The sequence below is a fragment of the Myodes glareolus genome, chromosome 18 (assembly GCF_982192425.1).
Source record: "Myodes glareolus chromosome 18, mMyoGla1.1, whole genome shotgun sequence".
Lineage (NCBI taxonomy): Eukaryota > Metazoa > Chordata > Mammalia > Rodentia > Cricetidae > Myodes > Myodes glareolus.
This window is the reverse complement of record NC_142043.1, coordinates 53,938,308-54,082,486: the sequence shown is the minus strand read 5'-3', so window position 1 is coordinate 54,082,486 and position 144,179 is coordinate 53,938,308. Positions and strand designations below refer to the sequence as shown.

Here is a 144,179-nt window from a genome sequence, read left to right as displayed (position 1 = left end):
AAAATTAAAGTGGTAGAACCCACACAAGAAGAGTAATTATTGTAAGAAAATGTATGATAGGTCGTATCTGTTGGTTTTGATTATTCCAACGTTCTCTCCTTTTTACCTTTAGCTACCATTGTTTATGCAAGTCTTTAGGGAGCAATCATGGTAAGATCTAATGTTCTTTAACTGAGACGTCAGCTGATTATAATATATAGACAGCTTTGGGAAGTTTAAACACTAATCACTAAAAGATTGGAAATAATATTTTAGTACCGTTTAGTATAAAAGGACTGTCGTGATGGAGGCAGAATCCTAAGAACTACTTAGCTTTGACCTTCTAGCAAATTAAAGCTAAAACAAAAGACAAAAAGTGTGTGTGTGTGTGTGTGTTTGTGTGTGTGTGTGTGTGTGTGCTATGTGTCAGTGTGAGCATGCATGTGGAGGTAAGAGGACAGCAACATGAAGGAGTTAGCTCTCTTTTCATCACACAGGTCCTGGGGATCAAATTCACATTGTCTGTTGTGGCAGTGAGTGCCTCTTCCTGTTTAGCATCTCTCTAGCCCTAAATCTATTTCTTGTGAAGTCTAAAAGCAGAAGATAGTCCTGCACAGAGAAGTTACACCAGAAAAACACCATATTCAGCTTGGAGTACTGGTATAGGAAGTCCTTCTGTATATGTGTTGCTTTTATTGGTTAGTGAATAAAGCTGCTTTGACCTACAGAAGGGCAGAATGGAGCAAGGTGGAAATTCCAAGCAGAGATAGAGGAGAAAATAAGGTGAAATCAGAGAGATGCCTTGTAGCTGCTGAGGAGACAGAGGCCCTGGAAACTTACTGGTAAGGCATGAGCCTCATGGTAAAATATAAAATATGCAAATGGGTTAATTTAAGATATAAGAGCTAGGTAGCAATGCACCTAAGTGATTGGCCAAGCAGTGTTGTAATTAATATAATTTCTGTGTGATTATTTCAGGTCTGGGCAGCCAGGAACGAATAAGCAGCCTCCAACTATAAATTGGCACCACAATGTGGTCAATTACATCCATGTAAAACCTGAGAGAGTTTGGAAAGGAATTCTTTCAGAAGGGCTCTGTTTGCTGGCAGCTAGCAGGAGTGCTGTGGTTCCTTTAAGAGAGGTCTTTCTTACACACCACTGACACCTAAGGCTGTGTGACTTCTTTAGGGAAGAGGTTTCTGGTTCAAGCTAGTTGCATGAACAGTTCTGGCTCTTTCAGGAGGCCAAGTGATACAGAAGTCTTGTTTGCCAATTATCTTTAAGAGGTGGGTCCAAGTTAAGATGTGGCTTTCTGGGGCCCAGAGAAAATGGATGCATGGCCCAGGTACACTCTCTCTCTCTCTCTCTCTCTCTCTCTCTCTCTCTCTCTCTCTCCCTGTGATTTTTGCAGGGCACAGCTGAGGTTGGACTTCTCATTCCTGTTTTGTGAGTTTTCCCCTTATACTAAATTGCTTTATCCTTTAGCTGGCCTGGTTATTTACCGAATGGAGCCAATTTCTACAGCCAAACACTTAAATGGGGTCTGTGAGCAGCATGTTACAAATTGCTTAATGGTGACACAGACCGGCTGTGACCCTGGAGCTGGGGCAATGTGCATGGCTCTCAGAGGCAGTTAACGTGCCTCTGCCATGTTGGACTGGGTGGAGCAAGCAGGCAAGGCCATGTATTTAGTCCTAGCCATGCTCACTTAAAAACATTCCTGGTCAAAAAATAATTATAGATACACACGCAATAAAGACAGATTTAGATGAAAAAGACCTCTCAATGGGTCACAGTGTTGGATAAATGTTCATAGGCTTAAGAGAGAAGAAAAAGAATATATAGATAGTCATAAAATGAAGTAAAAAAAAGTCTTCAAAGAGACAGAGCATAGAAGACATAGATTAAAGGAGAAAAATAATAATAATAATAAGCCACATAAAGATGGAATATACAGAGTCTGGATTATGTATATTATTGTGTTTTCTTTGAATTTTTTACTTTGAATGAGTTAAATACAGAGAGACATTTCATTGTACAGGCTGCTAAGCTAAACCAACATACATATTTTAAAGTTATCTTGACCACGAAATTTGGGTCTAAGAATATGTTGCTTTGGAAAGAGGTTCTGCCTTTGTTTCCACAGAAGATGAGAATCTGTGAATTCCTCATCAACTAATATGGTTTGATCAAACAAGACCCCCTTAAGCAATGGCCCAGGTTGTCCAACATCCATGATAGCTTCGAGACTGCTGGCTGAGATGGGCTGGCCACACAGGATACCACATGAAATACCTGATTAAGAGTACCCCCCAATCAGCAGGAAGTAGTCTAGAAAACAATACCCAAATTCCCAAATACTGTTTTTTAGTATTTGTTTACATTTAAAGGGGATATGATATAGAAATGAATACATTGCATTGGCATGAATCTTGGTTTATTGATACAGATTTAAGGCCAATTTTGTTATATGTATATTTCTGCTCTTGATTAAGGTATTCTGCTTGTGCAGTTCATTTTAAAATGCAATGCATAGTTAAGAAATACAGATTAATAGTCATTTACAATAATTAAACTTAAATATGCTAGTTAAGTTTCCTAGATATACAAAGATATATGCAGATATATTTTAGTTAGATAGGCATTCTTTAAACCATTCAAAGACTAACAAAATAGAGCATTTAAATAGAAATTAGGACTTTTATTGACAATGTGATACATCTGCTCCTGGCAGCACCAATCCACTTCAAGAGGATGATGGACATCAAAGAGGTTCCCTATAGAGTTGTTCAGTCATTTGAGCAGGAGGCGGCTCTTGCCTGGACTGCTTGATGGTATACTGTGTGAACTGGACATGCAGGACCCACAGAGAAATGACTGCTGAACTTGCCTAAAGGTGAGATAGTCCTTCAGGGTTCCTGCTTCATGAAAGAGTCTGCCAGACATTCTGCAAGACACAGAAGAAATTGACTGACAAACTGCCTTTGAAATTTCCTGCTCCATAGAAAAGTCTGCCAAATATTATAGGCCTGTAGGCTGAAGATAGATGCCTCAGCACTACAGAAGAACTTTAGGTGACTGTCCAGGCAGTGAAATGTCTCTGTCGATTCTATAGTTTTGGAAATTGGTTACAATGAAAATCCTGTTTACTTATAATACTGGAGTCTTTGATGGAGTTAAAGAAAGATAGTTACAATTACAAAAGATAGATTATATATAAAACTTTAGACTCACAAAGATAGGATAAGTGATAGAGTATTTTCCTTAATTTGCCAAATGTAGATAGAATAATTATTGTAACTAATTCTTGCTTGATACCCGTTTTGTTATTTGTAATTTTACTCTGTTAAAGTTAAAACCTTTCTTTTTATTTAGATAGAAAAGGGGGGATGGTGTGGGAGGTCTTTATGTATATGTGCTGCTTTTATTGGTTAGTGAATAAACCTGTTTTGGCCTACAGAAGGGCAGAATAGAGCAAGGTGGGAATTCCAAGCAGAGACAGATGAGAAAAGAAGGCAGAGTCAGAGAGACACCATGTAGCTGCTGTAGGAAACAGAGGCCCTGTAACCTTACTGGTAAAGCTTGAGCCTCATGGTAAAATATAAAATAATGCAACTGGGTTAATTTAAGATATAAGAGCTAGTTAGCAATGCACCTAAGTGATTGGCTAATCAATGTTGTAATTAATATATTTCTGTGTGATTATTCCAGGTCTGGGTAGCCGGGAACAAACAAGCAGCCTCTGACTATAGAGTATTTGTAAGCATCCTTGGGTTCAATTGCCCAACATAGCTGCCTGCATTGAGACATGGGGAATTGTGGCACTGTGGGCTAACCTAGGCTAACTTGTTGTGAAGCTGACAATGTGCTATTCACTTTCTTCAGTACCTTTTCACAGATGACTATGACTATTCTATTTAAAAACCAAATTTCTAGCACCTTGGAATCTGAGAAAAAAAAGAAATGCATCAAGTATATAACTTACTTGAGGGAAAAGTTGCCTGTGGTCACCAAACCAAATTAGAATCTCAGCATCAAGGCAGAGTCCTGTAGGGTCATCCTTTATGCACTTGTGTGTGAATTTGATATCTGATTATGCAAACTAGCCACATTATTCAGCAATAGCTGCCTGCATATCAGGAGCGTCTACAAACATTGATTCTTCACAGTTAACTTGCTAATGTCCCCAGACGATCCATACTCTCTCACAGTTTATCTCTTCACCCAGCAGCAGACAGGTGAGTTAATATCCAGTGTGTGTGTCCATATCTGCTGACACAATGCACAGACTATCAGCAGAGAGATAGGGCAGAGCACAGGGCAGGCAGAATGCAATGGCAGGGAAACAGTGGAAAGGATGCAATGATTGGAGAATCCTTTTCTGCAACAGTTGGGTGTGCTCACGTGCCTTCAATTACCTGCTGAAAGCAGCCTTGCCGATTCATATGTGTCACCGTTTGTGCAGCAGGGAAACATGAATTAAACCTGTCATTCTTTTGATCTGTGTGCCAAATCATCAGTGTAAAGCGCTTATCAGAGGAGGAGAAGAAATTCTGTGTTCCAGCCTGAAGAAGAGAGGGAGGGTACAGTATGTGCCCAATCTCTAGTCAATTTATTTTACCATCCTTTCAGAATATTTTTCTTTGAAGTGACATTCATTTGTCAACAGAAACAAAAATCTTGTTAGATGCCATTCTTAATTATGGATGTTTGAGACCTATGCTATCTCTTTCTGTTAGAGAAGGAGAGGAGACAGAGAGAGGAAACACACAAAAATTCTACCTTGTACAGAACCTGATCCCGTGTGAAACTCCTTGGGCAACGTGCACATGTATGTATGCTACATCTGTGCATGTGTGCACATGCATGTGCCATATCTGTTCATTGTACAGATATGTGTATGTTGCATCTGTGCACATGTGCACATGTGTGTGTGTCACATCTGTGCGTGTGTGCAGATGTGTTATTCTGCATCTGTGTACATGTGCACATGTGTGTATGTCGCATCTGTGCATATAAAGATCAGAGACTGATGCCAGTAATTATCCTTGGTAGCTCTTATACCTTCTTTCCTGAAGTGGGGTCTCTCAGTAAAGGCCAGATTTACCCAGTATTGCTTGCTGCCATAGCCAGTTTGCTCTGGGTAGCTGCTGTTTCTGTCTTTCTTCAGAGATGGAGCATGCCCACCAGGCCTCAGAAACAAAAAAAAAAGCTTTATTATGTGAAATGTTGCAAAAAGAGGAAACGGTTTTTAATTTGTATCTCGAAAATAGGTCTTTCTCCCTGACTTTTTATGTAGCTCATGGCTAATATAGGAAAAAAAGAAACTGCTCAGAAATGTTCATCATTCTGGATACAGACAATCAGCAGGCAGTGGGCTGCACTGCTCTTTAGAAACCCCAAGCTTCAGTTTATTAACTGGCCCTTGGGTGCCTAGTAAAGAGAGGAGTGATCTGATCCAGCCATTTGATATAAGGAAGGATGAGGAAAGATCAGAAATAATAACAATATAAAATAAAGGGATGAAAAAAATTAACTTATGTCGTTCAGACTCTGAATAACAGAGGTAGCCTTTTAATATTAAAAATATTACTGAGGGTCAGACAAGTGGCTCAGTGGATGAAGGCTCTTGCAGTCACCCCGGGCTCATGCTAGAAGGAGAGCACCAACTCCCGCGAGTTGTCCTCTGACTTCTACTCTCACCATGGCACACACATGGCCACATGGGCCCACACACAAAATAAATAAAAATGCAAGAAAAATATTTTTAGAATCATGTTGAAAATGATAAGTAATCCTTTCCTTAATGCCCACAGAACAAATTAAAGATGACTAATCAGACTCTAGACCAGGGAGTTGAGTAATTTACTTGTGGAGATCTGGGACTAAAATTTTTAATAAATGCTACATTTATTTTCTGTTGGGAGCATGAATGAACTCCCAATATGAGCAGCAATTAATATAACCTAGTATTACACTAAAAAAAATCACCATAAGCTTTACTGAATGTTCCTACCAGAAATTGCCTCTTTTAGACAGAGATGAGAACAAAGATGTGACTGAATGTGTTGTCTTGGGTCTTTTTGCTTCCCTGGCCTTACTAGAGAAGAGAAAGCAATGACAGGTGTATCTACAAACAGAAAAGAGATTGCAAGAGATTGCTCCCAGTACTGTGTGTCTGGCACACACACCCCAGTCACAACACATTGTTTCCAGGGGCGTTTTACTCACCAGTTTCAAAGCTGAGTGGCAAGAAGTGACAACTGGAGGTTAAAGAAAATGAAAGAAAGGAAAGGAAAGGAAAGGAAAGGAAAGGAAAGGAAAGGAAAGGAAAGGAAAGGAAAGGAAAGGAAAGGAAAGGAAAGGAAAGGATAGGAGAAAGAAATAAGGCATGTTCCGGTTGTCTACGGGCTTTTAGTTGTGATCTGTGAATCAGGCTTTTTCTCCTCAGTCAAGTGAAGCATACCTGAGCCACAGGGAGTGAATTGTCTTCAGGCAAATGGGTTTTGGTTCCCAGTTCTAACAAATACAGTCTGCAAAAGCAAGTCATGACTTCCAGATTTTAAGAATGGAGCTGGTGTCCATTGATGGAGTTATGTAATGTAAACTGGCCAAACAGTTCCTGCTTCCACAGTGTGGTAGCGATCCCAAGAAAACATCCTTTTAAACATATTTTCAGATGTTGTGCTTTCAAGCTGGCTAGAAACACCACTGGCTTGAATTCAAGTCTCTTCTCGTTGCCTCTCCTCTACCCTCCCCTCTTCTCCTCTCCTCTCTTCTACTATCCTCTCCTCTCTCCTCCTCTCCATCTATTCTCTCCACTTCTCTCCCCTGCCCTCTCCTCCCTTCTTTTTCCTCCTCTCCCCTCCTCTCCTCTCCTCTCCTCTTCTCTTCTCTCCTTTCCTCTCCTCTCCTCTCCTCTCCTCTCCATATCTTCTCTCTCTGTCTTTTCCCTCACCCCCTTTCCTTTGCCCTCCCTCTAATTATTTACCTTCCCAAATTCTTTCCAGAACATAAAGTAACATGAGCTCAAAACTGAGCTTTTGTTTCTCTTTGTCATCAACACCTCCCTTCGAACTTCCTTGCTGAGCATCCCATGTCCAAACTGCCTCATGTAGAGAGTATTTACAATAGTCATTCTAAGTAACATTTGGAGCATATAAAAATTTTATGGTTAGATGTCGTAGAGCTTAGTCAGCAATTAAGAGGATTGTGAAGGACCCGGGTTCAGTTCTCAGCACCCACATACTAGTTCACAACCATCTGGAACTACAGTTGGAGTTGCTATGGCACCCTCTTGTGATGTCCTCAGGTACTGCAACAGTGCACTATAATTTGTATACATGCACACAAAACACTCACACACATAAAGTAATTTTTTAAAATAAATCTTTAAAAAAATGTATGTTCAATAATGTATTGTGGCAATTATGTTGTGACAATACACAGGTTTTTAACTAAGAGTTTGAAGGTACATTTTTTTTCAAATATAAGAAGGCTGGTGCCATTTTCCTGGCCTAGATAAAAGCCAAAATGCAAATCATCTACCCAGGGCCCATGTCACCTGGGCTGTAGGTGATTGTGGTCCTCATTGCTATATGTTCTTGAAGCTCCAAGGTGGTCAGATAGCAGTAGTTGATACAGCAGCTGATCAAGATCCTGGGGACTCTCCTCACTCATAGTCTAGATGGCCAATCACTGCTCTCGAAGCCTGGGCATCCCCCCACTAAAAGGAGAAAAATAGACAAGCTTTGTCCTTTCATCCACGAGAGCATCTGTGAGGGCCAGAAGGATTAATAGAGCATATCTGCAAAGCACTGCCAGGTTGTGTGGGATCCATTGAGGGCTGGGACTGTTTATCTCATTATTATTGAATTCCAAGTTCTGCCAACTAGAAGTAATCCCCTGGGGAATTTGGCCCACTGATTTATCCCCAAACCATTACTCTTTCCCAGTATGGGAAGTTTCCAGATGTGTCTACAGAGTGTGTAAGCACAGAAGCAAGAAGAAGAGCCAGTGAGGAGGCAAAGCCATAGTAATCAGCTATGCTCCTGTCTAACCTCCCCACCAAAGGGGAAAATGAAGCTTCTGCCACTGGGGTCTCAGCTGAGAAGAATGATAACAGTGTTCTAGAAATTTCCCTCTGGTCACTCTAGAGACTGAGGTGAGCACTTGGCATTATTGCAACTTCTAGAACAGAGGATAGAAATACAGGAAACTATTCATGTCTTAGCCTCATAAACATCACACTTAATGTAGGACCACACAGGTGGGTAAGGGAGTGGGTAAATTCTAGGACCATGGTGGCTAGAAACACCAGACATGATATCTGGTGGTTTATTTATTGTCAAGCCTGGAAGTAACAATAATAATAGACCTAGTCATTTGAGGGGGAAAGAATGATAAACAGGTTTCAGCAGCTCTTGTGTACCCAAACCATTCTAAATTCTTCCTTTTCTGCTTCAGAACAGACCCCAAGTCAGGCATCCCTTCACCTCAGTCCAAGACTCACTGTTTTGCCTCTGATCTCTTTGATGCTTCTCTTCTGCCCTTTGAATCCCTGCTCTACACTGTAGTAAAAGAGCTACTTTAGTAAAATCCCACACTCCCCATTTAGTTTCCTCCATCTTCCCATACATTGCATAGGTGAGCTACTGAGGATCCCTCTTGGGGCCTTCATTCTCTTGCACAGAGTCTTATTCCTCATTAGCATACCTGTCCTCTCTCCCAAAGTGCTTGCTGCAGGCTTTCTTTGGTCTTTTGGCATTACCGGAGTCACAGACAAGAGTGACACCTTCCTCCAGAGTCCATTGATGATTCTCTGAGTCCTTATAGGTCATCATGAGAGTGGTGATCACCCTGATGAAGCATTTCTTTTTCTACCTACTAACTCTCTGTCCCCGCCATCTAGAAGCAAATGTTTAAAGAAAGAGTTTTCTAATTCATGGCAACAAGCTAAGGAGATTATAAAGAGATGTCCTACTTGGTCTTTCTATAACCAAACACAACTACCTGCAGGGAGTAACCCAATGAGTCTGAGTTGGTTACTCAGGAATACTGAGGAATAAAATCTGGCAGATGGATGTGTTCCACTTTGTAGATTTTGGAAAATTAAAATATGTACATCACACCTCTGATACTTTCAATGGTTTTCAATGGGCAACTGCTTTCATCTCAAAAAGGGCTGATTCAGTAATTACACATTTATTAGAAGTTATAGTCATCATGAGTATACCTTCACAAATAAAGACAGATAATCATCCAGCATATGTCTCTAAGAAAATGAAACAGGCTTTTTTATTATAATATAAAGCATATTACAAGTATATCAAACAATCCTACAGGTCAGGCAATTACAGAAAGATCAAATTAAACTATAAAGGATATGTTAAACAAATAGAAAGGCATGGAAAATACCCCTAGAAATAGATTATATAATGTTTTATCAACCTTGAATTTTCTTAACGCTAATGAGAAAGAAACAATGGCAGCAGAGAGACATTGCATAATAGAAAAGACTTCTGAATTAAATCAGTCAGTATATTTCAAGCATCTTTTGATCTCTCAATGGAAACCGGGGATGTGTGTGTTGGGGAAAAGTTTTCACTCTTGTTTCCACAGAAGAAAAAAGCTATAGATACCACCAAAATTAATAAAGATTCAGTTTGAAAGAGAGAAACCTCTTGAGAAAGAGAAATGACAGCTTATCCACAGAGGTGACAACTATACAGATGGTAAGGAAACCTCATAAGGGTTAGGGTAGTGTTTTGTTCTTGTCTTTGTTTTGAAGATGAAGAAAATACTCATCTTCAAAAAGTTGAGAGGCCTTGGACATCTAGATGCCTAAAGAAGTAAAGATAGCTATCCAGAATCACCAAGCAAAGAGAAATCTGATTTATGAGGCTATATCATCTGCATGGTAAAATTTCATTACCTGAACATGTATATATATTTACTTAAAAATCAAAGCTGGCTTTGGAGTTTGACAGTGACTATTCTTCTCTCAATCCAAGCATGTTGATAAAAGAAAAAATCAGAGTTTCTGCCTCATATCAGGAGCTATCTGCTATGGGACAGAAAAAAAGAAAGAATTTAGGAAAAATTTTACTTTTCTTCATACTTATTTTTGTCTCTCTCATACCTATCATTGAATAAATATCTATATAATTAATGTTTATGTTTTCCACAATGAACAATAAATTTTCCTGCAGTAATCTTTGAAGTTTCCAGGAAGCAAATGAGGCCCCACAACAATGATTACAGCTGGTTGATATGATGTCATGATGTTTATAGTGCTACTTTAAGACCAGCTTTGCATACCAGCTTCTCAAGATGATTCCAACTTGGTTAGCTGAAATTGTGCAGCTTATTACAACATTCTGGCCAGAACTTCAAATAGGAACCTCAGAAAAATCCGATTGACTACTCACAGACTATTTGCAATTATACCAGCCAGTAATCTTGGAAATTAACCATCATTTTACTTTTATGGAATCCCATAGAAAGAACATTGCGTCCATACAACTGGAAGTAATTCTAGAAGACAACGTCCTCTCTCCCAACGAAGTTTGTCCTCAGGGTTAGCGACATCAATTAGGGGTTGATTGTAACTTGTATAGGGCTGAGGGTTGGAGTGGGAATTATATAGGCTCAGGGACCTCTTTAGGAAAAAAAGGGAAAATTGGATGGGATACTAGGTAGATTAGTATGAACTTACTCACACTAATAATAATAGTGAGTAATAAACTACAGTGAAACCCTGTCTCGAAAAATAAAAAAAAAATAATAGTGAGTAATATAGTGAATACTTGTGAGCTATTATTTATAGGCAATTATACTGGTAAAGATTCTTGTATATTGATACAAATTCAAATTATATTGAATATGCTCCTATTTCAGTTTACAATATTTGTACACCTAGGCAAAATTATTTTGTTATATTATATGAATGCATGCTTCTACTTCTGCTTAAGACTTTTTGTATATCGATAGAATTTTAGGATATATTTATCATATTACACTATACTTTTCTGCCTCTAATCAAGATATTTATACATTGTTTACATTTTGAAATCATTGTCCTCATTTGTTGCACAGTTATTTTAAGATTGTTTAATATTCTAATAAGAAATCTTAGTCTTTAAGTTATATAGGTATTAAGAATTACAGGTCAATAGTCATCCATGTTTGTCATACTTATAGTTAAACTGAACAGGTTCTTTAGATACACGGAGATTGTATTCCACATAGATAGCCAATCTTCAACCACTTCAAAGAACTGTAGAGTATGGCATTTAAATAAAATATAGTTCTGTTGACATGAGACACAATTGGACCCGGCAACACCAATCTATTCCTGAGAGAATGTTGAACACAAAAGACAGTCCACTTGGAGCTTGTTTTCTTCTTGGGAAAACTGGCCTTTGAGCAAGGAATTGCTAATGCCTCAATCACTGACAAGATGCATGGTGTCTGGACAGGACAAGTAGAATATAAGAAAAAAAGACTGTCAAACCTTGCCAAGACAGGATAAGACAGTTTTGAAAATTTTCTTGCCTCTGAAAATGGTCTGTCAGTTACTCTAGGTCTTAGCCAAAGTTGGTTGCTCCAACGTTACAAATGAGATTTTGGATGATTGCCCACATAGGCAGTTATCTCTGTCATTTATTGTACATTTTGGAAGTTGCTTGATTGTACTTCCTGCTTACTCAAGCAATATTATTTCCTTTCTCAGCTCTTCAGTGGAGTTGAAAACTAGATAGCCATAGTTACTTTCCTCCCATGACCTGACAAATCTATTTCTAATACAAGACTTAGACTCCTTAGGACAGAATAATTACTGGAACATTTAGCTTATGTTTCTTGCTTGATATTGACTATGCTGGTTGTAATTCTAATTTTTATACTTGATATTTGTCCTTATTGTATATAGTTTTGTATTAGGCTTAGAACTTTCTTATTTAGATGAAGTGGGGAGGGGCTGTGGGAACTCCTTCAGCCAATAGCCTATATGATACCAGCCTACTTGGGCATGGTCTCTTATACTGCTAATGCAGTCATAAAGCTTGTGCTTGCTCTTTCTCTCTCCTGGATGCTGGATTCAGTTTCTGTTCCCCATTCATGCAGAGGACTGTGATCTGTGAGTCTGCCCCTAAACAAATAACCCTTTATTATACTCAGTTCTGAGCTAGTGTGGGATTACTATTTAGCGTCCATCTTCACTCCTCGATTTTCCAGTTTTGCTGAAACACGAGATTCATAAGTGGAGAACAAAATGCTATATATTCTAAAATATTCATAATAAAGGTCAGTTTGGAATATAAATGTACAAAACATCATTTAGTTTAAAAATATCCAGCAATTAGACAAACTAGTTTCAAATTCTTGCTCTCTGCCTCAGTTTTGTGACCTTGGGCTAATTTTTCACATGTCAAGAGGCCAAAAGGAAGAGAAGTAGCTATAAACATTTGCAAGAGGGAATGAGTCTTTTCAAAAGTTAGATTTGCCTATGGGCACTCTGGTATATCATGTTTCATATTGCACACGTGGAGAAAACAAAACCCGTAAATCAACTTGGCCCAGGATGTAAGATGAGCTGTTCATGGAGGGAGAGTCAGAACCCAAGATTTAAAAACAAAAAACAAAAAAACTTGAAGTGGTTCTTGTTTGTTTTTCAAGCTGGTATCAATAGAAATAGCCACAGCTGTGTTGGGAAGTGGGGTGTCTGAGACATGGATGTGTTAAATGGTCTACCAGAATCACTAATGTTGAATAATCACAGAACTAATATCGTAGCTTCTAGTTCGATAGTTTGATCCGGTTTTTACCACAGTGTCTGCCCATCTCACAAGTTTCAAAACTGAAGCTTGCTAAACATGAACTGCCAAAGACAAGAAAGAGAAGAACAAGACAGGAATTGGAAAGAACTCTCCAGAGATCTGATGGGGCAAAGATAAACCCCAAAAGTGATGGAAGTTCCAAATCCTGCCCAAATGCTCTGCTGGAGTCAGAATTACCCAGATAATAGGTAAGACTCTGCTGCTGAGAAGCAACACAACATTCCAGAACATCCGTGATGGAATCTAGTAACCAAAGTGTTATCAAGAAATGTGTCTTGGGGATTGTGGGAAATGTGCTATTTCCACCATGACCCAATGATTTCAAAAGTCTTCCTTTGAAGCTACATACAGAGTTAGCAGCTTACTGATGAGCAGAGAATATAGACTCACAATGTGGAGGACACCTTTATGTCTTGTAAGCTAGCACATTGCTTGCAAAAGAGTGTTACAGCCGTTGGTGAAGAAGCTGATTCTAAAACAGGAATATCTACTTGGGGTACAGAACAACTTACAGTATTCTCATGTCTAAAATGCAGCATCATCCAGCACTGTTGAAACATCAGTGGTGTAATATGTTATAGAATCCTGAGCTCTGAAGACAGAGTGGAGAGGTGAGAAGAGGTGGTGTCATCCTGTGGTGTGTGGGGAGCACCACTTGAACAAGTGTTGGGGCTCAATTCATTCCTCACTAACCTACTTCCTTGGTTCATTGAAAGACACTAGGATAAAGACTTTGTCCTCCTTATGGAGATAAAGAACTCCATTTTCAGAGAAGGGTGCTGGGAGGTTCTGAAGAGGCTAAGTGTCTTCCCAGAAGGGTTAATGAACTCCACAGGTACATCCATGTCCAGGGCAATTGAAGAACAGTCCTGCCTAGAGGCAGAATGAGACATCATCCTGGGAAGGGTGTGAATTAGGTGGGGATTCAGAACAGCCAATGGTACCCCAGAGCACCTGACTTCAGTTCCCTCTCATGCCTACCTCTTTAAGAAGTTAAAGGGGCCAGAGGGTCTCCATGTTTGTACATGCACAGTGAGAATGCATGAACCTGTATCTGCCTTCGGGCATGAATAAGATGTCCACTTATCATTGAAGTGACACTCTCAATATTAAGACGCTCAAGTTCAAATTTAACAAATGATTTTATAATGGAACCTAAGCCTTCAGCTAAAACTGAAGTCAGTGCTTTCAGGGAACCACAGCTCCCCTCCTTTCTTAATGTGTGGCTATAATGTCTTTCCCAAGTGCTTAAATTTCCCCATTCTGATGAGGATTCCTGCCCTGTTCACTTTACCAATATAATATGCCCAACCACTCAAGAGCCACATGCCACAGCTTTCCCGAGTTTTTAATCAAAGCATTGCCTGAGCCCTTTCCCCTTCAAGGCGAAGTCACAAGGTGGCACGAGACAGATGAGAGAGATTTATACCATCACTTGAAAACAAAACACTTGACAAAGTTTCACAAGAACTGAAGCTTTTTGTCCCTTTATTGGTGTTTAGTTTCCTCCTCTCCTCCTGATCCTGGATAACACTCAGGACTTGGACTCATTGTCTCAGTGGGAAAACCATGTTACTTAAAATCTGTGTTTGGGACTTTAGCTAGGCTCAAGTTTGTGTCCTTCTTGGCTACTAGTTGGCCTTGTCACCTTTGGGGATGGTGTCACTTAATCCAATAAGCCAATCAAGAACACATAATAGGGGCCGGAGAAATGGCTCAGCAGGTAAGAGCACCTGCTGCTCTTCTGGAATGCAACCAAAGTTCAATTCACAGCACCTGCGTGGTAGCTTACAACCATCTGTAACTCCAGTTCCAGGATACCTGACCCCCTCTCCTGGCCTTTCCAAGCTCCAGGAGTACACACATGACGAGCACAGACACATGTGCAGACAAACACACACAAAGTAACATACTTCATTTAAAATGAATAAATAAATATGAAGGGCACAGAGTGAAGTGTCCTGAGGAGCAAGTCTGCACAGATGTCTACAGGCCCACTTTCAATAAACTGACTGCAGAGGCAGCCCCAAGAAGTTTGGCAAGCAAGCTAATGTTTTAATTCTAGCAAACGTATGAATTCAGTATGTTATCTCTTTTTACTTTGAATAACATATGGGGGAGGTTCTGGCTTGACTATGTTCATAAGTTTGAACAATTGGTCCCGAGCTGGTGGCACTGTTCTGGAAGGTTGGGAAATCTTTAGGAGGTGAAGCCTCACTAGAGGAAGTGAGTCACTGGAGAAGATGTTGGCTGTTATAGCCAGGGGCCACTTCCTTTCTTCTCTTGGCTTCTTGACTGTAGGTGCAATGCCATCATTACCATGATAGACAGTATCCCTTCAGTAGCATGCGACAAAGTAAACACTTCCTCCCTTGGGTTGCGTCTTGTCATGGGTGTGATCGCAGCAGCAAGAAAAAGAACTAATTCAGAAGGTATCCCTTAGCTACTTTGAGGGTGGTCTTAATTGTGTCCTGTGTGTATTATCTCTCCAGTTCAGGACTTCTTGCTTAGGGAATGGTGCCTCCCACCATGGCTGGGCCTTCTCACATCAATTAATTTAATTAAGACAATCCCATCACAGATATTCTCTTCTCAGAAGACTGTAAAGTGCATCAAGATGACAATGATAACTATCCATCACTGGGCATTACCTTACTTAACAGTAGTACAACCTGGCTTCTCCCTCTCCCATATTTCTCAAGAAAGCCAAAACAAATTATTTATGTATTACTTAAAGTAATATGCAGCTTCAAACACTCCATCAGGTGGCTTTTAAACATCCAAACTGTTCCATATGAAATTAGGTAGATACGCAAAGATAAAAGAGATCTTAGGGGGAAAGTTCATTGATGCAATTTGTCTCTTAAATAATAACAGCAGGGCTAGCTCGTCTTTTATCTGAAATTTGGCTGTCTTCATTTTCTCCACGACACAGGGCCCAAGACCCACATTATTGCATTATGTTTTTGCAAAGCTATCGAGGGGCCCTTGAGTGAGATTCATCATCTTGTCCTCAGTTCTCTGCACACTCCACTCAAAGCCTAGTGGCAGGCAGAAAGGATTGCCAGAAAACGTAAAAGATGAAATAAAAATTGTATGCTCTTTCAGGCAAGTGAGGATTTGCCCTGTAGCATTTTCTGATATTAGCTCATTAATCCTCATGAGCCATCCAAAGGAGAGATTTAAGGGAAGAGAGCCCTTAGCTTTATAGTCACCACCAAGACTGACACCAGAACATGGCCCCACCCCAGGCATAGACTAAGTTTAAGAGTATTCTCAGAGATCCGGATGGAGCAGGAGAGAGGAATGGATCAGATTCGGAAATATCTCTATAATTCCCTCCACCGTTTAACCGAACAGAAAAACCACAGGGCCCAGCCCTGAGTTCAAAAAGAGGAGGCACTGTTTTGAAATTTCCAGGAGTGGATCAAGCAGTCCTGGATATTCAGTCAGTTTTCCAGTCCCATCTGACATACATCTTAGTGGAACAGACCGTGATGGTATAGTTTTGGGGGCAAGACTTGTCTTTTTAGTCATAAGCTTATGACAATCATACAGTCATGAAAGTCCACATTCTCTCTCTCTCTCTCTCTCTCTCTCTCTCTCTCTCTCTCTCTCTCTCTCTCTCATCATTGTGCAAGATTTCTGTGTATGTATGAAATAAACTGACCGGGTGCTTAGATTTGTGGCTAAAGCACACCACTGTCTATTAACTTCCCTTCTTTGATTTATTTTTTGCCACTCTTAGTTCATGTGTGCTTGGCTTTAGTCCCTGTTTAATTATTTTATATTTAATCAATGCCGTATAACTCCATACCTTCTCTAGAAGAGGCATCTCGGAAATGTGCCATTTCTAATAGTCAGTACAAAATCATAACTTAGGAAAACATTGCTGAGCTAATTAAAAGGGACTATCAAAATAAATCCACATCTTTTCTGGGCCACAATCCATATCCGAATCATAATAACTGCAAAAATGTTTACAAATCCTTACAAATTTTCCACATAGCTTTTGCTGGGCGTTAGGACCAATGGCGTCTTCTTCATCATTGGAGTTGACAGGCTGGATCATCTCCAGTGAGAGCTCCGACTTCAGAAACACTCACTTTATTAGCAACTACGCAAGTCAAAAGACAGAACGAAAATAGGCTTTAAAATGTGGAATATAAGGAGCATGCTTCAGGAAACTATTTGGAGTCTTTCATAAACATAATATGTTATTTATTTTGAGGGAAACATTTCTTGACATTTTAAAGACAAGAAACTGAAGGATCCGCGCCAAGAATTTAAATTGTTTTGCATATTCTAATGGTTTACATATTAAGCAAACTAGGATGTAGCCTAAAAATTATAGCGAAGTAATTTGTTTATGACAAAATAAAGGGGGTGGATTCTACACATTTGCCCGTTCTGCTCTTCTGTTAGCATGGTGCTGATCTCTCTGCATGCAAGGCCCTCTGTGCTGCAATCCACACAGTTTTGGAAGAGCCCGTTAGCTCTGCATGTCTCACCCCTCCAGAAGTTCTGGCTCCTCATCTTGCTGGGAACATATTCTGGGAAACGATGGAGTCAGTTCCTTTAAAGCCCTAAAACTATGCCTGTAGCTAGCCAAATACCCCATTTTAAAATTCAAGGAAGAGGAATTCAGATTTAAATTCCGACAAGAATGATATATACATACTATATGAATGCCTATGTAAGTAAGCTCTTGGAGTTCATGAACCCCAAATCTGGTGAAGGGTCATTGTTCTGTTGTGTAATTTTCTGTCATCTCACTCTCAAAGAATTAGACAGCTGAAGGAGTGTCCCAAGTGCTCCATTTTTCGGGGCTACAAGTCCACATACAGGGGCTTTTTTAAGCTCAGAATCCACAATGTTCCAAACAAGTCAAATATCTTACTCTAAAAGTTCCTTGACTCTGAAGCCACTCAGGTTGCTTTCCTGCACACACTTTGCCTGAGCTGATGTTTGTCCTGTGGCTGAGGTGTACATTTTCCATGGGGATACCAACTACTTTGAAACTGTGATTATTTCCAGCCTGCCACAACTTGGATGCCTTCTGTACCCTCAGACACCCATGGATGACTCACACACAGGAAGAGGGTGTCAAAATAGAGAACACAGCTTCCCTTGATGACAAACAGAAGAATTTCCAATTGGGCTAATATTTTTCTTAAATATATGGGGGATATGTTAATTCTATGATTTGCTAAATATAGGAATGATATTTTTCACCAAAATGATTTCAGCAAATTGCAATCTCATTTCTGCCCTCCTTAATAAGACTTTTTTTCCTAAGGAAAATCTAGTTACATGTTCATATAAAGTGCTGTCAAGAGGTTGTTGTCTTTGGATCTGAGGCTTCAAACACCTCCCTTCAGATTCAGAACCCCAAGGTGTTCCAAAGTGTGTTTAATGTAACTCATCTGGACTGCTTTCCCCAACAGTACTAGAATCTTCCATGATTCACTTCTTTGGAAAGAAATTGAGAAAATATGAGCAAAAATATAAGCAATTCCTTACATGCATCCCAGTGGGTTGGTTATGACCATAATGATGTTTTTTTTTTTAATCTGGGCAAAAGCAGGGTAAATAATGTAATGTTCTATAAAATAATATAGGAGTTATAGTCACAGCTATACCTGATCTCAAGGCTTGGGCACTTTGGAGAGGTGAACGAGGCGTTTTGGTGTATTTGAGTGCGCCAGCCTTCTGGGCATAAGCAGACAGAGTACCTTCTCTTGATAACCCTTTACTTCCCAACCCAGCGCTGTCGGCTCAAGGGAAGCATGATAACCCCATCCAAGCCTAAAGATGGCTCCTGATTGACACATCACCACCTTCTATCTCCCACCGAATGACCAGAGAGAGCCCGGGGAGAGACAAACACAGAAAGACCTCTGCAAGGAGTTGCCAAAGAAGTTAATTTCCATCTTGCTCTCTGATCGCTACAAGGAGAGACTTTTCACTTTCGTTGGATGCTGAGAATTAGGAGCTACTGTCCGGTTTTCCCTCTCCAAGCCTTTATGGCGTGAAGCAAACACAGTAGATGGTAAACAGGACCAGTGAATAAAAACAAAAAAGAAAACCAGGACTTTGAGTGCTATGGTTTGAAGGGCCACTCAGTTAACTCATTTCTTCTGGGTTTCAGGCTTTCTATGCCATTCACATGTGCTGACCACAGGAAGGTCGTGGTCTATAAACCTAGCAGTGTTATCATTAGAAGGTAAGGGGCTGGGTGTAGTAACAATCTGTATCTCTGAATACTATAATTATCACTTTCTTAACAATGTGGAATGGGAAATACTTTTCAAAGTAACAATTGGGTCCTGAGATGTCTTCCCATATTCAACCAACCAACAGAGGTTTATTGAACAATATTAATAATGGCATTGACTGACCCCTCACTTTGCTCATGACAATGAGAAAATGCTACTTTTCTCAATAGGAAACTGTGATAAGTCACTGGTCAAATGTCAATGGACATTTGGCAGAACCAGGGCAACCCATGTCCATCCTGTAGTAAACTTCATGCTCTGAACCCAAATGGTACCCAAACTTCAGTAGATGGTGAATACCTGAACAGTCTTGAAAATTTTGATCTGATGGCTTGAAACATGTGTAAACCACAGAGTGCCTAAGGCAAACCAGCAAACATATTACTTTGCACAGTTATTGATTTGTGGCAAAAATATGAACAAGTAGAAATTGCTACGTATGATGGTCACTGTGTTTAAAAACAGCTCCTAAAGTCCTGCTGGGCCGACAGAAATCATACATCCTTTGGCCACCACCCCGGATCTCTATCCATCATTTTAGTCTACACTTCTGTAAAGTCAGGCTTTTCGACTCCACATATGTGAGATCACGTGTTTGGTTTTCCGCCTACCTTATCTCATTTAACTGAATGCCCTCCTGGTTTATCTATATCGTTGCCATGACACAGTTTCCTTTTATTAATACTGGATAATACTCTATTTTGAACACAATCAGCATTTTTATTTATTCGTGCTGACGGATACTTAAGTAAATTCTAGTGTTGGCTGCAGTAAGGAACACTGAATTAAATATTAGCATATTAATTACTTTTTGCTGTTGCCGTGATAAAATAGCCTTATAAAAAGGAAATCAGGGGAAAAATCTGTCTTGTGGCTGCAGAGAGCTAGAGTCCATAATGAACGAAACAGCGTGGTATGGAGGCAGGAGCAGGAAGATGCTTGATCACCCTTTGTCCACACACGGAAAGGAGAGAGAAGGACCTGGAAACTAGAGGGAGAAGCTACCCATGCTTACAGCTCACCCCAGGTGACACACTTCCTTCACAAAGGCCTTGGTTCCTAAAGCAAATAGCATCACCAACTGGGGGCCAAGTGTTCAAACACATGAGCCTGTGGGGAGCATCTCTCATCCAAACCATTACAGTGAGTAGACCATGTCTCTTCGACAAACTGTTTTGTTTCCTTTAGATCCCCACTAGAGAGAAGAGACCACTTGGCCATATGATGACTCTACTTGTAAGTTTCTGAGGAACCTCCAAGTCATTTTTCCAAATATCTGCTAATAACCTATCTTTAGCAACAGTTTGCAGAGACCCCTGGTCCTCCCATGACTTCACCAGCATACTTTTTTTTTATCTTTCATCTTTTCTATAACAACTATTCAAATCAGGAAGAAATAATATCTATTGTGATTTGATTGAATTCAAACTCTAATCATTAGCAATGGTAAGTATTTGGAACTAGCAGTTTTTCATGCCCCTCCTATTGCTCAGAGTCTGGCAATGTTTACCATTGGGAGTTACATGTTTAGCCTCTAACTACGCAACTGCAGTCATCTACTTTGAACGATAGTTAACTAAATCTTTACTTTATACTTTCACTGTAGAAGATTCTGAACTGTAGTTAGCTCATTTCAATCCCCAAAGAAGTTAGCCTATGAAATCATACAACCAGGAAAAAGTAAATAAAATTCTATTCGAATAAGTATAGCCAATTTGCCTCGTGAATACCCTATTGTTTGGCATAGTTCTGATGTCCTGATCATTTTCCGGCTGACCTTGCTATAGTGCATTATGGAGATCTTTAAAATATGTGTGCTCCTAATCCTGGGCGTTTCCCGTCCATTTCATGGCTTTTGAATTTCCAATAGGAAAATCAGGAACAGGGTGATTAATCATCACCGAACCTTGTTATTGTCGTTTTAATTCCCTGTTATCAAATTGATTCAGCAGTTACAGGTCAAATTCAGATGTTAAAGAGAAACTGCCCCCCCCCATTGATGGCTTTCAAAGGATGAGACTTGAATAGGCACGTCACCGTGTTCCTCCGCAGCTGATTTCCAGTTGAAAAGCTAATTCAAGCTCACCGAATTAAGCCCCAGCCCAGTGTTTGCCACCACAATCATGCTCCATCTTCTTCGGCCGCCTAGTGAATGGGATGAAAATGTAAAAACGCATTGTCCACACCCTCGGCTCCCTAGAACTCCCTCCCCCCCCCAACCTCCGTCACGCTTCTGAAAAATATTAATGGATGTCCATTCTACAAGCACTCTAAAGGGGCATATATCTTCAGAAGGGAAAAGAAATCAGAAATATTTTGCAGCGCTACACAGAATGACACGATTTGACAAATTGACCATGGATATCAATAAAATGTTATCCCAGAGCAGTAAATAAGAACATTAAGTCTGAATGACTGGAAGGCACATGAATAACTTCCGGTCTCTAGAGTCCTTTCTGGGGAGCAGGAAAAGTCCTTCATTAAGTGCAGCTCTGACCATAGAGAACTTGATATGTGACTTCAAGCGGTGAGCTACATACTGAGAAAGGTGAGCTAATTGAGCCCTATTCATATCAATTTAATGAATTTTGTGGAATTTGAAAACGACCAGGGCATATGAGATCTCTAACAATTTATGAGTCGGACAGAATTCCTCCCTAAGTTAGTTTTCCTCAAAAAAGTGCCGTGTAACACAGGGATTTGTTCAGATAATTAGCAGTAAGAAAAGAATGCATCTACAGAAGCAGCATTCAAATAGGTACTGGAGTAACATCCGGAATGGTGGCGACTTCTTGTCTTGCATACATGGTTATGGGTTCATTATCCATGTTCGATGTCAGTTGCTAGATAATTACCTACGCAGAAGATGATTGCTCCCCTCAAGACCCAAGGAAGCAGTCATGCAATTGTCTTATTTATACTAAGGTAAGCTTGGCAACTACTAGAGCCTAGTTACTTGGCATCCATTCTGATGAGAGAGCGAGCTGCCATGTATTTTGGGGAAAGAAAAAAGCTAAATACATGTGTCCTTTCCGGGAAAAACACTTACTGGCTAAAGCACAAACCAGATGGTTTTTCGGTTTCCTTGTACAGCTCTCCCAGAAGAATGGTTTTTCTTGCTCCATTGTTTCTGGCAACCAGATTTTACCTCTGCCCATTGTCGCCCACAACACCCCCATCTCTCACCTGCAGCTGTCGCTCAGCCGCACCATGTTGTCTCTAGCCCTAAACACAGCTCTCAGCTTGCAAGCCAGCCCCCCTTCCAACCACAATGCCTGGCTCTCAGCCTAAGAGTCATCTTCTCTGCGGTCCCAGCCAGCCTGTGCCTTCAGAAAGGTCTCCACATGCACCACGGAGTGGGTTTTCTTTGCCTCCATAACGTGTGTAGCCTCAGCCCCTCATCAGGCCTTCCATTTCCTTCCCAGTTCTCTCTAGACGTGGAGTCTTCTCACCAAGTCATTCATACGTGACTTGGAGATCAAAACCAATATGTATTAGTAACACTTCACCGTATGGAGGATAATTTCTTACAGTCTTGCATCATGATTTGGTACTGGAAGACTTATATAAAGAAGCAGGGTCATCGTCTCTTTTCTGATGGATTCTCAATTCATATGTTGTCTTCCCAAGATCGTATATATCAAAATAATTGTGGTTGCTCTACCATAATATGGTCTTCAAATTACATAGGTGCAGTCAGTTAGACAGTTCTTTATAAAGGCATTTGGCTATGAAAAGAAAACAAGCAGAATCACTTAATGAGTAAGCTAGATCAAGGAAAAGTTTTCCATCTTATGGACAAGGTTTAAAGGAGGCATGAGAAAAGTGGGTAGCAGAGCCAAGAGGGCACAGGATGACCAGGCTCCTTCCTGCTGGGTAGAATCTAAGGAATATCAAAACAGGCTGGGATCAGTTAGAGGAGTTTCGTTACCTTTACAAAAGTTCTCATTTTCTGCTGGATCAAATGGGGATACAATTGACATGTTCATGTAAGACAGTGTTAAGTGAGTGTCCACATGATGAGATACAATGTCCCATACAAAGAGGGTTGACCTCCAATGCACTGGTACATATTTAAGCATGTGTTGAGTGCTCTCAACCTGTCAGACACCACATCAAAGTATTTCTACATGCATGTTGGATGTGGTTGTCAGCCTAGCAAAATTTACTATGCATTTATAACCACGGATGTTATTAAACACAGCACAAGAGAGTCCCCAAAAAACAGCGCTTACCAAAATGGATTGTTTGTGTTGCGGTATGTTTTAGCTTATTCTCAACAAGGCCCCCAGTGTCATTTAGAGCAATTGAAGAGATGTGCTTGCATGGTGACTGCCTCCAGAATTGCTCTCTCCATGGAAGCTCCCACGAGGCATCTACAGTGCTGTTCTGCAGTTGTAATAAAGCAAATGATTCAGTAAGTTCAATCCTTCCATCTTGTGACTAACAAAGATGCAGAGAATTATACAGTGCATCCTACTGCGGCATGCCCAGAAACGGGCACCACAGTCTGCCCCTACCACAACAAACAGGGGTCTGGAGTGTCCTGCTGTTCAGGGGAAGACCAGGCTGGGCAGGGGCAGGTGTGATGAACACAAGTTTATATCTTGATGTGTGAAAAAGCAAAACAAGCCACAAATGCGGGCTCGGAATGAAGTGCCTGAAGCTGCAGGTTAGAACACGGACAATGTTATTTCCAAGGCGTTGCCTTCTTAAAGCATTGATATCTTATCTGGGGTTATACACGTTGACATTCAAAGGGACATTTTAAGAGATGGGTACATTTCTGAGGAGGTTCACTTAAAGGTCAGGGTTCATGCTTAGCCCAAGGTGACAGAGCATGCATTCAAGAAGTTAAAATGGAGGATGGGAACAATATGGCTGACAAGAAGACTTCTGGGCATGCTCAGCTTTCAGTGTACATGTTAGCCAATAAGGAAAGGCCACTTAGAAGGTATGTTAACAGAGGTGTTCGCCTCTAAAGCTGTCTACCCTGCTTAACAGCTACAGGGGGCATCAAGCTGTTCTTTTGCTTCTTCACATAAAATCAAGTTTCATTTAAGTTATATATTAAGTGTTTGTTTCTCGGAAAATCTTTCATGCTTTTTAAGAGTATATTTGAGGGCCTAGAGAGGCAGCTCAGCTGTTAAGAGGTATCACTGCTCTTGCAGAGGACCTGGGTTCGATGAGGTGGCTCCCAACTGCCTGTAACTGCAGTCTCAAGGTTCTTATGTCCTCTTTTGGCCTCCATGTGTATCTGCATGTGCGTGTTACATGTACAGAAAGGCATATATATATATATATATTTTCAAAATAATAATTTATGAAAAGTACATGTGAAAAATACTCTCCCACTCCATGAATGAAGACCTGCTCCCTGAATGGAAACCATGCCTGACACTGCTCAGGTTGCCAAGAATCTGAGATTAGATAAGCAATATACCAAGAAGAAACTGCTTTGTTTTGCTAAAGAAAAATAGCAATAAGGTGACTCCTAATGACTTTCTGCTAAACCCACAGATCAGAACCCATCATCAGAGAAGCTTCCTGCTGCAGGAGATGGGCACAAATACAGAGACCCTCATCTGGACGATGTGCAGAAAGTGAGAGAGCTTGCAAAGACTCAGTCTTGGTATGCCCTCTTACAATCCATTTCCTCAGGGCTCAGGATGGTGTGTGGAAGAGGGAACAGACTGTACAAGCCATAAAGGATGTGTGATACAAGGAAACAGGGTCTTCCAGATACAATAGAATGAATGCACATGTAAGCTCACAGAGAAGGTCGCAGCATGCATAGGGCCTGAACCGGTCCCAACCAGACAGGCTCCCTGGGCTGAGATGGGAAAGTGAACACGTGCTTCCATCCGCAACCAAAAAGCTATCTCCAGTTGATATCCACTCACAAAGCAAAAGTTAGCTTTCTCCAAGGGCGTCTCACTGGGTATACAACCCATGCATAAAGATGGATCTGATGCTCAGTAGTACATGCCAATGCCCAAACAAACTCAGTGGTATTTGGGGAGCTTTTTCTTGTCTCATATTGCTTTGTTTGGACATTTTTTTAACCTTACTGGTCGTTTGTTTGTATATTATAGTTTCCAACTTTGTTTTGGCTTTTTATGGTTGTGTGCATATGTTTGGATACATTTCTTGAGCTCTTTGCTTCTTTTCCTCCCTTTCATTGGTTTGCTTCTTTATTTTAGCCTTATTTGTCCTTTTATTTGTCTGTTTGTTTTCTTGGGAGACAGAAAAACGGTATAGAGTCAGAAGTGTGGGGAGGTGGGGGGATTTGGGCAGGGATGGGGGAGTGGAAACCAAGATCAGAATGTATTGTATGAAAAATACTTTGTTTATAATAAAATACATAAAGTAATTATTATGCTATACTTTCATGCAAAATGCCACCAGTGTCTTTCTAGTTTAATAAGATTATGTATGTTTATAGACATATTGTAAATGTGGGTTTATATATCTACAAATATATATATGCACATATATAAATATATTTGCATACATGTACCTACACACAAATGGTGATGTCCTAATGACATCCCATACAAACTTAGAAGTGCTAATGATCATTAAATTTTCAGGAATTTTGTGAGTCAATGGTTTAAAATTATATAACGTCACAATTAAATTACAGTGAGAAGAAAGGAAACGAATGGCACTCATCACTCCTAATTTTTAAAAAAGTACTCTCCCCCACTATATAGGAATTAACTGTATATCTTATCACACAGTGATCACACATACTTTTACTATAAAACCATAACTCAAAAGTGTTAGTTAATCATAAGCATGAGCTGACATCTGGAAATGCAGCAAAACAGGTGGGCCGGTCTCAGGAAGAAAATCTGTGAAGTATTTCACATAGCACAGAGGGAAGCAGAAGTAAATGAAAACATAAAAGGCAGTTTAAAGTCAAGGAACCATGCCTGAAGTGCAGACTGTCTCATCGAAACTACTCGCCTCTTGGGCATCATTGTCCACAAAATACACCCCACAGTCTCCCTGAGTCGTGACCAGCAAACCCCAAATTCAAAAGAGTGGTCTCACTTGGAGCCCCACACTCCGTTACAGCACTCAGCCCACGGGCGAGAGTCCCTGAGAGAGAATCAAAACATGGGGAAGACGGAACAAGGCAAAAGACAGAAGTCTGCACGTGAATAATTCCTGGAAAGCATTTCAAAATCCAAAAGACAGAAAAAAAAACAGAGAGAAAGAAGAAAGAAAGGAAATTAAGGAAAGAAAGAAAGAAAGAACGAAAGAAAGAAAGAAAGAAAGGGGGAGGGAGGGAGGGAAGAAAGAATGACGGATATAATGAAAATAATGTGTGTGCATGCATTTTGCTTTAACTTGTAGAGAAGAGATTAAATTACAGCCAGATTTTATTATTCTATTCTGCATATACAGATTATTAAGGTACTGAATCTACCTCATGCCCATAAATAACTGTAAATGAAGCAAGACAGATTCATAGCTGACATAAATTCTTTCTGTATTACTGCTTTTCTGGACATGGCGGCTTTACCTTTTGCTCTCTGAAACCAACACACACACACACACACACACACACACACACACAGAGCAATCATAGCCATAAACGGCTACATACTTGCAGTAGATGGATGCTAATTGATAAAGACATCATGCAGCTATGAGCATTGCAATGTTAAGGAGGCTCCTGGCCTCATTTCTGGCTCTTTTATTTAAAGTTTAGTACTTACACTGCTTTTTTTTTCTTTTTTTTTCATGCTCTGGAAGGTTCTTCTTAAGGCTGTTGGATTACTTTTTACTGCTGATTTTACCCCTTGGAATTGGACCAAGAGTACCAATTTTTAACTGTATTTTTAAACACGTGCTCAGCAGCAATGAGGCAGAATGAAAAGGGATAATGGGAACCACATTACCAAAAGAAAACAAGTAGAGAAAACTGATTAACGGATTTATGCAGGCAGCTATTTGGCCTCATTAAAAATTGAGTCATCCTTTGCATCCAAATACAATAATCACCCTTCCCATGCCGGTGTCTGAGTATATGCAGGAAAAGTCTCCAGCGAACACCTTGTATTACTGATGGGTTTTTGAAAGGTAGAGAAACATCCATCCCAAAGACATCTGTAAGCTTAAGCAATTTTTCGGGTCATAGGAAAGACCTAAGAATCCAATGCAGAAACTCTGAACTTCCCCTGCAATGTTTGGAAAACGCAGCCAGAGTTAGCAAAACCTGGAAAGAAAACAGGGCTTGATACTCTGCCCAGCTTTTCTTTGGCTCGCATTTATGATGATTCACAGCGAGACCACATGGTTTCCCTATGTCTCAGCTCCTTCCTTTTCTAAGAACTCATGTTTCTAGAAGCCTCCATCCCTCTCTTGGACACTGGGGAATGCAGAGGAAAAAATAGAAAAATGCAGATTTGGGGTCTTGATGGAAGTGTGGGAAATGTTTCTTTTCATATTTCCTTTTAGAAGTAGAGTTGGAGAAAGCCAATCAATCATATAGTGGAGTGGTGAATTCTTAAGTTCGAGAAGACATATCTTCCCGAGTTTAGCTCACTTGTAGACCATTTTACGCACTGCAGAATTGTGCACGCCGTACATAAACGCGCTAGCATGTAACTGAGTCATTGCTCAGATGCTGGCCGCAGTGAAGGCGGAGGAAACGGCCTTTGTTTGCACTCTCAGAGGGTTAAATGGCTTTTAAAACCAACGACAGCGTCACCGCTAGCAAATAACCTCTAGCAAAGCGAAGGAGCCAATTTCCCAAAGACATGGTGACTGCAACTGAATTGCTCAGATGTTAAATTCCGAGATTACAAATGATGGCAGCCCTAGCGGAAGTCGGTTGCGATGACCTCACCGATTGACGTCACCGTAGCCATTTTTCAGTGCCGAGGTAATTTGGCAGGGGGTGGTCAGCTGACGGCCTCACGTGCTCCTTTCCTGTGAGCTTCCCTTGGAGTACCAGCCATCACAGAATGGGGAGCGCTCTGCTTGGTGTTGCGATCCCGCAGTTCAGCCCAGGTGGGCTGCTCTTACGCGAAAGGACATACAGCTGCTAGTATCGTTGCCTAAACTGGCCTTCCTGTTTAAAATTTACAGGACAATCTCCCCAAGCAATAGCTACTAATGCCCCCAAAATCGCCTCTTATTTACCATTTACTCCCTGGAAGCAGTCAAAAAGGCTAACATCATTTTGAGTGAGGTAACCCAGACCCAGAAATCAACACATGTACTCACTCATAAGTGATTTTTAAACATAAAGCAAAGAAAACCAGCCTACAAATCACAATCCCAGAGAACCTAAACAACAGTGAGGACCCTAAGAGAGACATACATAGATCTAATCTACATAGAAAGTAGAAAAAGACAAGATCTTCTGAGTACATTGGGAGCATGGGGACCTTGGGAGAGGATTGAAGGGGAGGGGAGAGGCAGGGTAGGGGGAGCAGAGAAAAATATAGAGCACAATAAAATTCAATAAAATAAAATTAAAAAGCTGAGACCACTCTCTAAGGGACTCCAAGGATGAGGAAGTAAAATGGCAGCATGAAAGAAAGAAAAAGAAAGAAAGAAAGAAAGAAAGAAAGAAAGAAAGGGGGGGGAGAAAGAAAGAAAGAAATGGGAAGTTTCCATTACAGCTGCTAACAATACACACACATCTAGATTGCTCAGCCTGTAATGCCTGTCTGCAAACCATCTCAGAAAGCTAAACAGAATTTCTGGCCTACCTTCCCACCATTGTCAAGAACCACCATCTATGCCAGCTTGTACTTGGACTGCGTGTGTGTGTGTGTGTGTGTGTGTGTGTGTGTGTGTGTGTGTGTAGCAGGGGGGAGGATCTACAGGTTATTTCAAGCACATAGATATTTGTCAGAGTTAAGGCTCATGAAAAGTAGTCGTCCCTGCTAGAACTTTGCAATCCCGATGACATCATTTATTTCTTTCCCTGACAGTGTTTGTCCTCAGCTGAGAGCTGTGGAGGGCGTTGAAGGAGCTTTGCGCAGCCTGACAAACGCTACATAGGGTGGGTTTGTTTGTTTCTCACAGCTTTGAAAGCATTTACTTTTTTATAATATTGTAAGGCTGTCTGAAGAAAGCAGTACATTAGGAGAATTAGTGGACTGAGAACAGAGAAGATAAAGCCAGACGGGAAGCTGAACATACTGTATTCTGTACGTTTCACAAGAGAGACACTGGCCACGGAATGAAGTCCTTACCCAATACATCCTCGTGTGCGTGCAGTGTGTGTGTGTGCATGTGTGCGTGTGTGCATGTGTGCATGCATACATGTGTGTACCAGATGTCTTTCTCTCTTGCTCTCTTCCGTAGTTATCAATCACGGTCTCTAACTGAATTGGAGCTCATTGATTAAGCCAAGACTAGCTCTCCAGAACCCCGAGGGATCCTCCTGTCTCTATTTCTCCAGACAAGTGATAAATCGGAATGTGCCTCCATTTCCAACTTTTCGTGTTAATACCGGACTCTGAACCCAATTCCTGATGCTTGGGCAGCAAGCGCTTCATCAACCAAGCCATCTCTCCACCCATGGCACTTAATTGGGTTTTTCGTGGGGTAAACAGTTTCTGAATCAAATTTCTGCAATATCATGTTTAAAATACAGTCACAAACAAGTTGCCCCCATTTTTTGCCCCGTAAGCACTTTCCATGATTGCTTGACCTGTCTGCATAGGCTAACATGTATGCCCGTGGCGATGACTGTTCCCTCTGATGTGGGAACGTCTACCAACTGAGACACCTGAGAAGACCCTTGCGTAGCTCATGGCTGTAACCTCTATGAGCAATTCCTTAGTGTGTGTTATTAGAAAGTTTTCTTACCTTAATCCTGTTGTTTTCTGCCCAGACACAACAACTTTTACTCATTAATTATTTGTTTGTTTTATATGAAATGTATTCAGTGGCCAAGCACTTCGGGGCGCTGCGTGAAATTTAAACTAAAACCCAGCAGCTAAAATCCCTCTTAAACTATAATGGAATTACCAAGTTAATGGAGCGGTGTAATCAAGCCAGAAACAATAAATATAATGTAGCCTAAAATATGTCATGAGAAAAAAAATGTCAATCGATATTGACAGTTCTCCACATGAAAGCATGGCATTCATTACATTTATGTTCATGTTGTCACGACTTTATTATTTTTACAGTCCAGTGACAGGGAATGTCTCAGAACCACAGTCTCCAGCCTAATAGAAATAAAAGGTCCAGACAGTGTTCCACCTTCCAAAAGCATGCTATCCCGGGTGTTTAAAAAAAAATAGCACACATTAAAGTTCTCCAGAGGGGTTAGTCCATCAAAGTGCACAGACACCCACTAGCACACAGTGCAAAAAATGGGTCTCTAAAGCCTGGTAGAAAACACAGGCATGCGAAAGGAAGGCTTTAAGTTATAAATATACTACAGGTACATTCGGCATCTCTTCTAGTCTTCAGAGGGAAAATATTTAAACTCATAGAAGTCTGTGTTTTGGATTGGACATAAGCATACAATTCTTCAGAGTGCATGAAGCTTTCAGCTTCTTCTGGAAGCTTCTTATAATATTCATTGCATAAATGAACTGTACGCCAAATTCCAGATTTGAGAATGGAAATACTCCTGGAACAGATGGCAGGATGACCCTTTGCTATCCTGTGCCACACCAGGATCTCCTCTGATCCCAAAACTAGATGAAGAGAGATAGTGGGGACCCCTACACACTGGCCACATCATCTTGTAGAAGCCACCACCTACTGGCTTCTTGCTCATGGATTAAGAGACCTATGAGAAATTTCCATAAAGCAAAGAGAGGAGTTTTGTTATGATGAAAATGTATAAGAAATCATATCATTTAATCTACCTTCCTTAACAATACTAAAAACAACTTTAACTTTCCTCTTCAAACTTTTGGCGATGAGGTCAAAACATTAAAAATACCATTTGGGCTACCAAAAAAAAAAAGGTGGTGTGTTTTTTTTCTCTTTAAGGGAAGATATAAAATATATTATAATGAATCATAAATAATTAGTTGTTTCAGTAGATGTGAACACTATAGTTTCTAGCTAAGTGAGCTCCTTTCAACATTTTCTCCTTAAAAGCTACAGGGGGAATTGTTGACATAGAATGACAGAGACACGGGAGTTCATTGAACTCTTCTCTGTGCTTTTTGCAACTTTGAAAATCTCTACTATGAGTAAAAACTAACACTGCATATTAATCACAGAAAATTTGTGAAGTGCAAAAAGAAAAGAGAAATCATCGAAAGGTAGTATTTTAGGCAGCATCCCTGTCGCTTTGAGGCTATAACACACACACACACACACACACACTACCACTCCACAGATAGACACAGATACATACGTGCCTTATACCACACTGCTCTCTCTCATTTTATGATAAATGATTTCTCGTGGCTGTAAATGATTTATCCACTTATTATAAATGATTTCTCAGGCACCTTTCTTTGCAACCACCTAAAATCTCATTTTATGAATTCAAGTTGATTTTTCTACATCATGCCCTGATTACTGGACATTAATTGTCCCTTTCTCCCACAATAATTAGGAATTTTACACTAAAACTTATAGGTGATATTTAAGATAACACAGCTAGGCCTTTGGGACACAGGGGAGGAAATATAATTCCCAGGTCAAAGTCTTGGAAGCTTAAAATTTTCTGGACAATTTCTCATAGGAATACAGAAATGCTATCAATTCTCGCGGTCAACTAAAGAGGGTCACTGGTGTCCATCACTGCCCCCACCACCATGTGACTGCCAATCCTGCAAGCAACAAATTATGAAAGACTTAAATTTCTTCAATCACTAGTAAGATTGTTAACCTTTTGCGATTTACTGCTTACCATCAACCTGCTGGTTGGTAGGGATTGCACTGAATCTGTGGATTGTTGTTGGTAGGGATTGCATTGGATCTGTAGATTGCTGTTGGTAGGGATTGTTCTGAATCTGTATATTACTGATGGTAGGGACTGCAGTGGATCTGTTCATTGCTGTTGGTAGGATGGCCATCATTACTGTGTTAAGCTTACCTGTCTGTAGACAAGGGAGAGCAGTCCATCTTTTGATATCTTCAGTTTCTTTCTTCAGTGTCATAAGGTTTTAATCATACAAGTCTTTCACTTGCCTGGTTATCCTAGGACATTTTATACGGCTTGAGGTTCTTGTGACAGGTGTTTCCTGATATTTTTCTCAGTCTGTTTATCATTTGCATATAGAAGGGATACTGATTTTCTTTAGTAGAAGTTTCCCAGGAGAACTTTTAGGATCACTTATGTATATTACCATATCATCTGCCAATAAAAATACTTTGACTTCTTCCTCTCCAATTTCTATTCTCTTGATTTTTTTCAGTTGTCTTTTTGCTCTAGCTAAGACTTCAAGTACTATATTGAATAGATATGAAGAGAGTAAACAACTTTTGTTTACTATTTTAGTGGGATTGCTACATTGCACACATGCATGATAGGGCACATGTTGTACACAGACACACACACACACACACACACACAGATAAATCTGGCCTTAACACATTGTCTTAGTTTGGATTTCTACTGCTATGAGGAGACACCATGACCACAGCAACTCTTACAAAGAAAGACATTTAATTGGCATGTGCTTACAGTTTTAGAGGTTTAGTCCATTGTCACATGGCAGAACATGACTGTGTGTAGGCAGACATGGCACTAAAGAAGGAGCTAAGAGTTCTACCTCTTGATCCACAGAATAGGTGTTGGGAGCTGCAGATCCCTGGTTGCCCCCTAACCCCCTGACATTCTCTGGCTGCCATCGAGACCTTGATGGCAGGCTGCTGAGAACTGCAGCTGAAAGATCTCCAGAGCTGGGCGTGGCTAAGGAGCCCTATATAAGCTGCCGCTGAGCACAATAAAGTTTGGCATTTGGCATCGGCATTCATGTATCAAGGATGACGCGTGTCCGTGTCTCCGTCTCTGTCACTCCCTGTGTGTCTCCGTGTTTTCAAGTCTCCGCTTAGTTCCCGGCTCACATACCAGTTCTGGAGTGGCACAGGAGCTGCAGGACCGTCTTCGTTTGGGTTTTCACAAATAGGAATTGAACTATCACACTGAGCATGGTTTGGACATTCATGAGACCTCAAAGCCTGCCCTCACAGTGGCACACTTCCTCCAACAAGGCCACACCAAATACCAACAAGACCGAACCTCCTAATGGGCCAACTCTACTGGGTCACACCTATTCAATCCACCACACACATCAGTGCTCATAAAACAGCCAAGAAGTTCAAACGTACAGAGTGGAATTGTATGGGCTTCCCTGTAGCACGTTCAAGTCGCATGGAATGGATGATAACTCATTAACAAGGAAACCCATGACTCATGGGCGTGGTGTCATAGTAAAGGTCACCCCAGCAGTGACTGTGATGTGTTGTCGATGTTATTATCATGTGCATGTGTAGCTGGTGGTCAGAGGTTGGCCCCAAGGGTCTCCTCCTTTATTCTCCAGCTTAGTATTTTCAGACAGACTTTCTCACTAAACCTGGAGCTCATCCATTTGGCTTAATTCCCAGGGATCTGCCTGCCTCTTCCGACCCATCCCAGGAATTACACACATTCACATGTCCCGTGGCTTTATCCATGGGTACTGGGGATCTGGATTTTCTATTCTCACACTTATCTGGGCGTCCTTTATCCCCTGTGCCATCTCCTTAGTCTCCCCCCTTTCTTTTGTTTAATACTGCAGAATTGAAACATTTACATGTTTTTCAAAGACGCAGAGATTGGATGAAAAAAAAATTACAGACAAGCGAAACATCCCTAACACTCAATTTAGCAGATGGAGGCCCTCCAGTATGTTCATGTGTGGATAATAGCATATTTCAGTACATGCTTTTAATTACAAATTGAAAACATGACTAACAATCGGTACTTTAGAAAACGAATATCAAGTTAAATATTAGTAGAACATCTGAATACAGCTTGCAGACTATTGCTTTGAGACACAATGCAGTGTATTGTAACATGGGCTCTTAATTTGATAGTCTCGAGTTTAAATTCTATCACCTCTGCTAAATAGCTCTGCAATGCTGGGTAAATAATTAACTCCTTTAAGCCCGAGCGATCACATCTGTTGTGAGGTTTAAGGAAGATAGGGCACAAAAAAGCAGTTAGCCAGAATGCTGGTTTCGATAACAGAAATGATAAGGTTTATCTAACTGACATTCTTTTTTTTCTGGAAAACTATAGCGTGCCTGAATACCCCAGCCCTGCATTTCTGATGCCCTCGGTGTGTTCTTATTTTTTTTTTCCCAAAGCACTCCCCACTGTCTAAAGAAAACTGCGTTAGTTATCAGTTAGGAGATACAGTTTCCAGTTTTTAAACACACGCATAAGGTACTCAGTTCTTTGTCCATCTCAACTTCCCATGGACAGACAAAATAATAATTAGCAATTCGCTCCCATCTGGAAATGACATCTAGGCTTACAAACTCACACGACAGGAATTTCTAGAAGAGCAGAAGCTTTTGTTGTTGCTGCTGTTGGCTGTCATTTTGGTCTAGTTTTCTGGTCAAGTATTTGTGACCTTATCGTGTAGCCACTAGGGCAGGAGATTTGTTGAACATTTGAGAAGGGCCGTAACCCTGGCTACTGAGGAAGCTGGGGCAGGAAGACTGCATGTTCAAAGACTGTCTGGTCAGCAAAGCAAGTTCACGGACAAGCTTAGCCTGAGAAAATTGAGAACATGCCTTGCCACACATAGTCAGTCATTGTAGATTGTCTCAAATTGTGAAGGTTGTTTCTTTTACTGGTGTTTTGTTCCTAGCAGTCAGTGTAGCTGTATTAATGAGCATTCGCCAGTGGGTATTGGATTAAAATCAAGCCTTAATACTGAGTTTATCTCCCCATTCCTAGAAAAGGCTCAAAACAGTTTTCTTTGCAGCCTTCCAGCGTCGGACCCCAGCCGAGCAGAAGCAGGAAGCTCCCTGGGCATAGAGGGATGGAACCGCTTGTCTCATCCATGTAGAGTCTAGCCGTCTCCTACGTGAAAATGAGAATTGCCCAACAACTGTGTTCACAAGAAAAAATGGACTTTGTTGTCTACTCAAGGGAGGGACACCAGATCTACCAATGGTTTCAGAGGAGACACGAGCTATAGGAAACTAGAGTGTCCAATGCTTTATTGTAAGCTGTTCTTGACTTTCAGACCAAAGACCATGATGTTCCAGAGCCGTGGCTCTCCTGAGACAGGTAACAATGTTATCACATCCCGAGCTGTCACACTTCAGGACTGGGTTGGCCAGGCCAGGGGTACCCACCCGTCCTTTACAATCTCTCCACTCTAGCTGCCTTCTCCAGCTGCTGAAACACAGCTGCGTCAGTCAGCTCTGGACCTGTGGCCATGTCACCGATGGCTATCAGAGGATCGAGTGGCTGAAAGAGACAAAAGACGCTATCTTACTACAGTTCGGAAAAACGATGAAGATCACACACAACCTTCCAACTGATCACTGGCGTGACTTCAGAACAAAACAGAACCTAGCAGAACACCCTAACTCCAAAGCATCAAACTATGGCAGATGTGTTGCCAAAGATCAGTACGGTCTCAGGTCAACTTTGTACTGGTTTCTCAACATCGTTCTCTTCTAACATCTTTCTTTTCTTCATTTATCTTTCTCCCAACTTTCAACTTTGGTGGTTTGCTTTCTTCGCAAACAGTCTAAATTTATATGCTTAGTCTAGCACAATTATTTAAAGATTTGTCTAAGAATAACATCTATATTTCTCAAAAATGAAGAACTGCTATTCCCAAAGGTTACTTTGCTGGTCAAAAACCTCACCTGATAGAAGTTGCTGCTCTACATTGTATCCAAGTCGTTCCTGGATCCTGGTACATTGTATCCAAGTCGTTCCTGGATCCTGGTACATTGTATCCAAGTCGTTCCTGGATCCTGGTACCCACCCAGCCGCAGCATCCCAGGGCACGATGTGGTCTCTGTAAAACTTCAAGTGAGAAAAGAGCTGTCAGTCATCCACTGGCTCTGATCTGGGGCTTGCAAAATATCAGCCAAAGCCCTATCTTCTTTGTGGATCTGGCCTCTCAGCACAGAGAAACAATCAACCGCCACCCTAACAAGAAATCCCCATTGCTGTAAGATAAAATGGGAAATGACGCTAGAAGCAGAATGATAGCAGAAATCTTCAATAAAAGATGCACATCTTCAACATCTGCAGCACCGAGAAGCAGCCCACCTTGAAGACGTCTGAAAATGCATCCTGTCTGGAAAGGATTCACAAGTGTTAAATAAGGATAATACACAGGGTTTGCGATTGTACTGAGCCATGGGGGAAGCCTAACTGCAAGAGTATTTCCTACTGATCGACTAAATTCCTCATCTCTGCTCTTCAAATATTTATTGGGACATACCGCAGACAGTTTGAGAACAATCACTCTTTCAGCCCCAGACTCGAGTATGTGGAATGAAACATGAACGTAAGGTCTAAAAAGACGTCAGAAGACGCTTCCTCTTTCCATGGTGTAAACCTCAGCTCGGCAATCCTCCGCTAGAGCCGAACTCTTTTGAGCTACAAAAGAATTTTCCATCTTCAAAGGTCTCCTAGTAAAACACAAATACTCATTCCCAGTGTGTGTTGAGCCACACTATCTCATATTTTCATTGTTGCTATATACTAGGGTGGCTAGCCTACCAAGAAAAAGATGCTAGATGAGTCAGAATCTACTGTAATAAGCACTAGGGAAGGTGGGGAGAAGAGGAGAGAGGCGTAGAAGGTGAAGTAGAAGGTTCCAGGAAAAAAAAAAGTTCATGTACCCATCTCGGCCCCAGGGTGTTCCACACCGAGATGAGATGAGGCAAGGAGAGGGCCACAGAACCACGGGAGCGCATTCGCAGTCCTTCCGACTGTCCCGTTCACAGCCTTGAGACACAGGGTCAGTTTGCCCAAGCTCTGGGGGGATGCGGTGCCTTCATCTGCTTCAGCGATTCTGGTGAGCGGCGAGCCAGTGAGGTGACTTCACTTTCCCGGCTTCATAAGCACGTGCGCACACCAGAAATGTTTAATAACAGTCGCGTTGTGTATGTGCTGCAGGGATCGGCTCAGGCAATGAATGTTTAGGGAAATTACATGGTAATAGAATTTTTGAGAAGAGGCTTCCTTAGAGATTATCTGCTGGTTCTTGAAACTTTTAAAAGCACTGAATCCTTCCTCGCAGAATTTGCATGAAAGCTATTATGTAAAAACAGATAAAACAAGGACGCCTTTATATATAAAAAATGGAATGAGTTGAGAGGTTTCTTAGAGAAGGGGACAATTTTTGCTCAGTCAAGGCACTCACAGAATTCCCAAGGGGACAGATGAAGAGCAGAATACTATCCTGCTATTAATTTCACGGCACAAAGTCACTTTCAGAGAGTTTTGGAGGAGGGCAAGTAATGAAAATGTTTTGTTTTGTTTTTAGCTATGTGTACAACACATACCTGCCTATTTATGTAAGGCTAGATGCAAATAAGTGCAATGCCTGCAGAGGCCAGAAGAGGGCGCCTGATGCCCTGGAATCGGAGTTAGAGGAGGTTGTGAGGTGCTGAACGTAGGTTCTGGTAACTGAAATCAGGTCCTTGGTTCTGGTAACTGAAGTCAGGTCCTTGGTAAGAGCTTCAAATGGCCCTACTCGCTGAGCCGTCTCTTCAGCCTCTGAAACCATCTGGTCATACTTAGCTCGCTAATTTAAAGAAAAGGGTGAGGCTAGATCTTTTAGGCTAACCCAAACCATGTCCTTTAAAGCCTCCTCAGCTCCTGTTCTGGCAGTTTGGGTCAGTCTGTTTGATGACCCTTCTAGAAAGAAAATATAGGATTTTTTCCCTCTGTCTAAGCATTTTCACATCCTATACATGTAGCTTAGGTTTGTTAACTTGTCTTTGGACCAAGTTATCACTTCCTAAACCCAAATGAGTGGCTGCAAGACAGTCCCCAGCAGCATGGAAACAGGTGAAAGTGAGGTAAGTCTTGATACACAGATGGGAACAATGGAGAGGACTCACTTAGAATTGTGGATTTTAAGCCTAAGCAAACTGGTACCCATTGATCTGTAAACTACAAGCATTCTCACAACAGCCACCCCTGCCAGGTGCAGCCCTTTAGGCTCCTGTGGAATTCTACATCTCAGATCATGGGAGAAGATTTTACCGAGGGGGTCAAAGCATCGAACATCAGGACGAACAAAAGGAGAAGACCGAGGTATGGAGCCTCCTCTGCCTTCCTATCACAGAGAAGATCGTGAGGACCAGAGAACTGCTCTTTTGTCTTCTCCTGTGAAACGTTTAAAAGCGATCTTGTCAATGGGCGGGGGGATGGGGGCACTGGGAGTGGGGGGACTAGAAAGTCTCTTTAGTATCCTAAAGCTGAGTCACTTGTCCAGGACATGAATAACCCAATCTTGTGGACCATCACACTCTTCATGTCTGTCATCAATCACGAGAGTAAGTGAGTTTGGGGACAGCTTCTCCAGCTGAAGAATGGGATGGGACGGGCACAGTCCATAAATTTCCCGAAGCTCACAATGAGTTCCCAGGTCACTTAAAGTCAGTCCCATCAACTGCACAGCAACTGGCCAGCAACAATGGAGGGGAACAAGGCAAACACAGCTGAATTGGTTACTCTACCTGTTGCTGTAGCAAAATGACTGATGGAAACAATTTAAGAAAGAAAGGGTTTCTTTGGGCTTGAGTACAATCTGTCATGGCGAAGCCATGGTGACAGAAATGTAAAGTGGTTGGTCACATTGCAGCCACAGGAAGCAGATATAAGTGAGGTTTAGCTATCCAACATCAAGGTCTCCCCACAGTGGCCCCACCTACACTCTCAAGACTACGGCATAAAGATACTACCACCTTCCAAAACAGTTACCATCAGCTAGGGACCACATACAAGACGCTTTGTAGGGCATGTCCTGTTTGGAGCAAATTATCCATCTTCCTGGTTAAAATTTTAGGAGCTATTCATGCTAATCTGAGCCACAGTTCCAAAAGAAACACAACAAGCAAATGTGATAGCTGAGGTGAGTATACTACAGAGCAATGTATGACGGTGTTGATATTTACAAAGGGTATCAAGAAGGGCTAGGCTAACTCCCGGAAGGAGTCACCATTCTTAAGTCTTAAACGGTAAAGGGAGAAGGGTTAACCACCCTCTGAGAGAGCTATAACCATGCTTCAATATGTTTGGTATAAGGACCCAGCTCTCTGCTCTCTAGCAGGCAGGAACCTGGGAGAATGCTCTGACCTCATTTCTCTACCCTCTAGTGTCCATTTGCTTGGGTTCACATTGGCCAAGCCCAACAATAAGGCAGAAGGCAAGAAGAATGGTAGACACCCACCCCCCCGGGCACCTAGAGAAGTTACATCTCTAGTAGACAAGGCCTAATGAGAAAATCCAGAGTGGGCATGACAGAAAAGGGGGAAATGGCCACACACAACGAATGGCAGAACCTAGGGGCAACCTTTTAGGGCCTAGCTTCAGGAGAGCAAGGGAATTAAGGATTCCCGGACTTGGGGTGGCCAGGGAGAGGTGATGAATGAGAAATTCATCAATTCTCAATACACGGAACAGAAAGAAATGGAACACCTTACAGAACTGTCTCTAAATATCCGAGGGACAGGAAAAGATAATGATTCCTAGTTTATTTTTTAAAAAGGCAGAATCTTTATCTGAAGAGCAGAAGAATTCAGCATAAAGAGAGAATGAAGATGAACAAATTGACTCCACTTGGGAACACAGAGCATTTTGAGTAGGAGCTGTCTATGGGACATGGCTGCCCCAGCCACTGTCAATTATAAATTCTAGAGAATTTCCTGGGTATCGATTCTCAGTTGAAAACTTTAGGAATGAGTGTTTGGACTCTTAAGATACTGTGAATCTCGTTTGTGACATTTTTTTCATCTCTTGTTGAAGAACCTGACTGCTATATTTACCATGAACCAGGGAGAATAGGGTCAAGAAAAGTGAAGCTGAAATGTTTACCTGTGATTAAAAAAAAAAAAAACAAAACAAAAAAAAAAAACAAAAAAAAACCTGCCTGGAGATCTCAGAATCACTGGGATTGCTCACATACTGATGCACCAAACTACCAGAGTTCACCATCAAATTAACCTCTTCCTAAACTCTCATGTGTTTCTCCCATGTTCAAAGGTACACTCTTCTTGAACAGGCAATCTACTCTTGAGTTGGTAACATTCTGGAAATACCCACCGCCACAGGTGTGGAGACTGGAGCGCTTTCACTACAAAGGTCCAACTAAATGATCAACTAACATCGAATCACCCCACATTTGATAAATGTGCCAAAAGTCAGGGAACGTGAAAAATAAGCAAATCACCATAAACTTTAATATCGGTGTTTTCCTTTCCCTTCCAAAACTAAAGCAACCACATGAAGCTAGGAAGTGGCAGTCTGCGGGCTTCACTCAGAAGCCTTTAAGTTCAAGAGAGGCCTGAGCAGGAAGCCTTAGCTCAGCACGCCCTGACGAGATGCCTTCCTCGCTGGCATGTCTCTCCCAAAGAAGCGGGAGACTAATGCCAGCCAAAACCTCTGTAAAAAGAAACCTTCGGACTAACAGGTTTTCAAAACTATTCTATATTGAGAAAAAACGTGCTGCCTCATAAAATTAAACGACTACCCCCAAACTCACTTCCCTATAAATTATAACATTAAATGTATTAAGGTAAAATTGGAATTTCATGTTTCCTGAGGTGGCCCTCTTGTTACTGACTCCATCTTTACTGTAATAGTCCATCCGCTTCCAGAGTCCAAGGCTGGACTAGTGATGAAATCGGCTGTAAAACTGCCAAGGGAAAGGGCAGGACAACTAAGGGCAGCTAAATGCATCTCCTCAAGGAGGAAACCACAACTACTCTTAGGAGAAATAAATGTGTTTGCAGTTTAGCCAGCACTAAACTGCAGGAATGCGCGCCATTCTAACCTCACAGAAGGTGGCTAGCTGCATTCCATTTCTCTGGAGTAAAGATCAAAAGGGAAAAAAGGGGGAAAAAATTAAACACTTTAATGAGTTTGGAAGTTAGTGGCTCATATTAAGTCTGGCAATAACTATGAATTGACTCTAGTCTCACTAATTGAACACATTCTAATACAGTCCTTTTAAAGTGGGGTTGAGCGTCAGAACCATGTTTCTGAGTTTAGACTTTGTAGTGAGAACTCAGTCAGTCCCTTGAAAAGGAAAAATCTCAAGAAAAAAGCAACAAATGACAGCCAGCCTGGAGAGACGGACGGACCATATGCGAATGAAAATAGGGAAGGCTTCTGAACACAGGTGGACCGTGGTAAGATTTGGGTTGTTTAAACAGTGAGAACACTTGAAGGGGAGACACAGTTATGAACCTACATAAATCAACATGGTAAATTTGCCCCGGAATGCAAGAGGAGAGAAGCCTATCATGGTAAACTGGTTGCTTTGTACAGGGTGGATCCAGTCAGGGAAAAGTACCATCCAAACACTAGTACCAAGAACACCAGGAGATGCCAAGACTCCCTGAACTTTTTGTCTTCGTTAGGGTTTCTACGCTGCCACAAAACTCCATGGCCAAAAAGCCAGTTGGGGAGGAAAGGGTTTATGTGGCTTCAACTTCTTTATTGCTGTTCATTTTGAGGGAAGTCAGGACAGGAACTCAAACAGGGCAGGAACCTGGAGGCAGGAGCTGATGCAGAGGCCATAGAGGAATACCACTTATTGGCTTGCATCCCCTGGCTTGCTCAGCCTGCTTTCTTAGAGAACCCAGGACCACCCACCATGGCCTGGTCCTTCTTCCATTGATCACTAATTGAGAAAACGTCTTACTGCTGGATCTCCTGGAGGCATTTCCTCAGCTGAGGCTCCTTCTTCTTTGATGACTCCAGCTTGTGTCAAGTTGACCCCAAACCAGCCAGTCCATTGTGCAATCTCTTTGGAAAGTTTTGAGGCCAACAGTGGTTTTAATTGTGTTTTATGCCTGGAAGAACTGAGCCCAGGGTGTCTGGATTTGACACTAAGTATCTTGCATATCAACCTCCAAGCAGGTAAACGCATGGTGTAGTGCATTCCACAGCCAAAGGAAGTATAGAACAACCAAAGAACCAAAATATGCAGGGTTGGGCTTGTCGCTCTGTGGTTAGAGCGATTGCTTAGCACTCGGGTGACCCTGGGGTCAATCTGTGCATTGCATGATTGCATGAAGTGATGTCATGCCTGCCTGCCCTTGTCCTTGATCATAAGCACTTGGAGGTGGAGGTAGGAGGACCAGGAATTCAAGGTCATCTTCAGCCTGGGTTTCTAAAGACCCTTTCAAAATAAACAAGGTGTGTGTGTGTGTGTGTGTGTGTGTGTGTGTGTGTGTATACACCTTGTTATAATGTATGTATATATATATATATATATGCATGTATGTATGTATTAAGTTATATGTAATATGTGTTGTTTCTGTTTTTTTTGCTATGGAAGTTTCAAACACGTGCAAGAGGAGACAGTATTTTATTTAATAGTATTAACTATACAGCAATACCAATTCCATCCGCCTCCCTCTATATTATGGAGTAAGTTGCAGCCTGCCATCTCCATCACTAGCTAAATATGCATCTCTAAAATTCAGGTCAGCTTTTCCTTCTAAAGAGCACAATGCCATGGTAAGACTTTTAAAGGTTACAATATTGCTTAAGACCAACTATCAATAGCCAAAGCCCCAGTCATTTATCATTTCCCGGATATAGCCAGCCTTCTGCATCAACACTCTGAATTGCTTCTTAAGTAAATTTCTGTTTCCACTGTAATTCGAGCGGCAGGTGGCCTCACCCGGCCCCATGGGTGGGCGGGGCCTGGGCTCTGGTTCCGACTGCGACACTGGGTCCCACCCCGGTTGCCTAGGCGACGAGGGCTGCTTCCTCTAGCGGTAACATGGCAGGGTCGTCGGGAGCGACCCCAGGGGCGATGACCCCAGTGACTCCGGCAGGCAGCACAGCTGACTCTGAGGTATGCACCCCCTTCCTGTCCCGGACTGGGTCCTCGACTAATGCCAAAGTCACTCGTTGTCAAGGCCGCAGTCACCAGGAACGCAGTCACCTGCTAGTGGCCTATTGGCCAGGGGGCGGCTCTGAAACTCATTACACACCCTGGGGGCTTACACTGGAAAGTTCCGTGCTCCCACAGCCTCACAACCATGCAAATAGTCAACTAAAACCAAAAGAAGAAGAAGAAGAAAAAAAAACCAGCAATCTCTGATCTTAAAGGGGACCAGTCCCTTTCTGTAAGTGCCACTGATTGACTATGAAGATCACTCACAACTGATCAAAAGGTTCGGGAAAGGCTGCTGTTGTGATCTCAGCGGCTCGGTTTTAACCTCTGTTGTCACCAGGCCCTTTGCCAGGAGACAGGACCAAAAGACCCTGAAACCCTGAACTGAGAATCTGTTTCCGTTCCGGGCTCCCTGGTTCATCATGAACTTGTCCTTGGGGTGCCAGGGACCCCTTGTGTACACCAAGGTTTGTCCCGTTAAGGCCCCTTCTTAGCACCAAGTCTCAATAGGGGTTGGAGGGGCATTAAGTCATTTTGTCGTAGGCTTAATGTCTTGAAGGTCTATTTTTATTGTATTTTTACTGATTTGTGACTGGGTGGCTGGTTGGGTGGGTAAAAGCCTGAATGCCATTCGTTGTTCAGTGTGGAGGTCAGAGGACCATTTGGTGGTGTCCATGTGGGTCCCCGTGATGAAGCTCAGGTAGTCAGCCTTGGCAGCCAGTGCCGCCGTGCAGTGCTGAGATTTTAACCACAAGCAAATCAGCAAAGCCATGTGTGATATTTTTTTTTGAACGTTTAAATCTCCTCGCGAGTCTATCAAATACTGTTTCTAGGATGTTATTTTTCCTTCCTTTTTTAACAACTCCAAGGACTGAATAATGGAGTGTTAATTAGCATGGTTTTGTTCAGCCTCCGTATTAGTCTAAACAACACCCTTTGTGTAGAAGATAAGTGCTCGGTGCTGTTTCCACAGCCAGGAAGCGCAAAACCAATAATTTCACGCCTTCCTCTCTGACAAGCAAGCTAGTCCCTCTTCCAGGTTCTCCAATACAGCAGGCAGACCGCTAAGCCTCCAGGCTCTCCCATGAGCCTTTCCAAATAAAATTAGCATATGTTAAATGCACATTTTGACATGATAAACTGGGTTCCAAGCCCATCCCTCCCTTGTGATCGCTAATGTAAGTTAACGTAATTTTAAAACCAGCACAGGACTCTTTCCTATTCAATTTTGTGTCATTTGAACATATACAAGAATGTCTAAGACTGTATAGACTCCTTGAACACACACGAACTTACCAGTGGATGTAACGCCCTCTCTAAAACTAGCTAGTAGTTTCAAGTTTAATGAATCGGTATTTAAGAATATGTGTATGTGTGTGTACGTGTGTGTGTGTGTGTGTGTGTGTACATATTTCAATTTTTATTAACTCAATTGTTTAATTATTAAGTAACTGAAGAAATCCAGTTGCAACATGGACCCACTTAGCAGTACTCCTTGGCTAACAGTTAACACACGGAGTGGTGGACTCTCCATATTTTCACCCTATGAAACAGTTGTAGGACCTGCCATCTGGGCTGTCTAGGGACTTTGAGGTTAGAAAGAAAACACAGCAAAAGATACCTTTATACTCCATACCTAAGGCTGCTGAGGGAAAGACCCTTGGGTCAGATTTCCTATAGAGCTGACCCCTCACGGTTACCCGCGTTAGGCTTTCTTTTCTGGTAAATTCTGAATCTAAACTGAATCAGACAGAAGACCATCTAGTCATCTGAAGCATGCAAGAATGAAATATTTTTTGGGAGGGGGGGGCAAGTCAATCAGACATAAAATGTAAGAGCCGAACGCCCATGGTTCCCCATGTGTTGGCGATGGACGACATCTAGAATAAAAACAGGTGACCCAGTCACACAGGAGGCACTCAAGCAATGATTGCAGCACATTAAAGCTACAGGCAGCCTGCCATGCGCCAGATGAGGTGGTCTCCCAGACTGCAGTCTATGCTGAGCAGCGGACATGGGGCACAGAACCAGGGAAGCAGACTTTGTGATGCTTCCCTGAGCTCTGTTTGCCAGCTTTCCAACTATGAGGTCCAGTTTCCTCTGTGATCTGGGGCAAAAGACCTCCTTTTGAAATACAAGACTAAACTTTCAGCCTTTACTTGTATGACTGTACAAGGACGAAAGGAAACAAATAACAAAACTCAAAAGGAAAGGTTCTCTATGTATAGACCTGTGTGGAAATAGTTTATAAATAAATATCTGATTCAAATTCTACAGCCTCCTGGCCAGGTGGTTCATAAATTGACTTGCTTAGTCACTTCAAAAAGGTTAATTGATTGGTATTCTTCAAAGTAATATGATTTAGCTCACACCAGAGAACTAAAGGGAATGAACATGCTTCTGTCCCAATCACCTTTGCTGAATATGATTTTTTTTCATACTTATTTGTTTGTTTGTTTGTTTAACTTGTCAAGGCAGGGTTTCTCTGTGTAGTAATCCTGGCTGTCCTGCAGCTCTCTTTGTAGACCAGGCTGGCCTTGAACTCACAGAGATCCACCTGCCTTTACCTCCCAAGTGCTGGGATTAAAGGCATGCACCGCCAAGCCTGGCTCTGAATGTGATTCTTAATGTGTCCTAAACGGGTTGTGAACCCCACTGCGTCTGGGAATCCACTAGGATGCAGACATTACCTTATAAAGAAAGACACTGATGTTGACCGCAGAGACCATCAACATGTCCGTCTACACTAGGTGGTCCTCTGAGATGTTAAAAAACACATCCTATTGATAACGAGAAAACTCGGGCCCAACTTAAAGAGCTAACCTCTAAATTTCTGCATTCTTAGTATCATCCCAGAAGTTAATGTGTGGGGCAGGGTGTCTTACTAGGATGTGGATCTCATCAGTTCCCCAAGACCAAACCTCCCTACTGTTGGGACCCTTTAATACAGTTCCTCATGTTGTGGTAATCCCCTCAACCATGAAATTATTTTCGTTGCTACTTCATAACTGCAATTTTGCTACTGTTGTCAATCTTCATGTAAATACTTTTGGAGCTGGAAGTCTGTCAAGGAGGTCGAGACCTCAAGGCTGAGAACTGTTGTTCTAGACTCTCTGACTGTGGAGCTCCAGAGATCTGCCCATCTCGAACACGGGGGCTGTTAAAGCATACCTCCTTGCTGGCTTTTCATGTGAGTTTTGGGAATCTAAACTCAGGGCGTGGTAACTGTGTGGCAGGTACTTTACCCATCTCCCTAGCGCTTCAGCTGTCCACAATGTTATATCTTTTCTGTATTCTGCCTTTATATCTAGTTTGCGATGGTCCCTTAACTTCTTTCATCTGTCTGTATCCTCCCCTAAGAACACAAAAGTTACCCTGTAAAGTTCTAGGGAAAACCCCACTGGGGTTCAGAATTGTCTTTGCATTACATTCATTGTGTGAGAGGAATTGCATTTCTTGAATTTAAAGGAGCTTCTAATAAATTTCTTTTATCGTTTTTGTCATCCTTCAAGTTCTGACAAAGTTTTAGGATTTGGTTATAATTCTTATGCCTTTATTATATTCAGAACAAAGTATAATTTAATCAAGTTTTGGGGCATTTCCATTTCTAATTAGTTTCTCAAGAAGAGAAAAGAAACTGGCTTTGTGTATTTATACTATGTATAGCCATTTTACCCAGTTTCGGAGCTGGATGTTAGTACAATGTCAGCCTTCTTAAGGACACTATGATGTAATCTTCAAATAAAGGCCGTTTTGTTCCTTTGTGTCTACTGCTTAAGCCGCCGATTTCGTTTTCTTATCTTCTAACTGTAATAGAGGAGAAAGACTCCCACATTGACTTGCACTAAGGTTGCTAGTTGGGGCCTCATCTCCAGTTCTTGGTTCTAAAACATTGACTACTACCGCACCGTTTCGCACGATGGTGGCTGTTGGTTTTGGAGACAATCTGTCTAGCTCAGTTTTCTTTTTCCATTTATATTCCCATTTATATTGCTGCTGAGTTTAGGAAGGTACCTGCTGGGTCTTTATGTAACAGGCACAGAATGCGTGTTGAATTCGCTCAAAAACTCACGGCCCCTCTTGCAGTGATGGTTCTGTCCGGGTGATGGGCCATTATCCTTGAATCACAGTGGGACTCACGTTCGTAAGATCTAATTTGAACTCTGACCACAGCCCAAGTTCATTAGTGATTTGAGTTTCTATGTTCTCTTATTCTCCTTGTGCTTCTTTGGCTTCTATGCACATTCTAGATGGGCGGCTTTTTAAAAGACTGAACTGAACTCTGTCTTTTCCTTTCTTTTTTGGGGGGCAGGGGAAGATGTTGGTGTTTTGAGACAAGGTTTCTCTGTGTAGCCCTGGCTGTCCTGGAACTCACTCTGTAGTACAGGCCCGGCCTCAAACTCACAGAGCTCCACCTGCCTCTGCCTCGAGAGTACTGGGATCAAAGGCGTGTGCCGCCCGTGCCCAACCAAAACCAAACCAAACCAAACCAAACCTGAATTCTTGATAGCCTAAAATTGTTAACCTAGATTTTGATTAAATTTAGAACTTCAGGGATAATACTACACGGGCAAATTGACTTTGCAAAAGGTAGAATCCAGTTTGGATCCTGTTTGGTCAAATCAATTTTCTCCCTTTGGCCCGCTAAGTTTTAACAATTTATATCTTCCTAGGAAATCATCTGTTTCCTGGTATTCTCTAACGTTCTGTCCCCTGCTGTGGCAGACACTCACTTCCTTTATCCTCTAATCGTTCCAGAGAGCCGCCTTTCTAGTCACACTTTTAAGTAGCTAACTATTTTACTTGTTTTTTATTCCCTTAATTACATTTTTTTTCTTTTAAAAATAATTGGTTTCTGAGACCTGTAGGAAGATTATGATGAGGGAGGCGAGGCCCTGTCCGGCTTAGCGTCTAAGATGTGCTAGTACCTTGTCGATCCAGACAGGCGATGGTTCAAAGGAATACACTTGATAAAATCAAAGTGGGTGCAAGAAATAATGGAATGGATCAAATTTTAAAATAAAGACAGCGTCAATATCCCTGATTTCTCTTTTGCCTCTGACTTCAATACAGTTTAGGACAGCACTGTTCCTAAATTTATTTATGTTTAGGTTTGAGGAGGGAAAAACCCTTTCAAAATATGGCATTGGTGGACAAGCTCATGTTTCTTCTGATGAGGAAAACACTCTTTCCTAATCAGACAAATCTGCTGTCTTTCCTCTAACAAAGCTTCTTAGAGGCTCTCCTACATGAAGCACTACTGGTGCAGACATGGTCCTAAAAGCCCCGTGTTCTAGGAAGAAAGCGTGTTTACAAGTGTGGAGTGTTCCGAAGAGAAATCAGACAAAAGATTATCTAGTAAATAACAGGAGGCTTGAAATGTTGTTTTTGGAATAGATGCTAAAATCCAGGAGGAGGCAGGACTCAGTGAGCTAACAGGGCAGCTGTGTAGCCGCAGAGGTGCCAAGCAGGAGACAGGGCAACATCGAAAGCCCAGAGACAGGTGGGCAGTTTTAGCCTGTTATGAATTGTCGTTATATCTGTATGGCGTAGAGTTCAGAACATACGCACTGAAAGATCAAATGCTTTTAGTCACTTAATATACTTTCAAGTGCAAGGCAGCATAGAAATTAAAAAGGGAAGAAAGAAAGGAGGGGGAAGAAGGTTTCATTTAAGGTAGGCGCAGAAATATGCATTTTTCAAAACGCCGCTATTCCTAATGCTAATACTAATAAAAGAGGCAAGCTCTTTTATGCTGAAAAATGATTTTCTTAAACCCCCAAATTTTACTAAAAACCGTGGTGCTGATGTTGAGCATCGCTGCCAGAGCTCAGACTGTCACAGCCCTGATGATATTAGATTCCCTTTCATGGAGTTCTGTGTGATCTGATTCTTTTCTATCCAGAATTTTTCTTGTCAAGTAAATTGATCTGTATGTCAGTATCGTTCACGTTCCATGTACTACTTTCTCACTCCGACTTATCGTGCGGTCCTTGGAGTACCCAAACATTAAAAAAAAAATGATCTTTTAAAGTCTGAATCCAAACTTGAGATCAAACGAGTTGTCTTGCATTTGTAAAATTAATCAGCAGTCCAACCACGACCTTATGTGCAGCTCCTCTAAGCTCCCAGTTCTTCAACACGCTCTGAGCAGCCGCACTGTCATGGGACGAAGATAAAACTCAGCCATCCCTTAGCAACCCATATTGACTCAGCGGAGTTTGCAAAATGCCAAACAGAAAGGAAGACAAACACGTGTCTGAGGCACTCAAAACCTAAAAGGATTGTCAGTAGAGGAACAAGTGCAATTTAGTGCTAATAAGGGGAGTGCGTAGCCAAAACACACTTAAGCAAACAGAACACTGTGTCCCTGCCTAAAATGCTGTCTTCTACACGAATCCATCCATTTCATTGGATTTAGAAGTACCTGAGAGGCCAGCATGTGCAAAGTATATATGCTAGATGCTAAAATAACACATCTAATCAATCCTATGACCTACTTGAGTTGAATTTGCTCATCCTATAATAATCGTGTGGCAGCAGCCAGTCTATTAGGAAGCTATAAACACTGAACCAACAGCGATCGTGTTAGCTTTGAAATTTTCCCTTAGGAAGTAGTGGGACTAGTGCCGTAGATGAGTGAGCGAGGTGCTCGTGTAGCAGACAGAAAGGCCTGGACTTGAGCCCCAGCACCAACCAGCCATTGGTGGTGCACCTGTGGAATCCCAGCAGCGGGAAATGGAGGCAGGAGGGTCAGACATCCTCTGCTGCAGGGTGGGCTCCAGGCTATCTTGAGAGAGGCGGGAAGGGACGTGATAATGGAGAGGTTATTAGCTACAGTTCTTTTATGTATCGGATCCTCTCATGGGCCTAGGTCAATCCCTGGTTGGTGAATTGAAATGCCTCCACCTATGCCCTTCCCCCAGCACCCCCCCTTCCCGACAAGCTCTGGTCCCTGTGCAGCTGCCTCTCATCTCCACTTCCGTCTTGATGCTCCACCCTTCTGTAAACTGGGACAGTCTCGTCCATTAGCCAAAACACCCTTCAACGTGACCTGCCTGACTCTGCCATTTCTAACTAATGCGTAAATATTTGCACCTTGCTCTGCACACTGAAATGCCAACTCTACCGTTGAAAGAGGGAGGGCGTGTGTCGCTGTGAAAGAAGCTGAGCCTCCTGTTTCTGAGACCCCCAACCGTCCATCAAGACTGTGTACCAAGAATGTTTTTTTTTTTTAATCCATCTCCCGCATCCTTTCATTTCCCGTTTTCCTCCTCTGCCACGGGTTGCAACTGTGTCCTGCCATTTAGCTGCTCAGAAATATCACACTACCCATCACCTGTACTGGTGACAGAAAACTCCCTAGCTCTCCATTCCTCGCTTGCCAGGGTCTAACAGTGCTGATTCCACACACAGTTGTCCCGCTTTGTAAAACTTCGGCAGGTATTCGTCATCTTCTTAGATTGTGGACCTCCCACAACACGTTGCAGTGCACACAGCCGACCAGACTCCATCTCATTTCTGGCGCCTGTCCTGGACACCGCTGGGAATTGCTCACTCGGGGCTCTGGTTATGTCAGTCCTGAAAGGCCATTCTCCATAAGGTCCATTCACATCCCTGTCCTTGTCTTTGCTTAGAGGCTGAATGCCCCCACTTCTTACAGCTCGTTTGTTATGGTTTTTCTCCTTTGAAATATTCCTGTCCATTGTTTGAGAATTTCATAGTGTATACAATGTGCTCCATTCAACACCACCCCTACCCTTGTCCCCCACCTGTCCGTCTCATGGTTTAGTCACCTTTACTACACAAGCACCCCAGTCAGTGAGCTACAGCACCAATCCTGCTGCTTTCTAGTGGAAAAATCCAAAGCTAACACAATCACTATTGGTTCAGTTTTTATAACTTAATATTAGATTCTTAAACTGATGCTGTACTATGTAGATGACCCGCTCACTCCCTCAGCCATTCAGTCTCAAAGAAACACACAGAGGTTTCTATCAGTTATAAACTGTTTGGCCTTTTAGCTCAGGCTTATTATTAACTAGTTCTCACAACTTAAATTAACCCATAATTCTTGTCTCTGTTTAGCAACATGACTTGGTACCTTTTCTCAGTAAGGCATTCTCATTTGCTTCCTGTGCATTTGGCTTGTGACTGACTCTCTGCCTTTCCTCTTCTCAGAATTCTCTTAGTTCAGTAGCCTCACCTACACTTCCTGCCTGGCTACTGGCCAATCAGTGTTTTATTAAACTAATACAAGTGACAAATCTTTAGAGTGTACAAGAAGATCATCCCACAGCAGCACTATTGACATAGGATGAGTAAATTAAGGACTTGATGTTGAGCTCCTGGAGGTGAACAAATCTCTTCATGCCTTTACCCTCTCTCGAGTCTGCAATTCAAAGGAAAATTTGTAGACAATCAGTGTCTGCTGAATTGCAGAGCAGCCCTTGGTTCTGCACATGCCCAAGGAGAAACTGCCTAACTGTGTGACTTCTCAGTGGAGAGCCACCACCACATGACAAACAGAAAAGAAAAACTGAGAATTTTATGTCATTGGAGATTAGTATGCAGAATATATGAATCAGGTAACTCATTCTGTTCTGTTTTGTTTTTAATAGAAACACACTGAATTCCAGGAGAATGAAAAGATTCTGTCTCAAGATTTTCTCTCTTCTGACCAGATCACTGACCTGCTGAAAGAGGCAGACATAGATGGAATTCAAGAGTAAGGACTCTAGAATTTTAGTAAAGTTTAATCAGTTCTAGCCCTTTATTACATTTGTTAATGTTGACCAAGAACCACCTGGATCTACCCTGTGCCCTCCCCTGTGTTTCATCTCTTCCATTCATGAAGCTGTCAATATGTCCAATAATCTAAGAGACATCCTTTTGTAACATTAATTAGATTAATATAATATAGCAAATATGTTAATAGCATTAATAGTCAGTTAGGGTCTTCTCTTAGTTTGGGTTGCTATTGCTGTGATCAAACACCATGAGGAAGCAGGATGGTGGTAGCACACACTTTTAATTCCAGCACTTGGAGGCAGAGGCAGTTGAATCTCTGTGAGTTCAAGGCCAGCCTGGTTTACAGAGCAAGTTCTAGGACAGTCAGAGCTACACACAGAAACCCTGTCTCAAAAAAACAAACAAACCAAAAGAACAAGGAGAAGGGGAAGAAGGGGAAGAAGAAGAAGAAGAAGAAGAAGAAGAAGAAGAAGAAGAAGAAGAAGAAGAAGAAGAAGAAGAAGAAGAAGAAGAGAAGAAGAAGAAGAAAAAGAAGAAGAAAAAGAAGAAGAAAAAGAAGAAAGGAATTAAAAGAATACTATGACAACATGATGAAAATGGAAAACTTGGGGAGGAAAGGGTTTATTTGGTTTACACTTCCACATCACTGTTCATTAAAGGAAGTTAGAACAGGAACTCACACAGAGCAGGAACCTACAGACAGGAACTGATGTAGAGGCCATGGAGGAGTGCAGCTTCCTGGCTTGCTCACCATGACTTGCTTAGCCTGCCTTCTTATAGAACCCAGAACCACCAACCCAGGGGAGGCCCCACACACTATGGGCTGGGCCCTCCCCCATCAACAATTTTAAGACTATTCCCTATAGACTTGCCTGCAGCCTGGTCTTTTGGAAGCATTTTTTTTTTAACCGAGGTTCCCTCCTCTCTGATGACTGTAGCTTGTGTCAAGTTGATATAAAACTATCCAGTAGGTATGATATTGCAAGTTCTGCATGCTAGTCATTTGCCAGTGATATTTATGAAAAAAAACTGATGCTAAACTCTAGACTCTTATGACATGTGTTGTTTTAAATGTAGGTAGGAGTGAATTTGCCAAATAATTCTAACATCCTGCTGTCGGAGGTCAATAGTACTAAGGCATGCCATTTATTTAGAATATTAACCAGCTACAGAGGTCAACATGGTTTCCTTAAATAAGATGTTTATTGGTGGCTACAAAGATGGCTTAGTGGCTAAGAGCACATACTTCTATTGTAGAAGACCCAAGTTCTGTTTCCTGCACCCACATTGGGAAGCTTACAATTACTTGCCTACAGCTCTAGCTCCAAAGGATACAAGGCTCTTTCTGGGTCCTGTGAGAACCTGGCTCACTTGCAAATAACCCCCACATAGAGACAGACAGACAGACAACAGACAGACAGACAGACAGACAGACACACACACACACACACACACACACACACATACACATACACTTAATAAAAACAAATCTTTTGAAGAAAAAGATGTTTTAGTCATCACTTGCGATTTCAAACAAGTGATCCCACCTTGAAGTGGAACTTGACTATGGAGAGTTGTATTGGTCTGGTGTGTTGCGAGGGCCCATGACTTGAAATCTGGTCTTTGCAAGCCAGTACTCAGGGCACAGGAAGGTGGCACAGGCCATAACGAACAAATAGACAGTGACTCCTTCAGTGGTGACAACAGACAGATCTTACAAATGCTGTGGCACTGAAGTGGTTTGCTCCTGAGAAGGAGCTATGGCGGATGTCCTGGATAGGAGAGGAGGCTGAGAAGGCTCATCAGGAGCAGGCAGACAGCATGGACAGGTTTTTCCCAAGATGCACTTCACTTCCAATGCTTTCACAGGGAAATGATAGCAACGACTGGGCCTAACTGTCTAGTGTCTGCAGCTCCCTGAGAGTCAGTCAGAGAATTAAAAATTCCCACCCATTTTAAATGATTTTTTATAACACTTTTTTTTTTTTTACCATTTCTACATAAGTAAATAGTGGGAATTCCTATTCATAGCATAGGGGTTGATGAAAAGAAAAAACGCAAAAAAAAACAAAAAACAAAAAAAAAACACAAAATGTGTGTATCACAGATGGAATGCGATGCCTGAGTTTGAGCCCTGTTCTACTCAGTAAAATGAACTCCAGAAAGCTCTTCGCCAACCGCGGTACTTGTGCTATGGTGTGCAGACACCCCTCACACACAGCCATACACACAAAGGGTAAGCAAATAAATCCAAACAGTTTTAATAATTGATTTAAAATAATCGCTCATGGTATTGATAATATCCATAGTGATTCTTTGTAAAGGGTTTTTCCCACTTGTGGGTCACTATATGAAAGTGATCTTTGCCATGCAAAGCCGTACTCAGTGAGAGCAATACAATGCAACAGATAGATATTTCATCCAGCTTCCAGTTTACTTGCAATAACTAGTAAGTAAAATGTCAACATTAAAAATACCAAACATCTAGTATTTAATAGTAATTAATATTAAATAAAATGTTAGTTTCTAGAACGGTGCATTTTTCCATCATAAGTTGTACCGTGGTTATGTGCCCTACCTTATAAAACACAATTTCTTTTCAATTATTGACAGTCCTTCATTGTTAAATATCCAAATTCAGAAAAGACTTAAAAGTGCCGGGAAGACGTATGTGGAACAAAGCACAGGACACAGCCAGTGTCGCAACAGTCACAGAAGGACTGGGAGAAGCAACATGGCCAGGGACAGAAGCATAGGATGGCCGTAAGTTCACCGCCAGCCTAGCTCTCAGTGTACATCTGGGACAACCAGGGTCACTTGGCTAGATACAAAGACACAAACAAAACCCACAGAGCACAGCACAAAACTTAGCAGCGTGGGGAATACGTAAAGCAGCTGTGTCTAAGGCAGGTCTCCAGGGATGCGGATGATCACAGGAAGGGATCGGATGCCGAGCTTTTAGGACAGTGTTATCTTAGGAGCCATTTTCGTGAAACTTTCCTGTGTTTTAAAATATAACTTCTCTAACAATAATCTACATATATTTGCAGTCATTTTCAATTTAAAACAGCATTATTGTAAGTGATGGTTATATATTTTTCAAAAAGACAGCAGTATAATTTAATTATCCTCTCCTGAGTGACCAAAATAGTCCCAGATCATGCAGTTTGAAGAGCCATAAACCTACTTAAATAAATTACAACAGATCATCACATTTCCCTACATTTCACAATTATGAACTCCTTCTCTGTATCAACAGGCAACCCAAGAAACATGAGGGATTATTCAAAATACATTTCGAAATAGACTTCACATGCCTGGTGTTCTTTTCATGACTTTCTAATGTATGCTATCGATAATAATTTATTTATATACGACACAGCAGTACTTACAAATCTACTCCAGAGTTTCATTTCAAGAAGACAAGAGAGGGCTGCAGAAATGGCTCAGTGGTTAAGAGCAAAGGCTGCTTTTGCAGAGGACCTGGATTTGATTCCCACCACCCCATGGTAGATAACAACCATCTGAATTCCAGCTCCAGGGAATCAGATGCCATCTTCCAGCCTCCTCAGGTACCAGACAAACAAATGGTACCCAGACATACATATGAGCAGAACAGCTATACAAAAAAATAAAATTTTAAAAGAATACAATCTTTAACAATGATAGAGGCTAGTTAAAAATAACTTTATAAACACAGAAGTAACACCGAGCCTTGGTTTTGCTAGATTGTATTTTTTTGAAACTGAGTCTGACTCTTGTCACCCATTCTGGCCTCAACTCAAGGGAATGCTCCTGCCTCAACGTCTCAAGTGCTATGAGTTGTGCACCATCACACCAGGTCTCTCAAGAGACCTTCTAATAACCTTCTGTAGCCAGACCTCTCTGAGTGGCTTAGCTGGTCTCACGAGTTCGTTTCTCCATGCCGATGCACTTCAGAAGGAGAACACATTCCAAGTTCTAGAACATGAAGGAATGATGAGATAGTTTTGTTGATACTCTTGATGAAGCCAAGCAGATAGTTCCGTCACCTCTGGCCACGTCACAATGTCCCGAGATGCCCCCAGTTCCTTTCCTTTTCCCTTGCGTGCATTAGCCCATTCTACAGTTGTGGTGCTCTCTCTCTCTCTCTTTCTCTCTCTCTCTCTCTCTCTCTCTCTCTCTGTTTCTCTTTCTGTCTCTCTTCAAACTGGTCAGTAGAAGACTCAGACACTGTTCCAGCTGTGGTAGTGTCTTGCTCTCAATAACTCCTATATCATCTTTGGAGTGGAATGACGGGTGAAGAATAGAAACCATCAAGTCAATACTAAGCCCCAAGGGTCGAGTCACTGGAGGGAGGTCCACTGGCAGTAGGGAAGGGGAGAAAGGGGGAGGGGTGTCGGCCAAAGCTGAGGTGGAGGAAATCAGGGAGTGGTCACCAAAATATGCTTGGAAAAGTTGTTGAGTTCATTCAAACGAAACAGTGAAAATAGAAAAATAAGAAACAAAGACCATGTACAGGTATTCCGGTCAAATATTTACACAGAGTGCAGGAGGCAGATGAAGAGAAAGTTTAAAGAAAACTCAACAGAAGTGAGAGAAATGTTAACCAAAAGCTCATGATTAAAGGCTGAATCAATTCCACAAACCAGGAGATTAAAGAGCTGGTAAGATATGTACATAAAGAAACCCTTGGAGCTAAAAGAAGATGCTACGCATAAAGAACTAAGTTAATGTGAAATCTGCTTTGCCGAAAACGAAGTCGGTGGCAACAGAAGATAAACATAAGAAAACTCGTAGCGGGGAGTGTGTGATAGCACGGTGGGAGGGGATGGGGCTACACATCTCACATCACGAACCAGAAGAGAAGGAAACTTCGTGTAACACAGGCTTGGTCTTTCCTGTTTCACTTGGAACGAAACTTCAAGCGTTTCTTTATGTCTCGAGTAAGGTGACCCAGGGACAAGGAGCAGGCAGGCCTCTCATAGTTCCCTGTCAGGAACGGACAACAGCTCTCTGAGGACCAGGCAAGTCATCCCAGCCTGGTTCGTAGAAAGAATGAGATTTCAGAATCACATTCTAGCAGGCATTGTTTAGGGCATCTTTTACACAGAGAACTCAAAAAACTCAGTGTCCTGTGGTTTATTTGAAAAATTGACCTATCACCTCAGGAAAGATTAATCAATTCATTGATGCATCTACTAGAACAATAAGAAGAAAACTGTCAAAGAGAATTGTGATCTAGAAAACAAAAATAAGAAAATAAATTTAAAAATCCCTGGCAGTGAGAACAAGATTCATTTGAAATTAAAATAAAGGCAAACAGGATAATTATAAACTAGAACAACTATTCTAGAACATTCTGGTAAAAATAGGAATGTGCATGAGGGGGGAATAACCCAATTTCTACCTTTCACAAAAATAAAACTGAATTTCTGAATGCTTTCTAGAACTGCACCCCAAATACAAAGGGTCAGTAGTTCTCGTGACACCAAAGCTCTTAGAAAATTGTTTGTAGAAGCAACTAGTAAGGGTTGGGGAGACAGCTCAGTGGGCCAAGTGCTTACCACGCAGGTGTGGTGACTGGAATTCAGAGCCCCAGCAACCATGTTAAAGATGGGCAGTCATGGCGGCTGCCTATAATCCCAGCACTGGGAGGCAGACAGTGGATCCAGGGCAAGCTGGCAAGTTGTCCTCTGGCCTCTACACACATGCACACAAACACGTTAAAAACTTTCAAGTGGTGTCAGATACATAAATACTCTACACACACACACACACACACACACACACACACACATACATATAATGTCACTATCAGACTCAATATTATGAAACCAACCTGCCCCTAAGTGTCCTGTTATGTGATATTTTAGATAAAGATTACAAGATGGCTGTCAGTAGCAATCAAAGCTACTTATTTATGACTCTGTTTGATTTTCACACAATGGAAGAAAAGCTAACTTGTCCTTGTGAGTTAACAAGGTATCACAACACCTACAGAAAAACTCTTCCCTAAGGCCAGTTTTATAGGTTTAACAACGTGTGCCATGGTGGGAAGGGGAGAGGCGATGAAGGGGTTGCTTAAAAACCATCAGACCTCACGTAGGGTTTGTGGTTTCTCCTGATAGCACTGCATTTGAGGTGGGCGTTGATTTGTTAGACACATGTCAAAAGACATTTTAGCATCTAAACTTGGTTTAATTATCACTCGTTTGAATCCGGTGAAGGACAGGGCTCTGCTTTTGAAGACGGTGAAGTGAATTTGCCACACATACCATCTCCCAAGTCATCCCGAGAAGTCACATATTAGCAATGAGGAAAACCAATTAAGCCTTTGTCAAGAAGAGAGAATGTAGAAGACCCAAGCCACGAGCTTTGAAGGAGATCCCCACAACTGGATGTGCAGGAGACAGTTTGAGGGAGATACACACAGCTGTGGGCTTTAGGATGAAGGAAAAGTACAGGATCGCTCCTGGAGAAAACCCTAGATATTATGAAATGAATCCACATTTCAAGTGTAGGACCTGGGTGTGCTGGAATGGGGTGCACACATCTGTATTACAGACCATTTATGTCACAGTAAAATGAGTCTATATATTTCTTTTTTATTTCACTAATCCAAACAGACATAAACGTTAGAAGAATGGACAGAAAGTAACTACACACAGGAAATGCCTGTGAGTTGGTTATCAGGACAAAGGAAGTACCAACGAGTTTGTATCATGGCACCAGAAGTGTCTACTAGCGTCAATATAGCGACTCAGGGAGCATCTAATAGTTTGTACGTAGGCAGGTCTCCACACCCAGCTCATTTCCTGCCAGCAGCTATCCCCTGTTCAAAAATAACACATGAGGCCTATGCCTGCAGAGACAGTGACAGAGCATAGACCAGGACATTTGCAGGACAGACACCATCAGAAAGATGTGAACAGCAATGCACAGAGAATACAGGCTAATTCTGTGCTGTGCCACAGATTTTTTTTTTCAAAACTTATGGAGCAATAGTAACAACAGCACAAAACAGACTTAGAACAGCTGGGGGAAGAGATGATGGACAAGCAGAGGCAAGAAACAGCAGAAGAAAAATGTAGAAAAAGAAAGACGGTAAGAGCAGGTCAGAGGAGGAACAACTGCTCAACCCATCCTGAGAGAGAAGTAAGAAGAAATAGACTCAGGGAAAGGAAGAATGTTTGAAAAAAATTAAGTGTACCTGACAGAAAGCCAATGAAAGGGGCACAGGCTGCTTGCTTTGCAGAGAGAGAAGGATATTTAACAACCTGTTTTCAGAAATTGATCAAAGGTAATCAGTAGATTGTTTTGTAGAGAGGTCCTGGTAGGAAGAACGCCCACTTTGAACGCCTGCCTCTAATCCCAGCCATAGCAATGGAGTTTGGGCTTAGGATCAGGTTGTCTTTGGTTGCATGGAAAGTTCCAGACTAGCCTGAGCTACCTGAGGGACTGCCACACACACACACACACACACACACACACACACACACAAAGAATTTGAACTTTAAATTTCAAGAGAGAAAAAAATACCAGATATTGAAAGTATAAGAAGTGGAGACAGAGGAAAAAAAAAAAACAATTGAGGAGCAGGGGGAGAACCTTCTCATCCATCCCCTGCCTCTCTTCTCCTTCCTTCCCTCCTCCCCTTTTCCTGTCATTTTTGGGTTCTGATAGGACTGAACATTTTACAGTGAGATGCATTCTAGAATTTTCATTGAACTTGTTGCTTTCAAGACTTCTCAGAACTGTTCGGTATTTAATCCCATTTAATGTCTGCCTTTTGTTGTTGTTGTTGCAGGAAAATGAGAGTATTTCTGAATTTTAAAAATCTCCAGACTTGCTTAAGAGATGCCATTCTCTTGGACTACTATGTATCCGGGTTCTTTTGGGCCAAAGATATGGACTTTTCCCTCGACCAATATTCAAAATTTATGACTCTGCTGGACATGTTACTGCATAATCTTCAAAGTAAGCCCAGTCCCCCTTTGTTGTTTTAAAGGGAAGAAATGTAGTCTGTGTAAATTAATATTTCAAAGCCAAGATGCTTGCTTCATTGTGGTTCCTTTAATAAGAACTGTGGGTTTGTTTCCTGGATACAACAGGGACAGCTCATTTCACACTGAATGGTAAATCCTCAAAGAATTCCTAGTAAGACTAAGGCTCTCTTTGTTGACTCGCCCAAATTATTCTAATTAGTATTCCCCGCACCAATCACACTCAAAATATCTTAGGATACTCTGATATTTTTGCAATTTTTCTGTATACTCGAAACTATGTTGTATCCAAATATCGTTTAGTCTATCTTAAAAGTAGATTATTATGTATTCTACTTTTTAAAAGGGGAAAACGGAAAAGCCTTCTGTGTATTGTATGAAAAGACTCCATATCAGCAGAGTAAAAGAAAATGCCAAAGTATGCACTTTTGTTTATAAAAGATAAAAAGCTGTATATTTTTATTTATATGCATACAGGAAAGCAAAAGAATACAGGAAAAATATGAATTGTCTGTGAAGTCAGGCATGGAGGCACACACTAGAACTCTAGTACTTGGGATCTGGGGAGGTTTGAGGGGGAGAGTCTTAAGATGAACCCAACACACAGCAAGAATGGATCTTATTTTAAGGAGGAGGAGAAGGAGGAGGAGGAGGAAGGGAAGAAGAGGAAGAAGAAGAAGAAGAAGAAGAAGAAGAAGAAGAAGAAGAAGAAGAAGAAGAAGAAGAAGAAGAAGAAGAAGAAGAAGAAGCCACAGCAGCTGCCTTCTGGGGAGGATGTGGAAACTGGGGTGTGAGCAGCAGGGCCTGGAGGAAGCTTTTTCAGGCTAGATCTGCATATAAAGCAAAACTTGAATGCATCAGTCACACAAAAATTAAAGTTCCAAAGAATGTTTGATGTAACTGTCCAAAGCTTTGCAACTTCTGAGCAGAGTATTTACAGTCTAAAGAGCACAGAAGGCCAGAAGGCAGAGGGATGCTTTTGAGAGCTTTCCAGTTCGAATTTGAGTGGCCGTTTCTGTTTCCCACGTTTCCCACACCTCCCAGCCTCAAGTGGCCTTCGGTTGAGCTCTGTGTGGTTGGTGTCAGTTCAAGCCTACACTTCTGACCCTTGGAGCAGGCTTCGTGCAGCAGCGAAGTCAGGAGAGAGTGAAGTGGATGTAGGGAAGCAAACAAGTTCATGGAGACATCTGGGAAGAAAGCAAGCCTTTAATCCCAGCACTCAAGAGGCAGAGACAGGCAGATCTCTGTGAGTTCAAGGCCAGTCTGGTCTACAGAGTGAGTTCCAGCACAGGTTCCAAAGCTACAGAGAAACTCTGTCTTGAAAAACAAAAGTAACAACAACAAAAAGAAGGAAAGAGAGAAAGAAAGAAAGAAAGAAAGAAAGAAAGAAAGAAAGAAAGAAAGAGAAAGACCCTCTCAAGCCATTTGATGGAATTAGAGTATGAACAAAGAGACAAAGTCAGCTGGCTTACACAGAAAGGAGACAAAGTGTGTTCACAGCTAAACCAATGTTATATAGCTTTGAAGTCTATAATGGTGGTGATATTTTATATAAAAAATTCCTATTTTCAATATAGATATTTAAAGGGCTAGAGAGATGGCTCAGCAGGTAAAGGCACCCATCACCAACCCTGAGTTCAGTCCTCGGCAACCCACGGGTGGAAGGAGAGAACCAATCCCCTGAAATTTTACTCCTAGCTACCCACAAACCATGTGGGTAAAGACAGACATAAAATGAATAAACTGTAAAATTAAATATGGAAAATTTGAAAATATCCATATATTTGACTCCTTTCAAAAATCTTCCGGCCAAGTTGTTCACATGGCAAGAGCCATGTGTTGCCAAGAAACAGAGGACTCTACTCATTGGCCTTCCACACCCAAGTTCAGCACTGATGTCTATGGTGACTGAACCCACGATCTGGATCTCCTCACCACTTATGGTGGCCAGGTTTTCTCAAATTTTATGCACCCCTCTTTTTTTCCCTTAAAATATGCTTTAAAATTTTCCTTTCCATTTAAAAGTGGTATTTAAATAGATATTGGTGGGTTTGGTTTTTTTTCAACTGGAAACAAACCGTCCGCCCCACCATGTATATATAAGGTGATAATGATCGGTAGACCAACCACTACTAATCATCCAAAAAGCAATTATTAACTTGTTGTAGAGAAACAAAGAGCTTCGCCGTTTCTCCCCCCAGACACAGGGCAAGGGGAATCTGGGCACATTTAGGACCTCCTGGACTCTCGTACCCCTACAGCAGCTATCGCGATAATGGAAAGGCTTTCTGACTTTGTTTTCAGCACTCCATATGTCCCTAGAGGACAGCATCAAGTGGCTCGGGGAAGTGATGGCGGAAATTGGACCAAACCGTTCGCCGAGGAATGAGGGGTTGCAAGTCTTTGATGTCAAAGAAGCCAACGCCATCATCGATTACTTGAAAATCAGGTAGGACTTATATTCATTCCGTTCATCTTTCATTTCGAGTCCTATAGGAAACACCTATGAAAGATAACCTAGACTTTAGTCGGTTTAGATGGGCATAGAATCTGTGCAACAACTACTCAATCAGCAGATAGCAGCTGGGCCGCGGAGATTGGCCTGCGAGAAAAGGCTCTGGCCACCACGCTCTGATGAGCCGCCGGGCGTTCCAAACCTGGGAACCACGTAGCAGAAGAGAAGAATCGACTAACTCCTCCAGGCTGCTGATGGTCACATGGCAGTGGCACAGGTGCACCCCCACACCTGCATGAACACAAATGAATTTTCTTAAAGTAGAGAATACTCAACTTTTCCATCTAATGAAGGAAAGTGAGGACGTGAGCATTGGTCTCGCTCTGCATTCCTCAAGACGACTCCTGAGTGACACTCTGACTTCACCTGGCCTGGGGACTTCCCAGAGTCTGGAACTAACAGCATTTTATAATCAGAATTAAACCCAGGTGTAACGGATCCGAGGAGACACATTTATGTTTTTAAAGAGTACCCTTCATTTCCACTTAGGAGTTAATTTTGCATGATTTGTGTTTGCACTGAATGAGCTACAAGACCTCACTGCAGAGGCCTCTAATCCTGGGGGGGGAGGGGGGAAGCACTAAGGCTTGAATTCAAGGTCATCCTCAGCAAATTAGTGAGACCTTGTCTCAAAAGTATTCACAAAAATGACTCAGAATGTAGGACCTTGGTAAGGTGTTTGTCCCTACCAACCATGAGGTTGTGTGCTCAATCCCTGGCACAGAAAAAAAAAATGAAGAGAATCACATACTTCATCAGATCTATTAAATACTCTAAGATATTTTGAACTAATAACCAGTTTAACTCGTTATTAAGTGTGAGAGGCATGCCTCTCTCCAAAAAGATAATGTTCAGACTCCACAAAGCCCGGACACCAGCAGGTTAAAGTCCGCCTCTACCTAAGTCCGCCTTCCTGCACAGTCTCTTCGCTCTCCCTCTTCAACTGCATCTCCATGACTTCCCAGCATTAGAAGTTAACATCTTTCAAAACAGAGGGCCACCCAGTGTCCTATACAGGTTCAAGACCTACATGACAAAGGTCCTGGTTGTTGTCTGGGAGCTTTATAAACATTAGTGTGTTTAATATGATAAAGCTTATATACTGATTTCTGGTATGGCTTAAAAATGGCATGGGATGCAGTACTTTTTACAAGGTAACATCTACTACAATGCGATTCTTTCAGTACAAAACATGCTTCCTGGTGTGAGAGTCTCACTGAAACCCTGACAAGTGTCCATAGCTTTTAGAGCAAGACAAGTTCCTCCAGCGGGGGAAGAGGAGGAAATGGACAGAAATCTAACCCCCATCCCCTCCTATCTCTCCACCCCAACCCCCAACACTCACTGCCAAAGCCTGAGGACATGAGTTCAGATTCTTAGAACCCACGAAAAGCCAGGCATGCCTGTAAGCCCAGGACTGACTCACAGGAAGTTAGGAGGTGTTGGGAGAAAAAGCTCCTGGCCCGGGCAGCAGTGAACAGGAAAGATCACATTCCAGGACAAGATGAAAAGCAAAAGCAAAGATCAGCATAGAGGTTGTCCAGCCACCTCTACCACCCACCACGCAATGCATACAGCTGAACACACACACACACACACACACACATACTAACACAAGCACACACATGAACAAGCACTTGAAAATCTGTGCCTTGAGGTCCTTCTGCACCTTAGGGTCTGAGATTCCCTGAACAGGGGAGGTCAACCACGCATGTTTGCTCTGACTTCCTTCTTCATCTACACGTGTCCACATGCTGGTCTGCTCGGGCACGACACATTTTTGCAGCAGAGCCTTAAGCCAAGGTTTATAATGCAAATGGGGTCCCCAAGCTAACCAGAGCATCAAAGCTTCCACGCATGCCACGATGTCCCTGTCCTGACAGCGAGGGACAAGCTCCCTTCCCTGTCTCGTCTCTCCAAGCAATGTTCATCAATGTACATGTTAACAGCTCCACATGCCCGATCTTAGATCGCCTAATACAAAGACTATTTAAAGAGATTAGTTAAATACAGAAAATCCAGATGTAATGCTGTTAAATCTCCACGTTGTGATTGTGGAGTAGCTATGCATTTAAAATATAGTTATTAGACAAAGGATAAAGTCTCTGTGATTAGGATATCTGGAACTGATCATGAAGCTGGAGGAAGCTGTATGAGCCTTCCCACAACTGTGCAGGATCCCCCGTGAGTTCACACATAGAAACTCAGTAGCAGTGAAATTACCCAACATATTCACTTCAACAGCTATTAAGTTTTAGAAAGATGAAGACAACTAAACTATGTGGGCTTCAGTTTATCCCGGAAGGTCTGTTGATCCAACCATTGAAAGCCACACTTAACTGAAGAGATCAAGTTTTCAACCATAGCCCATGGCGTGTGCATTCCATGACTATTACTGGAGAGGTGTGAACCAATGGCTGTTCACCCCCCAGAGAACCAACGGACAGACCAAAGAAATAATTCTGCCCAAGTCTAGCTTAGTGAAATAATGAGTTTATTAGAATTACTTCCAGGAGCATGGGTGACTCAAAGACAGCTGAACCATCCCTGCTCCCTCCACCAGCAAGGGTGACAACTCATCAAAGCCATGTCCTTCAAGCCCCTGCAGATGTGACAGGTAGCTTTGTCAGTGACTTGCCCCTCTCCTGCGACTGTTTCTTATTGCTTATACAAGTTTGGAGAGAGGCCTCTGAATCTTGTCATCTTCTGGGCTTCTTGAGCCCCTGGTTTCAGGGTCTCTTCAGCCATGTAAATATTGCCATTCTAAGTCTTGTAAATCTCTCCTTCGAGGTGGGAATGTGGCTGTTAGGAGGAAATAGTCATGCAATAATATAAAACTTAACTTGTCAATAACATTACATTTCTTCAGATACCTTCACTTTAATCTAAGTGCTATATTTATACCTGTGGTCTGAAAGCACTACTACCAAAGCTTCATCTCAACGTGAGTAGGGGTGCTAGCCCACTGTAAGAAAATCACCCCTATACCCACTTCGTGCCAAACAATGTGTGACACCAGGCCAGACAGCTCGGACTGTTTATATTCCATCTTGCTTCAAGGTCTAACCTAAGAGGTGGATAACATCATCTAAAAGCTTGAGTCAGACAGAAGTCCAATGCAGGCTACAGCAACTGTATTCCCATGGCTGATCCATCAGCTGATTCTCAGATGAGGCACCTATTACCTCCCTGAAGAAGCTGGAGGGTGCAGAGAGACAGAGAAGGAACTTGGAAGTTCCCTCAGGAAGTGTCCCCCTTAGGCATCTTCCCCTGGGTACACATCCTGGTACTGGTCCCAGTCCTGCCTCCCTACTGCATCTTTGACCATCATAGCCAAGTCAAGGATGCTGTTTGCATTGCTTAAACTCCCTCTTGGCAGCCAGAGGACAGCTCCATCACTCCACATAATAAGGCACAGAGACTGGAAGATGATAACGTTTCAGTGGAAACGTTTTACCCTCTATTCCGTGTCTAGCGCAAGATGGACAAAGTGGTACCTTTTTCTAGTTCATTTACAGGATAGCAAGCTGGTTCCCAGGATAGCAGGCTGGTTCCCAAATCTGGCCTTCCTTTGATTTGTGTAACCCCAAATCAGTTATTGTCAGTGTGATAGTTTTGACCCTACAGCTTCCTCTAGGTCGCCCGTATAAAAGAGAGGAACGCTGAATTTATTTGTCTTCAGTTATTTATCACACTTTGCTAATCTTCCTGTGTTTTTCTAGCCAGCAGATCAAAGCAATGTCAAAAGCTAAGTTAGCCTTGTGAATGCTGATGAGGGAAATCAGGTATTCAGTGGCTGCAGAGAAGAAAGGAAACTTGACTGGGCCCACACAGCCACTACTCTTTAATGGATTGAGCTCCCAGGGAGGCCCCACTGCTAATGTAACTCAGAGGGGCCCAGCTGCCTGAGGAGTTCGCCATTGATTTCAAATGAATTGAAACTTTGATCCATTACAGCATCCAGGAGAAGCCATTATTACAGATGCTCTGTAGCTACATTCTTGCAAATGTTAATTTCTCAGTTATATTAAAATCAATTTTCTTAAATAGCAGAAGGCACCAGAGTGAAAGAGAACCACTAAGACCATTTTTTTTTGTTCTTGGGCATTTTGCTGTATTATGAGTCTATTAATTTTCCCAACCAGCAGGATGAGAATTAGAAAAATTCAAATATTGTCACAAACAGGATATTAGAAATCAGCCCTTCGGTAACATTTTTAACTCTCAATGATACATCGCCAAGCTGTGAACTTACTAGAAATATTGCTTTGCATGCACGTGACTTTGTGCTTTTGTAGCCTGTGGTCACTGACCACCTAGTTATCAGGTGAAAAAAGAAGAAATGATCCCTTTAAACGTCTGCCAGCCAGCCTTTGACACATGACGACACATCCTGCAGGGAAGTCAGACGTCTCCAAAACAAATCTTATACCTTACCAAGTCATTTTTTCTGGTGTTCCTGGAGACTGATTTAATCTCGAAACATTTCAGCAATGTGTGGCGTAATGGATATAGAAACCCAGCCCAGTTCTTACCTGGACTAAGTTGGGTCTCGGGCAAAACACAGCTGATGCTGAGACTGGGTAGCTACCTGGAGTGGCAGCTTGTTTTGGAAAGAAAGAGATGGATCTCGCTCCCTCTGTTTACTGTCTCTGGCTTGGCCAGTTCCCTGAGGATATTTTCTTCAGATATTTTCTCTCCTCTCACGCTAGTTGCATGTCTGTTCTGTGTTTCAGCTTATTGCAGCACTACAGGCTCTATGAGTTTATGTTCTACTCGACCAGAGAAGAAATTGTCATAGGAACTGAGGTGAGTAACGTGGGACAGAACCACTTAGCCCATCTAAATCCAGCATGGCTCAAAGCAACTTCTGGTCATGAATGCTGACATGTTAATATAGCCTAGAAGAAATGAAAAAAAAAAAAGAAGAATTATGCCAGGTAAGTTTCTGATTAAGAAAATAAGTTGTCTTTGGGTGGCAGGAGTGCCATGAATTACATATTCAGGCATCTGTGGATTGTTTGACAAAGCTCCCTTAAGTAGGGTTCGCATGTCTCCGTGCAAAGAAAATCAGGAACCCCTCAGGTGGATTGGCCCGGCACAGTCTCTTCTGATTTTGTGCCGTTTTCCCTCTGTTCCTTTTGAAAACCAGCATCAAACCTCACTTCTCCACCTAGGCAAGCTCCCTCACTCACAGCATTGTGTCTCCAACAAAGGATTTGGGCTCCTTCACTAAACACAGCCTCTCAGGGGTTTCCCCCTTCATTTCAACTGATCTCCTCTTGCTAACTTTTGGCTCCGTTTACACAAACATCCATCATCCTGTGGATTTCTCAGTATTTCCTGTGGGTTCGTATAGCCAGGCAATCCAACAGGGATGTTCCCCCAGGAGAGGGTCATCTGCTACTCTTCTCTAACATATGACAGCCTGGAGCATCATATAGGACACAGTCCTCCTGAAATCAATCCCAACCAGCCAATTAGGTGTCAGATGGAAGGTGGGAGGTGTTATAGTCCGTGATCTACGGAGAGAGACGAGGGAACCTTCTCAGAAAAGTCACATGGGTGCAATTGCTGGGAATGAACCCTGAGTGGGAAACCAGCTCAATGAGATGAAGATGTTAGGAGAGCTTCTCCCATCATTTCCCTGTCTTCTTCTGCAGTTGCACTGCCTCCTTCATAGAAGGACAAGGGACAGGCAGAGCCATGGCCAGAAAAGTGGATAGGAGATCCCACCGTCGACCCACCTTTCCTCACCTTAGGCGCCAGATGGGATGACTCTAACCCGATCTCATCTACTTAGGATAACTTGGGTGGTGACAATACTCGGACATTAGTAGAAGTAGATATTTACATTCACGAAGAGCACACCTGGCAATTTGTCCCCTGCACTGTTCCTCTGCACTCCAAGGACAAGGTTAGACAACATCCGTGAACATGGAAAAGTAGTATGGGTGAAGTAGACAGAGGCTGGCTTCTTTGTTGGCTAGTGTGTTTTTTCCATATGGTCAGAGTGACAAGGTCTACTTCAGGGAAGGATGTGGGTCTTCCAGACACTCGTGGACTTCTAAGGGACCAACAAAAGCAGGAATTGTGTTAGGGCATTTGGTAGCACCTTGGAAGTCGCTGATGACTTTTGGTGCATTTACCTAGTTTTTAATTAAAGGAAAAGGCAGGGTTCTAGCCTACTACTGTGTGGCTGTTTGCGCTGGTCTCAAAGCTCTGGATTCAAACGAGGTAACCCCAACAATCCCCAGCATGTTTCAGATGTAACAAGCTACAACACACCAATAAACGTGAGTTTCTTTCTTAACAGTAGAAGGAGGAGTAGAGCGAAACGTGTACGCCTCTATTCATAGACATATCCAGATCATAAATGAAAATGGAAAAAAAAGACAGAGAATGCCCCAGTTTTCAGCCACTGATTAAGCAGCAGACCCAGGAAATGCTGGTCAGTGGCTGCCAAACAAAAAGAGAGAAGCCAAGTATCACTGAGTCCCTAATAGAATCGTCGGAGTCCATCTGAGTTGATCCTGCTGGATCTTTGAACTGTTCAGAATTCTGACTGTTCTCACACTAACTGTTCATTTGCTGGCAATACGGAGGTTCGCCTGCGTGTTGGGGGTGTCGTGGGACTGCAGTGAGCTTACCTGGCTGTTGGATAGAAGATGAAGAATCCAAAAACATGAAAATAAAAATGTACAAAGGAGAAAGGATAAAAATGACTCAACCCCAAGTGCACTCTGGCCGCCTTGTTGGGAGCATGTGATATGGCGTGGGCGTGGTTTAAGTGTGTCCATCAAAGATTCTTGTTGGCTGCTTGATCCCCAGTGTGACACTGAAGCTGAGGGAATCATAATGGGGTGGTGCCTAGGGAGAGGATCTGCGTTTGGAGGGGCAGCCTCAGAAGGGACTGCGGGACGTAATCTCTCACTGGTATCTATCTTATCCCTTCCACATGCCCGTGCCATTGCATCATTGGCTACCATGCTCCCGTGAGGACTTCACCATAGCCTCACCAGAGTGAGCAACTTGCAATTAAATTTATAGGAATATGAAATGAATTAACTCCTCTTCTCTGTAAAGTTAGCTTTGAGTAGTTCATTACGGTAATGGAAAAATAAAAAAAACAGAGCCCAATGTGCCCAAGTTCCAATAACCAGGGAAATAAACCAGTACAAGCGGAGTTTAGTTGTAAGACCATCAGACATCTGAGCACAAGCTAGCTATGCATTTGGTAATGACTCTATGCTAATTTGTGTAACTCATAAAAATGTCATCAGTGTTTTAAGGGTTGCGAATTCGGTTAAGTGGGGGAATTTGAGAGAGGGCAGAATTATTTTGCATTGCTCAAGTGGGCTCAGAAACAATCATTAATTACCTCAGAAGAGAACCGGGAAAGGAGATGAAATGGGGAGACTTAAATAATGCACATGTGGTTTCGAAAGAAGAGGTCCGGGCTCAGTCAAACACCCTGGCATCTCTCACGGGAAGGCCCGTGACTATGCTGATTTCTTAACATTAGATGAATATTATTGCTCATTATCCTTATTAAGAAATTTAGATAGAAACTTAATGAATGTGTAGATTTCTAGCACATGGCATATGTGAGTATGTAGGAAAACAGCATTTAATATCAACTGCAATAACTGTCTATAGGTTAGTTTTCCACCTTATACAAAATTGTACAGTGAGTTCGGCTCACTCAAGTCCCTTCCCCAGTGGTAGACACATGCAGCAATAGCAGCCTAACCTTTCCACTGAAAACAATTAGCAAAACAGAACAAGATACATTTTTAATTTAAGTATTTGAGATCTCTGCTACCATAGCTCAAAACCATCATGAATCATTATGGGGCTGGAGAGATTTCTCAGCAGTTGAGAGTGTGTTGCTTCTGCAGAGGACCCCAGCACCCACATCCAGCTGTTCACAAGTCTCTGTAACTTCAGTTCTAGAGGAGTCTGGCGCCCTCTGCTGGTCACCACAGGCACCTGGACTCACCTCACATGCACATGCTCACACACATACTCATATATGTATCTATGCATCTCAGAGGTAAGTCTGGCACTTGGTGATGCTTTCTTTCTACCCTAGCTAGCATCTGCCTATTTTTAAAGGATGCTAAAGATACTTAGAAAATAAGAGAAGAGTCTTTGGTGGACACTTGAAACATTAAAAAAAAAGTGAGATAACCCCAAGAGCTGTGTGCCCATACCCCAAAGGATTGCCTTAAAATTCTCTGGAGTATTTAAACCAATTTTGTACTGCCCTCCAGAAGATGGCAACAATTTCCCATAACCAGTACCTACCACATATTGAGGTCACCAAGCACAGAAAATATGAACAGACTGGAGGAGGTCTTTATGGATGGAAGTAGTCAGATTTAAATAATTAAACTAAAGAAAAATATGTTCTTCAAAAACTACAGGATATTGGATTTTGGCAGAGAAGGTATCTTGGAGACAGGGTCACTTCTTGGCTTAGATCTCCTTGACGGTTAGACTGGGTGACCAGCAAGCCTGGGAGCTCTGCACATCTACCTCAAGCACTGGAAGTGTGTCACCACGCCCGGCTTCTTACGTGCTTCCAAGGATCAAACTCAGGACCTCCATCTTGGGCAGCAAGCTAATTATCCACTCACCTATCTATCTCCTTAGCCCCTAAAAGGTTCAATCTTGAAGAAAATGTTTGCTCTCTGGTTCGCTGTGGTATTCTATTGGCAGCCATTTGCTTAGCACAATGTAAGGCTACTTGATTGTCTTCTGTCTCTCACAGTTCCTGTTGAGAAGCCAGGTGTTCATCAACTTCCTGTGGCATCTCCGAAAGGAAGGTTTCTTTCCTCCTGTTACTGGTTGCGCCACCCTCTCCATACATAGGTATGGATTTATTTGGATTGGGGGAATTTTCTTTTTGCTGGTTTTAAAATTATGTGTCCAAGGAAGGCAGCGGCTATGAACACAGAGCTAATGAAAGAAGGAAGAGAACACTGAAATCAACCCACAGTGCTCAGCTTACACTACAACTATTAAAATGGGAGAAATAGGTGGGAGGAAACATTTTGTCTTTAATTTTTGTCTTTCATGTGGAACAAAACACCTGAGTTTCTATTTTTTTTTTTTTTTGAGACAAGCTATCACTCTGTAGCCCAGACTAGCCTAGAACTTGAGATCCTCCTTCCTCAGACTTCAAACTCCTGTGATTACAAACTGGTGTTTAATTTTTTTCGAAGATTTTTTTGGGGGGGGGCTGGGTGGAAATTGGTTTGTTGAAATAGAATCTCTTTCACTTTGTAGTCCTGGCAGGTTTTAAATACATTCACGGTTTTTCTGCCTCGCCCTCCCAAATGTGATTAGACTTTGAGCCACCACGTCAGGTTGCTTGACTGTTTGATGAACTAAATCCAATTTTTTAAGTCACTTGGAGAAAAAGAAAACACTTGGAAATTACCAATGGTGATCAAAATACTTCACAAATAGTTCATATAATAAAATATGTAAAAGAAAGTCAGACAGGAGAAATATGGGGAAAAATCCAGAGTCTGTAGCAGCTAAATTTGGTCAAACTGGGGGCTGCAGAGATGGCTCAGTGGTTAAGAGTACATATTAGTCTCGTAGGGTACCAAAGTTCGGGTTTCAGCATCTATTTCAGTGGCTCACAGGCATTTCTAACTCTGACTCAAATATAGGATGCCCTATTCTGGACTCCCGGGACACCATACCCATATGTATGTGTGTGTATACAGACACACCCATAAAAATAATTTTAAAATTGCCACATAAGGGGCTGGAGAGATGCCTCCGATGTTCTAAAGGCTGACTGCTCTTGCAGAGTACCTGGGTTCAATTTCCAGTGCCCACATGGAATTTAGAACCATTATTACAACTCCAGAGTCTCCAACAACCTTCCCTGGTCTCTGCCGGCACAGGCGTGTGCTTGGAGGACAGGCACAGGCAGACCCAAAACATAAAATTAAAATTTATTTTTAGCTGGGTGTTGGCAGTGCATCCCTTTAATCCCATCACTCGGGAGGCAGAGGCAGGCGGATCTCCATGAGTTCAAGGCCAGCCTGGTTTATGGAGTTAGTTCCAGCTAGGGCTGTCACATAGAGAAACCCTATCTCAAAATATAAATATAAATATATATATATATATACATATATATATGTATATATATATCCAAATCAAAAGGGAAATAATTAAATAAAGAAATGAAATGCCACAGAAAGCTACAACATCTCTAGAAGGAGTACCTTTAGCTAGGCATGGGATGTGATTGACCCTAGAAGGAAAATGTGAATTTGGGAGTAAGAGCAATATGGACAGTATCCCGGGACTTATTTTGAAGGCAGGCAGACGTGAAGATGTGCAGCCGTGCACGTGACAGGAAGAGGACAGAAAGACCTCATGGTGAACGTTGCTATGGTTTGCCTCCAGGTAGCAGAGCGTAAGCAGGAACTGGCTGGGAAGGAGAAAGGGACATTTTGCCCTGTCTGCTCCAGATTGATGCTGGTACTTCACCATGTGACTGCCTTTGCGTACCACTTGTCCTAGAAGAAAGTAATTCTGAGCTGATTTCTGAGAAGGCACAGTTTGTAAATTAAGAGCAGGTGTACGTTCACAGTCGCCATCAGCATCTTGGCAGATAGACAGCCGGCCAGAGAGACGTTACCCGGAGTTTTACAAGAGAAAAGCTAAATGGCAAAATGATTGGTGCATTCTCAGCCCATAAATTTAAATGCTTTACAACCGTTCTGCCATATTTAACTTTTAACTGCAAGCCGGGTCTGGCTGAAGAGTCACTTACAGAGCGAAAAGCTGGCATTCTACTGTAACGTCCCGAATTTTCTTCTACAAAAATAAAATCGGCTTCCTGAATCATGAGCTGAGTGTCACGTCTTAAAATATTGGTGCAGTTCAAGTCCAGCCGAGTGATGACGCAGCAGATCTCAAACCACGGGCCTTCTCAAAGGTCGTCATGCGTGTGCACATGCACACACGTGTGCTTAAACACACGCAATAATACGTGTACACATGTGCTTTGGGGAGATGAGAAATTTCACAACATTTAATACGTTTCAGTAATTCCCCAACTTCTGAACTGAGATGGCATGGACAGTTGGAGGGCTAACTCCAGAAACCAGCAGGCTCACTCCTCGGCAGGGGATGCTCAGACACTCGGATGCTTCCCCAGGCCCCTGGTGTAGCTCCATGGAAACAGTACTGCACGCTGTAGAATGTGTGGCTACAGGGCAGGCAATAGCACATCCCATGGAGCCGCTGGCAGAAACCCTGCTTTTCTGAGCGGTGCGGTGCCCAGATATGACTATTATCCATGTGATAGATGTACAGAGATATTTAAAGAGAATCATAAATACACCTAAGTGTCTACCTTGCCTGGAGTTATACTTTGGCAGACTTTCAAATCCCAAAATAATACCACTTAAGGTCAGCAAATACAGGAATTCGGAGCTCTTCCAGCTCAGCGGATGTCAATGGGATATAATTTCATGTTCTGAACACATACTCTTCAGTAAAAACAAAATCAAGGAAACATTTTTTTCTCTCTTATTTCAAAAGTCACTCAGATTATGGGTGTTAATGATATTGTAACTTGAGGGGGGAAATAACAAGACAAAACCATAAATTTTCTTTTATTTCTGTAAAGTATAAAGTTCAATAAACAAAACAGGAAACTTACATAACAACCCTTGTATCCGCTGTCTTAAGGAAACGTGAGCGGTATAAACAGCATTCTAGTCTGGACAGATTTGGGAAGGCAAGAGGCAATTGAAGGGTAGCTACAAATGTCTTTTTTCTTCTTCTTCTTGAAATGAAATTCACCTATTAATAATTCACAATACCTTGTAAATCCAGCTCCAGGGGATCCAACGCTCCCTTCTGGCCACTTCTGGCATCTACAATCACATACACAGACCCACACAGAGACACATAAATATATACACAACTAAAACTAAAATAAATATTTTAAAACAATATCCAAACTACCACAAATGATGTTTTTAATCTTGAACGAGATCTCTGTCTTGAATTAGCCCATTAGCAAGCTGCTGGGAGAGAACACCGCACAGCGTGTAATTTGCCGTTTGACCCAGCGGAATGGGGTGTGCTGAGAAAAATCTATCAGAAATTGTGGTGTTGAAATAACTTTATCTGCTCTGCCTGGCGTGTGTGACAAAGTGACTGGAGAATCCTATCACTTAAAGAAAGTGGTCGATGCTCCAGCCTACAATTCATCAAGCTTCCATCTCGCCCTTTTCCCTCCAAGCTCTGAAAAGTAATCATCCTCCCTTAAATATCAATCTTTTCAGAGAAATTTGGGGGAATTTGTCTCTAGCCAAACAATTGATAAATGGCAGGTGCATAATTTTAAAGATGGTTTCCATAGCGGCTCACCTGGCACTTGAGCTCCGGAGCCTGTCACTCAAGTGTTCCTGCCCTCCTGGACCACTGTAGCATCCATCTCGGCCACTCTGTGACCTGGCCTTTGAATAAGGCTGGGCTTCTGGTAATTGCATTTTCCCACTCTCCTTTGCCTGGATGTAGAAAGCCTCACTTACTGTCCAACATTTCTCTGCCGGTCCAAAGTGATTATTCCTTCATTGTGCAACTTGAGAGATGTTTTTATTGAAGGAAGGAGAGAGGGAGGGAGGGAGGGAAGGAGGGAGAGAGGATGGAAGGGAGTGAAGGAAGACAGACAAGGAATTTTTTTCCAATGCTATGTTTCTTTCTTCAACATTCACTCCCTTGCTGGAGATCACCATCCCCGTGTTACGCCTTCGAAGCTGACTTCTTAACTCTATCTCTCCATGCAGCTAATTATAGACCACTGAGCGGCCAGAGCATCAGGCATTATTACCTCTCTTGGTTTGCCCCATGCAGGCACTCTCTACATTCTACCTGTGCTCAAAATTGGACCAAATTAAGTGATGGAAAATAATGGGAGCAGTCTTTCATTGCCTGATTTAAAAACACCACATTTGCAAAATACATTTTTGTGTATCCAGTGAAAAACCTAAGTCAGTCTTTGAATTATAAATGATCATCCACTAGGTCCTTTACCAAGAGCTTAGAAGCGGTTCTTCAAATAAAGTGGTTCTAGTATTCATGTTTGATTATGAAAAAAAAAAACTTTTATATGGAACACCTTGTGAAATGTTGGAATACAGCTCATTGTAAGTCAAGGCACTCAGATCCCAAATGTCTTTGCCTATGTCAGAATCTTAACTTATGTCTGTGGCTAGCAGGTTACTCTAGACCAATTTAAAAATCAAACCCTGTAAAACAAAATTTGTGATGTAAATACATGGCAGAAAGGGAATAATACTCTTGATAGTCTCCCTAATTCCATTTTGAAAATTAATACAAAAGACTTGTGCTGAAGAAACCACCAAAAGCATGTCTATGAGGCTGTAGAGGTGACCCTGCAGTTGAGCGCCTTCGCTGTTCTTCTAGAGGACCTGAAGTTGGCTCACAGCATCCATGTCAAGCAGCTCACCCACCTGCAATTCCAGCATCAGGGTATCTGATGGCCTCTGACCTCTACAGGCACCTGCATGCACGCGCACAAACTCTAAAGCAGACAGAGGCACATACACACAATTAAAAATATGATAATCTTTTTAAAAGCCTATTTACACAGGAAGAGCCATAAATGGCCAATAAAGTCATGCAAAGATTTTCACCATTTTCAGTTCTCAAGGAAAGGCAAATTAAAGGCCCTATGAGGTGGCCGTGGTGTTATGAGCATGTAGGATTGTCACAATTTTGAAGCAGGCCTGGTCAACATGGTGAGTTCTTGGGGAGCCAGGGCTATCTGGGACCCTATCTCAAATCTCCCACCCCAGAAAAAGAAAAAAATGCCCATCGAAAGCCTGACATTCTGAGAGGTTCCAACTGCAGCACCCTGCCTTGGGAGAACGTGAGGACAGGCACTTTCCCTCTGGACCTGCAGGAAGAGAAATGCTGCAGCGTTCCCGTGACAGCTGGGCGACTGTGAAACATGGTCACCCTTCATGCACGTCTACACTTCCTACGTCTACACTTCCTCAGACAAGGGGCGGAAATATGAGTGTGTGTAGTTGCCTGCAATATGGAAAAAGGTGACATAAATTGTGACATACCTACATGCCCTTCATTAGAAAGACAAATCTCGGAGTATGTGTGTATCTATGTGTGTGTGTGTGTGTGTCTGTGTGTGTGTGTGTCTGTGTGTGTGTGTCTGTGTGTGCATGATGTCGGAGATGCTTCTGTATTTCTGTTGCTTTCATTGGTTAATTAATAAAGAAACTGCTTGGCTTGATAGGTCAGAACATAGGTGGGTGGAGAAGACAGAACAGAATGCTGGGAGGAAGAAGGCAGTGAGGCAGACACCATAGCTCTCCTCTCTGAGATGGACTCCAGTTAGACTTGTCCCGGTAAGCCACAGTCAAGTGGCAATACGCATTAATAGAAATGGGTTGAATCAATATGTAAGAGCTAGCCAATAAGAGGTTATAACTAATGGGCCAGTCAGTGTTTAAAAGAATACAGTTTCCGTGTAATTATTTCGGGTAAAGCTAGCCGGGCGGGCAGCGGGAAGCGGCCCACTGTTCCTTTTACATATGCATGCACATACTCAGGATGGGAAGGTCTGTGTATGGATATCTGCACCTGTGCCATGGAGGTAAGGAGAGGGTGTTGGATGCTCTGGATCTGGAGTTATAGGCAGTTAAGAGCTGACCCTCATGGGTGTTTAAAACCAAATTCAGATCCTCTAGAAGAACAACAATTATTCTGAAATACAGCGCCATCTCTCCAGCACCCATCTTGCACCTCCTGTTTCTTCTCCGTGTCCTCTGGCATCTCTCCTGTGCCTAGACTCACCTCTTCCTCTCTCTGCCAAGAAGTTCCACCTGGAGTGTCAACTTTTACCATGTTCTCCTCCTTACTTCCTGAATCTTCCCACGGGTTCTAAGTTCTCAAATCCCAGGAAGGGTTTCCGAGCATGGATCTAACTTGCACTCTTTTTTTCCTTCTGGCCCCTAAGCCTTATGAAATTAACACCTTCATCTCATCCTATCGTTTATCTAATTTACTTGCCAAACCCCAGGCTAACACAGAGGATGCTAATTGCATCTCCCTTTCTTGTTCCAATTACTCCTGTACATAAGCAGGATCCTGCTTTACACAAACAAAGCCCTCTTGTCTGCCATCTTGGCTTCAGATGCCTTTCTAACTATACACAGCAAAGGCCAGACAACGTCTACTGCTGCTTGCTGACAGTCTCAACCCTTGGGCACTAATCTCCAAGACTGTGAAATTTCCTCCAAACCTTTAACTGTGTTCAGGGCATCTCTGTATCAGTGGTATGGACCCTGCTCATCAAGCAAGGATGCTACCTTATGCCACATAGACGAAGACTGTCATCTTGGAATTGGTCTCACAGACACTCCTCAGACTGATGGCTCAGCCTTAGTTGTAGGCCTCACTCTCCATAGCAAGAACTCTGAGACCACTGCCATAGGACAAAGGGACACTGACATTCACCACACAAGAAAAAACGACTCTCGGTATTTCCTCCACGGATGACAGATGCTCACCCCTCCATCTTCTTGGTTTTAGCATACTTTGCTGTCCATAGCCAGAACCATGTACCCACTTCTGCCAGCTCATCTTTGGTTCCATCATGCCCCTGTTTGTGCACCAGTTATGCTGTGTGACAAGACTTTCTGGGGAGACACATGTTCATTCTCTCCAAACAAGGAGCCCACAACCGACCAAAGTGCTGACACCACCAGCGTCCACCTTGGTGAATCAATGGGTTTTATTGGGATCACTTACGGGAGTATGGATGAAGGTTTATGTACAGGAGCAGAAATGACTCAAAGACAGCTGCATCACCAAAACCCACCCCATAGGGGTGACAGCTCACAAAGCTGGGAACCTGGAGCACGCCGCAGAGCCTGCAGGCAGCTCAACAGGATGGAGAGCGTCCTTACCAAGAGACTCTGATCCAGGTCTCTTTAAGCAGCTTGGATGGTTTCTGCTTCTTCCAGGTTGCTGCTCTGGACTCACAGTCTTCTTTGACGCTTGGGTAGTCTCTCTTCTGAGGCAGACTCTTAACTTTTTTTAATGGACTTTGGCAGGGAGGGGCCTACTGAATCTGGTCAGTTATAGGGACTTGCCATAGTTATTTTGAGTTGTTTACCTTCCTGCTTAAGGAGTCTCCATTACTGTGGAATGTTTTGATACTGTTTCATAATACACCTAGAGGACATATCAAATTGCTGATAGCAGTCGCTTTGTGTTGACCACGTACCAGGTAGCCTAGCTTCTCATTGGCTCTTGTCTCTGGATCCTGAAATGGTCTTCAATAGCCATTGTGAAGCTGTTTGATGTTAAGAGTGCAGACATCAATGTCCAAGTTTTACTTCATCCTCTTTATTTTCACTGCTCAGCATGATGACTTGGCTTGCACGCTATGAAAGTGCCCGTAGTCTTTTCAAGAGCTGCATTTCATGGTCATGTGATTGGGCAGCCTGCTTTTCCCTAAGGCCAAAGGTTCTATTGCAGATGAAGATTTCATGGCTATTTAAGTAGAAGCATCTTGTTATTTTCAAGTTGTCTAAATCACGCAACACGAAGTATAGGCAGACTTTTCTGTACCACCTGCCAGTTCCCAAATAATCACACAGAGACTTATTATTAGTTATAAATGCTCAGTTGATAGCTTAGGTTTATTACCCACTAGCTCTTACAACTTCAAGAACTCATCTTTCTTATCTACCCTCTGACATGTGGCGGTACCTTCATTCAGCATGGTATGTTCTTCTCCTACTTCTCCTGAGTCTCCTTGAGACCTTCGATCTCCTCTGTCCTCCTTTCCAGTGTTCTCTTAGTCCGGTTCTCCAACCTAACCTTATCCCACTTAGCGATAGGCCAGTCAGCTTGTTTATTAAGCCAATCACAATGACATGTATTCACACAGTAGAAAGGAATGTTTTCCACAATGAAGGGCGTACAGAGCAGTGACAACAAGATCTGCAAAACAAAACTCGAGCCACAGGGATCTGTTGTCTAAAATATTATCTAACCAATAGATGGCAGGCTGTAGAGGAATGGATGCAATTTGAAAAAAGCCGAGGTCTTTCTGTTCTGTGATCACATGACCACAGACTCCATCAGTAATCCCAGATTCCGCTGCCAGGTAGAGCAGACTTTTCAGCGTTGCCTGAGGTGTCCAGACATGCCCAAGGTAGGCTGCCTGGCATTGAGCAGCCCAGGTGTTTAAAGGAACATTTCCAAATGCTAAAGGGAAAGCAGTCTGGATTTGCTGTGAGCCAGAAGCCTCTGAGGTTCTCAGTCAATGTAGCAACTGTTTTCAAATCTGAAGGGGTGGTAACTTAAAAAAGGGACCAGTTTGGTCTGCCAAACTCCCAGGGACAAACCCAAACCAGTGGATCATCTAGGGGGGCGATTTGGACTAAATAAATGCTATCTCTCTGTAAATAATAAAACTATTCAAAACTGGAGGGGCAAGATAGGAACGAACCGAGTACAGGCCTTGTCAGGTGATAATTGATCACCTATTGACAAACTCTGAAGCTTCACAATGTTATTCTTGTTGCAATATTCTGTAAAAAAAAAAAAAGTCTCCAAGGACTTGGTTGACAATTGAGTTAGTTGATTTATCTACAAGTATAGGATTAGATATGCTATAGAACAGTCTTTCTGTATGCTGTGAATATATGCTTTCATTGGTTAGTACAACACCACTGCACACAACGGATGCTCAGTACAACATCACTGAACGTAACGGATGCTCAGTACAAGACCACTGCACACAACGGATGCTCAGTACAACACCACTGCACACAACAGATGCTCAGTACAACACCACTGCACATAACAGATGTTCAGTACAACACCACTGCACACAACGGATGCTCAGAACAACACCATTGCACATAACAGATGTTCAGTACAACACCACTGCACACAACGGATGCTCAGAACAACACCATTGCACATAACAGATGCTCAGAACAACACCATTGCACACAACGGATGCTCAGAACAACACCACTGAACGTAATGGATGCTCAGTACAACACCACTGCACACAACGGATGCTCAGTACAACACCACTGCACACAACAGATGCTCAGTACAACACCACTGCACACAACGGATGCTCAGAACAACACCACTGAACGTAACGGATGCTCAGTACAACACCACTGCACACAACGGATGCTCAGTACAACACCACTGCACATGACAGATGCTCAGTAAACATCTATGCACAACTTGACCACCGTTTTCTTTTGCCTTGTGTGAAGAAACCTATCCCTTGAGAGATGTCTTAATGACTCACTCATACTAGTTCAAAGAGATGTACCAAAGTGTTCGGAGCTAACCTTCCTATAACCTTCCTTCTGTCTTTAGCCTGACAGAGAAGGGGCATCTGCCCCTCACCTCTGACCCTGTTAGATACCGACTTACTCAACGCTTTTTTGCTTCTGCCATGGGAGCAGGTGCACACCTCGGTTCCCACGGAAGCACAGCTATGGTGCACTGACAGTGAAGCAAGGACTTTGAGGCACTAAAAATTCTCAGGTTGACCTACACAAGCATTTCCAAGGCTGGGGTGCCATACACAATCCTCTGCTATGTGGTTGTCACATTCGCTGAGCAGCTGTGTAGGCCTACCATCCTTCTAAATGCCTTGGGGCTTAGAGTCTGTGGTCATTGGTTTCCTGTACAGACCACACTTCTACGAGTCTGTGGTGTCGGCTCATCCAACAGCCCTGGTGGCTCATCATAAGAAGAGTGGCAGCAGAAATGGCCAGCCGTAAGAACGTAACCCCATGAGAATGTAATTCACAACCAAAGGGAAGATCGGGGCTAGTAGAATAAGCTGGATCAGAAAGGTTTCTGGCTTAGGATCGGTGGATGAAGAGATCTACTCTGAACCCTGTACTCCTGAGCAGCGATCACAGGATGAAGTGCAAAAACTGGGCAAAAATGCAAGGGAAGTCAAGTCAGCTAAGCATTTCTCCTATGCCTTGTTCCACTCACCCTCCCCCACAGCCGTAGGAGGTAGGCGCCACTTGCAAGACTACTGATCTCAGGGAGACGGCTGCATGCTGACCACTATCCCAGATGCCTCTGGAACAGTGATGACATCATTCCGAAATGAAGGATTGTGGCACCCACTCATAGGGTTGAGTCGTATATGACGTGTCGATAACCCTCAAAGGTTTCAGCAGTTAAAACACAAAATAGAACCTAGTTTAACTTTATTACCTTCCCAACATACACTCCTTAAAAATTAAGTATGGCATAAATAACATCGTAACCAAGTTATTTTAAATATTCATCATTTTTACAACCCTTTCAACTTCTTCATGCTTTCTAGCCAAGAGCCTTCTGATGGTCTCATTCACACAGTAAATAATGCTAATCTATTACGTGTGCTCCCCTTAACACACAGTGTGCAAAAATGGACACAGCCAAAGCGGAGGAGAGAAAGGAGAACGTGGTTCATTAGTCCCTGCTAAATAATGAATATATTTGAAATAATATGATCATTAAGTGCGAATTAGCATAACTGCTAGAAATGCAAATTTTTTCAAAAGTTGAACGTTTCCTTCACATAAACTCCTTGGCTAAAGTTCTGAATATTTAATTGTTCTGTTTTCACAAAACAAAGACAGACCAGCAATTCAACATAATGAGCTGTCTAGGTGAAAAAAAAATGTATAACACAACCTAGCTGGTATCTTCTGTTTATTCTTCTAGATTCATCCCCTCTCCTACCTTGCCCTGCTCCCCAGTTCCACTCTACGGGAACCCTCATTAAATAGGCTTCCTCCTCCTCAGGTCCATAGCTGGGTCACTGGGAACATGAACCAGAAAAGTGTGAGAAAAGTGGTTTTACTACCCACTGCCTGGCTGCTGGGTCACGCTGGCTTTGGAGAATCCTCCACAGATGACTGCAATCCCTACCCTGACCTCTTCTTGCTGGATAATGGAACCCGGTCTATCCCTGACTCTGTCGAGGCCAGGAATTAGCAGAGGTGCACCATAACATTGTTTTACCATGTTTGCAAACGGCCCCTTTACTCAATCTGCCTCTACACAGTTTTTCACTGTGTTAGGGGTTTTTTTGCTTGTTTGTTTGTTGCTTTTTTTCTTTCTTAGAAATTTGACTGTGATAAATGATACCAGGAGAATTGCTCAGAAATTGGCCTTCAAAATCTTCAAAGTAGAATCCTGAGCTGGGTTTTATATCTGGATGTTTGTGTGTGTGTGTGTGTGTGTGTGTGTGTGTGTGTGTGTCCCAGATAACACCATGAAGGAGTGGAGGAGAAGCTGCAGTAGACTTAGGATCTATGATGGGAGAGAACTGAGTAGGAGTTTGGGCAGGGTGGAGGTACTGGTGTTCATGTGGGACTTGGGAATGTGGCTCCATCACTCAGCAAGGGAGTCACTGTTCTGCTCAGTGGGTTGACTGACAGCTAAACTCACTAGCATCCAACAGACAATTAGGTCGATAGTCCCCAATACTGAAGGAAGGATCCTGCCAGTCCAGAAGTTGAATTCACTTATAAACTCTTTACTGTTTCCTGACCATCACTCCTAGCTATGCCCTCAACAAGATGTGAACTATGCCTGGGAGAGGGTCTTTACCATCACTCGCTGTCATGGCTTCCTTACCCTCGCAGATCACCATGGTCCTGGCTGTGCACTAGAATCCAGCACTTGAGTATGAGATGCTTGGAACCACATTTGCATTGGAGACCATGCTGAGGGCAGCCGTCTTCACTCGCCAGTCCGTTGACACATCTGTATTCGCCTAATCCTTAAATGAAATGGTATACTATTAAAGAGAAGGAGATACTAGGATGGAATACTTCTGGGGGTTTGGGGGTGTGCATTCATATGTCAGTACACACACACACAAGAGGTCAACAGCTAACGCCATTCCTCGGGGTACTGTCCTCAGAGTCTCTACTGAGAGAGAGTTTCTCACTAGGTTCTAACTTGCTGATTAGGCTAGCCAGAGGTCCACCTGCCTCCACCTCCCCGTGTCACGATTTCAAGCACTTGCTTTATTGCTTACCTTTTTCTGTGGATTTAGGGGGCCAAACTCAGATCAACTTACAATCAGGTAGTTTTAAGGGAAATTTCCAGTAAAACCAACACCAGTACCCGATAATGTGAACATCAAGACAGGCATAATCAGGAAATCAGGCACAAGGCACACAGAGCTGGTGGGAAAGCTTGGGTCAGCACTCCTCACACATTCTCGGGGACAACTCTCCTAAACTCCGAAATTCCTCTCTGCCATCAACAAAGCAAGAGGAATATTTTCCGCCTCCCATGGGAAACAAGACCGGGGGGCCTAAGAGGGAAGGGTGGCTCGGTGAACCCAGCAAGTTAAGCTGGCTACTGCAGCACCTGCAACCCAGAACGGCAGACTCTGTTGCAGACCTGGGAGTGTGGAGAGTTGCCTGCTAATCTCCACCAGAGCATTAATAGTTCCCTACCCAGCCCAGCCCCTTAGTATGTGAGCTGAATGGGATGGATGCCTGTGTTTGAGGAGGCTCCATGAGAATGGCCGCTGTGTCATCTTCTCTTTTCATCCGCCTGAATTTAATCACCGCCTCATGGGTCGCCTTTACAGTCAGGGAAACACTGATGAGCCCTCTTTGGGGTGGAGCCCTCTGTCTCGGTGCGTTTTTGCTGCCATGACGAAAATAACATCAGTTGGTGGCTCAGAAACAGCAGGAATATTTCCTACAGTCACGGAGGCTGGGAAGTCCAAGGTCAAAGAAATGGCCAATGTGGTGTCTTGAGACGCTCACTCTGTCCTTCATAGGTGGTACCTCCCTCCTGGATCTTCACAGGGAAGAACAAAGCTTCTTTTAAGAAGGCACTAATCTATCTGGGGAAGGGTTCTGCCTTCAGGACTCATTCACCTGGAAATGACCCATCCCAATACTGCATACACGTACTTCAGTATACATGTTTTAGTGGAAGGACACATTGAGACCATAGAAAAATCCTGTCCTGGAAGGAGTGTTACTAGACATAAATTGCATAGCAATTAAAATATGTAGAAATACAGAGTATGCCATAAATTTTGTTTCCCTTGCTCTTGTCCCTTTAGTATTTCAAATGCTGAATGCTTTGCAGGCTCTGAGATAAACATTTGTGATGTGCCGCTGGATGAAGCTCTCCTTTTGAGAGCCCACACGCTAGTCATTCCTTTTATGAAACTCTTAAATATCAGATTACTGCCCATGGGGTTGCAAAATATTTCTATGCCTTTTATGGTTAAAATGCTCCAAGAATTTGGACTCGATCCCACTTGTGAAAGTTACTGCAATAAATCCAAAATGAACAGACAAGGAAAATAGCTCACATTCAGCAGTTAAAACTTTGAAGAGGCGAGATCCACAGTTAATTCTACCCCTTGTGTTTCTGCAAATCGTACGAGACAGTTTAAAGCATTTACCCCAAAGAGGCTCACCTAATCATCCCTAATGGGAGACATCAACCCATGTCACTCAAGGATTATTCTTAAAAATGCACATATTGTCTGACTTTACTTGGAATAAACAAAAAGCTTAAATTAGATTATTGCTTAGACATAGAGCCATTAAACTAATATGAGGCCAGACATTTGGAATTACGTCCGTTTAAGAGAGTCACCTTGCATTAAATCATGGCTACAATATTTGCATTGTTTTTAAGCTTTATGCCCAGGCCATAAAAACTCAGTAAAAAAAAAAAAATTACAGTAGGTGCACACAGTAGGTACACAGTGCTTTTATACAAATTCCGAAAACCAGAGCCGTCAAAGGAATCTATTTTATATACAACGGTGAACATGAATGCCATTAAAGGCAAAACACCCGAAAATTTCAGAGGTCAGTAAAACCACTAGTGCCCTGCTTTTTTCTTTCAAATGGAAGCAAAATGTCCAGGAGTTCACATCTCAAGGGCAGGTCAGTGACACCCCTCCTTTACGGCTTTACCCTGGGACTCCAACACTACACCAGGGCCTGGTGTGTAATAACTTGAGCTGATGGGGGGGGCACTTTATTTATAGATTTCTGTGTGCTCAGCGGCTTTGCAAAAACCCGCATTTTGTTTTAGATGAAGGGAAATATTTGCACAATAAAAGCTCTCCTTATCACTTATCATTCAGCCATGAGGCCATAAGTTCAGCAGGGGTGGGCAAGCATGCATCACAGTCTGTGAGACTTGATGAGCACCCCAAGGGTTAGAGAGTCAGGCTTCTGCACCCCAGAGGCAGAGAGGTTTAAGGACATCGTTTTCTTACTTGCCAAAAATGAGAAGAAATTTGCCCACTGGCTGTTCTTCCACTGAGCTCATTGTGGGTGGTTGTTGCAAACTTTGTTCGATGCTACAAACATCTAATTCTAATACAGTGTTATTACTGGAGATCTGAGATGCTGACTCTTTGTGTGTGTGCAAGTTCACATATGTGTGCATGTATGTCTATGTTCCTATGTGTACATCTGTGTGAGTGTATATATGCCATCTGTGTATGCCTATGTGCATTCATGTTTGTTTGTATGTCTGTGTGTGTCTGTCTGCATGCCTATTTATGTACATGCATTTATTTGCTGTAAGTGGGTGCATGATCATGTCTGTTTGGGTGTATATCTGTGTGTCTATGTCAGATTATATCTATGCCTTTGTGTCTCTCTATATTATTATGTGTGTGTGTGTAGACACTGACATTGAGACAGAGATGGCCACCTTGTGATGGTAGGCTCCTTAAGGTGCCCACAGGATAGCTGGGAGCCTACTTATGTGTGTATCTATGTCTGTATGCTATATACCCAAAATGTGTATGTGTGTCTATGTTTGCATGCTGTATGCCTATATCAATGTGTGTGTGTCCACTGTCTGCCTATGTGTGTGTCTATGTGCTATGTGTGTGTCTGTGTACTGTCTGTGTCTGTCTGGTGTCCGTGTGTACATGTTTGTGTGTATGCGATCTGTGTGCAGTCTGTCTATATGTGTGTCTAGGCCTGTATGTTGTCTGCCTCTGTGTGTGTGCTGTCATCTTATGTGTGTGTCTGTGTATGTATGCTGTCTGTCTATGTGTGTGTCTGTGTGCACTGTCTGCCTATTTGTACATCTCTGTGTGTATGCTGTCTGACTGTGTTCATATCTTTGCACATGCTGTCTGACTATGTGCATGTCTGTGCAGACACGGTGAGACAGCAATAGTAAACTTGTGATAGCTTCTTTAAAAATCCCTCAGAGCTCACTGGAGGGACTATCCCTGTCATTGCACAATCTGAGTCTCATGTGTTTGAGGTGCTGTCTATCCTCATTGAATATGCAATCAATGCAAAAAGGTGCTCACTCTCCAAATAGTAGAAATATGTTAACAATAAAGCTCCATATTTTTCAAGTGTAAAAAAATACTTCATTCAAAACTTAATCATTTTGGCTTGTGTGTCTCTCATTCTGGTGTTGTAACTAACAGAACATTCTCAAGCAGTAAAAATAGAAAGGAATGATTCCCAAGGTCCATCTCAAGGCCTTGGATTTTTCAGGACTATCAGGACCTACAATACTGTCTTAGTTTGAATTCCTATTGCTGTGATGAAAAATCATGACCAAAAAACAACTTGGGGAGGAAAGGGCTTCTTCGGCTTACACTTCCAGATCACTGTTCATCATCTAAGGAAGTCAGAATGAGAAGTCAAAGAGGGCAGGAACCTGGAGGCAGGAGCTGATACAGAGTCCATGGAAGGGTACTGCTTACTGACTTGCTCCACATGGCTTGCTCAACCCAGGACCACCAGTTCAGTAGTGGCACTGCCCACAATGGGTTAGGTCCTCCCCCATCAATTGCTAATTAAGAAAATCCCCTATAGCTTGCATACAACCCAATCTTATGGTGGTGTTTTCTTAACTGAGGTTGCCTCCACTCAGATGGCTCTAGCTTGTGTCACGTTGACTATAAACCAGCCAGCACAGGGAGTGGAATGTGACAGGTTTGGATGTAATTGGTTTCATAATCTTACAGGGAGCAATACCAGTATGATGTGTGACTTTGTTGGAGGGGGTGTGGCCTTGTTGGAGGAAGTTATGTCACTATGGGGGCGGGCTTTGAAGTTTCCTTTGCTCAGAATACTCCCCAGTGTCTCAGTCAACTTCCTGTTCCCTGCAAGATGTAGGAATCTCAGCTACTACTCCAGCATCACATCTGTCTGCAGCCACCATGCTCCCCATCATGACAATAATGGACTAAACCTCTGAAACTGTAAGCAAGCCATCCCAATTAAATGTCCTCTTTATAAGAGTTGCCAGGGTCATGGTGTCCTTTTGCAGCAAAAGAAACTCTAACTAAGACCTTAACTTAGGCCAAAGCAGCCAGGGTCAAGGTGGCGAAGTGGCAGGAAAAGGCTGCATGTGCAGGAAAAAGGTTGACATGGCAGAAGTGATCTGCTCCTGGTACTGGCTGGCCTGGGCTGTGACCAGTGGCTCGCCCATCCTGGAAAGAATGTCTACACAGCAGAATGGAAGCTTTGGCACGAGCCAGGCCACAAGGCAGCTGAAGTTCAGAAACCAGAGGAAAGCATGACCCTGGAGCGCAGCTTTGAGAGTCAGGGGTCAGCGGTCAGCATCTCACCTCAGGAAGTCTGAAACACCCAACCCAAGTCAGCTCAGTCCATGACTGAACGGAAGCAATCTGCCCCCGTTCCCGCCTGTCTGAGGGAGATAACAAGTCACTGAGCCATAGACAACATCAGCTGAAGAAACTGTGTCTGGAATCAAGAAGAGAAAAAGAGGAGGGAAGAGAAAAATTATCTGGAAAGAAAGTGGCCAAATTGCATGCGAGTTTATAAGAACCATTAACTCACAAATCTAAGGACGCCAACAAACTCCAAGCTCGAGACACTTAAAAGAAACGGACCCACAAGACCTAATGCTAAACACTGCCAATAAAAGAATAAGAGAAACCTTAAAAGTCCAGACAGTAAGGTCATGCTGTGCCCGTATGGAGGACTGAAGATGGGTATGAGAACAGAGCTGTTGCTGAAGATAGTGGACCACGGAAGGGAAATGAACTGTCAGTCCAGAACTGGGTTTTTGTGAAATGCAGGTGCAATACTTTACAGGTAGACCAAAGCTTAGGAGTTCACCATGGGCAGGCTCCCACTGCAGGAAATGTTCAGGGGTGTTCCCGAGGCAGGGGAACGTGGAACGTGATAGATGGCTACAGCTGCGTGAAGACATGTGAAGCAATTTTTAACTAACAAGACAAGGCATTGCAGAAAGTAGAAATGAAAGCGGTGTGTTGTTGGATTTGTGTCATACAGAAACTGAAATGTAAGAGAGCGTTAGTACATTCGCCAACAGGAAAGAGATAAGAAAATGCTGTTGCAAGTGGCTTGTGCACGAACGGGTAGGCTACCATTTAAAGCAGACTGGATTGTGTTGCGGGTATACAGGGTCCCCACTGAAATAATTACCCAAAACTTAGAGACCAGAAGCAAACAGAAAAGTGGCGGTGAAGTGTAATTATTCTCAGTCCTAAAGAAGGCAGAAAAAGAGACAGTGGGGGACCAGGAGCAAAAGATGCAATTGGTGACATAGTGCACATAAACCCAACTTAATTGTCACATTCGGTGTACCAGCCCATATAACAGCACCAAGCAGGTGATCTGCTATACCAAGGCTCCCCAAATACAAGGACACAGACACACTGAACATGAAACAGATGGGGAAGTGGATATAGAGTGTCTCGGGCTCTTCGACTGTTGTGATAAACTGCCCTGAAAAAGCTTATTGAGGAAGGGAAGGTTTTGTCTGACTCAGAATTCAAGGGTACAGACTACCGTGGTCAAGGCAACAGTCAGTCACATCCTATCCCAGGCAGGAAGAGGAGCACAAGAGGAAGCTTTCTACCCTGCAACTCCTTCTCTCCATTTGCATAATCCAGGACCCCAGCCAGGGAATGACTCCACCCACAGTGGGTGGGTCTTCTCACCTTAATTAACATAACCAAAATAATCTCTCACAGACATTCCCAGAGGCTAACTTTAATTTGAATCATTCCACATAGATTTTCCCAGAGGCCAAGCTCCAGGTGATTCTAGATTCTGTCAAATTGACATTGAACACTGGCTGTAACGTGTAATAAAAACAAAGTAGTAATGATTTTTATAACCAGTTGATGTCAGGCCTAGGAAATTATCAAAGAGAAAGTTATTCCATAGTGACAAAGAGGCCAATTCCTCAAGATCACATAACAATCGTGTACATTCATGTGCATAACAGACATTCAAAATACATAAAGTGAAACAAAAGAGCTGTGAGAAGTGGATAAGTCCATCAGAATAGATTTCAGCAGCTCCTCTCAATAACTGATAGACTTCCGAAGACAAAAATACCAAGTATGTCAATAATTTGACTAATGCTAGGAAATAATTTGATATAATTGATGTTCATAGGACAACAACACAGAAAACACATTCAAGTAAGCAAGCAAAAGATAGTGAGAAAGCCACATCCTGTACCATACCACAGCTCCTGAATTAATGTTAGACAATTAACATATACGAAGTGTAGTTTTAATCCCACCTGCATTAAGTTAAAAGTCAGTAAGAGTAATCTCACATGTGTACAAACCACAGTTCCCAATAACATGTAAGTACAAGAAAAAAAATAAAAGAAACTTAAAATATGTGAAAACAGAAACCAAACTTGTGTGAGAAGGCTGAATCAGGCCATGGAGGTCAGTTTTGGGTATGGGTGGGGTGACCAGTTGACTGGCCATGCCCGCCAGTGGGTGGGTGGACCCATGCCCATGGCTCTTAGACTGCACTGATTACATTCAGTGGGTTATGGAAAGAAAGAGGAGAAGGGAGGAAAGGGTGAAGGGGACAGGAAAATGAGAGCTCAGTAGGAGAATCCAGGGGCCTGGGAGGAGTTGGAAATAAGTGAATACAGTCAAAACACATTGTATACACGTATGAAATTCTTAAAGAATAACTACAAGTACTATATTTTAAAAATTTTAAAAAATCCTAACTCTATGGCCTCAACTTTCAACTTGAAATTCTAGTAAACAAGAGAAGATTAAGTACAACCAAGCAAAGAAATAATGAAAAAAAAGAAGAGATCAATTTTCAAATAATAAGAGGCTTTCTAAAAACTCATTAAAATTGGTATCTCTATTATGGCTGAGCAGGAAACAAATGACAGAAGGAAAAGGCAAGGCCAATAACATCCAAAGTAAGAGGCTGGCAACAGCCAAACCTCTCCAGATGTAGCGAGTCTAATAAGCAGGGCCGGGAAGGAACATGGCCAGGTCTGAGATTTTACCTCCTTTCTGACTTGGGGTGCCACTGACTCATAGGCTCTGGCAAAAACAAACAAACAAAAAACCCACCAAGATTCCTGACACAACGTTGACATTTAAAACTGGAAAATGTCAGGAGCTGGAGCAGTGTCTTCGTGGTTAACAGCCCTGGCTGCTCTCGCCGAGGACCTAGGTTCATCTCTCAGCACCCACATGGCTGCTCACAAACGTCTGTAACTTCAGCTTCCAGTGCTCCCCTGTTGCTTCGTGGGCACCTGCATATATGTGGTACACACACATACATCCAGAGAGATACTAATTTACACAAAGTATACTCGTATACATCAGAATAAATACAATTTTTAAAAGCTGAAATATAGCAGATTGAACTTGAAGAGGGGGGTATGAAAGAAAAAAAGAGCAGAAACTAATTAAATAAAATTATACAGTAAGAACAGTAGTAAGCTGTGGGATGCTTCTTCAGAAAAACTAATAACACTGAAAAGCTCCTAGTAAGGTTTTTAAAGACTACAATGTCGGCAACAAATCCCTGTGTCTATGGATCAGTGAACACACAAAGGTAAATATTACCACTGGTTTTCATAGTAGGCAAAAGTAATGAAAATTTGAAAAGTTTTAAAGCTGTATACCAAAGAAACTGGACTAAAAGTTTGCTTACAAAGAAACCTCTCAAGTCCATATTATAATATTAATAATTAGGAAAGAAATGAAATCAATTTTAGATTACCTTCAGGGTATGTAGAAAGAGATCACAATGACTACTGGTCAAGCATGAACAGGTCAATGCAAGAAAGAAAAAATCTCTCTAAGCTCCCTTATTAACCTGTATTAAAAAAAAAAAAAACAAAACAGAAACAGAATATTAACAGACCAATCCCGAGAGTGTAGAACATGATGGTACCTGTGCCCACAGTAAGTGTCTTTCTGGACTACAAAGGGGAACAGTCAAGGTAGCTGTACACACTAATAACAATGAGGAACTGTGTCATTTTTCTCAGGAGATGCAGAGCAGCTGCCCCGTGAATCTCACACCCAGTTATTATAAAATCTGTTAGCGAATTGAGAATGGGGCTGGGGAAGAATACCTTACTATATACCTAGACCTTAAAGGTCGCTACAAACCCCACATCAGGCCTTATCACCAATGGTCCACTTCTGAAGCCTAGCCTCCTGAGAGCTGGAGAGATGGTTTCTTCTATACAGAAGCTGTTCTGTTTTCTCTACGCGGGCGGCTCCATCCCGCTCTGAGGAACAGAAGGAGTGAGCCAGGGAGTAGAAAGTAGAAACGTGGGATCAGAAGGGCCTGTCATATAATACGCCACTGTATGTGTGGAATGGAAAGGAGTTTGCAGAGAAGTCATGAAACCTGTAAAATAATTTGTCGGATTATCCATCACATGGCAAAGATATGGAATAACCTTTCTATACGCCAGGCAGAAGCAACTAGAACATAGAACAATAAAGCAGCATTAGATTCGCATCCACAGCATAAAACGTCGAACTGCAAATATCTGAGTCATATATACACGGAGACTACAGAATACGGAGAGCAAAATCGAGTCTGCACCTGGAACTCGGATTTCTAAGCCTGTGATGAAATGGAAGGAGGGCCTGGGAGGCGGATCTGTGCTCCAGAGTAAGCGCTACTCCTGCAGAGGACCCGCGCTCAGGTCCCAGCACCCACCTTTGTCCTGGACCACCAGTTCCAGGGACTCAGTGTCTGTTCTGACCTCCATGGGCAGCTGTACTCACGTGACACAGTCCCCATCCCCACGTGCACAGCATTAAAATAGAAATAAGTATTTAAAGACAAGAAAACAAAATAATTTAAGAAAGGCAAAAAAGGGATAAAGCAATGTTGAAGATTTAAACTAGAGGCTTTATATCACTATTTCAGGAGTGAGAAATTGATAGTGATTTCAGAACATTGATTAATTCGTCCTGCAGAAATACAGGCGTAGCGCTGGAAGGAAATACAAGGGGAAAAACCCACACTTACATAGTCATTTGCTATATGACATTCTATTGCAGAGCGAAAGGAGTCATTATTCTCAATATTAGTTTCAATTATTTTAAATAAATGATTAAGAGTCCAGGGAATATTTCACAAGGAAAATAATGAGTTTGGACCTTTAGCTCACAATATAAGGACATATTCTTTCCATGTAAATTATAAATCTCAACATTATAAAATACTTAGGCTTCTAGAAGATGGTATCGTAGCCTTCAGCAGGTAACACACACACACACATACACACACACACACACACACACACACACTGCGACACTAACTGTGGAAGAAAAACTGGGGCAGGAGAAAGGCTCAGTTGGTTAAGAACGCATACTGTTCTAGCAGAGGACTTCTGGCTTCCTTGGGAACCTGTACTCCCATGCACACACATGCACATGCGCGCACACACATGCACAGTCATAAATAAAAATAAATATTTTTAAGTTGTTAAAGTGTACTTGATATTAAGGAATTCTTTTCAACAAAAACCTCCGTGAAGAGGACAGATCTTGAAGTGACTGGCAGATAAAATATGTGTGACTAAAGACAGAGTGACATAAATAAATAAGGAAATACCAGGAAGATAAAAAACACAAACCCACATGTAGAAATGGGCAAGGACTTGAATGTGCGCTTCATGAATGAATATATTCAAACGTAAGTTTTTAATGGGTTCATTAGAAATCAAGAAAACAAATAAACTGACTCTCACCGTGGTCACAGTCAAGAGCTCTCTGTATCCATAGCTGCAAGTCACCAGGCAATAACACTAACCTCTCCCAAATGAGGGCTACCCAGGGAGGAAGACAAAGCCACTAATCCTCTCGGAGATTAGTCCCAGATCTTCACTGCCTGCACGACCCAGATTAGAGAGACCCCTTAGCTAGAACCCCAATAGTGATGGAAATAAAGCCCGCTTCTCAATGGGGATGTTCCAGAGAATCTGTAGTCATTCCCTGTCCGTTGTGCTTTCCCCACTCATTCAATGTATGCTTGTCCAACGCTAGCTCTACCACCAAAGTTTCTTTCAAATCCTCTCTCTTACCTAAACTATCAATCCCCTCGCCTGAAAAGGGCTCTTCTCCCAACCCCCTGCTCCCCCCATACACACACACACTGTCATCCATGGGCATTCAATTTGTCTCTATTTTGGACGTGGGGGCGGGGCTTACGGCTTTCAATCATAAGTTATGTGTGTACATCCCATCTCCTCTATTTTAAATAACCTCAACTTCAAGTAAGCAACCTAAGAAGTTGCAGTTATAGACTCAGAGGAATTAGTTTAGGCCTGACAGATGACAGCCCGGCATACTGGATGCTAACTAAAACCCAAACTTTCTCAAAGGTCAAAACGCGGTTTCTCCCAAGGTTATTTAGCTCACTAGTATCTCCTTTAAACTCAACCATATTTTCTAGCTATAGATACACAAAATAATCCTAAGTATTTTCCAGGCACATATTGGGGCTGAAAAAGTCACACTTAATAAGGAAAATAGCACAATTCAGCCACTCACTGAGGTCTTAACTATGCTCAGGCTCAGTTAGAGCATTTACCTGCCTGCGAGGTTTGGAAGGAAGAGAAAATAACCAAAGAATCAAAGCCAAAGACAACAAAAGAGCAAGAAATAAAATCGTCCAGTAGACTCTGAACAGCTCCAAGACAGGACATTTTGATGTGTGCCAGCTCTGTGGGGAGGAAACCCAGGCTCCAGGAACACACACGGGTAGGACTTCAGAAGACAGGGGCGTCTTCCTTCGGAATTAGAACCTACCCTTTCCACATCACCCACGGAACCATCTAGATCATGGAGTCCATCTTTGAAAAACACATCAATTTTATGCCTATTAGAAATCTGCAGGATTCAATTTACTTTGATTTTCATAATGTTAAAATCTTTAAACACCCATTCTGGGAAAGAAAGCCAAATGGTAACTTGGCTTGAAAATAAAATGCTTTACATAGAGGCGATTGTATAGTATTCTTAGAGAAAACGACTCAAATTTCGGACGCTTTCACATAGCACTAAACCTGTCGCGTGTTCTCTGCGGTAACTGATGACTATTGAAACAGTCAAAAGGGGTGGAGGGGGGACATTATGTGGAACTTGGCATGAGAGACCTCTGTAGACTTGTTTGGAAAGAAAAATAAAGTCAGATATTTAGGGGATTAACAGCCTAACTTAAGTCCGTGAAACAAAGCCGAAAGGTTAGGAAAGGGATGAATCCATGTGCATGCGCCACAGCACAGTACGATTTTGTTAGAGGAGGTGGGAGTGGACCTGGACTTTCCAGGACAGCATTTAGACAGGTTGCCCCAGAACTTTCCAGTTCAGCTTGGAGAAGGTGGAAATCAATGACTTCATAAAGCAAAGAGCTGGAGGCCAGAAGGGAGCACCGACCTTTCCACCCAGCGACAGGGGAGCAACTGAGCATGCTCATCACGCCTGCTGTGGAGAAACTGGAAACTCCAGTGTGAGGACACATCAGGCCGAGCAAGCCTGCGGTGCTCCTCAGCGTGGTTCAGGCTGAGCACAATAAACGGCCCAAAGACCTTTTCACAATTGACTGTGAGGATAGAGATGATACTAAAGGGAACTCTGCTGAGATTTGTTTTCAGTATTTTGTTTTGTTTTGAGTGTGAGGGCAGGGTTTGAGACAGGATTTCTCTGTGTAGCCCTGGCTGTCCTGGGACTCACTCTGTAGACCAGGCTGTCCTGGAACTCAGAGATCCGCCTGCCTATGGCTCCTGGGTGCCGGGGTCAAGGCGTGCGCCAATACCGCCCCGCTTATATTTTGAATGATCTCTTTTGTTGTTGTCGTTCATTTCTGAGGTTGTATTTTAATTACATTTCTCCCTTCCCTTTCCTCTCTGTGAGCCCTCCCACCTACGCCACGTCACCCGGCTTCAAATTCATGGCCTCTTTTTCCTAAAATTTAACGTCGGAAAGTTCTTCCCAAAGCGTGGCTGGAATGAAATCTCCCCGCCTGTTTCCCATGGAATCAGCCTGAGTTTCTCTAAAGAGAGTATTGTTTTTGACATGAAGCAAAGGTTAGAATCCGGGTGTGCTTGCGTCCACAACATGATGATTTGTGTATGTGTTTTAATTTCCGAGGTCAGGGTCAGAAGGCAGGCTGTGGCAACAGGCATTTACAGCAGCAAGTTAAGCTGCCCACTTCAGTACAAACATAAAAATAAATAATTCACTGGGATAATGTTTGTGCAGCTACATTTAAAGTAAGTTACGAATTATTTGTGAAAAGTAAGCAGTTTTCCATGAAGAAATTATTTTTTTTTAAAACAGAATTAGTGTTCAGGAGCTGGGGGAAAGACTCGGCAACTGAGAACCTTTATTGCTCCTAGAGGAGACTAGAGTTCTATTCTCGGCACTCAGATCTGGTGACTCACAAACACCTCTAGCTACACAGCTCCAGGGGATCCGATGCCCTCTTCTGGTCTCTGCAGGCAACTGCACTCAAATGCAAATGACCCCACTTAGACACACTCCCGCATGCGTAATTAAACATAATTTTTTAAAGAAAGAAACAGAGATCTGAGCATATGTAAGTGTGTGTGTGTGTGTGTGTGTGTGTGAGAGAGAGAGAGAGAGAGAGAGAGAGAGATTTCATGAGGTCAGGAGGCAGATGGTGACAGTAGGATCAAGACCACCCATCAGATAGTTACTCCAGTCCTCAAAGGAGAAAAGTCCCTAGAAAGAGTTCAGACAACCAAGTTTAAGATTAAGCATTTACCAATTAACTGTGAAAAGTATCAAGGCTCCTTCTCCATATCCAACAGCTAGGAACTTTGTCACACACAACCAAGTTTGACTAAACTTTCGGGGATGTGTTTGTCATGGACACACATTACTTCTAACCATGCCTCTTAGGTACTTAGAAATTGATTTCTAATTCATAACAAAAAGTTGAGCACAACAGGCAGATGAAAAGGATCAGGGATGAATTTTCATCTCATTAAAGTGTTTCAAAAACAGTTTTAGAAAAGGCCACTAGGTTAAAGAAACCCACCTTTGGAACACTCACGAATGGAGGCGAATTGTTCCAGTACATAGTTTGAGGGAGCATCACCATGACTCTGATTTTCTGTGTAATAAACCAAATGCCGGATTTCACCATTGCTTTCCCGCATCTCAGAATGATGACGTAAGACAGCTATCGTCTTCTTCTTGTGACAGTAATGATGGAAGGGTGTGTTTACAAAATGACTATGTTTGATTCCCAACCTCAGCTGAGGAAGATAAAGCCAATGATGTAATTCCAAAGAATTGGTATCAGACAGCAAGCTGTTTAGACCATGTTTAGGGAGAGAGCTGAGAACCAGGCTTAAACTCTCTAGATGTGACTACGACATAGATAGGATCATGGAGGTAGAGGCTGTTTGTTCATTTTCTGGCCACCCAGACCCAAAGTAACTGCACACAAATTATTAATTACAACACTGTTTTGGTCAATAGCTTAAGCATATTTTTAGCTAGCTCTTACATCTTACATTAACCCATTTCTATCATTCTGTGTATTACTATGAGGCTCGTGGTTTACTGGCAAGGTTCCAGGGTGTCTGTCTCCTTTGGCAGCTACAGAATGTCTCTTTGACTCCAACTGCTCTCTCTCTACATCTCTCTTCAGATTTTCCATCTGACTTTACTCTGTTAAGCCATTGGCCGAAGAAACTTCTTTATTAACCAATGGCAATAAAACATATTCACAGCATACAGAGGGGAATCCCACATCATATCCCCTTTTCTGTCTAAATAAAAAGGAAGGTTTTAACTTTAATATAGTAAAATTATATATAGCAAAACAGTTATCAAGCAAGAATTATAGTTACAATATCTAGTCCATTTATATTTGGCAAATTAAGGAAAATACTCTATCATCTTTCCTATCTTTGTGAGACTAAAGTTTTATATCTAATCTATTTTTTATATTATAACTATCTTTCTTCAACTCTACCAAAAACTCCAGAATGATATAATATTATCTAAGTTAACAGGAAGTGCATTTTAAGTAACTTCCAAAACTCTAGAATTGACAGAGACATCTCGCTACCTGGACAGTCACCCAAAGTTCTTCTGTTATATTCTGGCATCCATTTTCAGCTACAGGCCTATAGTATCCAACAAACTTTTCCATGAAGCAGGAAGTTTGAAGATCTGTTCTCCCTTGTCATGTCAAAGTCCACCGGTTGCTTTCTTCTGTGTCCTGCAGAATGTCTGGCAGACTCTTTTGTGTAACAGGAACCCTGAAGGATCATCTCACCTTTAGTCAAGTTCAGCAGTCATTTTTCTGTGGGTCCTGTGTATCCAGTTCATACAGCATATCATCAAGCAGTTCAAGAAGCACATTTCCTTACCCAAATGACTAACAAACTCCATAAGGAGCCTCTTAGGTGCTCATTTTCCTCTTGAAGTAGATTAGTGCTGCCAGGAACAGATAAGTCTCATTGTCATGAAAAGTCCTAAGTTCTTAATACAGTTTAAATGCCATATTCTGTAGTCTTTGAAAGGCTTGAAGGATAACTATCCATCTGAAATTTATCTCTGTACATCTAGAAAACCCAGCTAACATGACTACAAGCTTGACTATTATAGATGACTATCTATTAACGTATATTTATTAATTACACATTACATTTTTAAATGAGCTCGTCAAAAACAATACCAAAATTAAGAGCAGAAATATACATATAACAAAATTGACATTAAATTTGTATCAGTAGACCAAGATCCATACCAGGGCAAAGTATTCATCTCTATAGTAGGGTCGCAAGGGATGCAACAGAAAATCCAAGCAGCGCCTTTCCTGGATGACCTGGGGAAAGTTCTTAGCTCTCCCACTCCTGATGACAAGACTGACAGGTAGTCGGGAGTGGCTTCTCTAAAGAGCGCTTGCTGTTTCTGGCTGGTCTTTCCATTGAGAGCAGCCGCACTTGAAGAACACAGTAACTTAGGTAGGCAAGTCTTTCTTCTACCATTTTCTCAAAAACTTTTGAAACTCCAAAAGTTAGAGGCTAAAGAATTAGTTCTATTTCGTGGCACGGCCCTGAGTTTCTTCATATAGAATTTAGGAGGTCACTTCATTAAAAATAAGTAGTGGTTTTTAAATTAGATGTGATGGCAGAACCAAAGCTGGAATGAAGGAAATGAGGAAGGAAATAAAAGATAAAAGTAAGGTGGAGATAAGAAGAGAGAAAGTAATGAAGGAAGAAGAGGGAGGGGTGGAGAGAGGGAGAAAGGAAAGGAGAAAAGAGGGGAAGAATGAGTAGACACAGTCGAGATAGATGAAGATTTATTTTTAAGGAAAAATTTTAACCTACATGTGTTTTAAATACCCAAATAAATTAAGGGGAATATCTATGACATAGAAATAAAATGTAGTGGAAAGAGAAATGATGTAACCAAAAGGGTTAGGCAGTGACATTAAAAGGTTTTAAAATATCTAAGATGATAAAGAGTTTAAAGCAGCAGTAGGGGAAAACCAACCTGTGATGTGCAGAACAAGTTCCAGAAAACCACACAATGAACGAAAAAAAAAATAAGACAGACAAGGTCCCCGGTTTTTGATGGAGATATAGCACGCAGAATTCCTACTATCTCCAAATACTGGGAAGAAAGGATTGTCATCAAGCCATCCAAACATATTGAAATATTATTTCCAAAGTGCCTGAAGACAACCTTTATGGAACAAAGGGAATGATCATTCTGGAAAAAGCAAAGAATGACAAACTGCAAAGCATAGTCTAGCCTAGTAAAGATACTGGGCTTCAGTGGCAAAGCACCCTTCATAAAAGGATCCACAACCAAAAGAAGAGGGTAGAAATAGGAAGAGAAAAAGAGGAAGCAGAAGGGAGAGAAGACAGAAAGGAGAGAGGAGGAAGTGAGGAAGGAGTGTGCAGGGGGGAATCCAATGGGTTAAGAATTTTCAATAGCATCTTTAAATGCAATACATTTGTAGGAAAATATCAAGCAAATTCTAGAAGCGATTTGTCTCTAAGATGTCACAGTCAAGTTGGTATCCAGTTGTTCAGAAAACAGGAAGTAACTTCAGGCTTTGAAGAAGTCTATCTCTCTGAATATTGATGACAAATCCTCTTGCTGACAAAATTCATCCAATATTCCATGTGGTAAGCTTGGTTTCCCATAATCAGATGTCAAGATGGAATTCAGAATCAATAACTGTGGAGGGAAGGGGAAAGAAACTGGATTGGACAGAGAAAGATTCTGGCACGCAGCGACAATGAACTACAAACTCAAATCTGTCTGCGGAGCATCTTCGGAGCACTGATTATCCATCAGAGTGAGCTTGTGGGGCCCAAATGGTCACTCAGGTGCCCATCACACAAGCCCTCAGTAAGCTGATGCAGAAGGCTCATTGATGTCAATTGGTGGGGCCATTTTGTCTACTTTGCTTTTCTCTGGTAGTGAATGGTCTCTGATGGCCTTTATGTGGGATACACACACACACATAAATAACCTTTATGTTTATCTGCTGGCCTCCAGAAAAGACAGATTTTAAGTAGTTGTAGGAGATCTTCAAATGTTATATTTGGGGTTTGTAAAATGATTGCCAATACATTCCTATATTATACACAATACATAGAACTACCATCTGTCAACATTGATTATAATTAGGAATGAAAATGTGGGTGCAGAGTCGACACAATTGAAGCAGCTTGAAGGCGTTTGAATTCTCTAGGGCCACTGGAGCCAAAGAGTGGGTCTAAACCAATGCTGCTGAAGAACAGCAATCTATGCACAGAGAATGGCACTATCATAAATAACAAAGCATGATCTTTGACTCATTGCCTTCAATTAGATGATAGGCTTCCTAAAGGTAGGGCTATTTATTATTTATTTGACACTTCTGCAGATCTAAACATAGGAAAATACTCATTAAACATTTATTGAGGCAAACCGATTGCATTCATGAAACCGATGGAAATATCATCATTTTAATATCTATGTGAATGCAACTGGAATTTATAAACACTTTAAAATTTCAAAGCTCTTTAGTTGCAATGAAGAAGACTCATAAATTTTCTGCTACATAAATCTCAAGAATAAATTTTACAATAGTGAGATGTTTAGTGATGCTCTCAGAATACTGGAGAAAGCTATCTAAATTGTTTCAGGCTAATAATCTCATACCTCAGAAAGTTCTAGAGCTCAAAGAATGTACAGTCCAAACCCTTGCACATAGCATCTCTCCAGTCAAAATAATGATAACAATTAGATATGTGTGTTTCAGCCATAACTCTCTTCAAATAGCAGTGGTTGTTTTTAAAATGATTTTGTTCCATGCAACTAAAATACAAGCAAAATTGGAATTTCTTTTTGCCCATTAACATTCTATCCTTGTTGTCTGTCTTCTCCAATGTTCCTCTTTGTTAAGCAAGAACATTTTCTGATTTTTTTCAGATGATCAGAATGACTCAATTTAAAAAAAAAGAAACTCTAAAATAATTTTGCGTGCCTACCCAGTGATATTTGAAAATATCCTCAGGGATGAAATAATTCACCCTCTGAATTCTGAATGCTGATGCAGGAGCACTTCTCCCTGCTTCGAATTTGTCTCTCCATATAAACTATTTAAGTCATGGTGTAATTATGGAACACATTACTAGCAGGCCGGCAGAGTGCTTTGTCAATGTCTGTAGGCATCATTGACATTGGTATCTGTTACAGACTCACTTCTAAATTGTATTGCTAGAGCCTTAAAATCATCAACATCAGTGGTTCTAGATTATATAGTCCAAGGACTAAACACAGTTGTGAAACTCCCTTGGTTTCAAGACCATTTTGGGTGTCTCTAAAAATCAAGGGAGTTACCTTTCTGATTCTTTGAAAGTCTTTCCTATGGCGAATAAAGAATTGTCTTTCCTTAATTCCTTTATGCACTAGAAGTCTTTCTGACTGTTACTGTCTTTTCTATTTTTCTTATTTGTTTTATACAATGTTAGTTCTTACCTGTGTTTATGCACATGTCTTTAATACTTGGCATGTCAATCTTCAGATATTTGGCAATAAAAATCTTTCTCCTGAATATGAACATATGGACAGTACCACAGTTGTCCTGTCAGAGCTACAAAGCGATGTCATGTGTCACCAGGCAATGGCAGATCTCTGGGGAAATAGGAATCAGCATCCTAAGGAAGCCCATTTGCAATTCCCCTTGTCAACTCAAAAAAGCAAATAATATCTCCATATTCATATCATAGTTTTAAAGAAAAAAAACAAGTTTTGAGCCCTAGAGATTACGTGGGGGAGGGATCAGTGCTAGGTTCCTTTTCTGTGTTTACACAGTTAACCTGATGATATCAGTCTATAACAAAAGATCCAAAGAAGTGTGCTTTAGGAAGTGGGTTTTCCAAAGACTTGACCAGACTGTGTTTCATCTTCAAAGCTGTCAGGAGCCCGGGGCGATGCTGCTTGCCCCGTCCTGCCCAGTTCTCAGCCATCCAAATCAGCAGCAGCCATCCTGAGACTCACAAAGCCAGAGTCTGGGCTTCTCAGTCATGTGTCCTTCTTTTTTCTTCCCTTCCTTCCTTCCTTCCTTCCTTCCTTCCTTCCTTCCTTCCTTCCTTCCTTCCTTCCTTCCTTCTTTCCTTCCTTCCTTCCTTCCTTTTCTTTCTTCCATCCTTATCACAACAAGAAACTAAGACTTTACCACAGTAACATAAGCGCACCTAGTTTTTGACTTCTAATGCCAGAAGCAAGCAGCCAACATGGCCTCTTCCCCAACTGATAAAAATGAACGATATGAAGAACCCTGCACTTTGAGACCTGAGCTAGGAGGTACACAGCAAGGGAGCTACCACGAGTCTGCAGTTTGTCCTCTGTGGTTGTTCAGGAACACCATATGTTATTTTGATTAAGTTAAAGCTACCCAGAAAGAAAAAAGGAAAACAACTATAAAATGCTGACCCAATATGAGATTTTTTTTAAACCCCAAGGTCAACATCATGGGGACGTGGGGTTCACATCAACCAGTGAGGGCATGGGATGGTGGGACCTGACTTCAAAGGCCTAAGGATGCCATTTCCTTCCCCTGAAGAGGGAGCCTTCATCTTACCCTGCAGTGTCATGGAGATTCTTAAGGCTTGCCTAATCCCTTATTTGATGTTCTGATTTTTCTTATCTTAAGAGAAAACCAATAACTGCCCCTAAAAAAATACTGAATGTTTTAGATAAGTCAAACTTAGAAATTAAATGTTTTTGCACAGAAACATTCTAATTAGTGCTCAAGAATGGATCGTTTGGCTTCATTTTGACATTTTTTTTTCTGATAAAATAATCTCTGTTACTTTGGGGAAAAAAGAAGGAAGAAAGACCAGAGGACTGTGTGTCCTTATAACACAAATACCTGCACAGGGATGTTCAATCAAGCAATGGTCACAGTCATTAAGGTATGGAGCCAACCCAGGTGCTCAGTAGAGGAGATTAAAGTGAATTGTGTATATACAATGGAATTTCATTCACTCATAAGGGAAAATGAAATTACCACTTTTGCAGAAAGGTAGATGGTGTTGAGATGTGCTTAGCATTGTCACATTGAGGTAGTTAAGCCAAACTCAGAAAGACAAATATGTTTTCTCTTATGGGTCCTAGATTTTACATTGATACATAAATCATATATGTACATATGATATAACAAGACACATGAAACTCTCTAGGGTAACCTTCCTAATACTGTGACCCCTTTATACAGTTCCTCATACTGTGGTGACCCCAGTCATAAAATTATTTTTGTTGTTGTTTCAAAATAAATTTTGCTTCTGTTATGAATTGTAAGGTGAATATCTGTGTTTTCTGATGGTCTTAGGCCTCCCTTGTGAAAGGGTCATTTGACATTCCCAAAGGTCTCACAATTAACAGGTTAAGAACCACTGGTCTGGGGGAATGAAGAAGACAAGGTGTGTGGTCAAACTATATCATATACTTGTATGAAATGTACTTATGAAGGACATTACTATATATAATGAATATTTACAAGCTTAAAAATAAGGAAAATACAGGAGAGAAAAGTTATTGATGGCTTTTCTAGCAATGAACCTGGGAAGCTACAACACTGATCTAGCAGGCAAGATGTACAGTAGTGGCATGGAGGTTAGTGGGTTACCAACCACTTCGGGATTGAATTTGAGGACTGCTTGACAGAAGGGAATTCATACTTGGTCCTGTAAACATAAACTAAACTCAAGGTTTAGAAGGTCACAGGCCCAGGAAGGAGGGGATTGCTACTTCTGTTTCTGTGTGTTGAATATTTCTTTATACTGTGTGAATAAATGTCACTATGATTAGTATAGTAAAAAACCTGACTGGCCAATAACTGAACAGGATAAAGTTAGGCAGGAGAGCCAAACTGAGAATGATGGAAAAAAGAAGGGTAGAGTCAGAGAAGGTGCCAGCAGACACAGGGAGAAACTAGATGGGCATACTGTACTGAGAAAAGGTACCAGTCATGTGGTAGAGCATAGATAAGAAATATGGATTAATTAATTTAAATATAAGTGTTAACTAGTAACAAGCCTGAGCTATTGGCCAAACATTTGTAGTTAATATTAAGTCTTCTTGTCGGTCATTTGGGAACTGGTGGGTAGGAAAGAAACGTCTGCCTGCATGTGTGCTAAATGGACATGTCCTCAAACTATCTTTTAGGTATTTATGCTTATATTCACAGAATAGTGTAGCTCTCAGGCTAAGTGCTACTCTCTCTACACACACATACACACCAATAATAACAATGATAAAATTTTAAAAGAAAAGAAGAAAGAATAAAAGAGAGGGAAAAGATAAACCAAAATAAAATCTCATCAAGAAAACATTTTTGTGTGCAAACAATATTTGATATCTCATGATGCGATAAACTCTAGTGGAAGCTGTCTCAGAAGTTGGGTTCATTTGACTTTCTGATATCAAAGCATTTGATAGCAATGAATCTATTAAGATTTTGAAGGAATAAAAATGTCTCATAGTATAAAGGTTCTAGTGAACTGGATTCTGGATGGCAGGCCTGAAGACATGAGTGAGTGGTAGATCACTTGCCATTTGTTAGTAATTAAAATAGGTGTAATCCCCATCATTGCATAATAATAAAATATTATAAGATATGAAATAGAATAAGTCTCTAAAATAAACAAAGAAAACTGGTTAAGTGTGGCTGCATTGTTAAAGTATCTGACTATATAACAGTTGCCAAATTTACATGACAAAATGTTTAAATGCTATCGTGTGTAAGCACATATCCAAGTCTTTTTGTATTTTTAAGTCTACCCTCTGAATTATTTATTGACATAAAGGTCTGTCAGTGGAAGCTAAAAGTAAAAGATATTTAAATTTAGACAGTGTGCTAGATTCCCTGGGAAGGCAATGAACTAGCATTTTAATTACTAACAAATTTAATTATTCAAACCAGGTGTGAACCATCACAAGTATACCTCTACTTAAGCAAGTGTTTTCATCTGTCTGATATTTTAATTAAAAAATAGTTTTTGTGTGTGAGGTGTGTGTGTGTGTGTGTGTGTGTGTGTGTGTGCAGGTCAGGGGACAGTTTTTGATCAGTTCCATCTTCCCTATATTTTGGGGTTGAACTCGGGCTGTGGATGGCAAGGGCTTTTACTCACGGAGACGTTTCTCCAGGCTCATTTGTATGAAATCTTGATATCATCAGTTTCTAATTTGGAATGCAGTCTCAGAAAGCTGTCAGATTTATACCGCGCTTACATTGTTTTGTTTCAACTACAAATTCCTAGACTATCAAAGCTACCAGCATGTTTCCCACCACAGAGGTTCTCAAAATACCCAAGCCCTCCCCCACTTCCCTTCTATTGTTAGGATTAGCCCACATGACATTTTTTGAGCAAAAAAACTATAATGAGATGAATAGCTTTCTTCCTGGAAATATGTATGTTATATAAACAGTTATTGGAACCATATAATCTATATTGATATCCACCAGGCCTGTTACTTTTCAAATTTAATGAAACTGTCCATTCAGTGCAGCTGGCTTGGTCTTACAAGGCTCTGTTAGACTTCAGAATAATAAGGCCAGGCTCACAAAGATGCATGGCAACGGCCAAGATCATAATTACTTTTATATTGATTTAAATCTAGTAAAATATTAACATTTTTATCTCTTGGAGAATGGTTTGAAAACATACTACTGAACTGTGAGTTGGGAAAAGGGACTTTTTTTTTTAATTCTACATTCGGCCAAATATTCACCATAAACACTGCGGCAGACAATGTTTCCAGACACTTTATGACAATAGAGAGTACCACTGTAGAATTTACATTTTGATTCTGTTTCTACATTTGCTAAGATTGATTTATCTATCTACTGTCTAGTTAGCTAAACATGTCATTATAAGTAACGTGGATATTTGAAAATAATGTGGTCTATGCAAACAACTTACAAACACATCCCAATTACAAGTAATAAGTGCACTTTAGGGCACTGTCTTCGGTTTTGATTGATTAGCTCGCCAGTTCTAAAACATCCCAGCCATTTTTAAAGCATGCTGTAATTTTGACCTATTTAGCTTTTGCTTCTTTCAAAGCTTGCGTCTTACCCACTTTCCTGTGTTTGAAGATAAAATTTACCATGACTACATGCCTCCAAAGAAAGATTAAATTACTTACAGTCGTTTTTACCCGATAGAGGAAACACCAACTCCCATGAAACCTACCATCCTGAGTTTTGACTACATAGAATTTTCTAGCTCGGGAAATGCACACAGTCTCTTTGAGACACTTCATACAAACCCGGGTAAGGACAGAATGGGCCTCAGCTGCCGCAGCTTGAACCAATCACACTACAGTGCCCTCCTGTGGAGGTTTGCTACAAGCTTCTTTTGCCTGCCCTTAGGAAAGAGTTTTCCATAGGCAGTGGCAAAAAATCAAGGCATTTCGAATTACGGAAATTCTACCGAGTTGAGTCACTTCTTCAATTTGTAACTAAATGTAAAGCGACTTTCAAAACCGAAAGGCGTTTACAGTTCATAGGATTTGCAGATCCACATCCGTGAAAGGGAGAGCAGCCTTTTATCTTTCTGTCTTAATTATTTCATTGAAGTAGCATTTCCCTTGATTTTAACTAAAATAATTAAGTATTAAAAGGGGAAACAGAAAACCCAGACCCCGAAGTAGGAAGATAAATTCTTCAGTAAAGACATTCTTTCAGATTTGCTCAGTGAAAAACCGTTTTCATGTTAGAAGCATAAAGACTATAGATTTGTAATGACAACACCCCAAAAAAGCTAGTAGCGAAGTTTAATTAAATTAGATTGTGTACTCATCTATGTCCATTAAGTGTGTGCAAAAGGTGACTTCCTTCAAACCATTAGACTGTTATTCCCACTCGAAGAGATAACTTTTTCACCCAGGAGAAATCAGTGACACTTATTGGATGTTTGTCGCAAAATAATTGGTTTATTTTTTTCTTCTCCCAGCACTGACCCTCCTGCTATGCTCAACTTTCTGGATATGGCGGTGAGATAGGTGCACACACATGTAGACACACACTCGCGGACACCCCAGCATCTCTTCCTCCTTGACACAAGTCTCTCAATAGATTTCAACACAGCCAAAGTCCCCCAACTGGTGAACTCAGATGCCCTAAATTTGGGGTGTGTTTTCTCTTTCTCTGCCCCCACACATGGCTTCCTTATGCAACCTTTCAAATTCATTAATGGTGAAGGCCCGTGCTAACTCCTCAAATCTCAAAGCCTGCTCTTCTCTTCCACTGGCAATGTCCGGAGGTGCTAAGAACCAACAGACCAGTGGTTCTCAACCTTCCTGACGCTGAGACCTTTAATACAGTTCCTCATATTGTGCTGACCCCCTCCCCCACCATGAATTATTTTCCTTGCTATCTCATAACTGTAATGTTGCTACTGTTGTGAACTGTAACGCAAATATCTGTTGTCCAATAGTCTTAGGCAACCCCTGTGAAAGGATTCTTCAACCCACAAAGGGGTCGTGACCCACAGATTGAGTGCTAGTGCACTAGCCCCTAATGAAGACTCCCGGGAGGAGGGGAGGATGACCAAAGAGAACCCCCCCCCAAAAAAAACAAGGATGCTATCTGCAGCGTTTGAGTTAAAAATACAATGGATTTTTTGTCTCTTCACGTAAATCTCTTTAAATCTGCCTCCTACAAATGGAAATGGGAAAACACTGAATTTTCAAAGTCTAAATGTCTGTAATTACAGACTGTTAGGTAACTGCATAGCTCATAACTTGAAAAGAGAGCTCAGCTCTGTCTGAAGCCTTAGCCACGATCAAGAGATTATGAGTAAGCATTTCTACACGAGAAGTGTAGGGCGAAATCTTCCAAACAGAAATAGCACGAGAAAATGCAGTGGGGTGGGGGACGGTGTCAGCTTCCTTTAGTAAAGATGGCCTAATTAGTAAGACCGGATTAGATTAGAAGCATAATTGAGAAATCCAACCTGCCCAAAGAGTCCTCTAAAAATCTCAGAAAAAGGAGGTTAGGGGGCTATGGGAAAGGGGTGAATATGTTCAATATATAATATAATATAACCTTGTATGAAGGTATTGTTGTGTAACCCAGTGCTGTATATATTGAATATATATGATGAAAAGTTAAATAAATGAATAAATACCAAAATCAAGTGAAGTAATTTTAGTGCTGGGCATTTTTTTGTCTTCTGGGTTTAAAAAAAAAAAAATTCTGGAAAAAATGAGAGTTGCCAAGGCCAGGAATAGATGAAGTTTCATCAGCAAACAAGGCGCTTAGCAGATCAGACTAAAGTAAATAAGACAAAATTGGGTCACAGCTAGATGATGTCCCTCAAATGGATTCATGGTGAACCCCATGGCATCCCATACTTAAGGAGAAACCCTCTCCACAAAACTAAGTAGCATCAGAGAGAAGTGACCTTCCTCGACCCCAAGATAATAAAAGCAATCATTTGTCAATTAGGTTGGACAATGTCACGGAAGTGAAAATTATCTAAGAGTGGGTAATTGTGATCCTTAAACACCGAGTCTGAATTTCCCACCAAGAGACTCTGGGCCAGGCGTCTCGAGTTGCAATCTTACTGAACAGCGTTTCCGCTCCACTCCCGCCATCCCGCGGATCCCACTGTCCAGAGAAGTCCTCTGCACAAAATGAAGACCTTCTTTCCGAAGCAGAGGATTCAGCTGGGAATGCTAATGTTGTTTATCCCTGACGTCCCTTTGGGGTTAAGTTTGTTTATTCCTAAATTACTTCTCCTCTCGCTGCTTTTCCTGTCACGTGAGCCACAGCAAAACCCACTTTGGAGTGTGGACAAGCCGGTTGAGAAAGCGAGTGGGAGGAAGGAAGGTGTGGGGAAGCGGAACACAGGTTGGACTCCTGAAGGGCTTTGCGGGATGGGGAGGTTGTTCGGTCTGCAAAACTTCATCATCGGCATGAGTCACACGGAGGACAATGAAAATGAATCTTGACACACAATGCAGCAATTCCAGCAGGCAAGGGCTAGTTTAGCATCTTTACATGCTGGTTTGAAAAACAACAGCCAATTAACTATATTTAAATTGTAACTTTCTGTAACTGGATATGATTGGCTAAAATAAGTCTTCCTACCTTCTCCTTCTCTGATGATATAGGAATACAGGAGCTATGGTCTATTATTTCACAGTTGGAAACATAGAGGACACTGTATCTGGTGACTGAGTCTAGGCACTGTCTCTCAGTATCCATTTCTTCCTTTCTTGGTCGTGAAAGACTGTTAAGCCAGGGGAGAGTGAGCGAGACAGAGACCACGTGACCTAATAGTTCTGGCAGCAAAACTTTAGAGTGTCTTGTTATTGTTATTTGGGAGTGGGGGTGAGGGAATATCATTTGTATTGGTTTATTTTTTATTTTTCTGGCAAGAATATGAAAGAGCTGTCATTTGGGACCGTCTGGTGATCTTTGGGTAGAGGCCAGGAGCACCCCCAGAAGACCAGGTCCCCCCAAAGCTGAAGTACACTGGTGGTTTTGATTGTTTTTCTCCAGCAGCTTTATGTGGAGACAGCATTAAAAGGTCAGTTCCTTAAAGTCTACTGGGTGTCAGGGTTTTCTGCCACTTTTGGAGCCAAATACTATCCAAGTAGAGACTCAGACCGTGTGTGGATGTATGCATACATGTACATAGAGGATATCCTGTGTACTTACAGAGGTCAGAGGAGACCAACACCGTGTGTTCTGGTCTGTCACTCCCAGCCTTATACCCTTGAGACAGGGTCTCTAATTCCCCTGTCTCAACACCCACACTGTTGTGGTTAGAGACACACGAGGCCTTTCCTGTCTTTAGGTGAGTGCTGGGATCTGAACTCAGATCCTCATGATGGTACAGCAGATGTTCTTCCCTTCTGAGCCACTTCTCCTGTCACCGTAGTTTTTGATATTTTAGCATTTTAAATGTTTAATTAAAATGTCAGAATAAAATAATCAATTATATTTTATCCTCCCTCAAAATATTTTTTTTTCCTGAGGTTTTGGTGCAGCTCAATGTGAGAGAGCCTGCCTAACATTTATTAAGCCCCGACTCTGTTCTCCAGCAGCCTCCCGCCCCCATATACACCAAAAGAAGAAGCTTTTATATTACCCTATCAAAAAAATTATTCTAATCGATGCTATATTATATCTTAACAGTTATATAGGAAAATGAATTATGTAGTAGTTTAAACCTTCTTACAAATTATGTACACTAAAACTCTATTAATTTAAATCCAAATCATTTTCAATTTCAGGAAATCAGCCTGACTACAAAGATAATAAACTCTGTTCTACAAAACAATAAAGGCACAATTTAGATACTCTGACACAGAGGCAGTTTAGTTTCAGGGGTATGGAAAAGTCAGCTATCATATGTAGCACAGACACACACACACACACACACACACACACACATATGCATACACACTCACAGATGCCCTAAGACCTCTGTACCCTGCTCGTGAATTTATAATTGCTCTTACTCTCTTCACGAGATGGAATTTGAATTTGGCAACATTTACTGTTTATATGCAAATGGCCATTGCTAATTAGAAATGGTGTTTGTTTCTGGTCTGTCTCATTTTGTTTTTCTCAGTCATTAAGGTAGCCCCACAATCACTACTTGTAACACTTCATCAGTAATTACAGTTACTCTAGCAATCTTTTTCACCAGCGGCTCCATGAGAAATGGAGTCCTACAGGAAACAATGACAATTCTGAATTCTTTGAAGTATAGTATATATAAGTGGCGGCAGATGGATGGGAGAGAAGTTAATTCATCACAAGCGGTGGCTACCTTTGGTTTTGCAAATCTCGCTGGAGGCTGAAAAATCATCCTTCCTAAAAATGTACATTGTCTGTTTAGAAAATATCCTACAGTTCAGACTGCCATCAAATTACAACAGGCTTTCTGGCCAATTCATCTAAATTAATCTCTTTGGTAAGTATGGAAGCAGCTTCCATTTTAAAACCCTGTCTATGGTAAGAGCCCTGCTCTGCATGTAACTGACAGCAATTTAACTGGTGGGTTTTGAGCGTGAGACTGTTGGGATAAAAGCAGAAGCTTGAGGAAAGTAACTTGGCTCTGGCGCGCACACCATTTTGAAGAGAGAGAGATTATGGACAGAAGGACCCATTAGGAAGATAAGAAAGCTAGGCATCAAAAACATGGCTCGGGTATGGTGACAACATTGGGGAAGGAGGGACAACTATTATATTGGAAAGGAAATTTGATGCCAAAGTTAACGGCCACTTGGATAAGGAACTCTAGGGCATTAGGATGAAGCAAAATCGGCTCGGTTCTGAGGAAGAGTCCCAGAGAGCAATTAACATGAAAGAGTGATTGTACCATCAGCAAAATTAGTAAAACTACATTTTTTTTAACATACTGAAAAAAGTTGCAACTATAGGTTTAGTGTTAGCTACATTAAGATCAATATATAAAGACTGTATCACATAGACACAGTATCCTCCAAACAGTTAGAGGCACAGGACTAGAGAACCATAGTAGAAAGGCTACTGGGTCACTTGGGAGGCAGAACGCTTGCACAATAATGTTTGTGCAGCCATCTTTGTGCAGGCTCCTCCCACCATCCACTGTGCCGTCTTCGTACAAAGGTGCCAGGTCCAAGGTCATAGTGCAGCCTGAATGTATCCTTTGTGGTCAGGTTCTGGACATTCATGAACGGTGGAGGAGGAACTAGCTTCAAAATGCATGAAACCAGAAGCTAGTCTGTGGAAAAAAATCCTCCAAAGCATCAGCCGTGTGCAAAGCTAGTCAAGTCTTGCCGTGAGCTAAATGACATTTTAAGAACTCTAAAATATATTTCTGAAGACTTGGAATAAAAACCAAAGTGCAAATGAAATGCAAACATTTGATTCAATACATTTTGAATATACCATTTTAACTGTAATTTGGACAGACTTTTGGAATGTTTTAGTTCAACAAGTGAGAAACGATGCTTCATGGAGGCTTGGATCTCCATGCAAGGCATCTTTTGTCATGCGAAAATTGATTTGTTAAAAAAAAAAAACGCTGAGAAGAAAATCAATATATAATGAAGGATGAAGCAAGAGTCATCTAAATCATCCAAAGTTTTTCTGACAACAAAAATTAAAATGCAGTTCCCCCCAAATTCAGGTCCTGGGAAAAACAGACAAGTGACAGCAGATTCTTAGAAGAGCAGCAGTGGGCAGGGCAGGCTCCCTGATGGCTTAATGTCATTAAGGGAGAAGAGCAACTCACGTGACCTCGCTGGAGAAGTAATTTACATTTCTTACATTTTATCAAAAAGGATCCAACTATCGGTTAAGATCACTTGACATGCATGATGTGCCTTTACAATAAGGGCATCGGGACAAAATTGGATAATGACCGTCATTCACTCAAGAAAAAAGAGCATCTTAAATTGTCCCTTACATAAAAGAAACTGATCAGAACTTTAAATCTGTGGCCCACGTCTCAAGGCAACTTACTGCTCTCTCCTGATGCTCTGCATTGATCCTAAACTTTACTGATAAGTACCAGCCAGGGGTTCTGAGGGCGAAAGCGTCCTTAACTGTCAGTGATTAGAAACATCTCGATTAACCAAGAAAAGACTAAAATTTCTTCTGTGGAAAGTATTATAATATTGCTAAGTCTGAAGAGCTGATCAGACTGAAGCTCAAAACCTACAAAAATATAGTATTGAATATGGATTAGGTCATTGACATGTTCGATTCATAGCTTTGTATTTTAAAGTGTGTTAGCTTTGTAACAAACGTTATTCATTGATTCTTTGGTTCCTCTGTAAATTATACATACTGCGGCTTGAATAAGGGTCCCCCAAGGGTCTAAGTGCCAAAATATTGGCACCTGGAAGGCTGTTACTGGGATCTGGTGAAGCCTTCGAGGAGAGGGGTCTACGGGAGGGTCTGAAGCAGGAAGGGGATCTTGTGGGAGAGCCTTTAGTCAGTGGCGGCATGCCCTTGAAGAGGACTGGTTCCCTTATCTTTCTGTCTTTGCCTCCTGGTCAAGAAGCAAGTAAATCTCCTCCACGATGATGTGCCCTTCACTTTCGTAGGCCTCAAGCAGTGATATCACTGTTTAATCACAGACACCTTCCCAACTGCGAGCTGAAATAATCCTTTTCCTCATTAGTGGAAATATATTTCCTCAAATAGTGATATATTTGAGGACTACCTCAAATATATCACTGAAGCAAGCCACAGCTAGCACGCATGCGCGGACACACGCATGTGCAGTTTCTCTCTCTGTCTCTGTCTCTGTCTCTCTCTCTCTCTCACACACACACACACACACGCCATTCACTTTTGTGTGCATTTTGATGGCAACCTTATTGTGGGCTTTGCACAGTCTGCTCCGGGTCTTCTTGTCCCTCGTTGAGTGAAGGGAAGAGGAAAAGAAAGTGGAAGGCGACAGTTGTGACCTGGGTGTCTTGGAATGGAGTGGAGGTGCAAAAGGTGGGAAGAAATCACTGTAGATTTAGTTCAAAGAAAGCCTGGCAGGAGTTATTGATCAACTGACGCAAAGATGAAGGAAAAGGAGAGAGAAAAGCTGCTTCTCAGGGTTCAGGAGGACAGCCGGACGGACATCGACGCTGTGACTCGCAGCAATGGGAGGGATACAGGGAAGAAAAGTGGTTCCTCTTGTCTGGGGCGTCTCAGATGCATTGTTTCCTCCTCTGCCTTGCTCGCTTCGCAGAGCATGTCTCCCAGACACTAGAGTCCTGCTGCTTCAGGCTATCAACACAATAAAGGCAAGAACCGACTGCTTCACCTTTCCTGGATGTCAGTGTGCTTTCCAGTTGAAATTTAACCCGTGTATTGTGCCAACTACCACCTACAAGATGTTCTTCCAAAACGAGATTCAAATCACTTTAATAAAAAATTTAAAATGGATAAGAGCCAAGGCTGAAGATAAAGACACCAGAATTAGCACTTCGGTTCTGTCCCTTGTTGTCCGGGAGCCTTGGAAGAGCAGCATAGCTTCTCCAAACCTCATTCCTCATCCAAAGATGAGAATGAATATATGCCTAGGACTTTAATAAGGTAAAAAGAATAAAACAATGCACGCAGAATTCTTATCACGGCACCCAGCATGCATCAACACTTGATAAACGCTATGATGCCCTTGCTTTTGGTTCTCTTTCTATACAGACCGTACCTTCAGCAGGGATACCACAAAATCAGTGTAGTGGAGAATATGAAGTGAGAGACATCGTATTTTGAGCATAAGAACTTACCTTAAATAATGTAAGGACAAGATAATAGGTTTCTTCACTCTTGCAGTCCTAAGAGGGGTCGGGGAGGGGGGGGACTAAAAGGCACTGTGGGCAAAAATAGAATGAATTTACCCAATTCTTTACTGCACTATTTAACCTCTGCTTTCTTAATCATACGCACAGCAGGGGAAAGGATGTGCTAAAACAATTCATGTGTCATGAACAAAGCAGCCACGGATTTTAGCTCAAAAATCACGCTAGGAAAACCACCAGTTGGAAGTAAAGTAATAAGGCCAAATTTATTTTCTTAATTGAGTCTTGAGTTACAAGCAACCCTTTAATTACATTAATCAAGAGGCTTCCTCTTAGCAAATGATGAGGGAAATGTATTGTTCGAACTTTTGCTAAATTCGTTTCTAAAAATTGCTGGATATTATTCAAACATATGGAAAATAGGCCCCTTGATTTATTTTTCTTCTGGTTTTTTTTTTTTGCCTTTATCTTTTCATTGTAGCCATAACAAAAGACAAACACACACTAACTTCTAGACATGACTGTCTAGAAGTTTAAATGTCATGAAACATTTAAAACATTTACATTTTCATGTTTTTAAGTCTTAGCAGGCCTTGAATAGACTAAATTACTTTGTTGCTGTTAAACTTTAACACCGTTTTTTTTTTCATTGTTCCAATTTTGGAAGTTTTGATGTATTTCCAAGAAAACTGGCTCTGTGAATTGCATGACTATCAACCAGAAGACAGCTTACCTATGCAAGACATGAGAAACCTAAGGTTATGGGAGATCCAGTGAGTTTGCCCAAAGGTCATGTGATGATTGGGTGTCAAAAATGGACCTGGACCCAGACATGCTGGCTTCTTGTCTTTGCAAATGCCACATAAATCTTTTACTCTGGAATGCCCTTCTTCCATTTCCTTTCATTAATATGTGTTGTTACTTCCCTTGTTGGTCTGTCTCCCGCTCCATCCAACCCTGTCTGGACACTCTTTCTCACCTGACTCAACTTGGGCTCTGTGTGTTCACTAAGCATCCCTGATTCTTTGACTGACCTCCCTCCCCTGCCAATGAGTAGGTTGCCTCTTAGCTGTGTTTCTAGGACATTCTACATACTCTTTGAATAATTATTTCTCTTACCGTCCTTAGCCCACTGCGTACCCACACACTGAACTGTGGCCTGTTTGAAAGTAAAGGCTATATTGTTCATTGCTGAGCCCTAGACCCATAGTGCATGGCCAGGAAGGACAGCTGAGAAATGACAGAGAAAATGGAAAACTTTGTTGGTTTAAGAGAGGAGCTTTTTACGTAGCCCAAGTTAACTTCAGACTTACAATCCTCCTGTCTCAGACTCCCTAGTGCTGGCATCAGGGTATATGCTGACACATCTGGCCATAAGTGGTTTTAGAAATAAGGAGCTACTCTCTTCTGTAAAAAGAGAGCATATATAGGAAAGCCTTAAAGAAATGCTTGAACTTAACCTTTGAAGACACACAGAACTTACAGAGGTGGGCAAAGGAAATGTTAAAATTTAAAGCCAGTTATTTGGAATAAGTCCTGAATTGAAACACTCAAATTTTAAAATCATTACAGGAAACTTTTTTAAATCTTATTTTGTATTTCTGGTGTTGACAGTCACAGTTTGAGAATGCAATAAAAATAATATTTTACAGTAAGTACCATAAGTGTATATATTAAACGTTTATTATTTTCCAACCTTTAAAAACCATCACCATATCATTTATATAGTGCCTAGTCAAACCTGAGAAACAGAGCTTTGCCTCAGCAGTGCATTCAAGAAGCTCAGAAGTAATTTCATTGGTCAAATATTTTATAAACAAAACTGATCCGAGACAGGTGTTGTTTCTCAGATAATTTAGTTCAAGATGAAGCCAGGAACAGTGGCACATACCTTTAAACCCAGCACTAGGGAGGCAGAAGCAGGAGGATCTCTGTGAGTTCACAGTCAGAGTCTACAGAGCAAGTTCCAGGATAGCCAAGGCTGTTACACAGAGAAACCCTGTCTCAAAAAAAAAAAAAAGCAAAAACAAAATCCAAGATGGAATTGAATTAGATAGACAGACTTTGTCTTCTGTAGATGGTAGGCCTGTGCTATACCTGCAAATCAGTCTTTCTCACACTAAGGGGTGCTAAAGAGCCAGAACCACGGTCTTCAAAAGGAGGTGTGATCACCTTGCTTTACCACATCTACACAGCAACCCTTGATCACCTTGGAGCTCATTTGGAAAAGGGAAAGCTTATCTACACAGCATAAGTCTCAGGAAGACAGCAGTGGAGGCAAATGATATCAATATCTCCATAAAACATGGAAAGTACTTTGTGCAGGAGGTGAAGCAGTATTAGTTTCATCCTAATTGTCCTTCATTCTGTGGACTTACATTTTAAGTAGACTATCTATTTGGGACTCTTTTCTGGGATTAATGAGTAGTCCTTTGAAAATGTAGCAACCTTTCCATGCTGTTCCTGTGTATATATAGTCAGCAATGTTGTCAAGAGTTGTTAGGGAAAGGACTCTCGAAATACATGCCAGGAGTTAGCAGTATTTGATTTTTTTTTATATTAAACTATCAAATGTGTTTTCTGTAATCCATCACCGGTCCTGCTAAGTGTAAACATTTTAAATAAAAATAACCACTGGCCAGCACAGTATTTCTCCTGTTCTCAATAATCAAAGAAATATGTATCAAAAATTAACCATTATATACACATTCCCCCAAAGTCAAATCTATTTGGACATGTTTTTATTTTCCAAGATATTTATTGTCCTTCATTTCTTTAGCTTTGGGTCAGATTATGATAAAAAGAAAAGTTGACTGAGCAAGGTGTCCCCCAGAGTCCACCATGCCCTTCCCTTCCTTGTTCCTCTCTGTGGCCATCCCTGACTGTCATGTTACTCCCTGGCCACCAATATCCATCCCTTAACTGTGGCCATTTTTGCACAGTATTACAGTTGATTACATACATAATTGTTCCTCCAGTCTTCTAGCTTCTCTAAATCTCTCCACTACATCCCCATTGCTTATATCATACCTAATAGATAACAAATGGCCAGATCAATTGAGTGTGTCTAAATATTACACAAGAGGCAAAATTATGTATGGTACAGTGTAGAATTTGTTAGCAGAGTCACAAGGGACCTAGCAACAGTTTTCATTCGACATGAACACACGTGTGTTGCACACACACACACACACACACTCACATACATGCAAACACACACCAAAAGAAAAATTAATAAAGCAGAAAGTAGGGGATTCTTTGAAGGGATACAGCAGGGGCTGGAGAGATGGCTCAAAGATTAAGAGTGCCTGCTGTTCAGTCATGAGAACTGGAATTTGGATCTTAGAACCCACAGTACACAACTCATAAATTACTGAAACTCCACCTGCAAGGGATCTGATGCCCTCTTCTGGCCTCTCTGGGCACTGCACTCACATGTGTTCATACACACATAGATGCACACATATGCAAACATAAATAAAATCAATCTTACCAATAAAAAGGAAAGCGTTGCGGGCATTGTCCATTAATGAATGTCTTAAAGACCACTCAGGTCCCATATTGAGCACTCAAGTCCCATATTGATAACGAAACCCATTCAAACCTGGTAAAGCTACAGGGAGAAGTCTGCAGAATCCAGGCCTGTACTCTTCAGCTCAAGTCTACAGCATTCACCCTTCATTTTGTCAGCCCTACATTTCACTCTCCTTTAATAACCACAGCAGCAAATATAATAATAAAGCCTTGCTTATATAGGAGGTTTATCTTGTTAGTGCACTGAGGCCAATGGAGCTCCATAGGGGCTTAGTATGTGCTCTCCTGGGTGATTTAAAGGTGATAACATGGTGTGATTCATTGCCATCCAGTTCCAGATATTAATAATATGACTTAGGAGTTTTACATTTCTTAGAGAAGCAACTTGGCTAAATCCTTGCCACTGTTTCTCACTGGGGTCATCCCAGACTATCTGTGGAGAGGATGTGCTCTCTGTTTGGGGAACAATTGTAATCTATCATAGCTGGTACTGGGTCCATGGATTACGAGTGCAGAATGTCAGCCTGGTGAATTAAAGCTTTGTTGTAGATCAGCTTGCTACACAATTATTTCCCCATTCATGTCCTATAAATCAGCCTTGGGCTTCGGCAACCAGAAACTTCTGCAAAGCATGCAAAGCACCTAGGTTTTGTATTGATTGAGCTGTGTGGTGCATCATCTAGAACCGTACGCCATTGCGGCTGCCCACTGCTTTAAAAATAAACTTCCCTGTCACTCGAACCTATTTAGGGGATTGTCTGTGTTCTCAGTTTGTGTGTGTGTGTGTGTGTGTGTGTGTGTGTGTGTGTGTGTAGCTGTATGGTATTTATGTTGAAATAATAGGAAGTGAATTTAAATAGAAACACTTCTCATGCCTTATCTCTCTACAAACAACAACACCGAAAAAACATAATTTACAATAAATTATCACGGCATTTGTTGGTGCAGCCAGCGTTTGCTATGTGAGCTCACACCTAAGCTCATGAGATGGCACTTCAGAGTAGGTAAGCCATATAAGGTACCTCTGGAGGTGATTAAATCTGACAGATGCTGCGGGAATGGTGAAGTGTAGAGGCACACCAGCAGACACCTTAGAAAATTCTTGTTAAAATAATAAAGCATCTTACGGAGCGATAGAAAAACGGCTCTGCTTAAAGAATGCATCACATCTTAAAATGTTAACATCTTAAAATGTTAGACTTTCGTGTCTGAGACCAAAGGAAAATTATTCACCAATAAGCAACTAGATGAACCAATTACTGGAAAATAGACTGTACAGAATGGTAGTGATTTAGGAATGTGGAATATTATCTTCCCAGATGCCCATATTTACACATCACCATCAAACCCAATGAGAATAAAGACTTCTGCGGCACTCAGAAGCTAAAGAAATGGAGTGTGTCTTCTCATAACATTTTGATAGTCTCTCTGCTCTCCAAAACATGCCTTAAACACCAGATTCATCAAAGGTAAAGTCGTCCTCGCCTCCCTGGGCAGCGATGGCGATCAGATGGTTAGTGTTTACAACAAGACTCCCAATCAGAGATACGGTACGGCTTAATTGCAGACTGTATAATTAGATTAACCCAATTAATGAGATAGCTCAGTTTCACAATGCACCTTTATTATTTGAATGGTCTTTAGTCCCGGTTTCTTATTTCTAGCAGGGGAATCTTGAAACAGTTGCTTTGTCCTTGCTTGGTTTTGATTACCGCAGCAATGTTGGCTTTTCCAGATTGATAGGGCAATGTGTGGAAGCAGCATATTACAAGATACGCTGTTTTCTGGTGGTCTTGTGTAAATATAAGCACCTAACACACAGAATTTATTTGTCAATTTCAACAAGCTCCTTGACTGGAGTAAATGAACGTGTACCAGATTCCACTGTTGCGATAGCAACCCTTCTTCTTACCTCCACCATGTTCACATAAGAGTGAAAACCAGAAAGCCCCATCAGGTGTCTCCAGACCTGTATGTCCCTCCCTGGGGAACAGACTCCATCATTCTGAAGTCTCAAGCTCCTGCCAATGTATCTTCATTTTCTGTAACTCCATAGAGCATAGACATCCTTCAGAGGCATCTAATCATGAGAGGAAGAATTTTTAAGAATGAGTGACCACACACCACTGGATATTCCAATGAGAAGCAGCCTGAGTTCAGGGTGTGACTACCGTCAGGAGGATAATTCTAAAACTCTATGTCTATCAGGGAAGTCATGCAATGAAGACTTATTGGCCATCTGAGCCCACACGATGCGGTCTTACATTTAGTTATTGTATAAATACCATTACTGCCACACAAATCAGCCACCCACACATACATGTGCACACACAAACACATGCATACTTTAAATTTTTTCTCCATGCCGTCCATAGTACAGGTACTTTTCACACACTGATGTGAATCCCACTTAAAACCCACGGGCTGGAGTTGTTGCACCTCCATCTTACAGACTGTCTTGACCCTGGGACCAGGGACGAGCAGGCGCTCCAGCTGCTGTGTCCACACAGCAGATGGCGCAGTCTATAGTGCTGGGTTGTTATACACAGTTCGTGGAGTATTAGTAACTGCTCTCCTCCGTTTCCCAAAGAAAGGAATGATTTGAAAAGTGAAAATGAGAGTCTAGAACCCACAGGACAGAATCAGAGCCACAGTCCCCAACGGAAAGCCGAGACACCCCCGGAGGTCTCAGGAGAAGAGCTTGAGACCACCCTTGGACTCCTTCCATAGGAGCCGTGGATCAGATCTGGAATTAGGGACCAGGGGGACAAGGATGCTTAACCCACAACAGCACTCATTCACCCAGCTTTGACTTGAAAATTGTTTCAGCCATGAAAAATGATTTCCCCCACTCTCTTCCATCCTGAGTCATCCGGCAATATTTCATTTTAATCATTCATATGTAAAAATAATAAAAGTCACCAAAACAGTCCATAGTCAATTTTCTGATAAAGTACATTTGCTCCCCCACCACCGTTTGTGATTTAAATGGCCTCCAGAAAGCTTTTTTTGAAACTAAGTGTTAATTAAAAATATGGAAATGGATTCCAAGCATATTACAGTGCAGGGTGCGAGAGGTCGGCTCACACAACCATAGCCACTCCTAAAAAAAATTTTTTTTTAACTGTCTAGGTTACTGGTTTTTCACATTCCTCTTGGTAGAGAAATCTGTGATCTTGGCGAAAACAGTAATTATAATGACAACAAACAGGACAAATAGCTCGCTGAGCAGAGCCAGCCACTCTGTCCCCGCCATCACCACTCTTCTGTGACAGCACGAATTAGTCATGTTCTCACACTGCGCTGTAACCCCAACCGAGGCTTTCCACACAGTGCCATATTCAAGAGAACATTCCCTCTCCCACACCATGGGTCCAGGCCTTAATTTTGGGACATTAAATTCTCTTACTGAATTTAATCGAGAACTTTCCTCTTCAGATCCCCAGTGTGTGTCATTCCCCCACACACTTTTTATTCTTTTGTGCTTCCATTTCCTCACCCATAAACTATAGATAAATATTTTTAGCCAATCAAGAACCGATGTAGCGTTGGAATTACCCCCCCCACACACACACACACCCAAAGGATCAGATAATGCCGGTTTCCAGTCAACCACAGGTACATTCAAGTTCTGACAGAATTTCACCATTTCGTGTAACCATGGCTCAGTCATTTAACTATCTATTAATCTGTATTTCTTAACTATACATTACATTTCTAAATGAACTCCACAAACACAATACTTTAGTCAAGATCAGAAATACATATACACAGTATAACAAAATTGACCTTAAATTTGTATCAATAAACCAAGATCCATAATAATACAAATCTCTTTAGCATATGACCCTTTAAATTTAAACAAACATTTATAGGCAATATTTGGGAATTTGGATATAGTTCTCTCCAAACTGCTTCCTGCCTTTTGTTGGGCGAAGTGATTTTCATAGTGGCCTTTTGGGAGCTCTTGGTCCATCAAACCACATTAGTCTGGAATTAATCCACAGGTTCTCATCTTCTGTGTAAGCAAAAGCAGAACCTCTTTTCCAAAGCAACATCTCCTTAGAGTCAAATTTTGGAACCAAGATACCTTTAAAATATATAGGTTGGTTTAGCTTAGCAGTCCATACAATGAAATTTCTCTGTATTTAGCTCCTTCATAGTCAAAAAATTCAAAGAAAACATAATAATATATAATCTAGACTCTGTAAATATTCCATCTTTACATGGCTTATTTTCCTTAATCTATTCTACAAGTTTAATATTTATTTTATTATCTTTACTCCTTTAACCTATGACTGTCTGTGCTCTTTTATATTACATTTACTGTCTCTTTACTCTTCTTCTTCTCTCTCCCAAGCCTACGTACATTTTTTAAATATACTGTGTCTCATCTAGAGGTCTTTTATGACTGAATCTGTCCTATTGTGTTTCTGAAATCCTTTTCTGTCTAGGAGTTCGTCTTAAAATGTAAAACAGCTTGGCTAGGACTAAGGCTGCTTTGCCTTTTGGCTCCACCCAGTCCAACATGGTGGAGGCCTGTTCACTGCTCTGAGAGTCATTCTCTCCGCCCCGGATCTAGGGTCGGGTAGCAGCAGGTCTGTGATGCTATTAAGCAAGTTGTAGCTCTATGTTCACAAACCCCATTTAAATGCCCACCTTCCCCTCCAGAAAGAGTCAGAGTTTGTGCTAGCAGAACGACTCAGGAAGCCGTAGTTTCAAAACTGTATGGTTTTGGGTTTTTGTTGTTGTTGTTGTTGTTTGTTTGTTTTTGCTACCCCTGAATCAGGAAGACCTTTCTTAAAGGAGCTGTGGCATAACATAACCAGCAAACAGAGCAAGAAGCTGTATTAAACTCTGTTTATTTTTGTGTGTGTGTGTGTCTAGAATTCCTCTTTAAGCTTTCTCAGGTTTTATATGGATATAGTAGACCACGTTGGAGTGCCAATTCTGTAGTAAAAGACTGCTAGTTCATTTCCTGGCTGCCCCGACCTGAAATAATCACACAAAACTATATTATTTGCAATACTGTTTGGCAAATAGCTTAAGCGTATTGCTAGTTAACTTTTACATCTAGAATTAACACATTTCCATTACCTTATATTTTACCATGAGGCTGGTGGCCTACCAGCAAGGTTTCAGCTGGCAGCTCACGTCTTTCCCTTCTGACGACTCCATGGCATCTCCTTGACTCCATCTTCTTTCTCCCAGCATTCAGTTTAGTTTTCCCCACCTAACGCTATTCTGCTCTGTGCAGGCCATGTACAGTTTCTTTATTAATCAATGGTATTCACAACATCCAAAGGAGAATCCCACATCACTGGGGAGATGGATAAGTGGGTAAAGCATTTTCCACATAAGTGTGAGGACCAGCCTCTGATGGTCAACAGCCTGGTAGACATGGTAGCCCACTTTTATTGCCAGTGCTTGGAGGATGGAGAAAAGGAATCCCTGAAACAGGCTGGTTATCTAGACTAGTAGAATCTGTGAGTTCTGGGTTCGATTGAGAGAGCCTGTGTCAGGTAGGGAATGATCGAGGAAGATACCCAATGGCAACCTCAGGCTTCTACAGCCATGTTCATAAATATATACACATGAGTATTCACATACACACACCTATGTGTCTACTCACATGCAAACACAGATGTGAGTTCAAGGCCAGCCTGGTCTACAAAAGCTAGTTACTAAAACAGGCACCAAAGCTACAGAGAAACCCTGTCTCAAAAAACTAGGAAAAAAAAAAAGTTAATAATCCCATATGGCTGGAGTCCAAGAAGGCAAGAACTTGGTCTTCAAAGACACAAATGAGCGGTCATGAGAAACAAGGGGAAAAGGGATGGCAGACATCATGAGACAACCTAGAGGTGTTCCCAAAGACCTTTGCGACTGATGTAGCCTTAGACACAAGGGGGGGGCGGGAGGGGGCGGGAGGAGGCAGGGAGGGGGAGCAACCATTTTGCTGTGAGTCCAATAGCTGTAAAGCTCCTGATATCACTAAGAGAGGATGGGAGGAGGAGAAGACGGTCTGCCAAGGCAACAAAACAGAGTGTGTAGCAAGCCCAGGCCTGCGTAAAACTCAGGTAAGCGGCGACCTTAGAGTCAAGACCAAGCTAGTCTACTTCACTACAGAAAAGCACTGGGTCCGCACAACCTCCATCTTGTGTAAACAGAGCAAAGGCCACTTGAAATTCAGTAACGTGGAACGTAACTTCTGTGACTGGAACAGAGACAACCTAACGCTGCCCCGAAGGACTTTACAGAAAACCCGACGAGAAACAAGAGTCACTCTAGGACTCTAATAGCCACTGGGGGCGGAGCCCAGATTTCTAGAACATTCCAGCCTTGAATCAAGATATCATCTATTTCAGAGATGCATTGAAGACTAAATTGGCATAATTTGCTAAATATAGGCAAAAGGATTTTTTTTAATGAGAACTCCGTGTGTAAGAACAACATTGTCCACAAAGCCTGGCATAGTCTTAATTACTAAGATTTCTTATCTGACGATAGAAAACTCCAGAACCTTAGATTTCCTTCAAGCCTGGTCTTTGAGGTTCATGACTCCCCCAGAAGCTTGCCATTCAAACACACCCGCTAGACAGAGTAAAGAGCTGACAGGAAGAGGAAGGGCCCGGGCTCCTGCTAAGCGAGTCTGCTTTTACAGTTACAAGCTCCAAAAAAGTGACCCAAGCAGTGACGTCTCCAACACAGGAAGACCTTTCCCTGCCAGCCTGGAGGCAGCACCCCATACAATTAGAGAACCAGCTAGCCAGAGATTAAAAGGGCGAGTCAGGGAACCAGGGAGAGCTAAGCAGAAAGGCAGGGAGATATTTATAACTATGACAGCAAGTTTCCTAGTAAGAATTTATGAGCCTATCGGAGAAGAGGGAAGCACTCTGTCTATGAATTAAAAAAAAATCCAAAATGTAAACATCATGCCCTCGGCAAACTTTCTTTAGCTGAAACGAAGGCTGAGGTTGACTAAAGCAAAAGGCTACATTTTCGTGGTCTCTTGTTTCCTTGATGCGAAGGGTTACCGGCTGATTTACAACTTCCCGTGTTGTTTTTCAAATCTATATTTGTCAGCGCATTTTTTAATGTCAGATTACTTAAAATAGACACGCCGGGTCTTCGCCGTCAGGAACAATAACATCCATTGACTTCTCTAATGCCACAAGTTTCAGAGCGCTTCGCAAACATCCTAAACGTTTAGCCTCCCAAACGCCGTATTTCTAAATGGAATTCATTTCGCTGTGGTTTCAAGACGTTGTTTTTGGGTTTTCTGGGTCCCCCCCCCCAGCCTTTCTGATGACTCTAGGCCTCGAGTTCCATGAGAACGCTTTGAAGTTAAGTGAATTATGAGGCTGCTTCGTCCTAATAGACTCAGTCTCCTCTTGCTCAAGGATTTTAAACAGTCAAAGGAACAGAAAGCACCCCTGGCCCCGCCCAAAAGACTAGAACCAAAGAGATTTAGTATTTTCCCATTGTAATTTCTCTTCTAACCACTATAATTTATTGTCTGCAATAATTTCTGCAAATTACAGGTAGTTAGCTGCTCAAGAAAAGAGAGAATATTCTAAAATTTGAAAACCATGAAATGGCTTCATCTGGCTATAAGCCCTCAGCAGGGCCAATGAAAATGCAGAAGAAAAAAAAGTATAAAACCCAGACTTTAAGTTCACAACTGACAATTCAAAGCAGGCTTTCTCCTAAGATGATCGCTTAACTCATCTTTCTGACTCAGCAACCGAGAGTGCTGCTTAATCTCAAATCCTTAAAAAGATTATCTGATGTACTTTTTTAAATACTAAAACACTCAGAGATCATGCAGTGTACTCAAACAAAAATGCATGTATGACTTCAGTATTTTTTAAATATTTTACAGTGTCTACGGGTCCCTATTGCCGACTATAACATGGTCTGGTAAACAAGCATACTGCAGGTGGTCCAAAAACAATATTCTGAAAAATCACTCGGTGTTTCCCAGCTATTTATAACCATGTTTTTGACTCTCCCCCTGAGGAAGTTGCCAGATAGTCAGTCTAAGAATCAAAAGTACAAAGCCAAATTTAGTACTTTCAAGATCACTGCTGCTTCGTCTTCACAAGAAAGCGCTTGCAAGGCCGCCTTGCATAGCCCGGATTCTTTACTTTTGATAAAAACGTGTGAAAGGGAACAAGTGAGATCTAGGCCACCGCAGGCCACATTTGACACAGAAAAACAAAAGATAGACTGATAAATGAAGCAAGGGAGAGAATAAAATCCCCTTTATCTACTAAGCGAATGATTCGCTTCAGTTCTGATAATGTGAGACAGTTGTGAAATGCCTAATCATATCAAAGAGAGCGTTCCTGGGTCCAGGGAACTCACCCGATGAGGTGGCATTGGTTGTGTTTGCAAGACTGTCACTAATGGGAGGCACTGTGGAGAGAGCACATCCTACTGAGTTCACCAAGTTGCCTGCGCAATGTTAACAGATAGAGATAACATGGACCCATGTCATTAAATATGGCTGCTGTAGTCTGTCTCCCAGTGACCCCGTCGGCGAGATGATCTTTTGAATAATAACAGTAATTATAAATAATAATAAGGTTTAATAATACCTCCCCCTTTGAAGAACGCCCAGCATTTTTATCCGCATTATCTAATTTGTGCTTGAAACAATTCAATGTAGTAGCCAGGTAGCAATTATCATTACCCTTGTTTTATAGATAAATAAACCGAGGCCCAGGGATTTTCTTCGCATCACACAATTAGGAACAGAGCCAAGCCCGGAGTCTATAATTCAGCTCTCTCCATCTTCCAGATTACTGTGTCCTCAGAAAATATCTGGGCATCCGAAGAACAGTTCTGCCCCTTAGGAAATGTTTGTGCTGGAGTCAGACCAAAACATCTTTTGGTTCTAAACTGCATTTATACTAGAGAAGGTAGGCCTTTTCTGATTCATTAGCGAGGGGCTGGCTGGCTGTGGTCATGATGAGAGGCACACCCAGGTTCTATCAAATGGTATCACTGGCCCCAGACAGAAGAACACTAGAAAATCCCAAAGCTCTCTAAAAGACTCTAGAATCAATTTAATTAATTATCCTGTGTGTGTGTATGATAATTGAATAATGAACATATATACAACATATGTATGTATATTTCAAACCTAAGTTAAACATGATCAAGTCAAGATACATTCATAAAAATGGGCCCAAGGTGTTAACTGGTGTACCCTAGCCAGATTGCAAATTGGCTTTCTGGGGCTTGCCAATTTAAATTCTTCCCTGCAGCTTCAGCTGGAGTGGGGCGTCTTCATTTCCTGCCCCGACTTGTTGTACAGGGCTACCAGTCCCAGTTTAGGGTGATTAGCGTGTGTGTGTGGATCTGCCACTCCCGAAGCTCTGTTAAGTTATAAATGTTCAAACTACCAGTGTGCTGTGGGTAAAAATAGCACTCGCTATTAGATGTCAATTCATAGCCTGCAGGAGCCTGGCAACGTTTTGAACCTTTGCAAAATGTAAATACTGCATATTAAGCATAGGAGAGAAAAATTAATGGGCTGCTTCTGCAAAATCATTCCCAAGTCAAAACCCCAGAAGAAGAGGAGGAGGAGAAGGGCACTTCTAACAGAACTGCCATCTGCAGCAATGGGTATAATAATAAGGTTGTAATGGCCGGAACACAAGACGAAAACCACTCTAGCAGTGGATTGACGAGCCTCGCTGGTCATCTCAGCTTCTGACTCTCCTCTTTAATTCTCAGTTTATGGCTTCCTTGTGACCTTGCAGGTGCCATTCATAGGCTACTACTTTACACGCAGTATATTGTGTGCAACAGGACACCATTTGTTGTTGGTGTTGTTGTTGTTGTTGTTGTTAATTTTTTTTCCCAGAAGCACATAAGCGCTTCTTCATTAGACTTGCAAATGAGTCATGCCTTTCCTGGGGGTGAGGGAGGGGGCAGTAGAAACTTTACAAGAATTGTTTTGTGCCCTTTCCCCTCAGTTCATGGTGGGGGAAAGTTGGCAATCAAGTTCGCTTTTTGAAACTTTGACATATTTTAGTAAGTTCTGATTTACATATGAAGTCATCCTCCAACAATTCCAAACAAATGTCTTTTCAGAGCGAGTCTACTTCTTGCCTTGGGCTCACAACAGAACTGAGTAGATTGTTCTTGCTTTTTGACCACTCAACATGGTGGAAAGTTGTGGGCTCAGTAGATCCTTTAACGTCAGAGATCATCTAACAACAGATTTTAATAACTGCCAATTCACCACCTTAAGGACTCTTGAATGGTACAAGCATAACCCACAAACCATTTGTGGGTTACCCATTCTCCAAAGATTCATTGCTAAACAGAAGCGCTGGGTGGGGGTCAGTACCTTTGGAAATGTTAGCTCAGAAAGTCTAGAAGAAAGAGCAAAGTAGCACGTGACACCATCACATGACTTCTCAGACACACTAAGATCTGGAGACGGAGTCTGATTTCCTATAAGCATATTTTCAGAGCCAAACTGACCCTCCAGAAGAGGTCAAAATTCCTAGCGTTTATTCCCATGGTAGACATCCAATTCGTATTGGAAACACACATTTCAAAAGATTTCTAGTGATTTCATTTGGCTCACAAGTAAAGGGCTTACATTAGAAAAAAAAAAGAACCAATTTTTGATGGTGGAGTTTTGTACTGATGAGTATTAAATTATGCCAAAAAGCCTGTCGTTTGCTATTCCTTAAATACCGTAGCACAAGTCAAGTAAAGCATGGATTACAAACCACGTTCAATAACACAAGTGCACACAAAGAACAATACAACCAGCTTCAGGTAATTTCCATGTAACAGATAACATCTGGGGGAAATGCAGAAAGTAAGTTATGCAAAACTAATTTGCAAGTGACCACATCTGTGGACGTTATTTATTGCATGTTCACTTAACAGTCCATTATTCTGTTTAGAACTCTCTTCTCTTCTTTATTAGAGCTTTTAACATACTCACCTTGGTTCCAATGGCCTGCTCATAATCGGGGGGGGGGGGGAGTCTAAGTGGCATTCACGTGGAGCAACGTGTCTGTTTTTATTATATCCGTTTGTGTGCAAGCATTCAGAAATGGCAAGAGAAACATTGATTGCTTTGCATCCAAAGTAATACTTAGGGGTATTTGAATGTCAAGCAAAACCAGTCATTTGGCCAAATGGATGTGTGTATACATCAGAAAGTCCTACCTTTTTAGCTCAGCTTTAGGCCTGAGGCAAGTCTCTCTAAGCATTTCCCTTTGGTTCTTGGTCTGAATGTCATGGGTGCTAGTCTCCTGTGGAAAGGGGTGGGGGTGGGAAGTGGCTAAATCCACACCAAATATGCTGTTTGTTGGTTTTGTTGCTGGTGTTTTATTTTTTAAAATATGCTTACTTTATCATTTTTCTGTTTCTATTTTTCCAGTTTTAGAAGGTAACACATTAGACTTCTGAGGAGGGAAAATATGAGACAATTGCCATCCTACAGGAATGTATAAAAATAGTTATAAAACTGGCTTTATTTAATTTGCTTCAACTATTCGTAGACTTGAGGAAATTATAATGTTCTCTCAGAAAATCTAACTCAATAAAGCTGACCATGTCTCTCTGTTTTAAATAGATTTTATTACAGAGCCAGTGATGTTGTAAAACATGAGGTTTTGTTAAAAAAAAAAATACAAAGGCCTAATTGTGTTTTTTAAAGAAAGTAGTATTGCATCAGACGGTTTTATTCAAGCATGTTTGCTGGCTCCGCGTGCTCACCAAAATTATTGATTCTAATTTCCCTTGGACTTGTTTTTTTAAGGAAGGCGATCACTTTCCATAGAGAAAAATTCACTGTGATGATACTTGGGATCCTTTTGTTTATTTCAAACTCTGTATTTAAAACTGCACCTTCGTCTACTGCCTAGCGCAGCTAAATTTAATCCTTCGGGAAAGAGAGAAACAGCTGTGGTTTGGTTCATTAACAGTATGCAGAGCATGCAAAGAAGAGACATTCTCACCCCCCCACTCCTGTGCATGAATTGAATCAATTTAATAGTTACATGAACTACACACATTAAAAAAATCAAGAGAAAGAAAACCTCAACTGTCAGCCGTAATTTCAGTTTCTGGGAATAAATGCAAGCTTCAGTCTACCAAAGAAAGGAATCATGGAACCAGAGATCCAAGTCTTCACGTGGATGTTAGGGCACATGTGTTCATGCACGTGCACACAGATGCACCTTAACACATTCATTCACATACACACACACACACAAAATACATTCACATATATTGACTCATACACATATACATTCTTGCACATGTGCACATCATATATACATACACAGAGATGCATCCATGTGTCCATATATACATACTCATATACATATACTCATATACACATATACACATATATACATACACATACACACAGTTACACATTTACACAGACACATGCACAAATACATACACATACACTCATACACACAGACACATATACACACTCTCACATACATACATATACACGTACACAGAGAGAAAAAAAACAAAAAAGAAATAAAGAAGAAAAGAGGGAAGGAGGGAAGAAGGGACAGAAAGAAAGAGGGAAGGAGGGAAGGAGGGAAGGAGGGATGGGCCTAAGCTGTTGAGGTTCTAGAGGATCTGAGTTCAAGTCCAAACATATTAGGAGCCTCAAAACTCCCTGTAACTACAGCTCTATGGGGATATGATGCATTCTTCTGGCATCCAAGACACTCACATACATACATACATACATACATACATACATACATACATATCCTTTAAAAGGAAATCTATCAATCAATCCAGACCACAAGGGTGTGGGGGAGAAAATGTAAGACTTGAACACAAACATCTGTTTGCATTTAAGTGTAGAATCTGCGGAGACCTGGGGCACCGGAGGGCAGATCATCGTGGGCTCAGCTTCACCAAATGGAGACACTCTCTGGAAAGAATGTCAGTAGATGAGGGTAACCAGGAAGAAAGCCCCAGCCTGTGTGCCCAGAGCACAGCAGCCATGTGGGTGACAGTGAAGGGAGACACTACCTTCTACCTCAGTGAAAAGAAAATCATCCTCGCCCCACTCCCGCCCATCAGCACATGCTCAAAGCTTGCAGCCAATCCCCTCAGCTCGGATACTTCTTTCCAGGGTCTCACTTGTCACAGGCACCCCCAGACACACCCTGCACTACATACGCTCTGTTTCTCACCATATATTAAAGTCCGTGCCTCCAAGCTAACACCCCCTTTTCTTCCATCATCGGATTCTCATGGGCACTTCTTCATTTCTCCTGCAAGATTTCCGAGGCCCCTGAAGCATGATTCGCCTCCATCTTGCCTGGGAAAGCGAAGAGCAATAGATTTGGGAGTTTGCAAGCCAAGCACGGGATGGGGGCGGCAAATAATGGTGAGAAGATGGGGTTCCTTCGCCCCTCACTCGGCAAAAAGCAACAGCTTGCTCATGTTAAGAGAAGAAAGCCCCACTGCCCTGATGGCCCCTCAACATTCTGATGAATGGTGAGTTTACTCAAGATAAACAGCAGGAGGGACGTCATCCAACAGAACAAAAATTAAATGCTTAGCAATGGTAATAATTTCTCAGGATGGCTACTTGATGACGTAGCGCCGATTACTGAAAACAGCTAAAGCTAAGAAGTCACTGCCCCAGGCTGTAACGCCACAGCTGTCACTAAGCAATTATTTGATCTTATACCTGTCCCTTCTCCATTGCCGAATATCCTTGCTAACGTATATCTACAATTGAAGAGCAACTTCGCATGTTTGCAAAATAAATACATAAGTAACAATATAAATTTAGTCCTAATGCACACACACGGGTAAAGCCCGGGAACAAATCTACCTCTAGCACGCTTCAAAGCCTATAAAGGACAAATATTAATATTTAAATGATGGGACATAACACAGAGAACTTAAGAACTAATGTACAATTCTTTCATGCTTTTTCCCCCCACAAGTATCCTAAGATACTTAAGATAAGATGGTAATGGGGGTTAGGTACGCTTCCCCAAAACTCTATCTTTAAATTTGTATGCTCAGGTCCAACTCTGTCAGCACACCAGTGAGTGACCTAATCTCGGGGCTCCACTAACAAGCCCATGAGAGTCTGCTATGTAAACTGGAACAAGTTATTGATTTATAGGGAGGTATGCAAAAGTATAAAAACCAGAACACTTAAGTAGGCTTGTCTTTGCAGATCAACTGAGATGGGAAATTAAATTACAGTCAAAAACAGTGCTTGTTAGACATGGAATCAGGACAAGAGGAACTAATTAAATGACTCAGAGGTTTAATGCTGTCATTGCTCTTGTCTCCTCTCTCACTCTACCTGGTGGTGGCCGGGTAGACCTTGCCAACACTGGCATCCATGGCTCTCCTCGCCCTTCACTGCCTTTGTTGATGGTCTTCCTCCAGTGGGTTTACACCCCCTTGGCAAAGCTGTAGCAGCGGTTCGCTGTGAAGTCTTGCTCTGCTATGAGTTCTCAGTGAGCCCCTCTGACGATTCACAGTGCTCAGGTTTTATACACACATCTACTTCGAAGATTCTATTGCATTCACTGCTATGTTCTCTCTCTCTCTCTCTCTCTCTCTCTCTCTCTCTCTCTCTCTCTCTCTGTGTGTGTGTGTGTGTGTGTGTGTGTATGTGTTTGTGTGTTTTGTGTGCGGTGCATACACATGTAGCCACCTGCAAGTGGAAACCACAGGTCAAGTTTGCAGGCTGTATTGTCTGCCTTTCTTTTCTGGCGACAATGGAGTTTCCCGACAATCCTCGGGACCCTCCTTTCTCTGTTTTCCCAAGCACATACCGCCATGCTTGTCTTTTTTTTATTTTTTTTTTAAATGTGGGTCCTGAGGATCCATCTCAGATCCTTGGTAAGGCCAACCCCATTACTGATTGCTGATAGCCACTTTGCTCGTACAAGAGCATCGAGATCCTGCACCGGGCTGTTACTGGGTGTAGAAAATACGGAACCGTCTGCCAGAAATGAAGAAGACAGATGCACTAGGGGTCTGAAGCTTGGCTCTCTCCCTACAGAGAGTTATAAACAGGGGTGAGAGGCAGGGGTAGGATGCAGAGAACCGTGCCGATGAAGGAACCCTCAACCGCAGATTACACAACCGGTAAGATGACGCCGACGGTGAGCGAGAGATGGTGCTTGGGAAGCAGCGGGCAACGAAGAGGGCAATGATATCTGAGAGTTGAAGCAGATGGTACTTAAATAAAATACCAGGTTTGGAAATACGCCAGTCCTGTGAGGGAGCTGGCTGAGATGGTGTCCCTCAACCAAGGCTCTTCTTTTCCAGCAAACCATCGAAGTTGTCAAGCCCGCAGATCACCCTTTTCCAGCCCCGCTGGAGGAAGGGATCTCCTTGGACATATTTTCAGCCTTCATAGAGCCATCGCCAACACCAGAGACTGAACGGAAGGTAGGCTTGATGTTGCCTTTCCTCGCCCTGTTAAGTAAGCATTATACCGGCACAAGGCGCAAAGAACCTCATGTTCTCCCATTGTCTTCGCCTCTGACTTTGTCCTGGCCAACAGAAATATTCTCTTCAGAGGTGAATCACACACAGGCCAGCTGATGGTAGTCAGGATTTTTGGCCTCCTCCCTCCTAAACCCAGGCTCCACCTTCGCAGTCCCCAAAGTCTCTTGTAATCTCGCGATATGTGGAAACAAAATCAATATCTCCTTCCATTTCACCATTGCTCCTGGTAGGGTGGTATAGGGTAGAAGTGAGTGGGCCCTGAGCACTCAAGTGCTTGCTGGAATGTGGTTTACTTGCAATATCCGCCTGTGTTTATTTCCAATGTCTTAGGCGCTGGATCAAGAGGAAAGCCCGCAGGAGCCCCAGTCAGAGAGTGAGGCTGCAGAAGTGGATCCTTTAGTCGGCTTCACCATTGACGATGTAAAATCAGCCCTGGCTCGGGTGACAGATGAGGTTTTGTTGAACATTCAGGTACTGAGAATGGGCAGTGAACTCCGCACTGTGCTTGGTGAATCAGCCAGCGCCAGGCCAGCCTCCACATCTGTAAACACTGTCTGCCCTGGCCAGGCAGGAGCAAGGTTTACGGCTTGCATTCTTTATCTTACAAGGCTACATAATCCTCAGCTGAGTCTTCTGAAGTCAGTAAGATCACAAAAACAGATTTGCCGGCAGCACCTCGTGTGCTGTGTGTTATCGGCTTGCAAAAATCTGTCGACACTGAAACCCCAGAAAAACAGCACGGTGAAGACTTTGAGCCCCATTACACTGTAAACAGGCCTTACGCAATAGTGAGTAATGCAGGCTTCCAAAGAGCGAGCACTGCCGATCAAACCATCGTATTTAGCTAAGTCACCTCGCTCGGTTTCGGGCTTGAAATCCATCCCAAGCACTTCCCACCTTCACACATCACTAATTGTTAAGCCATTGGCTAAGGTACCCTAAGAATGGGTAGTCGGCCCCACCTTTGGGCAGCTGCCCGTCATCTCCCAAAGGATAACTTTGTGTTTAATAGTTCCCTATTCTGTCCAAGAAACAAATGGCTACTATTACCTCCATGTAAAGACTTACAGGAATCCACGTGATTTTCTAAGCCAAATGCTTAAATAAAGTGAATTGCATGTTTTGAGAAACTGACCACAAATCACCGCAACACTTAGGCATCAGAGGGGAAGATTTATCTGTTATCTGAACTTGGGACCATATATAAAAAGCGCACTGTATTAATAACTAATTTGGAAAGCATAAAAGCTTAGGTTGTCCTAAGCATACCTTGTGGCTCGTTTAATCATCAAATGTTATTGCGATATTTACACGAACGTTTAATGATCTGGTGCCAACAGAATCGGCCAAAGTCCCAAGCTTAATAAGGGGTGTTTAGTGTTTACCAGAAATAGTGGAAGAACACGTTTTACACAAAGGACTATTGTTAAGAGCCCTGCGAATGTAATAACTGGTTACTGTGTAGAAGGGCAGAGTGCAGCTGAATTAAGCCGAGTTCAGAACATACCTCCTTTTTAGATTTGATAACATTCCCTCTAAATATAGTTTATGTATAATCATGGCCCAGGGCTCCTTTGCGATCCCACAGCTCTGAAATTATTGCCGAGGAACTCCTAGACAAGCCAGAGAATTGTTTGCGGGACCCACAATTGAAAACATCTTTCCCAAGCCCACGTTCCATGAAGGGAGCCGCACGATTTTAGCTGTTGACTGATGATTTTCTTGTCGAGTGCTAGAGTCTGCAATACCGGGTAGCTCTCTTCTTTGACAGAAAGAATAGGATTGGTATTCGGGCTTGCTGTCTTCCCATTAGCAAGAAGCCATCTGGAAGTTCAATAGCTTGTACACCTAAGTGCAATTAGGAACGGAGAGAACACGGACCAGAGAGGAGACACCCAGACCTTGTAGGTGCTGTGAATGTCTCCGTACTGAGTGCCTCTAATCAGCTCAGGCCAAATTATTGCTGATTTTTTTTTAAAACAAAATGGCAAGGTGCTGCAGCTTTCTTCAGCGTCTCAAGATAGCAAACCCACACTCTGTATTTTCTCTCTGTAATCTTGCTGACCTCCATCCAAGTGAAGAGGGTGCTGCTGGTGACAAATGGAACCAAGACAGGTTGCTGTTTGTCTCTGATTGCCAGACTCAGCAGGCTCAGCAGGTGCTAGGAGCCTGGTCCCCCTAGCAGCTCCAGCTCTACCCAAGGAAGCCACATAACTAACACGAGGCCCAGGCGACTTCGACTGTTAATACGCCTGTGGCTCTGCACTTTCCCAGCGTCCACCTTCCTCTTGGACAAATTCCAGGTTGGGTCCTTGCCCTGAGCCTCGCTTCAGTTTTTTCCTCGGTGTCAGACAGGCTAAGTTATTTTCCACTTTGAAACAACCCTAGTTCTAAAAACTGCCACACCCCTTTTCAAAACTGTGCGTCAGTGGACAGTGGGCCCATACACCTGCCATGCGCACTTCATGCATCTTGCGCTCAGTGTTGGTGAGCACACCGTGATATTTTCTCTCTTTATTTAAAGTCACACCGTCACTGCAGATTCTGCAGAAAAGGTCAACAGAGAGTTCATATTCCGGTTCATTGTCTAGGACCTAATTCTCTATTGTAACTCCAAGTCGATATCAACTTCTCTAATATAGAACCTCCTGAAATAGAGTATAAACCCTTAATTTTTTTATGTTCATCTACTTATTTTTCCATGATTCACCTCACAATTCTAGAGATTTATTGAGAATGAAGTTACCTTGGCCCTCGGATGTCAATTCAAATTACAAGAAATAGACCAAACGTTTTAAGCCAATATAGTTTCGGTACTTTCATTTTAAAGATACATTCAAAATGAAATTAGTTCTGCCATGAGTTGCATAATAAAAACAGCACCCAATGGAACAAACTTTAATATATTGAAAGAATAATATTCTAGAGAAATGGGAATGTTAACACTGTACTCTTGCATTAAATGCTGGTTGCTGGCCCTGATACAGCCAAGGAATAAACTAATGTTAGAAAAGGTGAGAATTTGCCATCCTGCTGTTTACAATATCTTAGGTTGGCTTTGAATTAGAAAAGTCTGGGTTAGAAAAGTCATCCAAGGTAGTGGACAGTGAAAGGTACTGAACACGGGGCAGGGGCTTCAGAATAGCTCCTAAAGGAGATAGAATCAGACCCAGCTCCAGGTGGAAGGTAATGCATCTATTCGGCAGCATTGTGGGATGTTAGAAGGATGACAGCAACCACCGGGTCCAGGAAGAAGACACAGATTCCTTTCCTTTAGGCTCCTCTGGTTGTACCTAAACTAAAGCGCCAACCACCAAGGTCTGGCGCTCAGGATGCTTCCTTTCCTGCCAGTACAGTAGGCAGCTAGGCACATGCTGCCTTCCTCAACCTTCTCTCCAAAGCCCACATGGATTGTAACAAACACAGGGAGAGCTCCCAGATCCTTGTGAAGACTCTAGTGAGGACCCAGAGAGGACATGGCAGATGACACCCCGCTATTGTTTCCTGGGAAACGTGAGGTGTTGGGTGGACATAAGAGAGAGAATTAGTGAAAGGCAAGCCTGCCGTCTGGCTAGAGCAACTCCCAATCCGTCAGACCTGTGTCAAAGTGATTTCTTCAGACCATTTCAACACCTCAATGGTGCAATGTATCATAAATGCATGTTAATTCGTAAGGTGAAATAATTTTTAATATTTCATGATAATATATTAGCAAAGTGTGTTGTTAAATCTGGAGCTGGGATTATGAATGCAAAACTGAAGTGCAATGTTAACTTACCCTTATTCACCACTTCATCTTCCAGTTAAAGACTAGGCAAAGCGGGTAAGTGACTTGTCCAAAGTGGCACAGCCTAACCAGACCACAGATGAGTTGACAGTATATAACCACGTTCCTTTTAATTCTGCTAAAGTACCGCACGGGAGTATCAGTGGAAAGGGTAACTGGAGGACCATTTCATCTCTTCCCTTGCCTCATCCACTCACCAATAAGAAGAAAAAAAAAATGAAGACACCATAAGTCAAAAGATGCTATCAGGAAAGAAAAAAAAAAAACCTTTTTCAAAGCCCTGCCCCATTCTATACTCACATAACTTGTGAGTCTAGAATTGTTGACACCAACGTGACCTGCCAGAAATATCAACTCTTTCTATGATGGTAAAAACCAAATCTCATTAAAATGGTAATCATGGGAAAAGGAAAAGCATTTCAAAATCACCCCTAACATATACTTTCTTAAAAATTACATAAATACATAAAAATATTTTTAATCCTATCCTTCATAAAACAGATAAAATAGTAGTAGTTTTTAATTTTCTCTATTTAAATTAAATAACAAAAGTTTCTCAGAAATACAGTTACTATGAAGATTTTAAATTGTGTCATATACTAAAATATTCTAGATTTGACTTGTGAGCACACAGGAGTATAAAGCACTCTCCAAACACATGTAGATGTCCCCGAGTCACACAAACAGTGACAGTGAGCCTCCCAACTCCCATCGTCCCTGCATGCAGCTGTATTATTCGTCTGGATGGAAGGAAGGGCTTCCTGAGCTCCCAGTGTTGAGATATGCCAATACAACGAGGTGTATTTCTGAAATTGCGCAGGTAGCGATGTTAGTGCGCAGAATTATCACCACCAGAGGCTCAATGCCATCACAGCTGCCATGATTGCTAAAACCTGTCACCAATTGCTTATGAGTTTCTTTTTTGTTGTTGTTTTTGTACCAAAAAATATTACAAAGTGGCATGCATGCAGGAATTGTAATGTATGATGAATACTCTTAATTACAAGAGCTGTCCTAATTATGAGATTATTTGTGTTATTATTTCACACACTGAAGCTTCCAGGAATGCCACTTAGAATGCATTAGAGCGAAGGCCAAAACGAAGGGTGGAGGGGCCCACATCACTGCATCAGCTGAGCCCAAAGCAGTTACTCTGATTCGGTCCTTATTGGCAAATGTGTCTGGAAATGCAGGTCAGTTATCCTATCTCCCAACATGAGGCTGTGTGAAAAGATGGCTGTCCGGACACCACTTCCTGTCCGTGGGAGACATGCTATACATTGGAAATGTGCAGAGAAATACGATCAAGCGTTATCATACCCCCACAGGCTGGAGCACAGCTCCGTCTGCAAAACAGGAAGGTGTGTGAGGGATAATGTCTGTCTTTAGGCACTATAGTATGTCAAAACCACAAAGACAATGTGCAGCCAAAGATAGCTCCGTCATAACCACTTTTTTTTTTTTATGATTGCCTCCACAGAACGAGATAAAGGAAAAGTTGCAAGTCCAGGAAGAAGTCTTTAATGCACGCATAGAGAAGCTGAAAAAGGCCTGAGGACTCGGAACAAGCAAAGTGATGCCGAACTTCAGAGAAACAGACAAAACTGGCCAGAATAATCGATTCTCTGGAGTGTTGTCTTGCCTCCACGCAGCCGTGAAAGGAAGGCCCACTTTTCTTCATGCAGACTGATTAGCAATGCGCTCTCCTGCCCCTCCTGTCCCACACCCACCTTTGAGTTTGCAGTGCCAAATGCAACCACACTGCTTGGTGTGGAAAAGTCTGGAGCATCACATATGAAAATATAATTACTGTTAGGATGGACCTATGTCGTTTTGAGTAATAAATACTATTCCTCTTCTATGGGAAAGAAACCAGTCTTTTGAAATAACAAAAAAAAATGTAGAAAAATAAGTTTTTACTATTTTGGGCTAGATGGTCACATTGGTGTAGCACTGTGAGGAGCGGCCACACCTTACTATGAAGGGCAGGCTTGCTAACAACGGTCATCTGGTCATCCTGGCGTGTACTGAAGGGCTGCTTTTGTTTTGTTTGTTGTTGGTTTTTTTTTCATATTTAACTCATTTGAGGTTCTTATTTAAACGTTTCAGTGTGAAACCAATTTTGTGAAATTATATAATGCAGTTTGAAGCATTTTAATTTATTCTGCACTGTATTTGCTGTTTCTAATCTTGTTACCCTCCCAGGAGAACACATGACCTATATAAAAAGAAGCAATGTATAAATGATTATTAAAGGCCAATCTATATATAGATTGTAAAAATCTTAAATACAAATCAAACTCAGAGTTCCTAAAATTAACCATTGTACTGCACTGGGATGATGGGTGGATGGGGGCGGGGGAGCTTAGGAAAAATCCCTCAAGCCTTTAAATACCCTTATGAAAACACAATTTCAAGATGAAAATAGCTACGCGCCAGTGGTTTGTCCCTAGTTGGAAAGATTAATTAACCGCTACCTAGACCCTTTCCTATGTTCCTAGACTTAGGAACATTCTAGAATGAGGACACAACATTGCTGAAGGGAGAGAAATCCCTCAAGAATTTTTAAGGTGTGTGATTCTGAGTGACACTTGGTTGGATATGGGTAATGGCCTTACTCTCTAAGTCAGGATCCAAGGAACCTCCCAGGACATGTTCTTCTGGGACAGAGGTAAAGCCCACAGCATTGGTACATCCTCCAACTCCAGAGGAATTTTTTTTTTTGGAATTCTTAAGATAAAGGCTTGCTTGCCTCTCACACAAGAGGCCAGGGACTGCATCCTCCACCCTCAGCCTCCTCTTCCTGCAGGAAATATGGAAGACTGTAGGAGACCACCAGGAGGGCCCCTGGACTGCATTCCCTTAGCTGTCTTTTCTCGAGAGATAGCAGTGGCTCTGAAAACAACCAAGGACAGGTAATAAAGAAGCTTCTAGAAATGACCAAAGTCAGTGATCAATGCTTGGTCCAAGGGAGCAATCAATGACATATAGTGGACCTAAAAGAATGTGTCTCTGAGCAAGGATTTCAAAATAGTTAGATAGATACATAGATACATGGATGGATGAATAGATAGATAGATAGATAGATAGATAGATAGATAGATAGATAGACAGACAGACTAATCAATGACAACTAGTGGACCTAAAAGAATGTGTCTCTAAGCAAGAATTTCAGGTATCTAAACCCAATCAAGAAGATGATAGATAGATAGATAGATAGATAGATAGATAGATAGATAGATAGATAGATGATAGACACATATAATCTCTTTGTAACCAAGACTAGGTATTATGAACCCTATTTTGTAGTGCTGGGTATATCCTAAATCATGGACATAATTTAAATCAAGTTACACAATTAGTAATTAGTGGATTGGGGCTGGAGAGTTGGCTCAGAAGTTAAGAGAACTTTCTGCTCCTGTAGGAGAACCAGATTTGGTTCTCAGCACCCACGTGGTGGCTGATAACTTCCCATAATTCCCATAATTTCCAGGGGCTCCAGTACCCTCTTCTGGCCTCTGCAGGCATTGATCACACGGGAAGTCCATGTACCTGGAGGCAGGCAAAATACTCACATACATAAATAAAAAGAAAATAAATATGTAAAGAGAATCAGTGGATCGCAGCTTTAAATCCAGCTATATAGGCAGAGACTGCTCTTTCATTTCCCAGCTGCCCAGACTCGAATAATAACACAGAAACTATATTAATTATAACACTGTTTGGCCAATAGCTTAGGCATATTTCTAGATAACTCTTACATCTTAAATTAACCCATTTCTATTATTCTGTGTAAAGCCACGAGGCTGTGGCCTACTCGTAAGGTTCTGGCTATCAGCTGGCAACTTTCTCCTTCGACAGCTACATGGCATCTCCTTGACTCCGCCTACTTTCTCTCTAATCTTTGTCTGAATTTCCCACCTGGCTTTACTCTACTAAGCCACTGGTTGAAACAGCTTCTTTAATAGCCAACAGTAATAAAACAAATTTATAGCATACAGAGAGGAATCCCACATCGTCTCCCTTTTTCTGTCTAAATAAAAAAGTTTTTAAGTTTAACATAGTAAAATTACATAAACAAAACAGGTATCAAGCAAGAATTACAGCTACATTATTTATATCTACTTTATCTTTTACCATAACTAAGGAAAACTATAATTATAACTATCTATTCTTCAACTCCATCAAAGACCACAGAAGTAAACAGGAAGTGCATTGTAAGCAACTTCCGAAGTTTTAGAATTGACAGAGACATCTCACTGTAATCATCAGTCCTCTTCATGAGCAGAGCACTGGAACCGAATCCAGCAGCCACGAGGCCCTGTGCATGCTTTTACATCTGCATATACAGTACATGCGACCACGCCCAAACTGGGCCAGTATCCTAAAGGCTGTTGGCTGAAAAGGTTCCCACAGCACAGAGCATAATTTACAGCGGATAAAGGTAGAACGTAGAGAAATTTTACAGCAATTTCCCCATTATTGCAAATCTGGTAATTGGTAGACTCAGGTTTTGAATCTGGAGTCACGTAATCAAAGCTGATATACTCAACCTTTGTCTCCATCTATCTCATAGTGAAGATGAAGTAAAGGGAAAACTGGCATGTTTTTGTCGGGAACACTTACTTATATAAGCAGCCCATTCAGCACTTAAGAGGATCACAGGACCAGATGATTAATCTACCCAGCTCCATCTATCCAGTCCTCGGTGGAATATTCAACTGAGCATGTCCTGTGCAGCTGGACATTAGCTGGTCATCTGAAGACAAAATTTGTCTCTGTCCTGACTATAGGTCACAGTGAACACCATGGCAATAAAAAACCAAAACAAAACATTTCAGGGAGTCAGGGGCACACTGAGCGAAGCATCCTGCCCTAGCCTGAGAGGTCAAGGAGGAGTTAACCATGCAAGAGAACTATTCAAGCTCTTGCAGAGTGGCTGGCACCTAAGAGACCCAAAGGTTACTCAATGGAAGGTGCAGGAAGATGCACTCCAGGGGGAGAGAGAGAGAGAGAGAGAGAGAGAGAGAGAGAGAGAGAGAGAGGCAAGGTCCCTACAATACAAGTGAAGCCTAAGTAATTAGCCAGAACCAGAGCTCTCATAAGGTCATTGGACACATTTTTTTTAACCTAAAATAAAGCAAGAATAAAATTGCTAGCAAGTTTTACATAGAAACATTAGATTGATGTTTCTACAAAGATTAGCCCTCTGGTACCATGACTGCCATCCATGGATCCATGAAAAGAAAATACTCTCATGAAAAGACACCTAGTGTTATGAGGTAATACAGTACCACTTAGCAATTCTAGAGAGGTGGGGTGATTTTTTTTTAAATGACTTTAAGTTGCATGGTCTCTTGACTCTAAGGGGAGAAGGCAGTCCATTGAAGAGACAATTAGAAATAATATTTATTTACGCCTAGGACAAGGCTCAGACTTTCTCTCATTGTCTACACATAGGAATCATCCATCAGGCATTTCCTCTCTAGCTCCAGAGAGCAATCTTATTCGCTGTATCATGAGCAAACCCTAGCTGCCACTGCTTCAGGTATTTGCAGGTTTAGTCACCCCTGACAATCACTGTGTCGTCATTTCTCCAAATCTCCAATAGGGAGTCCTGTCACCAATCACCTGATTGGCACCTCTCAGCCATAGTGGGAGTCACCGAGTTTACTCCTCCTCGGATGGCATTCCGTGATGCTTCTGTTTCCCTGGAGAACAAATACCATTCTTCTGAATCTTCCAGGGTCTTAGGAGGATAACCTCCACTTGACATAAAAATCAATGGTTTTTTCTTAATTAATTTAAATAATTCAGTCTTACCTCCTTGATGGAAGCCAAAATACCTATTGGTTTCCATTCCCTCAGCAAAATCAATCTAGTTTCGAAGAATCTCATCTCATTGGGATTTACAACTTCCCAAACAAGGATCAGATGCTAAAAGTTCAATTTGCTTCCAGACTAGCCATTGGTAAGACTGGTTCACCACACTCAGTCAGAGGTGTGAAAGAGATTTTTCATTTATATTAATGTGTAGTTTCAGAGCCTACTCCATGAAATTATCCTCCGTGGTCAGTCTAATGCCTGTGTCTTTTTAAAAAAAAAATCTAATCTAATTTATTTGGGGGAGTTTCTCAGTATTAGGATGAATAACACCGATAAAGTCCTTGAGTGCATGCAGCTAAGAATGGTTATCACCCAAGGGCAGATGATGAACAAGTGAACGAAAGGGTGATTCATACAATAGCAACAACATACACGAAGGACAGAATGCATGGGACAGACAGGGTGAAGAAATATGCTTCTGCTCAGCCTAGGATGCTCTGAGGATAGCTGGGAAGAGGTGATCTTAGAGTCAAGAGAGGAGAAAGAGGAGAAGGAAGAGGAGGAGAAGGAAAAGGAGGATGAAGGAAAGGAGGGGAAGGAAAGGGAGGAGGAGCCATCAAACAAAGTCCATGCTTAGGAACATTTGCTCCAGGCTGTAAGGACATCAGTGAAGGGACCTTGCTATTGCACTGCCGAGGAGAACCTCTGGTTACTCCACGCAGCTCTGAGAGAAAAGGGTATGTGCAGGGTCATGTGCCTGAGAAAATGACCGCGCTGGTTTTTAGGCTTAAACCGTGGCACTCGGTGCTCTTTACAGTGCATCTGGTCAGCGTGGTTATTGACCCTAGTCTTCAAAAAAGGAAATGCAGATGTGTAGCCACAAAACATATAACCCATGAAGTAGAATCAGCTCCTTTGCTTACAAAACCTTTGAGGAAACTTCCCATGTAGAAGAATTAC

The 144,179-nt window shown here is 41.9% G+C and overlaps 1 protein-coding gene and 1 long non-coding RNA gene across 4 annotated transcripts; one reads left to right on the top strand and one right to left on the bottom strand.

The window, feature by feature from the left end:
• Window positions 1–35,246: 35,246 nt before the first annotated feature.
• LOC146890839 (uncharacterized) lies at window positions 35,247–36,419 on the bottom strand. Its single transcript, XR_014998468.2, has 2 exons — window positions 35,924–36,419; window positions 35,247–35,516 (listed from the first exon to the last, which is right to left on the bottom strand). It is a non-coding gene; the product is annotated as an uncharacterized LOC146890839 (long non-coding RNA).
• A 6,565-nt stretch (window positions 36,420–42,984) lies between these two features.
• On the top strand, window positions 42,985–139,254 carry Cabcoco1 (ciliary associated calcium binding coiled-coil 1). 3 transcript variants are annotated; one of them, XM_048451565.3, is made up of 8 exons: window positions 42,985–43,113; window positions 51,777–51,883; window positions 59,696–59,865; window positions 62,196–62,340; window positions 67,143–67,215; window positions 133,424–133,546; window positions 133,937–134,077; window positions 138,874–139,254. In XM_048451565.3, exons 1-8 carry the CDS (start codon window positions 43,039–43,041, stop codon window positions 138,946–138,948), a joined length of 909 nt encoding a protein of 302 aa, XP_048307522.2. In that variant the 5' UTR covers window positions 42,985–43,038; the 3' UTR covers window positions 138,949–139,254. The 3 variants fall into 3 exon arrangements, with proteins under 3 accessions (XP_048307522.2, XP_085535848.1, XP_048307523.2); XM_048451566.3 differs by lacking the exon at window positions 51,777–51,883 and having other exon boundaries at window positions 42,993–43,113; XM_085679722.1 differs by lacking the exons at window positions 133,424–133,546; window positions 133,937–134,077; window positions 138,874–139,254 and adding an exon at window positions 71,183–71,377.
• The last annotated feature ends 4,925 nt before the right edge of the window (window positions 139,255–144,179 follow it).

Bases quoted from the DNA above. Each gene is read 5' to 3' on its own strand.
- Cabcoco1 (XM_048451565.3), top strand. From the start codon at position 43,039: ATGGCAGGGTCGTCGGGAGCGACCCCAGGGGCGATGACCCCAGTGACT. The intron at 43,114-51,776 runs GTATGCACCCCC...TGTTTTTAATAG, and splicing joins GCAGCACAGCTGACTCTGAG to AAACACACTGAATTCCAGGA. The intron at 134,078-138,873 runs GTACTGAGAATG...TTGCCTCCACAG, and splicing joins AGGTTTTGTTGAACATTCAG to AACGAGATAAAGGAAAAGTT.